This window comes from Planococcus citri, chromosome 4, assembly GCF_950023065.1.
Source record: "Planococcus citri chromosome 4, ihPlaCitr1.1, whole genome shotgun sequence".
NCBI lineage: Eukaryota > Metazoa > Arthropoda > Insecta > Hemiptera > Pseudococcidae > Planococcus > Planococcus citri.
In genome coordinates, this window is record NC_088680.1 from 60,940,784 (window position 1) to 61,055,400 (window position 114,617).

Below are 114,617 nucleotides of genomic sequence, written 5' to 3' on the forward strand. Positions count from 1 at the left end.
GAATAATGCCTCTTTTGGATATCGTTGAAATTTACTCTCAACAGTTTCAACAGAACAGAAAATTGTTTTCTTTCATTAATGTAAGTGGGTATAGGTTCCCAACAAAATGCTACGATGCATTTAAAATGCATCTCAACATTTTGGCATCCAACAGGAAATTTATATGTATTTACACATTTATTAAATCAACAAATATGTGTAAGTTACTGATCATTTTCATTTAAATGTTTTTATTTGAATTAATTTTCCATTTCTAATTTCATCACAGTTTTTACATTTTTTTTTTTTTGTATATTATACTTAGGTATGTTTTTTTGTTTCTTGTGTATTCTCTATAGATTCGTTTGCATTTCATTTGCCGGGCACGTTACAAAACAACTGAATTCCCACACATGAAACAAGTAATCGAGAAATGTCTCAATCTTGAAGAATATCCTCGTCCGGCAGCGACTTCAGCATCGACGGAATGCGGTCGATGTTCTTTCTGTCAGAGAACGAAGCCGCTGAGGCCAGACAGAAAAAGCCAAACTCGTTGCACCCACAAGTGCTGCAAAGCACCAAAAAAATGACATGTTCGGATTGCTATAATGTATAAACTTGTTGTAAGATAAAACTTTTTTCGAAGTTTCTATTTAGAATCATCAATTTAAAAATTGAATAGCTTAAAAACGGAACGAAGAACGAATGAAAAATGTGGTAAAGTGAAAAAAATATGTCCTTCAAATACGCGAGTAGGCAACCTGCCATATACGTGATGTTACAGCGCTAACATAGCGCAACAGCGCCCGAAATATTGGAACTAGAAATCTCGTTCCCATGTCGTTCATTACAATAAGTAAGTAATTCAATTTTACTGATATTTGTATTATCATTTTTTTGGTAGACAAGTTTAGATATTGGAAACCACTGAAACCTTTGTTTTCCTCGCACTACTGTCTACTGGTCACTTGAATGATTCAAGAGCAATGTACAAGCAAACTAACCACATAAGTATGTACTTTAGGTTTGTTTGCTCAACGAATCAGTCAACAATATACGGTTAGTTTGCTCAATTTGCACTTAAATAGCCAAGTTTAGTACGAATTTAATCGTCGCAGGGCAGGTTTGCACAATTTCAAACAGCCCCGTAGCCAGCGTAGGGTCAAGGCTGTTTGCCCCAGGTAGCAAAATCCAAAAAAAAAAACACTTTTGCCCTGACCAGCAAAATCAGAAAAAAAAATCAGAAAGTACAAAAAACCAAAAACTCAACAACATGAAATTATTTTTACGTTCATGAAGTGGCTACACTAGCATGAATTGCATTTGATAGCTCGATGGCTCGCTCGATGGGTTCACTATATTTTAAATCAAAAATTTGATAATTTGAGTAAAAATTAGTAATTTGTGAGGAAGAGGATAAGAAATCCAGAACATCTTTTTGCAATTTTTTTCAAAAAGTGAGATTTTCACTTTGAGCAATTTATGGCAATTTTACATAAAAAATTGAGACTTTTACACTACGTAAAAGCTAAAATTTCCGGCAATAGGGAAGACTAAATTGAAAATTTTTATAATTTTTTGCGAAAAACCGAGAATTTTGACAATTTTAACCAAAATGCAAGATTGACTATTTTTGAGGAAAAGCACAAATTTTTGTCAATCATAGGCCAAAAAAATGATTATTTTTTTCGCAACCTTCATTTGAAAATGGGAGAAATTTTGGTCATTGACATTTTTTTAAAGCAAAAAAGTGGAATTTTTAGGTAATTTTTAGAAAGGGAAATGGATATTTCTTGAATTTTTTTTACCAAAAAGTAAGTAACAATTTTTGGCAAGAAACGAGGCTCTTTTTTGAAATGTTGACAAAAGGTGAGATTTTGAGCTATTTTTAGCGATAAAAGTATGTATAAGTAGGTGAACTTTCTCAAATTATTCACTTATTATGGATATTACTAGCATTTTTTTTCTCATCAAGATAAATGCAAAAATTGAATTTTTGAAATTAAAAAAAAATAATAATTTGGAAAACCAAAGCTACCTATTGAAAAAGTAACCAAATTTGGTAACTTGGTTTTTTAAAAAGTGACCAAGTGCGAGCCCTGAGTAAGGGCAAAAGTTTGTTTCGAGAAGTAAAGTTTTTTCAGGTGAAAAGAGCGTTTTTTGGCTTAACATTTCTTTAAAAATTTGAATGATACTCGTATATTTTTTTAATGTTGTTTGGACGCAAGTCTAATTTGACTATTTTACCTTATGAAAAAATTTAAACAGAAACAGTCACAGCCAAAGAATTATTACAAGAGTTTCACAAAATCGCGCCGATTACATCCGTATTAGACTCAAACCCAGCATCATGCATTATGTATAATATTTTTCTGAAATATACTCACTCATTCTGTTCATTTGGCAGATGGATGAGGGGGGTTAAATGGGGGGGGGGTATGTTTCACAGATGTTTGAGCCTCAAAACGTGCTGCCCCAGCTGATATTTCCTTTGCCCCAGCTACAGCCAGATTCTGGCTACGGGCCTGATTTCAAATGACAGTAGAATAACATTTCAAATTTTAAAATCAGAATTTCATGTTTCAGGATGGTACAAATGAATGCAGTTTTAACTCATGTAAGTATGTACTTGATTATAAATTATGCCACCAATAGAATGGTATATATATGTCCAGATTCTTGGGAATACAGCTCTATAGAGACTCCCGAAAGCAAAGGTAAACTGAATTCAAGATGGGAGATTACGTTGTACCTACTATCTGAACAACCATTCCCAAAAGACTCGTTTATAAATATAAATATTATGGTAGTACTAGCTGAAGTGTCCAAACAACATTTCAAGATTTTTAAACCACAGCTCTGTTAACCAAATGCTGAAATTTGGTGGAGAAAAGAACAAACACCTGAAGAGAACTGGAAACGTTGCGATATGAGAAAAATCTACTTTAATAATGCTTGATAATAAAATCAAACTACCTAATTACCCCATTTGCAATTTTCTTTAGAGTAAGTATGTTACTTGCAACTTCAATTTCACAGATTTGTACATGAAAAAATGCAAAGAAGGAGTTGACGTTTCTCTTACACAACAGGAAGACTCATTGGTGGAACCGTTCATTCAAAATAAGAAATTGTCGAAACGTTCACAAGATGCACCTTCGTCACAACAGTCAAAGTCAACAACGCCAAAATTTGTATTGCCCTATACCCCTGATGAATTTGTGAATGTGAATTTAATTAAATTAAAAGTTAGTTGAAGGAGATAATTCAACATTTTTGTTCTATGTACACACTCTTGTTACAAATGGGTGGAGTTTATAAACACAAGCCGCGTAATGTTGTGTTTATTTATGCATTCTCGGGTTACTTTAATTCAATATTCCATGGAGCCACATCATTGAATTGTACTAAAGTATAACAAACGTGAAAAAAATAAAAATTGATGTGTAATAAGTTTATGGAGGTAGGTAAGTAATTTTAGTTCCAAGATTTTATTGTGAAATGTAAATTTAGGTCAAAACTGGATTCTCAGCTGCCTATGAAGCATTCTTGCTCGATTAAAATAATGGGAGTGTAAAACATTTGTTCCAAAACGAATCAATGGATTTTCTCAGAAGAACTCTGGTTAATTTAGGAGAGACGTTCTTAAACAAATAATAGATGTTGTCAAAGTTGAAGGAAAATGTGGCTAGAGTTATCGAGGTAACAAAAAAGAAGCTGCCTATCTTTTCACTGAACCTGAACTGGATCATAGTAATTTTCTAGAATTACTATAACTCCTTGAAAAATCGACTTGACTCTGAATTCTCATATTGACACAGCTATAGCAGATAGCAAAAAAGCACATGACGCGGGACACAAAAGAAGAACAGGTTTGATGACTTTTACACCAAAAACTACAATAAATTATGTTAATTTGGCCATCAAACGTTTTTAATGCAAAAAGCGATAAGTGAATAAATAAATCAAGCTGAATGTTCTCAGTCCAACTGGCCACAACTCAGGATGAGTCAAAGTCATGGAAACACTACTTGATATCGTCGAATGCGATTCATCAACAGACCAGAGTCATTGATTGTTACTTCAGAATGTCCTTTCACGTAATAAAATTGATATTAAGAAATATATCTGCAGCTCTACTGATGGCGCAGGTAATATGCAAGGTGCATATAATATAATGGTTTTCAAGCAAGGCTAAGTCAGCAAACTGATTCAGACATACTACATGTTTGAACATTACACGCAATATTGAATTTATTTATTTCAAACATAAATGAAACGTCAACATCTGCCGTTTCCTTATTTGAACTTCTAAATGAGGTTGCAGCCTTCTTCAGAGAGTCATACTATCACATTATTGAGCATAAATCAAACCAATTGGTATAGTAAGCAATTAAGGATACGGTTATCGAAAATTTTTTTGGAGAATTTAATAACTGCAGAGATTTTGTGTATATTTCGCTTATTCAAGCACTTTTACAATTGGAATCCCATGGAGAATATCTCGCAGATGTTTGTTTTGAAGCAAAAAATTTGAAAGAAAATTTATTGAAATATGAAATTATTTTAACCAGCCAAATCTACCTGAGAATATTCAAAATTTCGACTCCTCTTATCAAAATATTCACAAAATTCCGGTGTTAATTTTTCAAAGTGTTGTGTAAAGATAATGCAATATCGTTTTCAAGAGATTTTGAAGGAGTAAAGTCTGCAATCAACAAACCAGGAGCAGAATGAACAACCGAATCAGGATAATAATCAAGACTGGAATAAACAAGGTCGACAAATTCCATCTCCGAGTGTCAACGTTGGTGCAGGGCCGTCTGGTCAACAAGATAAACAATTATGGGTATGTTTAAAGTTGATTTCGTAATTTTAATAAATCTTCAGTACAAGTGAATCATAATACAAGCGATCTTATTGGTGGACAATATGAATTCGCCCAATTAACACGGCAGTCAGCATAAAAGTAGATTTTCTAGAGTTTAGCCAGCTTTCGTCATATTCCGCTATGCAAGCACTCCAAGCTACTAAACTGCTAGCTAAACTGAAGAATAAATTTTTCATCCTGAATTCGGATAAACCCTGGTAAGAAAGTTTACTCCGAATGAGAGAATGCCCATAAAAATTCTGAACTCCAACCATTCAGGGAACTGAGCAAAAAAAGAGTTATTTTATTATAACGAATATAATGATAATGATTACTATCCCGATCAGGAGTCGATAACACGCGGTATTCGAGTCACCGTTCATCTCAAAGTCATCAATGTGAAAAAAATCCCCCTCCCCCAATTTATCGACAAATTGGCGAAAAATGCATATATTTCACTCTTGAAATAAAAATTTATGGCACGAAAAATGTCAATTCGTTGACAAATATTTTTGTGATTGCAAAAAACCATGTTTTCCCCCCTTCAACCCCTCTTATCTCAACCCCTATCAACGCTAGGGCAAAAACTGACACATATTTGAAATCCTCATGAAATGCCCAAACTTTTTTACTGAGATCATTTTTCAGCTACGGAATTACCCTCCGAGTAATACTCGATTGATTGCGCGACTTGAAAAAATAAATTTCGAAATTTCAACTTTGGGAACCACTGAATGGGGTGAAAATTACTGCGCGAGGTTTTTTATGAGTAGCTATTTGAAGAGTGGTCCTTCACGAGTGTTTTAAGCCCAGAATCGTTTCCCTACCTGTCTTCTGTGAAGACTCATAAGCCTAAATATGTAGGAAAAAAATAAGCAATTTTTACAACTTTGAGTAGGTACCCCTGAATTGGGGTTTGCAAGTCAATCTCAAAAATGTGATGGTGGTTTCGATCGGTAAGAAAAATTAAGAGGAGATGAATGTATTACAGTAAGTAATTTAATTATACTGATATTTATATCATTTTTTTTGTGGACAAGTTTTAGGTACATACTGGTAATACTTACCTAATTAGAAACCACTGACACCAGTGTTTTCCCCGCACTACTGGTCAACTTCATTTGGTTAAATACATTATTATGAAAATGGATTTTCAAAAATCTTCTGAAGGCTCCAGAACTGCTTAAAATCTGACAACGAAAGAAGACGGGTATCTGAAATATAGCTGCAAGTTTCGATATAAATTAATAACCCGATACAGAAGCACATCAATGATTTTCAGAGTGTTGAATTATTTTGTCTAAAAATGCAAAAAATAGAAGAAGGTAATCCCATTCTGTTCCATAAGAAGCAAGGAGAATCGTCGGACATACATACTCGTATTAAAAGATGAAGATTCCAGTTTGATTTTCTGTTCTAAATTTCAAAGAAGAATGCTTACAAAAATTTGGCACCAAAGCAAATATTTGTATAGACAGAACACATGGAACCAATGGACACAAATTGCAGCCAAACATTTCCACTTCGGCTGCAGTATTAGAAGAGGATCAAGTCATTGAAGAAATTATCATCCCTCCGTCTCAACTCGATTTTGAAATTATTGAACCAGATCCTGAACTTACTTCATCACGATGTAATTTATTAGCCCATCTCAAGCAGAATTAGAAGTTGATGTTCAGATGGAGTCTTCTTGGGTAAGAACAGATGCCGAGATGAAAAATGAAATTCGTTTGAAGAATGAATTGATACAAGGATTGATAATTCGAAATTTTTACCAGTTGACAAAGGAGAAGAAATGATAAAATTGCAAGATCGAATCATTTCTTTGTACAAGAAAACATATTCTGACCAGACTTTCTATCCAACTCGGAAAAGTACAACAAAGTCAAAAACAGAAATTTCCTCGAATCTCTACTGCAGCTAGAGAACTGATCCAAAAAGGTTTTCAACAAGGAATAGATGAAGTGTTTTGTGTGCATAATGACTTCGATCACGTTTATCACAACTCCACGGTCCACACGTGATAATCAATTTCCTTTTTGTCTTATTATTATTATTATTTAGTTTACTGAGTGTTAATTTCAATTTATAAAAAATACCCAAGTACAAAAATTGTAAGAATATGATTCAAGAAAATTTTTACTGGTAAATGTTTTTTTCAATTTCATGGAGGAATGGTGATTTTTACATTATTTTTATGGACAATTGTTTTCTGTATGTCGTATAGTAGACCTAATACTACTACAGGTACCGCCCAAGGAGGAAGGGGAGGCAATTTTGACTACCAAGGTCGAAATTTGAATAACAACACTGTGTACTAATCATTAATCAATGACAATACGCATTAGGTTCAGTGGGCATTTGATAAAGGTAAATTTTCTCAATATGTATCTACCACTTCGTTGCAAAAACCATACTCTCTATCTACTTTGCAAAGATATTATCCAATGAATGTTTGTATAATTAAGTAGGTGGTTTGTTACTTGTATGGTAAGATGAATTTTCAATTCGGTTACAAAAGAAAGCAGCTCAAATACTATATTGATTCAGACTTCATCGGATGTCCTTTCCTAGTACCTACATGTTGTTTGACAAATGGCATACTCATCAAATATGCTGACTTGGAGATTACTTAGATCAGTAGACGACAACAGCAGTTGGTAGCTGATACCAGTTGCAAATCAGAATTAATCGCCACTAATGATGGACCGAAAGAGGTCGTCTAGATAGCGAGATTATTTAGTGAACTTATCAATCTTTCCGAAGTTTTAGTTATGTTGATGGACAATGGGAATGCTATTATGTACAAATCTCCAAAAGTATCGAATCGAATTCCATCATCAAACGAAACATATCCAGAGGAAATACTTTATTCATCTGGGATCGAATTTGAGAAAACATGATAGATACCTAGTCATTATTTATGTGAGCAGCAATTGGCTGAAATATTCTAACAAAGCCTCTTCTGCGTCCTGGATTATCTACTTCAAGTGAGACATCTGGACTTATAAGTATATGCATTAAGTATCGATTTAATTTTAATTAGCTGTGTAACGTTCAGTTCTCAAATTAGGGTAAGTGTTAAACATATGAATTATCGGGTAAAATTGTCGTTATTTGTTTACATATTTCAACGTAATTACGGTATTTTTCGAATTAAACCGGTTGTTTAGTTTTTCCAATCAATTCGATCAAGTTTTTTTTTGTAAATGTGACTTTGTTAATTCATTTCATTTGCAATCTCATTCAATTCATTTTTATTGTAGTACGAGAAAATCAATTTTTTTTAAAAATGAAAAATGTCTTGGTTCAATACTCGTGTTTGATTGGACGAAAATTGTTAGAACGTCATCAGCGACTAGTTTTGGGCTTTCAAAAGCTCCGCAAAGGTTGCTGGTGGCGTTCTGACGTCAGAATGTTGCTCGACGAATTGGTTGGGCTAAGGATGGAAAAATGTTGGACGGATTATCACGTATTCATTTTTCTTTATTATGCCCTTTTAAACTTTTCATTGATGTTAGAATTGGTTAAAGTATGTCATTAATTCGACTTTTTAGAGACATTTTTCCAACTTTTGAAATCATTGTAGTGCTATGTGATCACTGATCAGAAAGCTCATTTTATGTAAAATTGAACTTTTACATCGTGTATGCTGATTCATTTGGATTTCGGATGGCTCGTTCACCAAAGAAGATGTCTTCATTAATTTAATCTTGGTCCAGTGGAAAACAAAGATAAAGTGTGTCGTCTAGTCAGCACTCAATATTTTCGGTATTGTTCCTGTTATTATTTTTCTAGTAGGTATTCATATTATGCATACATATTTGATGTTACCTATATTATTTTTTTTATTGTTGTTTTTTTTGCATGTTGAAAGTTTATTTAATACCTAGTTTAATTTTTCAAGTTGGCCAACTAGACCTACTCAAGTTCTTCGACTCAATAACCTAGTTGTGCTGTAAGTAATGTAAATTGCCGGTTTTTTGTACATTTTAATAATAAATAATTATAAAAATACATACATCTTTTTTGTATCTGAGTTCATATTTTATCAATCACTATAGTAAACGCTAAATATCGCCAAAATTTCTGCCCCCCCCCTCATGTCAATTTTTTCTTTTTTTGATCTTGATACTTATTTCAAACAAGTTAGAGGCTTTCCCCATATGTTTCAGGAAATTTACCATTTGAGCTGATATGCGTGCTGATTACTGAATGATAATGCTGATCATTTTTATTTGTGTAAGTAACTATGTATCTATACAGGATTTCGTTATGTATACCATATTTTCCAATTAGCTATCAAGGATTGGTTGATAGAAAATTAATTAGTTTTGATACATAAAAAGAAAAGCTCCAAGGGAAGTAAAACTAGCAATACCTGACGAATCAAGCAACGAATTAGATACTGTGACAAAACTTTGATTGAAAACTATGAGAAAAGGTGTTGAAACAACATGGTATAATTTTTACCATAAATGCTGTCCTCGATGTTCTGAATCAAATTGAAGAACACTGTGCTCCGTCAAAGTGAGTTTGAAATGTACCTACCAAATTATATTTGTACTCGTATTATTTCTAATGCATTATTTAAAATTTTTTCAGAAAATTCACATCGCTCAACAATATTTTATTGTAACTTTTTTTTCTTCATAGATTCCATTCCATTATAAATGAACCAGATGAAGATCGCGATGAATTTCTGTCCTTGTGTATGCCCAAAGTTGGAAGCTCCGGTACCAATTCAGAAGCTGATTCCACCTCGAAAAGACTACTCGCAAGTACGGAGTGTCAAGACATTCCTACAGAATCAACGAACATCGATGAAAATGCTCCAAAAGATCACCCACTGATTGTACCTGTATTTCGTAAATTTAATGTTTTATTAAGTAGCTCAGCTGCTGTTGAGCGACTGTTTCGCTCGCTGTGCTTATTTCAATTCCCATTCGGAATAGGGGAATTGACTCGAAAATCGTGGTTTTCAGCTTCAAGTATCAAGATACGATTTTTTTCAACGTTTTCGTGTAGTTTACAAAAAAATGATGTTGAGTAAGAAATCTACTACTTTTTCAACATGTATGGGTATTAAAAAATAGGTGTTTATTCGTAAGGCAACCTTGGAAAGTAGGTATGTAGTAGTATCAAGATGTCGATTGATTCGAGATGACATTTTGTCAACATAATGTGTCGTTTTTTTTTTCTTTTGATAAGTGCCTATAAATCCAATAGTTGAATTTTACAAAATTTGAAATTTTCTAATAAGTAGATACCTATGGTATCTTATGTAAGTTTATGGGACTAACGAAACAGCTTCCCTTACTTACATGATGACTCATCCCCTAAAATCACAAGACCTTTTCATAAAAAAAATCAAAAATATGAATTATTCGATAAACCAGATCAAGCTTATGAGTTACAAAAAAAAAAAAAGGTAACAAAAGTGTACAAAGCCTTTCTCTCGTATACAAAAAAATATTGTTATATCACTCCTTCAATTTCGGAGGAAATCACTTGGGGAATAATGCCTCTTGTAAATGTCCTTAAAATTTACTCTCAACTCAAAAACAGAAAATTGTTTTCTTTCATTAATTAAGTACCTATGGGTTGCCAACAAATGCTTCGATGCATTTAAATTACATCTTATATCTTTACATTTTGGTGCCCAACATGGGGCACTTGTGTTTAAAAACACGCTGAATTTTGTAATTCGCCTCGAAAAACACGAAAATATTGACATAACATTTACTTGTTTCAACATCAGACCTTTCCTCTTTGTATATGTCATATTTTTCATTTATTCATTTCATAATAAATTATGTATGTAAGTATGTACATACTTATGTATTTTTTACTGGAATTAATTTTGCTAGAATCATTACCTATGTACATAATTGACGAATAATTACGTTTGGTATTCGATAGATAGATTAATGTATCTGTTTTGTGACTAATGGTTGTGAATATTGGAATCAAAATTTCCAAGATTGCTTTCAAGTAAACATCCGGAGGTTCGGCAGGTATTCAGTTACGGTTGTTCTGCCCACATTGCAAATCTATTTTGCAAAGATGTCCGAGAAGACGCGATCACTGATAAAGTAAAGACTATTATCAAGTATTTTCGTAATCATCACGAGCCAAAAGCTCAATATAAGAACAGAAATGGTAAACATTTAGTATTACCATGTGATACGCGTTGGAATACTCTTAAAGACTGTTTTGCTTCATTTGCAGAAAATTATGCAATTCTGACTGATGTTTGCACTGTGTTTAAGCACTCGTTTGACGGAAATATTGTGTCAGCTGTTTTGGAGGAAAATTTGATCGCTACAGTTCAACCTATGCTTCAAAAACTTAATAAAATTGGTATTTCGTTGGACAAATTACAAGCTGACAATTGTTATTTATCGGATGCATACGAAATTTGGTCTGGTTTGAATGACTTCTTTGCTATGAATTCCAACAAAAACGACATAACTGACGTGAATACTGATCATCTTAGTTTCCAAGAACGATATAAACTCGCTATTACAGTTTTTCATGTATTGGCCAATATGTTAGATCCTCGTTACAAGGGAGCTAAAGTAAATGCCGATCATCGTAAAGAAGCAATGGCCTATTTGAAAATGGAAAATCCTCTTTTTGTAGCTGAAATGATCAAGTTCAATTTTCAATGTGGTGCTTATATGGAAGAACTGTTCGATTCAGAAGCACTGAATTCAACGAATCCGTATGTGTGGTGGAAGAGTTTACGTGCAATGAATGAAGTACCTGCTGCTTTCATAGATTTTAATTTGAGGCTAGTTTCGTGTGTCGCCTCCTCTGCCGGTATTGAACGACTTTTTTCCGCATTTGGCCTTGTCCACACAAAACTTCGAAACAGACTAGGTGTTGAGAAATGTGGGAAATTAGTGACAACGTTCAAGGTTCTCAACCCTAAGAAAGAGAAACGTAATAAGAAGAAATCCGCTTCTACTGAAACTGAAACATCTAACTCTCAATCTCAAAGTGACTATGAAGATTACGATGACGAAGACGTGTTCTATTTCGACCCACTGCCCCAACTGGAGTCTTGGATTGATTTTGATTTGTTTTTTGTTTTGTTTTTTTTAAATATTGTGTAAGCATCGTTTGATATTTTATGTCGTAAGTTTTTTGTTCCTCAAATTAACCTAGACCTAGTCTAAGTACCAGTTTCTCTCGTCTCTCCTAAGTCTTAAGTTTATTATTTTTTTTATATATTCGTTATCATTTATCAAAATGATTTTCAGGTACCTAAAATTTGACTGTGAAGAGAAAATAAACTGAGATACGATAATGGTTATCAAATTTAACGGTTCAAATGTTACAAAATAAAGATTTTCTTAACATAGTGTCACATTTTGATTATTCATTAAGGGCGAATCACTATTTAGAGGTACACTGCAATGATATACTCAATGTATAGTGCCTTGGTTGAGTAAGAAATCGACTACTTTTTCAACCGTATGCGGGTATTAATAAATAGGTATTATTATTCATAAGGCAATCTTGGAAAGTAGGTAGGTAGGTATGCAATGTACCGAATACCGTTTGCTTTCAAAAACACGAAAATATTTACATAACGTCTACCTGTTTAAAATTAGGGCCTCACAGAAAATGATAACATTTCTGAACAGTTGATGACAGTAACAGAATGGTCAATGTTACTGGTAAAAAATAGTACATGTATCTGTATTGTGAATATTGGAATCGAAATATCTACATTCTACTCGCGAAAAAAGGTCTCACAGTTCGGGTAGCAGTTTTTCTCCTGAAAGAAGTGACAAATCTTCAAGCGACGAAAGTGTACCCACTACCAAAAAGTATTCCGAAAAATCGAGCAATATTTTACAATTTACTTTCATGTTATATGTATTTTGAACTGTGCGATATTACGTACATAAATGTACCTATCACTTTTGATGACCCTCAGATCGTGAAGATCCTAAAAAAAATTAGGGAAGAAAAAAACTACCAAAAAATCAAGCAGTGTCTTACTAATGATTTACTTTATGTAATATTGTTGATCTTGATGATTTTCATGCAAGTGTTTTTTTTATTTACTTTATGTAATATTGTTGATCTTGATGATTTTCATGCAAGTGTTTTTTTTCTCAATAAATCGAGCAGACCCACGGTTGGCAAATATAATCGTGTCCCCGGGTGAAGGGGGGGGAGACAAGAAACGAGTAGCAATTTCTCTGTTCGCAGAACATATAAAAAACAAGCAGGCTCCGAATAAGCACAAATGCGAAAGAATTCTAGTAAAGTATCCAAAAATTTTCATGAACAAAGACTGGGTAAAACTGCAGACATTTATTTACAATAATTAAGTATGTATGTATTACACAAAACTGAATAAGTAATTAACTTTGTTTGTTCGTTTTTGTATGGTAAGTAGATATGGCAAATCTGACGTAATATTCATGTTCAAGAGGTTTGATTCATACCACGAAAACGATATCAACGCCATCAACGTAGCGTAACCTACTTCAAAAACTTGAAACCTTCGACCATTTGGTCAAAGCTTCTTGAAAACACGAGCAGTCGACTTGTTGGCGCATTGAAACAAGCGTGCGGAGTAAATATCGGCCATAAAATTTTATTTTGATAAAATTTTGTGGAAATTTCAAATTTGATGGAGGCTCATGAATTTCCAAGAAGTCACTGGAGGCTCCGAAATGACTTGAAACCACATGCAGTCGATTAGATGGCGTGTTAAAATGAGAGTGCATGGTAAATTTTGACTTTCCAACTTCTTTTGGCGAAATTTTGTGGAAATTTCAAGTTTCAAAAATGTGCTGGAGACTCTAGAACTTCTCGAAACAGAATTGAATCGATTTCGCAGGCCAGGACAGCGAGTAACATTTCATTTTATATCGTGTTTAGAACAGAAAAATGCTGAGTGCCTCGTGTGGTAAAACCACCCCACACCATCTATCGATATTTATTGTAATAAGTTGTAAGTTTGATTTTCAACATCAAAATAATAAATAGGTACGTTAAAAAGATGGAATTTGCGCCTCCTAAACCTATTCATTCATTTATTAATTTATTAAAGTTGATAATATGATCATCAATCACTGGTATAAAATATGACGTATCTGTATTGTGACGATGGTTGTGAATATTGGAATCAAAACTTCCAAGATTTTCCTCGTGAAAAACTTATAATTATCTCTCAGAAAGTTCATCTTTATACTCAACAGCTCAACTAAGTTGCTCAGAGATTTAATCAAATCATTATAAATTGGGAAAATTGTTTATTTGATGAGGCAGGAATGGAGGAAAAAGTATCGGCCCGATGAGGTGAAAACTACTGCGTGTTCAGGAAATCGTACACTGGCGAATTCAGCAGAAAATTGTACCCCATCCATTTGAAATTGTGAATGTGTGAAATCCTGAGTTATCAAATTTGGTGGTCTATGGATCGGATGTTTCATTTGTGTTCCTAATCAAAAGAGACCAGAAAAATGATGTGAACTTACTTTTTCGAGATGTAACCTCGTATATAGTTATTCAAAATTTGCAAAACGCAATTCACAAGAAGTAATCAGTAACCCTGAAATTATAGACTGGCGACATAAAAATAATATGTAGAAAAAATGTAATCAGTTCGGTTCTAGTCGGTAAGAGAAAAATTTACGAATCGATCATTTGAAATTCATGGTTTTTAATAACAAGACGCGACAAAATACATAGAACAACAAAACAGTGCAGAAACGATGCTTCAAAATTGCATCAAATCACGTCTCAAGATGAAAAAAAAACTGCTTTTACACGAGCATCTTCTCCCTCCTCCATCAACACTCAGCAAACGAACAAAAAATAGGTTCAGATGAAGCGACGTTAATTAGAAAACCACAAAATCATTTGCTTCGTACCATCTCATTTGTTACAAAATTAAGCTTTTCTCAACATAGTGTCAAATTCAATGAATTATTGAGGGCAAATAATATTACTTACAAAAAAAATTGTCAGGTATATCACTCCTTCAATTTTGGAGGAAACCACTAACATTAGGAATAATACCTCTTCTGAATGTCGTTAAAATTTATTCTCAACTCACAAACAGAAATTTTTTTTTTTTTTTTTTTTTTCATTCATTATGTAAGTCTAATAAGTAATAACATCTACCTGTTCAAGATTCAGACGAAATTTCCCCTTTGTATATGTCATATTTTGCAATTATTCATTTCATAACATGTATGTGAGTAAGTATATGTAAGCATTTTTTACTGGAATTAATTACTTATGCTTTAATCATTACCAAGTGCACATAGGTTAATGATTCAATTAATTACGTTTTTTTGTCAATACAGGGTGTCTACTGGATTCGAAAAATCAAAATCCTTGCTATTTCCTTGTTTTCCCTTGCTATTTTCCTGCTTCAAATTTGAGTTTAAAAAGACAACCCTCCCCCCCCTTGTGTACAGGTACTTGTTTTGTAGGAAATTTCCTTGAGTTTTTGGCGTCCAATAAATGGTAGAGTGAAACGTGCCACTCTGATACCCACCACCACACCCCCTCCCCCCCTTATTTATAATTGTCACATTAGCAGAAAATAGGTATTTAAAGGGGAAACGAACAGAAATTTTTCTTGATATAGGTATTAAAATCAAAAATTCGTACTTTTTTTCGTCGTTTTTGTGATTTATTCAGCTTTTGAACTTTGAAAATTGAATCTAAGATGAGACGAGAAGGGGCGAAGATTTTAAGAATTTAGAACAGTAAAATCATTGTTAAAAAGTTTCAACGCTAAAATTTCGTGCTTTTTGATATTTTTGAAAGAAATTTTCCGCACCTCTTTTTTCACTATTTTGTGCTGCATAATACAATTTTGCGTTTTTTGAGGCACAACCCTGAAATTTTATAACTTCCGATTTCAAAGCGAAGTGAGGGCAAACGCTTTTGAAAATTAATAATAATTCAAGAAGTAAGTATAAGACCATTATTTTCTATTTGAATGTTTTTTTCAATTTTCACTTTTCACTTTTGACTTGTTTATTTAAAGACTATCTGTCAAACAAAAGAATTTAGGAAACATAAAATAATTCAGCCCGAGCGAAGCGAGGGCGAAAGCTTTCGAAAATTCATAATTCAAAAAGTAGGTAGAAATCAACTATTTTTAATGAGAAAAATTACAAGGAAAAAAATGTAAAATGCATTATGAAATTGAAAATTTAAGAGGAACTTTTCTGAAAAATCCTTGCGATTACACAGAAGTTGTCAAAATCCCTGCTACTTTCCTGCTTCCTTGCTACTTCGAGTGAAATCCTTGCTATTTCCTTGTTTTCCTTGTTTTCCTTGCCAGTAAACACCATGCAACTGATCAAAAAAATTTATAAAGTCGACTAGGGGGCTACGCCCCCTGGCCGCTTCGCGGCCCAACCCCCGTGCAAGTTCCGAGGGCGAAACCCCCTATAAATACTAAGCATGAAATTTAAAAAAAATAGTAATCCAAAAAAACGCACTTTTCATGTGAAAAAAATTTTGCAAAAAAAAATTGGAAAAGTAATTTCCTCTTCCTAAAAATTACCTAAAGATCTCGTTTTTTGCATAAAAAATATCAATGACTAAAATTTTTGAATTTTTCTACCTACACTCCTACAGCTTTTGAAATGGGCATTATTTCTGAAGATTCCTTCATTTTGGTCTCTGAATTAAGAAAATTTTGTAGTAAATCGTTTGTGATTTTCCCTACCACTAAATCTTATCGATGCTTCTCCCCCTCCCCCTTTAAAAATAGGGCTTTCAACTGAAGTGTACGTTGCTTCCATTAAAAATGATTTTCGAATCCAAAATTCCACTTTTCTGGAATCAAAGCTCGAAACCACTGAAAGCTAAAGCTCATACATAAGCATACTCCACCTGCAAACTTGCCCATTATTTTAGCGGTTAAAAATCAATATTTTGCCCAATAATAATCAAAAATTCGTGCTTTCCTTCATAAACAGTCAGTTTCGCTTTTCGCTTAAAATTGTAAAAATTCTCAGTGTTTTTTTACAAAAAATTCTCGGTTTTTTACAAAAATTTTCAAAAAGTTTTATTTTTTTCAAAAAAATTGTCCAAAAGTCTTCCCTATTGCTGAAAATTCTAGCTTTTTTGCAGTTGAAAAGTCACGATTTTCAACGTAAAATTGCCATAAGTTTCAAAGTGAAAAATCTCACTTTTTGGAATAAAATTCCGAAAAGGTGTACTTAATTTCTAATTCTAAAAAATTGTTCATTTTTACTAAAATTATCTAATTTTCAACTTTAAAATTTTTTTTCTTCAAAATTAACTAAAAACCAAGCTTGGGTAAGTATTTTGCCAGAAATTGCCAAAGTATCTTTTCTTGCCAATAGGTAATTCTCACAAAGTTCTTTTTGCTAAAATTGTCAAAATCCTGCTGTTTGTCAAAAATTGCAAAAAAATCCTCGCTTTTTAACGAAGTTTCTAAACATACAAATTTTTTTTTTCTTCAACATTAACTATAAAGCCAAGCTTGGGTAAGTATTTTGCCAGAAATTGCCCAAGTATCTTTTCTTGCCAATAGGTAATTCTCACAAAGTTCTTTTTGCTAAAATTGTCAAAATCCTGCTATCGGTTCAGTAGGAGAGGCTGGCGGACTGTCACCAGATTTAACAAATTCTTTTAATATATATGATTATAGTTGGTAAGAGAAAAATTTACGATTCGATTATTCGAAATTCATGTTTTTTAATAAAAAGACACGTCAAAATAGAACAACAAAACAGTGCAGAAACGATGCTTCAAAATTGCATCAAATCACGTCTCAAGATGAAAAATAAAACCTGCTTCTATACGAGCATCTTCACCCCTCCTCCAACCACACCCCGCAAACAAACAGAAAATTGGTTCAAATGAAACGACTCGACGCTCGTCAGAAAACCAAAAAAATCATGTGCTTCCATCATACCATCTCATTTGTATTACTGATATTTTTTTAATAATTGGTTGTATTCATGTATAGTTAATTGTGTACAATGAGCGAGATCAAAGGTACACGAAGAGTTCCTACGTCCGCCTCAATTTTTATACAATTTATATAGGATAGGTTAATCCTTACGTTTGTAATATTAGACTGCAGTTTTTCAAATCTATGTTCAAAAAATACTGAAAACCGATATATTTCAGAGAAGCGAATGAAGTGATTAGGTAGAAACATTTTCCTGCCGAAAATTCACTTTTGAAATACAGAATACCCAAAATCTCCAGAAATGATGAATGGGCTGTACTTGTATCAAAATCGATTAAGTTATCCAGTAGAGAAATTATCGTGATTCATAAAAATATTCTCACAGGATTCGATGATGGTAATAATATGTACTTAAGATGTTTCCTGAAGTTGAAAGTTGAGAAATTATTGGCAAGCCTACCATTGGAAATCGTAATTTAATTTATATTCTAGCTGAGTTGTCAGGGCGTAAATGGATTACAGCATTGAACATGATTTCAAGAAAAATCATACAAGTGAATTTATTCAAATCTACACGGCAGTTTCTTTAGTATGAATCTGAAATGTTTTATTATGTCACAGTATAAAATTGAAAAGTGTTTTAGTTATCAACATGTTTCAAGGTACAAACCACCTCCTAAAAGTTCAACTTCGAGCGAAAAAACGATTTAAATTTTTAAAATTTCACTCATCTGAAAAAAATTGTGAAAAGTTGATGAAAATGAAAAAATTTAATCTAAGTACACTATGTGAGGGTGACATACGAAAAGGGACCATACGACCAAAAAAAAATTTTCCTGAAATTGTTGTAGGAACTCTTCGAGAATCGAATGGAGCCTCCTCGTGTAAAATTTCAGTTTTGGTCGCATGGTTTCTTTTCGTATGCGCCCTGTTTCGGTTAGTTTCGGTTGTGCTCAGTGCTCAGAATTTTTGTTTTGTGCCGTCTCTCAGCATAAGTAATTTTTTTATAGTTTTGCCGAAAAAAAATTGTGATTTTTCCGACAAAAATCAGATCATTTTTGTTTGTGTAAGTAAGTAAGTATTTATACAGGATTTCGTCATGCATCCCATACTTTCCAGTTAGCAATCAAGGATTGGTTGATAGCGAATTCATTAGTTTTGATAAAAAAGAAAAGCTCGAAGAGAAGTATCTAGCAATACCGCTAGTGCGGATAATAATAACGAATTAAGCGCTGACAAATGGTGACAACGAATCAGACAATGACGAGACCAAAATAAGAGGATGAAAGGGTAAAAAAGGCTCGCATGATTCCTGCCCCTGTATTCACAAAGATGAAAAATACAGTGAAAAAACTTCGATTGAAACCCACGAGAAAAATGTTGAAACAACATGGTACAAAACATCGACCTGATTCTTCAGAATATTATACATATAAGGTTAACTTTTGAATTTATTATGATGTACTTATTTTGTGATGAAAGTGTCAACAATCAAATACTTTGTAAATTACAATGTTGATCTTGAACTCCCAAATATTCACGATCGAAAAGCCAGGTAGCTTGAAAATTTCTTTTGATTTGAATCATGATAATTGGATTGGTGATGTATTCAATGAATTCTACCAAGAATCCTTTACACAAGCATCTTCCCTCATCCCTCATCAACGCTCCGAAAACAAACAGAAAACATGTTCAGATGAAACGACGTTCATCAGAAAACCAAAAAATTATGTGCTGTGCTCCATACGATCTCGTTTGTATGACTAAAATTTTTTTTAAATTATTGTACATATTTATGTTAGGGTACAATGGGCAAGATCGACAGTACACGAGATAGAATCATCAAAGTCTAAATATGATCGCGATCTTTTTCATTCAAATTCAAATTGTATATTTGAGATACATGCGGCAGCAAAGCTGCCATTATATCACGTTGAGCATTACATAATTGAAAACTGTAAACATTTTTGATTACTTATCTACGTATAAGATACAATTTTCAGATTTAAATAAAATGAAAGGCATGATTAAAACATAAAAAGATGAAGATTTGAAACTATACATACAAAATCAAAATTCAAGCGATTATTGATCAGAGCAGCTAAGATATTCCTCCAGGGTGTAAAAAGCACTATTGATCAGCCATTCTTTGAGAGCAATTTTAAATTTTTTTGCAGTTGGCTGGTTTTTAACACTCCCTGGAATCCGATTGTATACTTTTGCTGCAGATGATACAGCACTACACTGGAGAAGTTTTGTACGGTGGTGGGGAGTTCTAAGGTTACCTAGTGATCTTGTGCTATTGGTAGGTAAGGTATTATACTCGTTATTTAATATAATTTTAAATTAGCCCTACCAAAGACTTTTTGGTCAATAACTACTTCATTACCAAAAATTCCTACGTTCTGCAAAAATTGTCGAGGACTTGCATTTTGCCAAAAATTTCTGCTATTTGGCAAAATTGCTGCAAAATTTCATTCCCCTCCCCTCCCCTCACAAAAAAACCACACAGTCTCGCTTTTTGCCAGAAATCGCTAAAATGCTCACCTTTCTCCATTTTTTTTCATATCAAAAAATTGCAAAACCGTTCAACTTTTTTGACAATAATTCCAAAAAAAACGAGCTTTTTGCAACACCTTACTTACTTGTCGAGTCTTGCATTTTTCCAATTTATTGTAAAAATTTCTGCATTTTAGCAAAATTACAAGATTTTCAAAGTCTCGTTTTCTACCAGAAATTGCTTTAAAAAAAAAACTTCTATTTTCTCTAAAAGTTGTCTTAATGTGACGCATGATTTTAAGGTTGATTTAAATATAGCAACATTCTTGGATTCGACTTTAAATCGGATCCAATGAATTCGCGAATCGAAATTCGCGCTGTCGTTCTAATAGTAGGTAATTTATTTATTTTTTTCACATTTTAATATGTTTTAATTGTTAATATCATCCAGATTGCGTGCTTCTGTGACCTTTTTTTTATTATTCGCGAGTTCGTCTGAATAACCAATCAAAATATCTCAAATTATCCTATGCGTCAAAGGAATTGTAAACTCTTTTGAACAATTTTGACGATAATGGAGACCCAGATACTCGTACTTATTCGTAATTTTGCTGGTAGTTTGAAGAAGTTTACAACTGATCGATTAATACCATATGAGAAAAACATGACGTGCACGTAAGTTATTATTATTACTTACTAAGTATTGATTGGGTATTGAATTTTGAATCAAAGCACAACATTTTTATATTCTTATTTTCTCATGTTTAGGATTAGTAGGTACTATTCTTGATTCAAGGTTCAAAAAGGCTTGCTTTTGTTGATGCAAGGAATTTTGATGCCGCTTTAAAGAAAATTCAAGATGATATTACCAAACACTATCAACTAACAATACTAGCAACTCCCATCAAAAAATGGTGTTTTATCCTCCTAGCGGTCTGGCATGTCACTAAATTTTACACAAGCATCTGATTTGCTGATTTGAACCTCGCGGACGCGCGAGATTCAAACCAGTTATGAATCAACCAATCAGAGCATTTTTGATAAGAGTTAGTTTCGATCCAGGCCGTTCAGATCGCGCTTTTGCTGCGACAAAAACGCTCAATGTATTTTAAATGGAGTTGCCAGTATTGTTAGTGGATAGTATTTGAAATTATTGATCTATTGAGCTCCTTAGTTGGCGAATTTCACAGTACCATAATTCATTTTGAATTGATTACAAAAAATGAGTATCAATTATTGATAACTCAGATCAGGTAGGCAAACGATCACTTGATTGGCAGGTAACTCCTTGCTTAAACCTTCCTTGATTGAATGAAATTGATAAAGATTACCATTATTTGAAGGTTTACGTAACTTGGATGGTTCTGGATACCATGCCTGGAACCTTCTCGGATTAATTTGATTGAATTGGAATTATATAAATTGAGTTGATTGTAGACCAATATTAGGAATACCTTAAGCATGTTGACCAACAATAGGTTAAATGAGTTGACCAACTCGAGATTGAATCACCATTGATTTACAAACTTCTGGTTTCCTTGGAGACCAATAGACACACTTTGATTTGGAATGGAACATCTGAGTGGAGTGAGCGAATCCAGGTATGATTGATTGGTTTGGAAAATGCAGCGCATTTTGGGAACTCAACTGAGTTTGATTCAACGAATTTCGATAAACGTTGGTATTATTTGACCTCACAGGAGCACCCGGTACATAACCAGTCGGTTGACTACCTGCGTTGACAAAATTACCTCCTTGGTGCACGTTCATATTGAAAATTGGAACGTGTAAATTCCTTGAATATTTACACTTTGTAATCCGTGGATGAATTGAATGAATGATATCAATCTTCACTTAGATAGGTATTAACCCACCTATCCAATGGCTTGATATCAGATGAGAATGACACTATGTGCCACGAAGCACTAATGAGTTTCAAATAATAATGACGAGTGGTATAACAACGAATCGGACAATGATGAGCCCAAACTAAGAGGAAGAAAGGGTAAAAAAAGCTCGCAAGATTCCTGCTTCTGTATTGACAAAATTGAAAAATACAGGGAAAAACTTCGATTGAAAACCATGAGAAAAGTGTTGAAATAACACGGTATAAAACATCGACCTGTTTTTCAAAATGGTACTACAAGGTAACTTTTGATTTGATGATGTACGAGTATTATGTGATTTTATGGCTTACTACATAAAAATTAAAAAAATTGAGAACAACAAAAACAGAAAAATAATGGAACGTCGTGATTTTTTTTATTACAGTGCTAGGTACATTTTACTTTTAGATTCTAATATCGATGTAACCTACTTATTCCAGTAAAAAAATATTTGGGGGTAAAGATCAATTTTCTGATCCATAGACTGAATGAAAAATTTTACAAACACTGATTGTGCAAAGTTTTAACAATGTAATGCTGCCTGTAGTTAATTGATCTTTGTTTTCAATTCATCTTTTAAATCATAGTTACTATTTATTCCGATTTTTTGAGAGCTGAGCATGTTGGTCACCATCTCAAGTTAGTACTTGGTTTTTTCTTCATTTCTGTAAGAAAATTTTACCCCTTTTATCGTTTCAAATTCTTTCCCGGAAAGGAAATTATACTCATTCGAGTCTAAAATGGTTGATTTGGATTTAGTATGTATAGATGTGACACTAAGACTGATTCCTAAATGACAAAACTATTATTACATATATATATATATTTCATAAACACAAAAATGCTAAGTAAGAAATCTACGACTTTTTCAACATGCATGGGTATTAAAAAATAGGTATTTACTCGTAAGGCAACCATGGAAAGTAGGTATGACCATGATGTCGTTCGATTCAAGAATGAGATGACATTTTTTCGACATAATGTGTCGTTTTTCCGGGTGATAAGTGCCTACGAATCCAATGGTTGATTTTCTAAAATTTGAAATTTTCAAGTACATACATACCCCTATGGTTAGAGATGTGAACTTTTCATAAAAGTAATTTTGGTGTGAAAAGTAGGAACTTTTCTTTTCAACTTTTCATTGAAAGAAAAGTACTTTTCACTTTTCAGACTGCACATCTCTACCTATGGTACCTGATGTAATATAAATTTTTGGGACAAACAAAACAGTTTCCCTCACTTATATGTATGATGGCCCATCCACTAAAATCATAAGAGCTACATACAATAAACAAATGAAAAAAATGAATTATTCGATCGATATACCTGATCAAGCTTATGAATTACAAAAACAGCTAACAAAAGTGTACAAAGCTTTTTTCTCGTACATACAAAAAAAAATACTGTTATATCACTCCTTGAATTTTGGAGGAAATCACTTAGGGGATAATGCCTCTTTTGAATGTCGTTAAGATTCACTCTCAACTCGCAAACAGAAAATCGTTTTCTTTCATTAATGTAATTACAGGTTGCCAACAAATGCGTCGATGCATTTAAGATACCTCTTATATCTTTACATTTTGGCACCCATCTTGGGACACTGGTGCTTAAAAACACTCTGAATTTTGTAATTTGCCTCGGAAAAAACATGAAAATACTCGTATACACACAACGTCTACCTGTTTGAAATTCGGACCAAATTTTCTCTTTGTACATGTTATATTTTTAATTTGCATGTAAGTATGTATGTATGGATTTTTCAATGGAATTGAGTTTGCTCTAATCATTACCTGCATAATAATTAACGAATAATTACGTTTGGTATTCGATAGGTAGATTAATACACGTCTGCTCGCGATGTATTATTTTCCAAGCCGAAACTTGTTCAAGTTCAGACGAATTCTCCACCTGCGTGAACTGAACATGACTTTTTTGCAGTCTGACATACCTACGTAGATACCAAAATAACATTTTGTCAGCGCCATTAGTGGACAGTAAGTAACATTTTATTTTATATCATGTTTTGAACAGAAAAATTGATGACAGTAACAGAATGGTCGATATTACTGGTATAAAATATGGCGTAGGTATCTGATGGTTTTCTTCGTGAAAAATGTACAATTATCTCTAGAAAGGTCCTTCTTGGCAAATTGTGGTCGGTGTTGGTAAGAGAAAAATTTACGATTCGATTATTCGAAATCCATCTTTTTTAATAACAAGACACGACAAAATAGAACAACAAAACAGTGCAGAAACGATGCTTCAAAATTGCATCAAATCACGGCTCAAGATGAAAAAAAAAACATGCTTTTACATGAACATCTTCACCCCTTCTCCATCAACATTCCGCAAACAAACAAAAATTAGGTTCAGATGAAACGACGTTCGTGAGAAAACCAAAAAAATCATGCGCTTCATCATACCATCTCATTCGTATTACTGAAATTTTTCAATATTAGTAATTTGTTGCTTTCGTGTAGTTAATTGCGTATAATCAGCGAGATCAAAGGTACACGAAGAGTTCCTATGTCCACCTCATCATACATTCCCTAATAGATGGATCGGACGCGGAGGTCCCATTTCCTGGCCCGCTCGAAAGTCCTGACTTGACGAGTACCTATGGACTTTTATTCATGGAGCCACGTTACAAATTCCGTTTATGACTCAGCAGGACCTCTAAATACGTAATATTAAAGAGCTGTGGGGTCGCATAACTGCAGCCTTCGAAGTTCGATATTATTAAACAAAACCAAGACGTTTTATCCAAAATACCACGAGATTTTGTGAAACAGACCCAGGCATGCATTCATGCTGGAAGAGGTCATTTTGAACAAAATTTACGAAATCATTTTGATTAATTTTTTGTTTTCTTTACTTTATCTGTTGTTTTTTAATATTATAATCATTTTTTTGTTACGTTTCTGTATTTCTTAATGAAATAATAAAATTTGTCTTCTAAACCACCTATTGCAAAATCTCTGTTTCAAAATCAGACCAAATTTCCTCTTTGTACATATATGTCATATTTTTCATTTATTCATTTCATAATAAATTATGTATGTAAGTACCTATGTACTTAGGTATTTTTTACTGGAATTAATTTTGCTTCAATCATTACCTACATAAATTGACGAATAATTACGTTTGGTATTCGATAGATAAATTAATTCACGTCTGCTCGCGATTTATTAATTTCCAAGCCCAAGCTTGTTCAAGTTAAAAGGAATTTTCCACCTGTGTGAACTGGACATAACTTTTTCCAGCCTGAATTCATATAGTTTGAGAATAACATTTTGTCAGCGCCATCAGTAGACAGTTAGTAACATTTTATTTTACATGTATAATTATTATGCTTTGAACAGAAAAATGCTGGATGCCCTCGCATGGTAAAACCACCTGACACCATCTATCGATACAAATTGTAATACTCGCAAGTTGTAAGATTGGTTTTCAACATCAAAATAATAAATAGGTACGTTAAAATGGAATTAGCGCTTCGAAAACCTATTCATTCATTTATTTAAACAAAATCAGGTCAGTGTTGATAAGAGAAAAATTTACGATTCGATTATTTTAAAATTCATATTATTTAATAACAAGGCACGGAAAACGTGAACAACAAAACAGTGCAGAAACGATGCTTCAAAATTGCATCAAATCACGTCTCAAGATGAAAAATAAAACCTGCTTTTATACGAGCATCATCACCCCTCCTCCAACAACACTCCGCAAACGAACAAAAAAAATAGGTTCAGACGAAACGACAATAATCAGAAAACCATAAAATCATTTGCTTCATACCATCTCATTTGTTACAAAATTAAGATTTTCTCAACATAGTGTCAAATTCAATGAATTATTGAGGGCAAAAAATATTGTTAGGTATATCACTTCTTCAATTTAAGATTCAAACCTAATTTCCCATTTGTATATGTCATACATATTTTGCAATTATTCATTTCATAACATAAACATGTACGTGAGTAAGTAAGTATATGTAAGCATTTTTTACTGGAATTAGTTACTTATGCTTTAATCATTACGTAATGCACGTCGTCGTCGTCGTAGTCGCGCTCCTTTACAGGAGATAGCGTATACTTCCATCTATATCAGCCGGTTTCTAGCGTATCTGATAGTTTCTTTCAGGGTCTTACAGGGAGAGTTGGCCGGTGAGTTTGTTGTTAACATCTCCGATCGTTTCCTCCCTCTTGTAGTTCTTCCTTGAATTTTCCCCTGTACCGCTAGCATGAAAATACCGTTTTCTCGTATTTTATGAGCTAGATACTTTAGCTTTCTGTTCTTTATATCTTCTACTACGACTTTCCGCTCCTCTCCTATTCTTGCTAATACTTCCTGGTTGGTGATGAAGTCCTTCCATGAGATCCGTAGTAGCCTTCGATAGCACCACATCTCAAAAGCAGATACTTTCTTCTCGCATTCTGCACTCATGGTCCATGTTTCACAGGAATACTTCAGAACGGTCCATACGTAGCATCGCATAATTCTCTTTCTCAGAGCTAGACTCATCGTTCGATTTCCCAGCACATTGGCTAGGTTGTTAAAGGCGCTTTTTGCCATTCCAATCCGTGATTTAATTTCTTTATGATCTCTACCATCATTATTTATCAGTGCTCCAAGGTATCTGAACTGATTTACATTTTCAATTTCTTGAGTTCCGATGTTGATTTTGACCTCCTTGAAGTCTCCTTTTGTAAATCTCATCACCTTGGTCTTGCCTGCATTTATCTTCATTCCATATTTTAATCCAGCACTGTTGATTTGGTTGATCATTTTCTGCATCTGCGCTTCTGTTTCAGCAAGGATCACTTTGTCGTCTGCGTAGCTTATTTCATTTATTCTCTTGCCGTTGATCTTGAATCCCATTTGTTTGATTCGCGCTTCTCTCATTATTTCTTCTGCGTACACGTTGAACAGCCTAGGTGAGAGGGGGCATCCTTGTCTCACGCCTCTCTTTATACCACATCTATTCTCCGAGTACTCAGTTCCAAACTTGATATTTGCGCTCTGCTCCCAGTACAAGTTCTTGATTATCCGCAGGTCTTTGTCATCGATATTGTATTTCTTCAGGATCTCCAGCATCCTCTCATGGTTGACACGATCAAATGCTTTTTCATAGTCGACGAAGCAAGCAATAATTTCCCTGTTTGCATTCAGTGCTCTTTGGATGATCACTTTCAGCAGGGCAATTGCATCTCTCGTCCCTTTTTTTGCTACAAAGCCATATTGTGTTTCGCTTAGATTTTCGTCTATCTTCTTTTCAATTCTGGCATTTATGATGGATAGTAGTAGCTTTAGAGCATGGCTCATTAATGCGATGGTTCTATATTCAGAGCATTTTTGCGAGTTATTTTTCTTCGGTATTGGTACAAAATTTACTGCTTTGAAGTCCTTAGGCAGTGTACCTTCATCGTATATCTCATTTATCATCTTCAGCAGTTCTTTTTCGTACTCAGGTGTTAGATGTTTAATCAAGTCTACTGGTATGAGATCTTCCCCCACTGCTTTGTGGTTTCTGGCTCTCTTCACCGCATTTCTCAGCTCCCACATTTCGATTCGTGGTGCCTCCTCTGTGGATGAAACTTCCATTTGAGCCGGACGTGTGTCATCTCCATACAGTTCCTGTATGTAGCTGATCCAGACCTCTTCTGTTTCTTGATTGTTAACACAATACTTTCCGTCTTTTCTTCGCATGTATGCTATTCCACTTCTCCTTTTCTTATGGGCAGCCATCATCTGCTTCACTTTGGTATGCATTTCTCTAGAGTTGTGTCTTTTCTCCAGTTCTTCTACTTCTCGACACTTCTCCTCATACCATTCATTTTTGGCCATTCTGCACATTCCCATGATCTTGTGATTTAGTTCTGTGTATTCACTACTTGGTCTGTTTGCATTCCTTCGTTCTTCCATCAGATCCAGTATCTCTTGAGTTATCCATGGTTTGTGTTTTCTTTTATCTTTGAGTGGAATAGACTTTTCTGCTGCTTTTTTAACCTTTCGCTTCCATTCTTGCCACTTCTCTTCAATACCTTGTTCTTCTTCCAACTTGTCTTCCTTTTGTTTTTCCAGTTCTTCTTGGAATTTCTTCTGCACATGCTTTGATTTGATCTTTGCAATGTCAAGTTGTTGGTATTGTTCTTTGCTCTTCTTCTGGCTCTTCATGACTATCTGGCATTTTGCAGCCAGTAGCTTATGGTCAGTGTTGCAGTCAGCACCAGGATATGTATGACAGTTCTTCACCATGTTCTTGAATCTTCTTTTTACAAGAATGTAGTCTATCTGGTTTCTGGCTCGATCTCCAGGACTGACCCATGTGTATAATCTTCTTGCATGTTGTTTGAACCAGGTATTGCATATTATTAGATCGTGTCTTTCTGCGAGCTCTACGAGCATTTCTCCTCTTTCATTCTGCTCTCCAAGTGCGTGCTTCCCTGCCACTTGGCTACCATGATCATTCCCGACTTTGGCATTGAAGTCTCCCATCAAAAACACAACATCATTGTTTTTTGAGCAATTCATTACTTCTTCTAGGTCATTGTAGAAGTTATTGATTTCTGCTGTACTGCTTTCTGCTGTTGGCGCATAAACTTGGATTATCACGATTGGTTTTGGCTTGACCTCCAATCTCACAAATATTATCCTCTCTGATTTTGGAATTATGGCACTATAGTTAATGATTTAATTATTTACGTTTTTTCCTCAACTTCACCAAAATTATTTAAAAAAATGTATATCTAAAGTCGATCCTAGGTAAGAGAAAAATTTACGATTCGATTATTCGAAATTCATGCTTTTTAATAACAAGACACGACAAAATAGATCAACAAAACAGTGCAGAAACGATGCTTCAAAATTGCATCACTCTACGTCAATTTGGAGGGGCTGTAGGCTAGGCTAAACGTCAAAAAACACCGAAAAATCCACTTTTTTGACCCTGGAGAGGGGTCACGTGGGGTTGGAAGGTTGAATCCTGCAAAAAGCACTCAAGGGGCACCCTCTCATTATATGCTGAAAATTTGGACCCCCTAGGTCAATTTCAAGGGTGAGGGGGTTGAAAATAAGGGTCAAATGTGGTTTTTCCCACCTAAAATAGGGTGGGGATGACCTAGGAAGCTGAAATTTGGATATGTTGATCACAATGGAGGTACTGATCTATGGTATGATTTTGAACCCTTTTCGTTCATTTGGGGCCATATTATGCCTCTCTAAAAAAACGACCTTTCTGTAATTTTCAACTTTGACCCTTGAAACTTCGGGGGTCAATTCTAGGTCCTAAAGGAACCACATTTCCCAAGTTTGAGTTTATTTGATCAATTAGAACAGGATCCAGGTCATAAAATGTAAAAATGACCATCGCGCTGAAAAGTGCTGAAACTTATATATATATACGCGTATATGTATAGGTAGGTAAGGTATTATACTAGTTATTTAATATAATTTTAAATTAAATATATAGAATGAAAATTAGTCAACTTTTTTCCCCCAAAAAATAGCTACCAGACTTTGCATACTAGATATTCATGTTCATCGAATACATCAACACATTGCTCATAAAGACTGTTTCCATTCATAAAAAAACGATTACTGGTACATTCCAACCAGTAAAATAAATAAAGACGGGTAAAACGGAAACAGGAAGCTCAAACCACAATATGTAACGTAAAAACAGACTTCTGTCGTTGTTGAAAAAAAGAAACAAGACATAAAATGTGTTGTAGTTCAAGTTGAAAAAAAATGATTTTGAGTAAGAAATCTACTACTTTTTCAACATTATTCGTGAGGGAACCTCATCAAAAGAGCTACAATAAACGAAATAAAAAATGTGAATTATTCATTACATTACTCCTTCAATTTCGGAGGAAATCACTTTGAGGACAATGCCTCTTTTGAATGTCGTTAATACTCACTCTCAATTCACGAACAGAAAATTGTTTTCTTTCATTTTATTACCTCTTGCAACAACGGTAGTCATTTCTAATTCCAAAATGAGCCCCAAATATACATAATTTTTTCCATTTCAAGCTACCCACTTGAAGTCCAAAATATCAGTACTTGTTCAAACTCACTCTTCGAACACCTATGCGTTGATACGACGATACAAACTCGTACCTATATGAATTATATACTTAATGACCGAATTTTGAATCATAAAACGATTGTAAAAACGCCAGAATACGAATACGATGCGTCATTTCCAATCATTCGACAACATTTTGAACACGAGTAGGTAACCTGTGCAAGTTACCTACTCGTGTGCAAAAACGAATTGGTAAAACACTTACAACAATTTCGCGATGACGAAACACCAAGTACAACGATCAGAAATGCGTATCGAACATAAAAATACGCCGATAAATCATCATTTCAATACGTAAGCCTTGATTTTTCATCAATGCCAGAATGTAAACAGTGTGTATCAACTTCTACGTAAATGTAGCGTTAGTTCCCAACGAACGTAAGAAAAAAAACTACAGCCTATGTGGTGGGTATTGTTGAACACGACAGTGAATTTTTTCCAGACACTTTACGAGAAAAAAGTGAACCAGAAATATGGTTATGTTGAAAGGAACTGTGGTTTTTACCATTATAATCGCATGTCGGTATAGATTTAATTCAGTTTTTAGTTGTAATTGGTATTAGACGTGATAATTGATTTGATTCTAACTCGTTTTTCTGCATTACTGTCATGTAACTCAGATTCAATATCGTCGATTCAATGTGGCAGTGGCAGGTTTGGGTTACCATCTTTCTTCAGCAGAAGTAAATCTAAAACTAGTAAGTCTTCGATTAAATAACTTTATTTTTAACATTTTCAATCCAATAATTAGGAATTGACCCACTGAATTTATCGGCAAGATGAGAAAAAAAACTCTACAGGAAGTAAAAATTGATGAAACCAATGGCAAAGTATAGGCAATCTTTATCCATCGCCTACAACTGCTTCAAGCTCGAAGATAGGCCATTTCTGCAATGACACTTCTTTACTCTCTTTTAGAAGAAGTTACAAATTAAAAATAATATTAAAAATTTGAGAAAATTCATTAAAAACTTGCCCCTTTCCATTCCATTACAAGTGTTTTTTTATCTGCAACGTAATCTATAAGTTGAATACTTTGATGATAAATTCACAGAGGAGGATAAACCTACAACAATACATCACTTGATAGAAACGATGAAGAAATTCATAGGGAACTTGTACACCTACAGCAGTAGTTTCAACACTGCGGGTTATTTGGACGAATACGGTAAGAGATACATCATTGGCCACGAAAAACTGGGCTAGGCAGTTTCGCCAACGAAGTGTACATCTTTTTAAAACAATTTCCACTTATGAACTTGCAGGCAAAGATCGCATTGGAATTTATTCTAAATTTCACCTTTATATTAAAAACGTATTGAAATCTCAGCAGTTTGTAACCGGTGAGAATATTTGTAGTCGTTGTCATTTTTCTGCTTGTATTTTGAAAAATTCAATAAATATCATTCTCGATTGGAATACATTTCAGAGTACGAAAACTTCGCCAGAATCACTGAAACGGTCATTGGCAAATATATGAAACAAGTCACCGATATGAAAAACATGATCTTCATGCCTGATGAAGAACAACGAAAAAAATTTCGAGGTATAATAATTTGAGAAAGTTGGGCTTTTAAGTGTAAAATACGACAACGATAAGAGAAATATCCACATACACACAGGTACAAGTACCAAGTAAATCTGATTAATTTATCTACGTTTACAGAAGCTTGTGATAGTTTAATAACAAGCTTGAAAATTCACGGAGAAAGCGCTCCTGAGTTTACATCTAGAATAACAGCCGCTGAAAAACAAGTGAAAGGTAATAACAAATAATTAAGTAATTATGTACTTCGTAAGCCTTCGCATTGTATTTCATGTAATACAAAAAATTGTATTACGCAATTCACAGATAAAATCGAAGCTTTCAAACAATCAATTACGGTTCAAATGGACACGTTCAATAAACGACAGGCTGAAATAACAAGTAAAGCATTATTTTCATAGCTGCGAGACATTCGTACGCAGATTATAGCAGCTACAAATTGGACCCGATTTTTCAATCATAACGTTTCTATGGTTTATATTACAGAAGGATCTTCTATTTCGGAATCGAAAAACGAATGTTCGTATACCAACAATTCATTTTTATTCAATATTAGACTAACATTAATTTTATGAGTTACATGCAAAATTGTTCATCAGATAACTGATAAGCCCAAATACCCCGATAATTTTTTCATTTCATTGAATAATTCTGCTCCTAATCATAGGCAGGTATGTAACGTGGTGAAAATATTTTCAGTCATGTGATGAGGGGTAAGGGGTAGTTTAAACACTGTTCTACGTCTTTTATTTACTCGTAAAGACGTAGTAACTTGAACTGAAAGTTTACATATTTGGTTTTCGAGCTGTGCAATTAAGACGCCCATACAAATTTATCAATATTGTTGGAAACTTTCGTCGTCGTCCCTTTAATTCCCAAATGACGAAAATTTTGATAAATTAGTCCAAATTACGTGTATAGCTTGGGTTAATTCATCGAGTATCGACAAACTAAGGGTGTCAATGACTCATTCTTCGTACCATAAGATGAGTTGAGTTGTTATTAGCGAGCTAATCCAGTTACAGGGGAGAGTAGAAGACATCAAAACCTGGTAAACATTGACACACGTTTCAAAAAAAATGCATCAAATTATTGAAATTGAGAGAAAATAGCCAAAACAGGAAGTAGAGGAAAGATCAAGATCTGGAGAGAGAAAAAATAGTCAAAGAATAATGTTGAAAAGCATCAAAACCATAAATCCTTAAGAATAAAACTCAGAGCAAAATTCAAAATGAAAAAAATCTCCAAAAAATTGGAAAAATTCTGCTAAAAGTTGAAAAAATGAAAAAAATCACGAAGATTGGATACATAATATAAATTCTATTTCAAAATTACAAAAACTCGTCCGAAAAAATTAAGGGTAAAAAGCACTAAAATTTAAGAAAAAATATCGTCAAGTTGAAAAAAAATCACGAAAATTCACGATAAAATTGTGGAAATTTCGCAAAAATTTAAGCACAAAAGATGACATGAAAATTCGAAGAAACTAATCGAAAAATTGGGAAATAGAATCAATGAAAATTCAAAAGAATGAAACGTGAAAAAAAATCAAGAAGTCCAAAAACATTCGAAATAAAACCACCAAGTCTTGAAATCCACAAAAACCTAGAAAAAAAAATCTGTAAGAAGCGGAATTTCACAAAAATTTAAGCAGGAAAAATTACTAAAATTCAAGGCGAAATTGGGAAAAAATTTCATAAAAATCACGAAAATTCAAGAAAAAAAGTGACAAAAATTCAGGCAGGAAAGCGAATCAATAAAATTCAAAACAATATCACGGAAATCTCTCGAAAATTCAGTTCAGGGAAAACCACTCAAAATTAAAAACAGAGAATTATATAAGAGTAGGTATAAATTTGAAAAAAAAAAATCAAAAATACTTTGAAAAAAATCATCGAAAAATTTCAAGCAAAACTCGAGACGATTCAAGAGAGAAAAATAATTTAAACTTGAAGAAGTGGTAAAAATTTAAAGGAAATGATAACTTCTGGAGGAAGAAAACTCACAATTCCACAAAAATGTAAGCAAAAAATCACTAGTTTTGTTAAAGCACGAGACTCAAAAAAAAAAGAAAGTAAAAACCTGTCGAAATAAAAAAAAGTCCAGTCAAAATTAAGGCAATAAAATGACCATAATTCAGGACAAAACTAAGATCGTGAAAATTCAAAGTTGAAAAGTCTGCCAAAATTCTAGCGAAACTTCGTCACAATTTGAAGAGAAAACAGATTGAAATTCCGGTAAAATCATCGAAAAACTAAAAAAAGAAAGAACTCACAAAATACCGGTCAAAATTGGGAAAAATCTACATAAATTCAAAAGAAAAAAGAACGTAACAAAATTTTAAAAAAGTCATCGAATAAAAATAAGGATAAATCCAGACTAACATTATTGAGCAATAAAATCACACAAGCTTGAGAAAAAATTTTCATCAAAAAATCACGAGATCACGAGGTGACGAAATTTAGCAAAAATTCAGGTGAAAAAAGATCATCAAAATTTAAAACAAAACAATGGGAAAATTATTTTGGGAAAAAATCATTAAAATTCAAGATGTACAAATCAATAAAAACAGGAGAAAATTCACTAAAAACCATCATGAAATTCAAAAATATTCAAATAATTGCTAAAATTAGGAAAAACATGAGAAAATTTTGAAAGAAAAATTCACGAAATCTGAGGAAATAAAATTCGTAACGCAAAAACGCAATGATGCCACTTAAATGAGAACAATTTTGGTTATAATTTAAAAAAAAAGAAAATTTGAGAAAAAACCTTGGAAAAGTAATTTTTAGTAGTCACTAATAGTAACTTTAGTAACCTAGTTATTTGAAATGTAACCGAGTACAATCCCTGACAGTGGAAATATGGAGCAGCTCATCCCAATACCAGAAAAATTGGTGTCAAAGCTTGAAAAAATTTAATTCAAACAATGATATAAAAAATAAGTTAGCACTGCATGTGTATTTTATTCCAACACTAAAAATGAAAAACAACCATTTTTGGACCATGAGTTTTCAATTTTCTCCAGAAATTTCAAATCGTTTTGATAATTGAGAAATTTATTTAATTGACATTCTTGAAATTTTACTAAGGTAAAGTGGGGTAATTCCGATGGCAAAATGCAAAATTTTAGCAATTTCTCATTTTTTGGGTTTCCTCTACATTTTGGGGCAAAAATGATAAAACAACGTTATTCCTACGTCCTTCAGCTACACATTGACTATATTGAAGAGTGATTTGTGCGGAGGCTTCATACATATAATTGAAAAAACATTTTGGGAGGTTGAGTTATCAGAATTACCCCATTTTTGGGGTAATTCCGATAACGAGTTTTATAAAGAAAGTAATTCTCCGGGGGTAATTCTGAGCTAGTAATGTTGAAATATACCATTTATTGCATACTTAGGTTTTTATTTCATGTAAATTGAATCATTAGAACAAAAATTAAATTTTTTTTACAAATATACATTTTTGAGGCATAATTTTTGAAAAATAGACTAACTAGAGAAAAAAGCCACCTTTTGAGGTTTTTCTTTGATAATTTCAACCCCCCAAAAAAATACTACATCAAAACTGAGAAAAAAACATTACATGGCAATTTTGCTAGGGCTATCGGAATTACCCCATGGCATGAAAAATGATCAACATGTTTAATAATTCAATGCCACCAAACAAATAATTATAAAAGCAAAATCAAAAGAGGTGCTGACACTTTAACACATATCCATCAAATTTCAACTTCTAAACAGAATTTTTCAACAAGTTTTGAACGAAAAAAACGAGTTTCAAAAATGCACTGTTTTTTGCAGCAAAGGTTTTGGGCATTCAGATTTTGAACACTGCACATACTTGACAAAACGGAGCGGATGGACCATCTGATCATTAATGGGTGTAGTTTGGCACTAAAACTACCTACTTTCTTCATCATTTGTGCCAAAATGTGTTTTGCAACAAAGCTAGGGCTTGCTATCGGAATTACCCCAAATCGGAATTACCCCACTTTACCTTAAATCTTTAGAGCTTGACAAAGGATGAAGTTGAAGAACCTCGATCAAAGTTGAAGCATTACAGAAGCCCAAGTTAATTTTTGGGGTTTCCAAACCAAAGTACATAGAAATTATTGCAAAAAAACGAGAACTCGTAAAATCCAGCTGAACGACTCTAAAATCACCACACAATTTGAGTTTCAAAAATTTTTCAAAAATCCGAAAATAATCTCAGACCTCTTGAATACTGATAAAGGGCTTTTTGGATATGTTTCCCTTAAATCTTGCTGGGTCCCATATAAATTAGAGTGCCACTTCGAGTACCTAGTTCTATTGTATGCACATTCAACCAATTGAAAAAATTGGATCTCCAAGATAATTGTTCAAGTTTAGTCGAAACCTTCACTTTAATTACTTCGACTCGAAGCTTTAAGACTTTTCTATCAGTTTCTGTGTTTCTTTCGTCATTACATCAGGACATAATATTTACACTCTGGACAATAATGAGGGGTGAGGGAGAGATCAATTGTAAGTCCACAGAGTTGAGATTTTTCCTGAATCCGTTTGAGGCCATTTTGCCATCATTTACACCCACTTTCTAAGCTTTCCCAAAAAACAAAAAAAAAATCCATCAGCCCAGCCATGGACTTTTAAGAAGGCTGATATCTATTCTAAAATCATGATATTGATAATTAGTTTCGGTCAAATTAAATCGAATTAAAAACTTTCAACTTCAATTGCAGCACAACTATTCAAAAGTGCATCTGCAGGGTCAGGACACGAAAAACCCACGGATAACTCAAGTAAATCGATCTTAATAATTAACTATCTAGACTAGAATATCTTTTCGTAAAGATTAACATGCATATAGTGATGAGTAATCCAAGAGTACTTACATGAGCTTCCACCGCGATGATTCTACAATAACCAGGATGTCGTTGATTTCATACGTTTTTCTTTCTTTTTTTCTCCAAGGTGTCAGCCACGATGTGTCTGCTTCTGAGATACCAGCACAAAGTAAATTAGACACTGCGATTATTACTCAATTTTATACATTAAGAAGCTCCACGGATTCAATTTTCCATGGAAATATTTATCTTTGCTAAGGCTTCTGTTTCTGAAAAGATGATAATGCAAAATAACAAAAACACCAGGGATAAAAAAAAATCCAAATTCTGTTTTCTAAAATAACAAACTACTTTTTTTTCAACTTCTACAACGATTTCATCTTTTGGGAAAAGCTCCAAGGTTCAAGTCTGACAGTAATATACTTCCTCGATACCTTTTCATTATTCAACGTATACAAATGAACGAAAAGCTAATTCCAAAGACCTGGCTTGACTTCGCCTCAACTCAAAATCTAACCTTAATCATAAAATTCTCAGTATACTCTCGACTTAATTCCCAATGTAGAACAAATACAGTCAAAATGACGATGTCAAAGCAAAATAACACACATTTGATGACGTCATCGCAACTCGAAGAGTTCGAGCTCAATTTGAAGAAAACCCTAGCATTTTTGAAACTGAAACTGTTTTGAAGTTCGATGACGTTATCAAAGAACAACGCTACTAATTCCCAATTTATCTTTGAAAAGTTTTCCAAATGTACGAGCGACCGATGAAACGAATAATTTTTCATTTGTTTATAACATGATTCGAATTTCTCATCGAAGTATCTGTGCCAGATTTTCCTAATATTGGGAAATATTTTAGCATATTTTGTTAAATTTCTCTTGTCTAGACAATAAACAAGGAGCAGTTCTTCCAGCTACGACAGATCACCTAGATCGCAATTCTGGTATTGAATACGTTCATACTTTCATTGCACTTTTTCGTAATTTTCATTTCTGCTCTGGCATTCCAACTGAATAAATTTTGCAGATCATCAAAGCCTCCATAAAAGTCCTTCCCAGTCACAGTCATCGCCCAAAAAGAAAACAGAGAATTACCCTCCGCCACAAACAGAAAATTCCCCAATACCAGATTTAATCTCATTTACACCTTCTGCCTCGAAAAAGAAACTAACCAGGTCATCATCGTCATCTTCGGGTAAAGTTCTCTAAAAAATCACATTCAACTATCACATCTACGAGTATTTTTACACTTCGAAAGAATGATTATGGTGGTAAACTGATAATAATCGAGGCATTCGCTTACACATGTAGAATCCTCTGATGAATCGGTTTCCGGTAACCCAACTCCAAAAAAAGACTCGCAAACAAAATCGGATCGAAATAACAACGAGGGAGAAAGTATGTATTTTTCTAGAGATATTTCACGAAACCATTGAGGATTGCACTCTTTCGTAATTTTGATTTCTGCTCTGGCATTATAATTGAATCAAATTTCGTAGATCATCAAAGCCTCCATAAAAGTCCTTCCCAGTCACAGTCATCGCCCAAAAAGAAAACAGAGGATTACCCTCCGCCACAAACAGAAAATTCCCAATTACCAGATTTAATCTCATTCTCACCTTCTGCCTCGGTAAAGAAACCAGTACCACCTAGGTCATCATCATCATCTTCGGGTAAAGTTCTAAATCATATTCAACTATTACACCTACAAATATTTTTACTCTTCGAAAGAATGATTATTGTGATAATAATCGAGGCATTCGCTTATAGATTCCTCTGATGAATCGGTTTCTGGTAACCCGACTCCAAACAAAGACTCGCACACAAAATCGGATCAAAATAACCACGAGGGAGAAAGTATGTTTTTTCTAGAAAAATTTCACGAAACCGATTAGGAAGTCAATTCATATATTTTCTCTGCTTTGCATTGGTTATTATCAACAGATCCAGCTCCAATATTGCCTCTCGTTGTGGCGAAACCTGACAAATCAGCACCATCTCTAGGTAAAATTCAAAATTACACGCAATCTGCAATTCTAGCAATCTTTTCACTTCTATAAAAAAAATGTCGTTGAAATACTCAATCAAAGTATTGGTTTGAAAAATCTACAGAGAAATCAGATTCCAAAAAACAAAACCATGGCAATGAGGAAGCAAACAGAGGTAAAGTGATTATCCACGAATCTTCAGAAGCTGCTGATTTTAAAAATCACGTTATTTCATTTCTATAACTTATGTATTTTTTGCCTATACCGAATACGAAAATAATCAGCGGACAATGGACAAATGGTTGGACTGGCTACAACAGGTAACGAAACGTTATCGATTCACTTCACTAGAAGCTGAATTGTCATGTATTTACAAAGATTCTACAGGTATTAATTTTTCAATTTATGATTACAGGTGAACTTGGACAAAGAACGAAGAGTATTTCAAGGTCGAATTCAGGTGAGATCTCAGAGTTCCAGCTACAACAGAGTGTCTACTAAAATCAAAAAAGCGAATTTCTCGCCTTTTTCTCGCTTCCAAAAATGAAAATTCTTACCCCTCTTCATATTTACGCATAGATAATCTTTGCTAACCCCTCTAAACCCCCCCCCCCCCAACAAAATTTCTCAAAAATGTATTCTTCAAAGCAGAGAAGTGAATTAATTTCTCAAATGAAAAAATATGTAGTAATAAAAAAACGTAATAAAAACAAACGTTGAGGCAAGTCTACTGAAGTGAATTCAATTCTATGATGATAACAGTAACAAAATGAAAAGTAAACTCGAATGCGGATCAAAGTCGCGTTATTTGAGGGAGGGGGAGTATAATGTCATTTTTCCAACAAGAAATGGTTATTTTTCCGACAAATATCAAAATTTTAACGTGCTGAATACCAGTGACATAACAATTACAGGATCAAACCATGAAAGAGCTTAGGTATATTTTTATTTGTGATTAAGGGGAGAGCAAAATCAGAATTTTAGACACGAAAAATCGACATTTTAGGTTATTTTCAGAAAACTCTTCACAATGAATGATCATTTTATGGAAATGAAGTTAAAATTACTGCTCGAGCGAAAATTTGTTGAAAAAATTGTTGTAAAAAACGAAAAAACGACCATTTTGTATGCTTTATTTTGCATTTTCATCGGAGCACAATAATATCAACAATTTTGAAAAGTTAGTCGTTCTGTTCAGAGAATGAAAAATTTGCACTTTTCAAATGATTTGGGTATTACCTGGAAATCAAAAATTCCCTATTTAATTTTTGAATTCTTAAAATTGTTGAAAATAACATGTTGAATGACCCGAGCGAAGCGAGGGCAAAATTTTTGGAAAATTTTCCATTCGAAAAGTAGAACAACATCAATTCTAACAGAATAAAAACTTGAAATTTTGCTGGGATAACTTCAATTTTTCAGAGATTTTTGATGTGAATTCTTGGAAATTTTCTTGCTTTTCGAAGGAATTTCTATACTATTTTCTAACTTTCTTGCCACTCAAGCGAATTTCTCGCCTTTTTCTTGTCAGTAAACACTCTAAACAATAAATTCGTTGATTTATAAAAGAATATATGTAGTAAGTAATTGTTTTAATTGGATTTTATTTCCAATAGAATCAAGGAACACATTGCCTGAAAAACATCACGCTGAAATCAAAGTTCCAAATGGTGAGTGGTGGAGATCTCTTTCAGTTAAAATTCTGATCCGAAAATTAATTAAAATTGGAAAAATTAAATCCATTTTAATACGTCGTTAGATACACACGGACAGATCAAAGTTGATCATGACAACTCTCAATCAAGTAGATCATCATCATCGGGTAAGTTGTCACTAGAATAAATTATTCTCAAAGCAATTTTTTCACCTTTTCTCCTTCAAGATCCCTCGATCTCAATTCCTCTATAGTAAGTAAAATTAGCCTACTTCCCAAAATTTGAGTTCAAAACAACGTACCTAACAGATTAACCAGAGTTTCTTTTAAATGCATCCTTATCGAAAAAAACAACGTAACAAATTAACCAGGGTTTCTTTTAAATGCATCCTTATCGAAAAAGAAATCTGGCTCAACAACTATTGAATTAGGATTTTTTCCATCATATTTTACTGGTCAACTTAAGCACAAGAAAATCACATTTCGTTATCAGTCAAACTAAATCTTTTGACACTTTAGCTGAATTCTTTGTGTTGATTTGAGCTCTTGTTGAATTTCGTAGCATGCAAAAGACTATTTATACTATAGTAAGTATTTCTGACCAGCCATCTAATTTTCCTTTCTTTCGCAAAACAGCACCTGAAGACGAATCAGTAAGAAGTAAACACACAGATGACGGACTTGCAGGAATTTGGCGCAGTAACTTTGATTTTTCCAAATTACACATTTATTATTTTAGCAAATTCTTATTGAAAAATTCAATGAATTATTTCATACAGGCCTTACAGATGGTTCGAATGATGACCACGTCAAACAAAAAGAACCTGGTGAGTAAACTCGTGTAATTCCTCGAATTAAAAAAAAATACATATATCGCACCTCGGGAGTAATAAGGTCACATCTCGAAAAAAAATTGATTTTGATGTTTTTGCATTTTTGGGGTTTGTATGACTCCCCTCAACCAAAAGTTACACTTTGAGTTGGGTACATTATCTACATCTTGTAAAAAACGCAAATGGGCTAACTCAAAATCTCGACAACAATTGCAAGTTGTTTGGAGTTATAAGGGTAGGTACATCTCAAAAAACTCCACCTTCTTTAAACAAATTTCGTACATACAAAGTGTTAACAAATAGTTTTGATTGTTTTGAATGTTTGTCAGTTAGAAATAGTCACAAGGAGTGCATTTTTTATTGGTTTGTACCAAATGGAAAATTTTTTTTAAATTGATCACTTTTCAAAAAAATGAATTTGCACATATCATGAAATTTTAGTTTTTTGAGAAAAACTCAAAAACTAAGCACTCAAGAAAAAAACTAATGACATTATGTCGATTGGAAATTTAATTCTCTACAACTTTGTTAACATGAAATTTTTTTTGGACGCTTTCTTTCGCCTCCACATCAACTTTAATGAAAGGTTCTAACTCAAAATGTTTTTCAAACATTGAAATATTTCCTCTTTAAGATTTTATTTTTCAAAGTGTTCTTATGCGAAATGAAGGTAGGATACCAGATCTTTAAAATGAGGTGCTATTCATTCCTCACAATTAATTATAAGTTGATAAAAATAATGAATCAAGTTTTAAAAAAAAAGAAAATCACTCTCCTGTAAAATTTCACTTTTTTGAGATGTGACCTTATTACTTCCGAGGTGCGATATCTAGAACGCGAAATAAGTATGTACAATTTCGCTTCCATTTCAGTTCAACAAGTTGCAGAGCCAGTGCCACAGACAGTAACTTTGAATCATTCAGATTCAGATGCAGGTAAGATATTACGATTAGTCTTCCTCACCTAACGTAAGATAAGATATTCTTCTCGTAATAATTCATCTTTCTTCTTTTCATCAAAGATAAAAAACCCGTCAAGAAAACATCGTCCTCAGGTATGTTGCAGTATTTCAATAACTTCTAGTGCAAAATGAATTCTCGCCTCAAATTTTCACAATTTTTTTTCTCAACCAAAGAAAATTCAAAGCATAGGTTATTCAGGTGTAATTAACATTTTCCCATCTGCGGACGAAAGGGAGCGAAATCATTTGCAGTGAAAAATTCACCATGCATTTTTTTGTCGATTCAATGTACTATCATTTCGAGAATTAGAGAATATTTTTCAAAATTGCTGAAGGGTAAAAAATGAATTAATTATTCTCACCATCTTACCGAATCAATGGCTAGTGTATTTGCTCCTCACAGGAGTACCGATGGTTCATTGAACTTTTGAGGCATAATTTTGCTAAAAACTTTTTAAATTCACTTCTTATCCTGAATAACAGTCGTATTCGTGTGATGAGTAAATCCAGCAAAATTGTTCAAAAATTGTTTGGAAACTAAAAAACGACAAAGTAGAGCGAAATTTCGCTAAAATTGAATTAAAAAACTGTGAAAAGTCAGAAAAAAGGTAAAAAAGTTGCCACAGTTTATGAACCATTGATAAAATTCAATCAAAAATTACAAAAAAAAAATTAAGAAAAACACGTAGCGTGTATGATTAAAATTGCATCAACTATTACAAAATTTACAACCAACCAAAAAAAATAAAATGAAATAAAGAAAAAACCTCAAGATAGCATTAAAGATTTATAAAAACAATCATAAAATGAAAAAATTCCAGAAAAATTGACCAAATGAAATCCATACAAAATTTACAAAAAAAAAAAAAATAAAATAAAGTAAAATAAAGAAAAAACCTCAAGATAGCATTAAAGATTTCCAAAAACAATCATAAAATGAAAAAATTCCAGAAAAATTGACCAAAATGAAATCTAACCTACAGACATCTTACCCAAATTTTTCAAAAAAAAGGTGACTTTAGTGACTTTCATTAGTGAAAAAAGTGACCAATTTTTTTTTAATTCCAGCGTTCAGGAGAGCAAAAAATAAAAACAAAAGCAAAAAAACGTTCAATATCTCACCTAAAACTATTACTTTATTCTCCAGTCTGGCCCCACCGGAAAATCCGTTTTTTTTAAAATGTGAGAACGAGTACTTAGCTCATTTTTTTATTTTTAAAATTTTAGAATTTGAATGATGTTTTTTTGAAGGAAGTTGATTTTGAAAATGAAAAAAGACAGGCCTAATCGAGGGCGAAAGCTATTGAAAATTTGTATTTTGAGAGGCATAAAAACGATGTTTTTTGGCTTTAGTAAGGTAAACCCGGGTGAGATGACGCACCATTCTTAGAATTGTCATAAATTCGGCAAAAATGACTCAAAAAATTTGACACTTCGTGAAAAGTACTACGTACAGGTTCTGTACCTGTGGCCCTGAACAATTTTTTTTTTGGTCAATAATTTTTCGATTTTTTTGAAAAATAAAAAAAAAAATTTTTTGGCCATCTCTCCCATGTGTATGGGTGAGATGGCTTATGGGATTTTGCATGTAAATAATTGAAAATGTATTGAAAATTTTTTTTTGAAATTTGAGGTGAGCAGAAGTCACAGAAGTAGTCTTCTGTGTTGGATGTGTCTTGTGAGCTTAAATTTAAAAAATTCCATTAAAAAAATGAAAAGCATTATTATAACTATGAAATTTTCATAGGCCATCTCTCCCTGCACACATGTGCGGCATCTCTCCCATTTTGAGACTTTTTCTTTTTTCGTAAATTGATCTCACAAATCATTTGATATTGAAAAAGTTGTATAGCTCAAATTAATCTATGTTAAATGTACTTTCCATTGGACTATTTGAAAACCAATTTCAAAATGTATTTTGAACAAAAATTTTTGTTTTAAAAATCATGAAAATTGATTCTTCAAAAAATTTTATCACTTTTCAACTTCAAGGATTTCCACAGACCAAAATATGTTAGGTCGGCGAAATATTTTTGTTGCATATAAGGTAGTTGGGTATAAGGTATGTTTCTACTAAAGCTCTTTAATACAAGTATGGAAATAGATTATGCTCTCAAGAAAGTCTTAGCATTTTACGTATGTGTTACGCACTGCGCATGGCAGGTTGGTGTCGTCACGCGGTGGAGGTGGGTGGAGCAACCAATGGGGTGCAACGTTGTACGTGAACAGCTGATTTGATGCTTGCTCGCGCACTGCGCAGTACGTAAAACTTACGTAAAATCCTATGACTTTCTTAAGAGTATAATCTATTTCCATACTTGTATTAAAGAGCTTTAGTTTCTACACGGTTGGATTTTCGAATCAGTGTTGCCAACATACCAAAATTGAAGGTGCGGCATCTCTCCCGGTGCGGCATCTCACCCGGGTTTACCTTACTTGATTTTAAAAAAAATAAATTTTCATCTTTATTTTGAAAAAGAAAATAAAATAAGCCCGAGCGAAGCGAGGGCAAAAGCTTTCGAAAATTGATGTTTCGAAAAGTAAAAATTTGTGTTTTTAATATTCTGAAATTGTTTAATAAAGAAAATGCGCATAAAACCCTTCGAAAATGAGTAAAAAAAAAAGATAATTTGGATTAAGAACGTTTTTTTTTAAAAAAAAAAACGAAAAAAAAATTCAAAAAAGTGACTTTTTTGGAAGAAAAGTGACCAATAGTGACTTTTTGATGAAAAAAGTAACCAAAAGTGACTTCTGGTAACCTACAGAAATGGCAAACACATACTTACACCTATAATCTGAAATGCATAAAATCGATAAAATACCAGTAGGTAACCTGAGCAAAAAATAACAAAACCAGTGTAGATATGAGTGATGATTTCTATCTTGGCAATCTTGTTTTTAAAAAAAAAATCCAAACGAACTGCATAATACCTACGTATGAAAAACAACATTCTGAATTACAATTTTTCATTCGGTTACGATTGTTTTACAAAAAATATGCAAAAAAACACAATTTGAAAAATGATTTTTCGAATTATGACTTGAAAATCACCCTACCTACACAAATGATTCTTTATTTAGCTAACGTTTTGATTCAAAAAATACCCCAAATGAACATAAATTTCAAGAAGTTCCTCATGATTCTCAATTCATTGAACGTTGTTCAACTAACGTAATTTTTCAAAAACCATTCGCAAAATTGGCTTAGAAGTTATGAATACGATTCTGCACATCAAACTTTCAATATGAACACAACACTGTAATGAACTAATGATTTACTCGCGTCAGTCAAGTTAATAGTTGTGAGTAGCCATTTTTTGGAATCAACACTTTTTCTTTGCCAGAAAATGCCCTTCTGGATCAGGCGCGGACTGGCCCTAGCGGGATACCGGGAGTTTCCCGGTGGGCCCCTCCAAAAAAATGAAAAAAATGGGCCCTTGGGGTAGACGATGGGCCCTCGCTAGGGAAAATTTAAGATAAAACATGCAAAGTTGGACTTTTTCTGTTTTTTGAACCACTATTTTCGAAAAATTTTCGCTCTCGCTTCGCTCCGGCAAAATCAAAACTCGTTTATCTGAGATTTCCCGGTGGGCCCCCTTTCGACCCAGTCCGCGCCTGTTCTGGATTATTTCTAAAGAACTGCTTTTCTCCCCACTTCGCCACTACCAGCGATTTTAAATCCACTTCAATTCTCGTATAAAAAAAATTAAAGGATTTTCTCTAGTTTGCGTAAAGATGAAAAAATAATGTAAATTGAATTCAAATGATTGATAAGTATGTAAATGAGGATTTCAATAATTCACGTTTTTCTTTTTTTCTCTCTCTATTTCGGGTTCGTAGAATCAGAAAACCAATCAAGTCCAAACCCTGATGAACAGAAGACAATTATTCCTGCTATTTTTGACGGTAATCTCGATGATCACTAATTCTTTTCAGAAAACTTACTTTACCAACTAAAATACTCAACTTATACAGAGAGCCCAATTAATTTAGGGAAAGAAAATACGTAAATGTAACCGAAAAGTAACCAAAATTGACCAAAAGCTACAAAAAACCAACCAAAATGACTCACTTTTCATCAATAATGACCAAAAATTCCAATTCATTCAAGAATTCTTGCCCCTAGCTGTCTTTGCCAGAGTAATGGAACAATTCATTTTGAAGGGAGGTGAAAAATCAGAAAAAGAAATGTCGAATACAAAGAAGAGTCAACTTCAAAAGTGACCCTTCTAAAAAAAAAAAAAAAAAAAAAAGAAGAAAACGTTTGCATGATTTTTCTTTTGAGCTGCCCGTCGGGAAAATTGCAAAACCAGACTTACATCCGTGTATTCCTGTCCAGGGCCCTTTCTGCTCAGGATTACACGAGTGTAAGTGAGGTTTGGCACTGTACCGGCGCTCGAGCTAAAGCTTTCGAAAATTCAAAATTCTTCCATCGTAAAACATTATACTCAATTTGTCCCCTTCATGACAATTTTTCAAGTGTTATACTTTTTTGCACTTTTTCTACAAATTTTGTGTTTAAACATTGGGGAAAAAAAGTACCCAAAAATTACTTTAGTAACTTTTTTGATGAAAATAGTAACTTTCGTTAACCCATCAACCATAATGAAAAATTAACCCTGTTCAAAAATAAATAGTAACCCAGTTGGGCTCTCTGTTGGTACATCAATCACTTCTGAATTCATATTCCATGAACTTCTCTGTCACTTAAAAGCTGCTCCAAAATCGCAAGACAAGAAATCCGACCATTCAGGTATTTTTTTAAAAAACGACTCATAGACGTACCTTCATCGAATCAATAACCTAGTCTATCCCCTCGTCATAATATTAACTAATTAAATTCTCTTTCATGAATTTCCGAAAACAGAATCTGATATTTCGCATAAAGAGCAGCATGTTCAGCAAGAAATACATATAGGTAGGTGTTGCGTCTCGGTCATAATATTAATAGACAGTAGTTTACAGAAGCTGATCAATTTCACTTAAAATTTTTCAAATTCAGTTCCAGACAAACAAGGAAGTAAATTGAATTCCAATGCATCGGGTGAGAACAAAATAACATTTCCACTACATAAGAATAATTATGAAAAATGAAACCTCGACTCATGAAAAAAATTGAATAATTCGTTTATTTGTACATTTTAAAATAACCCCTAAGAATAATGTAAACCAGATTCAAATTTAATTCTTTTTCTAACAGATATATCTCATACACACAAACATGACAGTTCATCTCATTCTTCAAGTACATAAAATGAATTCTTTCAAGCATCTAATTACAAAAAATGAAACAAAATACTATCATCTAATTACTTTACAGAATCGAGTAAATTGCATGAAGACCAGATCACACCGAAAGAAGTCGCAGGTATTGCAAATTTTCGTTACTTTTTCTCAACTCATAGATCCATCACTGTCAATAACATTCAATTTCAAATTTATTCGAAGACCAAAACGAAGTCATTTACAATGTAAGCGAACATTTCGTGCAAAAAGATTCATCAGCGCAGCACGAACACGATTCTTTGCACTTTGGCGGTCCCTTGCACATACGTCCTGAGAAACCTACTTCCAAAGGTTGAATACATTTTTGCATACCTCCTTCAAACAAACAAAAAAAACAAAAAAAAATCAAGAGCATTTTTATAAATGCAAATTGCAGATCAACCGATATGATAAGCAATAGGCAAGATACCCATCTAAATTTTCAAATTCTTCATTCCCTATTTTAGATTTGAGTTCAGCTCAAAATCAAGGACACGATGGAAGCCATTCTGCTTCGGATACGCATTTAGTACAGAATAAAGAACACGATGGAAGCCGCTCTGCTTCAGATCTGCATTTGGTCCAAAATAAACCACACGATGGCGGCCATTCTGGTTCAGATGTGCATTTAGTTGAAATTAAAGGAGATGATGGAAGCCATTCGGCATCAAGTAAGTAATTCGAGCAGAAACACAATAATTCCAGCAGTACCAAACACAAGGAAAGAAAGTAGAAAACTAATCAGTGTGCCTAATATGTACTTTCATACAGGTCATTCTGACCATTCAAGTAGCGACAAAGAAAAAAATAAAGAAACAGAACACGTAAAAGAGGCGGGTAGCAGTGAACACAAGAATAATCTTTTACTAGACCTGTTCCCTGGTCTCACAAATACACATCATGAGCAACCGACCTCCAACGGTAAAAAATTCTCGTTCGTAAAATACAATATTTCAACAGTTTTTGAAATATTTGTTCACAAAATAAAGCTTGAAAAAATTCAAGAACTCGCAACTCAATTGGTAATTCGTCAATCATTCTATGTTTGCAGATTCAAACAAAGGCTTACATAAGGAACAAAATGGAAACCGCTCTTTATCAGGTCATTATTCTGCAATAAAAATGAAATGAGAAACCTAGAAAGTGATATAAATTCAACATTTTTCCTTATTCAGGTCATTCTGGAAGTTCAAGTGATAAGAGTGAAAGCAAAAAACTGATAGAGAATAATACTGAGAAGGATAGTTCTAAAAAAAAAGAAGATCATGAAGTTTTACATTTTCCTGAACCAGTAAAAATAATTCCTGAGCAGCCTGTTCCCAAAGGTAACATTTTCATCAACTTTCTGCTGTATATTTGCTCGCAAAATGATATATTTAATTATATTTATGAGAATGTATTGCATTAACTGTTTCAGATCCAAACACACACGCGAAAAAAGAACACGACGAAAACAGCTCATCGTCAGGTTATTTCATTTTACACAAAACGTCACAAATTTTCAAAATCGTAGGTGGGTAATGGGTATCCTATTTAAAATTCATTTTTACTCAGGCCATTCGGCCCATCGAAGCGATAACAATAAAGGCAAGCAATCAGCGGAAGAAAATGAAACAAAGAAGGACAGTTCTCCACAGAAAGACGATCACAATATTTTGCCATCTTTCAGTTTACCGATTTTACTTTCTGGGAAGCATGATTCCCATGGTAAAGAAAATACCATTTTTCAAACAGAACCAACAACAAGGGAACAGTTACAAACGACAATCACTGATCTGAGAGAAAAATTGGCCCACGTATTGTACTCAAGAGGGGGGGGGGGGTGTGTGTGTGTGATAGTAATACGTAGGTAATGAGACGATTCATTCGGCATATACCTTATCTGAAAATTAAAGAGGCAAATGCCCAAATTTACAGATTTCAGGATTTCTGACGATAGCTTCTTGCAGAAAAAAAGAATCTTCCACAAAATTTGCAACCTATAGGTACCTAAACTGAAGGGGTTACGAGCAATTATACGTTGAAAAATGCTTTAGAAGTTGACATTTTTTTTCAATTTCAAGGCGAATTCTTAAGTTACTTTTCAAGACATGCAGAGAGATTCAATTTTCTTAAACTGTTCCTCTTTAAAATCGGAGGAACCAGGTGTTCAAAAATTTCAAGGCACTCTTGAAAATTCATTAAATCTATTCAAAGCATCTCAAGCTTCAGAGATTAAATATTTCCCAAGAAAACCGTTCTTGACCGCCTCGAAAACTTATACAGGGTGTCCGGGGAGTGGTGGTACAAATTTCAGATTTGGATACAACAGGGTGCGACTAAGAAAAAAGGTTATGTGAAGGTCCGGACCATTTTGAAAATTGAAGGGATAAAATACGTCTTCAAAATTCAATTTTGATTGACTATTGGGGGGGAGGGGGAGGGGGAGGTCGGTAATGCTTTGAAAAATTAATAAAATTACTTATCATCAATCACTTATTGCCCAACTTGCAAATTGAAGGGGTTACAAATTATTTTCAATTTCAAAAAATCGCGTTGCAAAAAATAAATGCAGAAATAAATAAGTACTATTTGTACAACAAAAAAAGAAAAAAAAATTATTCTATTGAAAAGTTTTGAGAACTCAAAAATTGTAAATTTATTAAAATTTTTAGCAAATCGAAAATATTGTTGAGCTTTGAAAAACTTTATGAATTTCAGAGTAAGAAAAAAAATGATCAAACGAAATTGGTTAATTTTTAGACGTGGGTAGCATCAATTTTTTTCATCGTGATTTTCTGAAATTAAAAATCACTTGCAGCCCCTTCAATTCGTAAGTTAGACAAAAAGTCATACCATAACAGGTAATTCGATCATTTTTCAAAGCACTACCGACCCCCATGGTCAAATTTGGACTTAGCCTTTCAGATTTTGAAAACGAATTTTGTGCCTTCAATTTTCAAAATAGGCAACTTGAGCCTTTCAGATTTTGAAAACGAATTTTGTGCCTTCAATTTTCAAAATAGGCAACTTGTTCATCTCACGTGTTTTTTTTCAAATACTCGGTTGTATCCAAATCTGAAGTAAGGCACGTTTCGAAAAAACTAAACATTTGTTAAAAATTCATTCTGATCAGCAATTACCATTTCTGACCATTCCTTATACATTTTTTTGGATCATTTTTACGTGGTATGTACATTTTTAATGTCACATTTACTCCTTTTTTTCAGATTCAAGCGCAAATAAGAAAAAAGAACACAATGAAAGTCACTCAGCATCAGGTTATTTACACAAAATTCCACAAAATCTCTCGATAAGGGAAGAATTTGATAATTCAAGGGGCAGACATTCACGTAATATTTTTTTCCCATTCAGATCACTCGGCCAATTCAAACGGTAATAAAGCGAGAGATTTAAAATTACACAAAATCAAAACACCGAAAGATAGTTCCCAGCAAAAAGGTACGTCTTTTCAGTGACATTGAAACATATGCAGATGAGTTGGCGAAAAATACTCGTATCTTTCTCTTTCTCATAATGGTTCTCATCAAATCATAGATTCTGGAGATTCGTTCAAAAAAGATCTAGAACATCGTCAGGAACACGATGGTAAAGTCTGAAGAGTAAAATAAGTATCTATGTAGTTTGAATACAAAAATATTACAAATCTCATACAAACAGCTCAAGCCAAAATGAGGAAATCCGTTTGAAAATATTTCAATTTACATAACACCATGTATCTAATTAATCGCCCCTTAATTTTCGAGCCTTTCTGAGTCGATGACACCATTGCGTAGTTCCTTTTGGATTTTGCTAGGTATATTGAAAATGTGCTCGAACTCTGACAACGCAATGAGGTCATCGTTTGCTTTGATATCGTCATCACGAGGGTTACTAATTATAATTCTTCCTTCCGTTCATACCATTTCTCTGTTTATACATTTACATAAATGCATTTCAAGAATGAGAAAACACGAAACTCGGGCGATTTTTCTAAATAATGATCAATTTCACAGATATTCACGGGGTCAGCTTAGACACAGAATTACAAAAGCCCTATATAGCAGTTCCTGTACCGAAAAAGAAAAAGAAGAGAGATCGTGCACAAGGTACCTACTTATAACACTTTCTTCACGTCCAATGGATATGTAGCTGTACATTGAGTAGAATTATTTCATGCTGAGTAGACAAGCTTGATTTAGACAGCTGTTTCAAAAATTATCAAACATTCTTTCGCATGGAGTATTTCATGTTTACGTATAAAAATGATTCGAAAAAAAAACAACAAAAAGCTGAAATAAGCGTGGAGGATAAAATTAAAAATAATGCACTTTTCAAGTATCTCAACATGGAACAATAATTACAAAAAAATTGCTCAGATTATCTCACGATGAATATTTTTCTTCTGAAAAATATTTCAAAATTGTCTAATTATTTAATTTTTTTTTTGAAATTTGGCATTTTTCAAAAAGAAAAAGTGTATGATTAATCACCTAATGAAAAATTGTGTACTAGTACAAATGCTGGACATGATAAAAAAAATTCGTCAAGTTTCAACAATCCATACACTACTTTGTATACATTGCATTAATGCAATGTTTTAATTTCAATCTAGATGATGGGGATGCGAAAATAAAGGGAACAGAAGATGAGAAAGCGAAAAAAGACGAGGAAAAAGATAATTCATCGTCAGCACCATCACTTTCATCATCTTCATCAATATCATCAGGTTATCGTAGATCTCGTTTCGATTTTCTTTTTCGATGGTACACAAAAATGTTCTTGCTTAAAACTTAAGGTAACACATTTTTTCAAATTCAGATTCGAGTAGCGACGAAGATGGAAGCGGCAAAAACAGGAATCAACCTGGTAATTAAAATAAGCGTACTCATCGAGTAACTCGCGTAACAGATCATTATCAATTTTAATCAATCAACGTATAATTTTGTCAGTTCTAGAAAATGAATCAAAATCTGCCTCCGAAAAGCCTACGAAAGGTGAAGTGATCTCACCTGGGAAAAAAAGTAAGTTACCTAGCAAGGGAGTTATGATATCCCAAATGGTACAAATATTTCTAAACTGGATAAAGCTAGATCCAAAGTGCAGCATGCAAAACTATATCACCGCCCAAAAATTCAGGAGCTCGGCGTATTTTTCGATTTTTTGGTGAATTTTTAAAATTCAAAAGGGCCAAAAAAATGAAAAAATCAAATTTTACCAAATTGACCTTCTAGAAAACTGAAATTTGGTACACCCCCCCCCTTCATCTACTAGAATTAGTTTCTGACAATTTGAAGCAGTTCTGGAGCCTTCGGCCGAATACTGGAAGTCGCAAAATTCACGAAATTTTATCAAGTAGAGTTGAAAAAGCAAAATTCATTCTCTGCCTTAACATCAGTCACGATGATAAAAGCTAAAGTGAATTTGGACAGCTTTCACGTAGGCTATTTTTCAGAAAACTAACAGTTTGAAAATGTCACTGAAGGCTCAAAAACGTCTTAAAATTGCCTGTGGTGGTCAAAAAAATAGGATAGGTACACACAAAATTTGAGCTTTCAAGATCAATTTGGTAAAATTGAGATCTTTTTCGCATTTTTTGGCCCATTGATTCTTAAAAATTCACCAAAAATCGTAAAATGCATTTCACCACCTGAAATTTTAAGTAAAGATTATTTTTGCATACTCCTTCTACTTATCTTTTATTTTGTCCGGTCCAAAACTGCTTCTCCAATTGGGATACCCCCCCCCCCTTCTAAGTATGTGATGAAAATAGCTCACAAAATAGACACCCTGTAACGCGATAAAAAATACAGTACCTAGGTATAATCATTTTCAGAACCTAAGAAACTAGAGTTTCCAGTTCCGTACGATGAATCCGCTTCGGAAAAATCACACAGGATTGTTACAAGTCCCAAGACACCCGAAAGTAAGAAATGTTTTGATAAAACCGAGACAACGCTGCTCCCATAACGTGCTAAAAATATTTTCAGAACACGAAGAAGTAAAAGTCCGTGGTCTGGATAGCAAATCCGTTGATGACTATTCAGATATCGTGGTTAGAAGCCCCAAGCAATCAAGCAGTAAGGAATAATTCAATTAAACCGAGATGAAATAATAATAATTGATGAATATAAATTCATTTCTTCATACCTCAATTTTCAAATTGACCTTTTTACTCATAGAACGTGAAAATAAAACCAATGATTCTGATTCTGATTCACACAAACCGATTGAAATCGCCGGAGATTTAGGAAAGCCAAGTAAGTCATGAGAAGTAAAATTTCTGACTTATTTTCAACATCAATATATCAACTAAAATTTCCATATCTAGAATCGAAGAAGAAAGGAATTCCTAGAAGTGATTCTGAATCTGACCAATCAGGGAGAAGTAAGGATAAAAGTAAGTCGTGAAAATTCTCACAATATTTTAATCAATTGTTTCTGAAACATCTTTCAAATTGAAAACTAAAATTTACATTTTCTAGAATCGAAGAAGAAAAAGCAATCCGGAAATAATTCTGAATCTAACGATTCAGCGAAAAGTAAGGACAAAAGTAAGTCGTGAAAATTCAATGACAGTACTTATACATAAATTGTTTCTCATCTACTTCAATCCTTCATTTCAACATCAAAATTTACACTTTCAGAATCGAAGAAAAACAATAATAATTCTGATGGTGGTTCTGGATCTACCGAATCTTTCAAAAGCACTGGAAAACCTACGAGTCCTAGATCACCTAAAAGTGAGTAATGAAACCATAATGACAATTCCATCAATGAATCACGATTTGCTCATTTTTTCATTTCAACATCAATATTTTCATTCCTAGAAGCTGAGAAGAAAAAGCACAATTCTAGTAGCAATTCTGGTTCCGACGAATCTGAGAAATCTCAAAGTAACTAAACCTAAAATTTCTGATTAAAATCTGATGCGAAATTTCTCAAACAAAAAATAATAAATTTCTCATTATCACCATTTTCTGTTTCCAGAACACAAGAAGAAAGAATCCGGTTCAGATGAAAGTTCCCAAAACACTGATGGTAAATTACCCAATGCACTATATTTTTTTTAAAAAAACACTTCGTTCGCATGTCGTTCATGATCGAAATAAATCTATTTACTTTTTTCAGATAAAAATAAACACGATGATGGGCAATTACAAACACCTCAGGGGTGGGCAGGATGGATCGCAGCTGCCCCATCAAATCTTCTTTGGGGAGCGTGGGCAAGGATGCCATCACGTGAGGCAGCGTGGAATATGGTTCCATCACGTCAGGCAATAGCATCACGTTTGGGATATGGGGCAGCACAACCAGCCCCACAACAACAACCAGTGAAAGCTTGATTTTATCCAATTATCCATAAATATTATTACCATAAGACACAAATGTACAGAATTAAATTGAAATAAAACGCATAGGTAACTGCATCTCATGCACATTTCTGTTAAAAATCTTTCTCCACTAATCGATATTATTTCAGCACATGTTACACTTAGAATAAGGTACCGTTTGAACTCGAATAAAATGTAAGACGAACCATAATATTTCATAACGGTTTTCTTATTATGTACTTTCAGTTGTTTCTAAATTTTTGTTGAATCTCATTCCCTCTCTTCTCAGTATAAACGTACTTTCAATATTAAAACACACCAAAAATTCTAAACTTGACCGGGTGTCTCGAAAATCAGAAAATGTTTTTCAAGAAATATCACACTTAAGAATTCAAGAGAGAATCAGAAAGCTGACGTCTGGCGAGTTCCACTCCATCAACAATAATTCGAACTAGATTTCACAATAAAAATCTTTGTACATGTACGGATTACTTGAAAAAAAAATTGACTTAAAATTCGATAAAAAAAATCATCAGAAAGAAACTCATTCTACGAGACAACAGCAGCGCTCTAACGGAAATACAATCGAACTTCTCCAAGCAAGATGTACACAGAGAACAAAAAAGTAGGTAATGTGCGAAAAAATTGACGTAAAATCTTCTTCAAAAATGGCAAAACAAAGTCACTGGCTAAATTTCAGAATGATAAATCAGAACATTACCAGGAATTTCTCATACCAGGGTGTCTAACAAAATTTCGAAATGAAAAAAAAGGACTTAAAAAGGACTTTTAGTAGGACTTTCAGCAGGTCATTTTTCGAGCACTTATGGAATTTTTTGAGGTGGTGGGGGGGGGGTGTCAAAATTTTTATCAAGGTGGGAGGTTCAAAATTTTCATTCAAGTTTTTAGCCAAAGGAATTTTAGCAGGACTTTCAACTGGACAGTTTTTGAACACTTGGGATTTTTAAGGGGGGGGGGGGGGAGTGAGCGAGATTTCTGCTTCAAGTTCGGAATTTATTAATTATTAATTAAGGAAAATAGAAACAAACTGGCCCTGGCGAAGCGAGGGGAAAGCTCTCAAAAATTAGAAGGTATTTTGGGTAATATGAAAAATTATTTCATCTTGTGTGATTTTTTTTGGGTGGGGGGGGGTGGGTTCACAATGATTCAAAAATTTGAAATTCGAATAATTATTTTTTTGGTTGAAAAATTGAAAATGAAAAAAGAAAAGCAAACGGGCACGAGCAATGTGATGGAAAAAGCTTTCGAAAATTAGGTAATATTCCGAGAGGCATAAAAACGGTGGTATTCGAATGATACTCAAAAATAAAAAAGAAAAATAAATGGGCCTGAGCGAAGCGAGGGCAAAAGCTCTTATAAATCAGCATTTCGAGAGGTACAAAAACAAAGTTTGTTTAAGTGATGAATTATTTTATTTATGTTTTGCTTCAAAATTATAAAATTTGAATTATGATTTTTTTTTAATTTAAAATTGGAAAAAGAAAAGCTAACGGGCCCGAGCGAAGCGAAGGCAAAAGCTTTAGAAATTATGTATTTTGAGAGGTACGAAAACGATGTTTTTTTGTGTAAATAAGTTACCTATATTTTGCTACAAAATCTTAAAATTTAAATGATAATTCAAACCTCAATTCAAAAAAAAAAAAAAAAAAAAAAAAAAAAAAAAAATTCAAACTTGAAAAAGAGTTCAAAATTCCGGAAAAAAGGAAAAAAAACTGAAAATTTGAAAACGTTATTTTGGAAAAAAAGGACTTTTGGATAAAATAGTTGAAAAAAAGGACACTAAAAGGACAAAAAGGTGTCATAAACAAAAAAAAGGACTTTTGTAGGATAAATAGGAGTGTTAGACACCCTGTCATACACTTGTGGATTCTTTAGAGGAGGGGGGGGGAGGTCGAAATTTCGACCTCAATCTTCGTGTTTCTGCTGTCTTCGGGCAGCTAAAGGTTTCGTTCAGAGGAGAGACACTTCTTCTAAAAATATACAAAACAGTTAAACTTTAACTTCTTCAATTGAAAAAAAATTCAAACACGCAAGAAATTCTTAAAATTTTGAGATACGTTTCATTTGTCGCATGAAGAAACAAAAAAAAAGAACCAATAGGTACACATTGTATATGCACATTAAACTTGAAAATAATAAAACTAATTTTCAAACATTGAAAAAACCTCACAAGACATGTTTTCAGGTACTTTTTTTTAGGTACGTACCTACATGACGAAAAAAAGAACGAACATTCATGCATTCAACTTTGAAATGAACCTAAAATTGAAGTTATAGTAACGAAATCATATAGATCTCACTTAACTACGTTAATCAACTTCCCAATTTCTAAATCCAAATTTTCGAGGCAGCATTGAACAAGGAAAATCGTCCAAATGAAGCATAACTTCAAAATTAGATATACACAAATGATCATTTTTTCAAAATTTCAAGAATTTTGAGATGAACATTACAAAATTTCTGACTGTTCCAGATTTGCAAAATTAAATTTCCCGACTTTTCCCAGTTTTCCAGAGATTGGGTAGGATGGATGCCCTATTACAACCTTTATCGATGAAGGAAGAGAAGAAATCAAAATTTTACACATCAATTTTTCGCTTTCTCAACGGTTTAAAAATTTTACATTTTTTTTGATTTTTCAAATTTTCAAATTGATTCCAAGACAATTACATTTGAAAAGAAAGGAAACTATTTCCACTCAAACATGAAAAATGTTCGAACCATTCTGAGCAATTCTGGAGCACCCAGCAGATTTTAGACAGTTGAATTCCCAAAAAAATTCACCTAGAAATAAACTTGAAAAGCTAAAATACAGTCCATACGCCAATTTCAACATGCTGGTCAACTGGAGGTAATTTCAAGTCGATCTGGAGCCTCCAGCAAAATTTTGAAAATTCCAAGTTTTTTGAAAAATGTCATAAAATCTGCCCGAATTACGAAAAAGGTGGATAGTCGTTCAAGTGGATCACTAACAAGCGCCAATCACGAATACACGTGCTCAAGTTGATTTGAACAGATTTCGTAGCGATTTTTTGAAAAACTGGAATTCCAAAAATGTCGCTGGAGACTCCAGAACGACTTGAAACCACTTCCAATCAACTCAGCATACTGCAATTGGCGTGCAGATTGATTGAATTTTAGCTTCTCAACTTCATTTTTCGGTACACTTTGTAAAAATTTCAAATTTTAAAAATTAGCTGGAGACTACAGAACTGCTTAGAATGGTTCGAAACGCATTCCAACCAATTAAGCGAATTTAAAGGAACCAATAAATTTTCAAATTTCGAAGTCAAGTTGATGAAATTTCAAACTTTCTCATTTCTGATCCACATTTGACATTTAATTATCAAAAATTCGACAAAAAATCAAAAATGCACCAGAAATTTTGGCTGGTGATATATTTTGGCATGCTCTTTCGATCTGCTTTGCTCGGTTCGAAAGCAATCGTGCCAGTTGGGACACCTGTATTAATAAAGAAAATAATAATTGTGTAACTTACGACCTGCCAAAAAATTCAAGATCTCCGAAAATCCAACAGAATTTGCAAACATTTCCCAGAAGATTCACTCCGAATCATGAACAAAAAAAATATAAACAATAACCCATTTAAAATTTCTCAAAAAATACATAAAATTACTCGAAAAAAAAAATACGAAAAATTACAACTGATAAAAAAATCCGCTAAAAATTGTCGAAAAATTCTTCCGCACCCGCAATATCGAATCACACACAATTAACCGAACATCAATGAAACCCATCACCACCGAAATTTCGTATAGTTCGATCACAAGTGTAAATTAATACTAATTATAAACGTAAGTATATCATTCATGGCTCCACAACATCGACACTCGAGGCAAAAAAATTCAAGAGATGATGAAATATTGTTTTTCGTAACTCCACCACCAACTGCGTTCAGAAAATAGAAAACATACTGTTGTTTTTTTTTTGCCTCATTACGAGCATATGGGTTTTTCATATGTTTGCAGTCGAGAAAGAGAAAGAAACTACTGCGTCAGATGCCCACATAGCGAAAGAACAAACCATATGAGACTTCGTGTGGGAACGAATCTTTCTATGCAGTTACACGAAAGACGCTTAAAATTATTGAGAAATCTGTAAGTTGTGATCGTTGTTGATTTATTTTTCACCATGCTTATTAATACTCCCAAGAGAATTTTGTTCATTTTATGCTTCTCGTGTGAGTATGGAAAATCTTTCAAAAACCATATCGTGACATTTGGTAAGATTTTTTTCATTCTGTGATTTCGTATGCTTGCAGGTTTCACGTCGATGAAACATTCGGCGAATCCTCCAATTACGAAAATTACCGACTCCGATAAGCAAAACAGATTTCCAATTATTTCGCTTATGATGAAACCGTTCCAAAATAGCCCAAGTACATTACTTACAAATTTACACTAATTTCGAATAAAAAATATAGAGCTCGAAAACCATCTAATGGAATTAGCAACACGTGAAAATAAATTACCACTAATCAATCTATGCATTAATCATTTACAGCGAAAACAATCGACATAGAAGATTACCAGACAAGTAAGTTGTGAATATTTGAAATTTTAATACATCTATTAGCCTCGTGAAAAATTCCAATTTACATAAAATTGCACACTTTTTCTGTACAACAGATACTCTGCAATGGGTTCACAAAAGGCTGATGCTATTCATACAGAATTTAGATAAGAAAATTCTTTTTCATTATAAACCTGATGGACAGTCGAAAATATTAGGTGAAAAAATCGTTCTCAAGACGATTCTCAAGCAAAATGTACCTATTTTCATCATTTTCTACGTAGATCGAGCACCCGATCAAAGAACAGTACTCAGTTTTCAATGGCAAGATATGAAGTCACATTTTCTAATTCCAATAGCAAAAAAACACATTCGAGTGTACACACCAGAAACCCTCAACAGTAGGTGTTGGAGTGAGGGTGCGAGTATTACCAAGGCTACGAGAATTAAACATCTCTTTTTAAAAAAAAAAAAAACTGATTTCAGAACTGGAGAAAGTGAAACGAGCATTCTTCACTGTATTGAAGCTCTACAGAATAAAACTGATAACTTTGGAAAAAGATAAAACACTGGAGATGAAACGAGGCTACAATAAGCAGTTGAAATCTTTCGACAGAGAACAAGATCTCGAAGGAGAGAGAATAATACTCCATAGTAAATATTCAATTTGCTACAAGTTCTCCTTTCAGACAAATTCGAGTTCAATTTCAAAATCTACAATTTATTTAATACATATTGAATACGAATGAATGAAAATAATCACTCATCTTAATTATCTATAGATGAACTGTATACCTTATTGGTAGATTTACCAACAATATTGATGTACTGGTCACCACAGGAGACAGGTGAGTGAACTTGGCACAAATTTTGATTTCAATTGACTGATGCATTTATCTTTTTCTTCATTTTCAGAAGAATTAAAGCAGTTTGCAGAAATCTATGGAAAACTACCCGAACCAAGTAATACTTTTTGCGATACCAATTTTGAAAAATGCAAATAAATGAAACACGAATCTAATTCACGTATTTTGTAAACCATGTACATTGCAGAACTCGAAAGCAAGTTGAAATCAAGAAATAATAGTTGACTTAGAAAGAAAATCTTTTTTTCTGAGCATTTCAACTCTTTCAATTCAGGTGATGACGATTTTGGAGACGATGATGAAGATACAGTAACCTTTGGCGGAGGAAATTTCAAAACTAAGGAGAAGAATAAAAAAGAAAAACATTCGGATTCGTCTTCTGATTCCAGCAGTAGCAGCGACTGTTTTTCTGATCATGATAGTGATTTTTTTGACAAACTTACACGAGAAGATTTCTTGAGTGAAGACGAAAATGGTAACACCTAGCTTTATATCTAATCATGTAGAAATCGTATAAGATCTTCATTTTATCAAGCTGGAAAACTCTCGAGAAAGGCAGCAGAAATTAAATCATAAATTCAAGGGTTCTAAAAAAAAGGTGTCAAGAGCCCTTGAAAATGGGTAAAGATATTGACGAAAAAAGAAAAATTTCTTCAACAATTCGTTTCAAGCATTTCACAAAGATTCTCAAACTCAAAATTTAGTCGTGATTCTGAAATATAAAAAAAAATAAGTTTTGCAGCCAAAAATTCCGATAAAAAACTTTAAAATTTCTCAAAACTCTTGAGAATTTCGTTTGAGCCTGAAATTGAACCATCATTCTCAGAATTTGAACAATCGCATCTTCCCAGTAAATATGCACGAAAATAGCCGATGATGGTCGATAACAATTTCTGACAAAAAAACTCGACTTCCTAGGCATTTTTTGGAAAATATGAAACTTTGAAATTTTTTTAAAAAACGACGACTCTCAACAATTTTGCTAAAAAGCGAGTACGTATTTGTATATTTATTCAAGAAACGTGAATTTTTGATAATTTGTAGCAAAAAGCAAGACTTGACAATTTCAGCAAAAAGCAGGACTTCTTCTCGTTTGAAATTTTTGGTCAAAAAGCAAGTGTTTTTTTTGGCAACTAAACTTCTACCAAAACCTTTTTCAATTGATTGAAGTAAAAGTGAGATTTTCTGCGTTTTTTGGTAAAGAGCGGAATTTTTGTGTAATTTTTGAAAATAAATCAGGGCTTTTTGGAATTTTTGGAGAAATACGAGACTTTTTTGTTGCAATTTTTGACCAACCAAAAAAAGAACAATTTTCAAAGAAAAAGTGATACGTGAATATATAGCATATTTTATAGAAATTTTTGTCGAAAAAACAAAACCTTTTTTTCAACATTTTTTTGTAAAAAAGCAAAACATCGAGTAATTTTCAGAAGAAAAAAAATCATGATTTTTGGAGTTTCACGTAGAAAATAACCATTTTCATTTTCATGCAAGAGATGAGACCCTTTGGTAATTTTACAAAAGACGGTATTTTTTCGCTATAGCCAGCTGGAGGTAACATTAGAAACCATAACTTTGAAAAATTTACCAAAAGTTCTATTTGAAACTCTAATAATTTAGTTAGTTGAAAAGTAATCAAGTGAGAGTCCTGTTTTAACCATCTCATTTTTTTTTTCAAAGGGCATAGGTGAGTAAGATGGGCGAATCGGCCCTCGGCCCATTTAGTGATGAAATTTTGGTGGTAGGTAGATACCATCAAAATACTTTAATCAGCCAAGTTACAGACCTGTATCGTGAGTGGCTCTTGAGTAATGCGGTAATTACTCAAATCGGCCTCAGACCTTTTTCTCCACATTGGCTCGACCGATTTTTTTCAAACCTAGGCCAATGTGTAGCTATATACGAGGGGCTTCCATGAAAAATTTTTGAGCTTCCCCCCACAATCCCCCCCTCAAATATTCGACTCAAAATTTGAGTGCCCTTCTTACCTATGAAGCACACTCGGCACAATTTTTTAATTTGCGTTTTTAGATACCTTATTGACTCAAGAGTAATAAATATTTTTTTCAGAAGTGTATCTCATTGGGGCCATGGTCAAAAACGAGGGGAGAACCAGTCATAATGAGCAAAAAAATCCAAAATACCCAAAATAATCGTCAACGCAACTGAGAAGCTGAAAGTTAACTATTCAACAGATACTTACTTTTTCGAGACACAAAAAAAAATTATTGCTAATAAGCATGCAATAAATCAATTGGACCCTCGATTGAGCTGCTGTGACCCCGCGGGCCCCTTTTTTTTGGGGTTCAAAATAATCATGGCAATATGGGTGTCATTTCCATATGATTCGAACCTCCTGAGCACGAATATGGTGTCAATTCTTCGATCAGAGGGCCCCAAAGTCAATTGAGCCTCAGATTGGGCACTGCAGCCCCTCTCTTCTCTTAACGAGTGTGACTGTGATTCATTTTTGAAGTAAGCCTTGCCCCACAGTTCATATAAAATTCATTAAACAATATTACAAATATTAAGAGTGTTAGGGTGCCGATTCTCAAGTTCAGCAGATTTTATTCGCCTGGAAACAATACGTACATTTTCTAGAAATTTGTGGATTAAAAAAAATTGGATGGGAGGGGGTATAGTGACCAAACACCAGACCGAATTCTTTTGGGGACCTCAAATCAAGGATTAGATGTGATATTCGTGTTCAGCAGGTTTGAGTGGTCTGAGAACGGATGTCCACTTTGCCTAAAAAGTTCCGGATCCCAAAAAATAAGAGAACAGAGGAGCTACAGTGCCCAATCTGAGGCTCAATTGACTTTGGGGTCCTCTGATCGAAGAATTGACACCATATTCGTGCTCAGGAGGTTCGAATCATATGGAAATGACACCCATATTGCCATGATTATTTTGAACCCCCCAAAAAAGGGGCCTGCGGGGTCACAGCAGCTCAATCGAGGGTCCAATTGATTTATTGCATGCTTATTAGCAATAATTTTTTTTTGTGTCTCGAAAAAGTAAGTATCTGTTGAATAGATAACTTTCAGCTTCTCAGTTGCGTTGACGATTATTTTGGGTTTTTTGGATTTTTTTGCTCATTATGACTGGTTTACCCCTCGTTTTTGACCATGGCCCCAATGAGATACACTTCTGAAAAAAATATATATTACTCTTGAGTCAATAAGGTATCTAAAAACGCAAATTAAAAAATTGTGCCAAGTGTGCTTCATAGGTAAGAAGGGCACTCAAATTTTGAGTCGAATATTTGAGGGGGGGAAATTGTGGGGGGAAGCTCAAAAATTTTTCATGGAAGCCCCTCGTATTATAGCTACACATTGGCCTAGGTTTGAAAAAAATCGGTCGACCCAATGTGGAGAAAAAGGTCTGAGGCCGATTTGAGTAATTACCCCATTACTCAAGAGCCACTCACGATACAGGTCTGTAACTTGGCGGATTAAAGTATTTTGATGGTATCTACCTACCACCAAAATTTCATCACTGAATTGGCCGGGGGCCGATTCGCCCATCTTACTCACCTATGCCCTTTCTCAACTTGTTTTGAGCATTTTAATGAAATTATCATCCTACCTATCTAACGGAGGTAATTAGATCTGATAATGCGAATAAATTCATCAATTTTTTTGCATGGCTCAGGTGAGAAAAACAACATTTTTTGAAATTATACGGGAAAAAATTGAATTGAATAATTAAAGTCTGATTGAAAAAAAAAGTTTCAAGCAACTAACAAGCTCAAAATCCTTTCGAACAATATTTTATTCGAATATTTGGATTTCTTGGGAAATGTCACTCATTTTGACGAATATGAATTCATTGACCCCTCGACTTTATGATTCCAAGTTAATCTTTTCGACCCCCAATTTCCCCAAAAACTACACTCAAGAAACACACCATCTGAATTTTTGAGTCGCAAAAATGTCAAATAACTGGACACTCTTTGCTAGTCGGACTAAGACTAGAATTGAAGACGTGGAATTGGTCAACTGGTACATTTTTAAACCACTCCACAATACATTCGCCTACTCTAAAAATGTTTTACAGTGCTAACTACGAAACACCTGTACATAAACCTCAATTGTAGTTTTATCGGAAAAATCATCAACAAAAATGTATCTTAGTAGGTCAAAACGACGAACCCTCTCAAGTACATCCTCCATTACAACACGATTCTTGGCAAAAACCTCCATCAAAAATTCATTCTGATGATGATGAAGAAAAACGCAGGCGAAGTGTTCTCAACGGAGATAATGATGGGAACAGGGAATCAGTACTAGCTCGAGAACGACTTGGGGAAATGGGGCCTCCAGATGGAGGTGAGTGGCAAAGGTTAAACGTATTGCACTTCTTCTTCATTTTTCATGAACATTTTTCACATGCACAGTTTACAACACTAACTACGAAACACATGTGCAAGTGTAGGTACATAATCCCTAATTCTAATCTTATCAAAAAAATTATCAACGAAAATGTATCACAGTAGGACACAACATCAAACCATCGCCAGTACATCCTCAATTACGACAAGATTATGGGCAAAAACCACCATCAGAAATTGATGACGATGATGATGAAGAAAAACGTAGGCTGCGCACTCTCGACGGAAATTATGATTGGGAAAAGGAGTCGGCACTAGCTCGAGAACGTCTATTCAGGGAAATGGGGCCAGATCAAGGTGAGTGGCCAGGTTCAACGTATTGCACTTCTAATTCAACCACCACTCTAATTCATTCTTGATAAAAAAAATTTTAAATGACAGACGATGAAACCAACGAAGAATTAATTGTTCTGGAGAAAAGAATATTTTGGACATTGATACATTACAGTAAGTATAGGCCTACTCGCAGCAGGACATTGAATATGATGTGTTTTTCGAGTAAAGTACCTATAATTCAATGAATTCTTTTAAAATCTATTTTATCGACACTGAACATTTTTCATTCAGACACAGGGGACGAGGAATCGAGAAAACAATTATTGATGAGAGATCCCAATATAATAAATGACATAGGTGAATTTGTATTTTTGTTTACAAATGTGTGAAGTGTTCTAATTTCTCTGAGAATTTGAGGTACATTTACTTGATTTTTTCAACAGAGAGGTACAAAAAATTACATCGGATGAAGCGGACTTCACGCAAATCTCATTCGCCCGGATCACCAGATCATTCATCGAGAGAAAATGGAAGCGGTAAGCATAATTCTCTATTGACTTATTTTATCAAAAGCTTGAGAAATTGCTGGCCCAAGAAAATCATGATCTGTATTCAGGAGGAAGAGTCGATAATTCCATCCAAGATAGCCCAACGCATGGGAGATCAGCTCAACTCCCCCCAGGATCTTCACCACATCATCACGTCGGAGAAACTGAAAATGGTAATCTTTGTAGTAATATACTCATTTTTTCTGCCAATTCAACGAACCGTATGAAATAACTAATCTAGAGAGATCGTGACTATTTCGATTTAGGAGGAAGTTCCCATCCTCCAAGCACAATTCATCCTCCACCGGGAGCGTACTCCGGTAGTCCACCAGGACCACCTAGATCACAATCGGGAGGAATAGATAAATCTGCTTCAGGGAATGATCGATCTGGAGAATCATCAGGTGAATGAATTTAACAGAATCAAATTATTCAACTAAACGTTTGTCAGTGTAGATACTTCACTTCAAATGGCCAAATGCGCTAAAATTGAAATTTCGATTTTAAAAATCAATTAATCCACTCTACACATATACGTACTAATAAAATATACCTTTTTTTTTTTTTTTTTTTGGTTTGTTTTTTTTTTGTTTTTTTTGGTTTGTTGGTTGTCTACTTGTAATGTGTTTAAGCCAATACACTATGTCTTAGGCTTTTAAGTATATTTGCTTCACTACGACAACTGAATTTGAGCCATTCCCTGTCATGGCACCCCTGTCTGAGACACAAAAAAACAACGCAAAAAACATAATTGTAGCTAATAATAAGTATAAAATATGTAAGTTGGTATCAACATTTTCTTTGCAAACTTTGCGATGGATAGGACATCAATACTCGCCCATCACCAAGAAAATTACATATACAGCATGAATTTGCAAATAAAAATTGATGATTTCGTGATTTCAGCTCGTAGCTTAGCGGGGAAAAAAGTACACCTGGGTAAATAACGAAATAATTCGCTCATTCAATTATTGTTTGTCAGATTGAAAAATTGAACTAATCGAAGAAATCAAATGTAGAAATTTCAACAACTATATCGGTGTCTCAAGAAAAGCAAAAATCCTCGAACTGAAGAAGTAGTACACTTGAAACAAAAAATACGCGAGCGAGGATCCATCATCCGGCGATAGAATTTCCGACAATTGATTTGGGAAATTAATTCATCATTCATTGTACATACTAACACCCAATCAAACTCAACCAACACTAAGAAAATTACAATCAGTCGTTGCGCTTGCTACTTCTGCGGCCATCATGTATTTAGATAGGTACATATTTTATGATCATTTTCATGCTGTGAGTTAAATATATTATGTACTTCAATATTTAACAGTCCATAGTCCTCCAACAAGAATTAAGCCTAAGAAAAAATTTGGACATGTCATAATTATAGCACATGTGTTCATAATTCGTTGGTTTATATTTTTTATCTCGTTTTAGTTAATTTATTAAATTTAAATATTTCAGTTAATTCGTCTCTAATTACATTATTATTTTTTGGTTATATGTACGTAATATAATTGTTATTTACAAGTTGAGAACAGCGACAGAAGTTGTGTAGGTAAACGTACCAGTGGAACAAATGCATTCCAGATGACTGGCTCATCTCACAAGGCGGTTGAGAAAAGGCAATAAATTTCAACTTGTTCTTCGATAGGAGGAACTGCATGTGTTGAATTTCGAAATCAACACGAGCACGCTAAACATTCTGATTATGAAATTCAGTTTGTTGCAATACTCTTCCTAAACGTTCAGCTTTCCCTCGGCAATAAATTATCAACAGCTTACCGAGATACCAACGGACTGATGAGCTGAAATAAATCGAGCACAGCTACATCTGTTTTCGAAAGCGAATACGTCGCGATAAAAATAGTTTTAAACAATTACATACTTTCGATATACCTACTCGCCAATTTCTGATGCAAAAATTTCGAAGGAAGCAACTTTTCAACCGAATAGCCCATTGAAAACATGTCATTACAAAAATCAACGTCACTGACAAAATGAATGAGATCGATTCATAGTCAAGACTCATAAAATTTTCAAGTAAATGTGGAAAATTTTGATTCGTGAGATTTGTGAATTTTAAAAAGTAGGTATGAAAAAGCTTAATCTAAGACTGGAAATGTTTGACAATTTTTTTTTCAAAACTGATTCTGCTTGAATTTGTGTCCGTGATAAGGCCAACTCACGGTCGAGTTTATTAACAGGTACCTAATTTTAATTATTAATTCATTTTTTTTTTTTAATATTATATAAAATGATCAATAAAATGTATTTATGGATAATTTAAAATAAAAGGAATTAATCGTGATTTTCATTTATAAAAAATATATTTATATCATATGAGTGTATGCGAATTTTGCGTCGAAATTGAATCAGAGCACTTTCTAATCGAAATTATTATTATAAACTAAGTATTCCATGAAAGGTCAGAAAATTTGAGGGAACCAGTTCCAATCTATTTTCAAAATCATAATAACAAATATGATAAAACTGATCAATGGTTCACCTATCACGCACCAGTGAATATGTCACGATTATATGAAAACTTGGGTGCTGTGTTGATGGAGGATATGATAAGAAGAGACTTCCGTGGTACCCAGTACGCCATTCTTCAGCTTGGAAGATTTGAAGGAGATTTACATACATTGTCTGAATGACATCCGAGATAATGACATCTATCTTTGGATGATTCATTTTAAAAAAGGGCACCTTGTAAATGAGGCTGAGCGCAGAGTAATAGGTGCTAAAAATCAGCTTATAGATTCAGCAATTTCACTCTTGGAAGTGATAAATTAAGTATTCAGATGAACAATTCAAAGCTTATCGCTCCACAGAAACCATCGAGTACCTCCCCAAACTAGAATTAGAGGATCAGAGACGCAAGTTGGCAGAGGCACAGAAAAAAGGCGAAGATTTGGCCTTTGAGCGCATAAAAAGAGAATGTGATTTAGCAGAAAGTACAGGCATAAGTGTACAAGAGTTCAATATCAAAATGCTCAATCAGCTTTTCTCATATATTTTCAATATTTACATTTCCACACTTCCTCATACGAGAACACGGGGCTGAGCTTCCAGGGTTTAAAACCTACATCTACTCCACATATTTTTTTTAATGATCTAATAAAAGCCACAAGTAACACTCAACTAATCGAATGGACAAAATCTGATGTAAGTTGTAATTTCACAATTAGCACTCAAGGGTTTCAAATGTACCTACTTATTTAGATTAGATGTGCATTAATTATTGAAACTGTTATTTTTACAGCCGACAGGTACACCACTCCTGTATGATTACGTAATTTTTCCCATAAATTCTCATGGCAATCACTGGGCATGCTACATATATAAAAAAAATGATGCGTTCATCGAGTACTACGATTCCCTTTATAGCAGTACTCCAGAATGGGATGGAAAAATAGTACAGTATTTACAATAAATGAGTATAATAGAAACAAACATGACGGTGATCCCGACATTGTATTCAAAACAAAAAGGATGAGTAGGTATATCAATGTCATCCTGGTCATACTCCTTTACACGAGATAGCGTATACTTCCATTTATAAGTATATAAATCAACTTTTGGAAGTAATAAGTATTCAAGAATGTGTGTCTGTTGCAGCTTTCAAGAGTCGTGCAAGAAAATCGATCGGATTGTGGACCTTTCATGCTATCATCTTATGTAGAATGGTTGACTCGCAATTCATGTGCCGAAGTGCTTCAAAGTGAAATTCCAGATTTGAGAAACCAGATTAAAATCAGAACTCAATGAGAGAAAACTGAAATGGCCTCTCCCAGCGTTACCATCAACTTGAAAGGTTTTGTTTACGCTTCTCTTATTTGTATACCCCATGCCCAGATTATCTCTCTCATATTTTGATTTTGTTGCTTTTTTTTTGTGAAGAATATTTATGCAACAATGTTTTAATTATCTATCTTCTATCCCTTAATATTGTGTGCTATTTCATATTATCATATATTTTGATTTTCTTGCTTATTTCCTAACAATGTTTCAATTATCTGAGCAATTTGCAGTGGCAATTGGCAATTTGCAGCATCAAATGGGAATTGTGGCCCTTCACAGTGGAAACTGGCAATTTCCAGCACCAACTGGCAATTTGCAGGACAATTGGCAATTTGCATCATGCAGTGGCAATTGGCATTTTGTAGCGCCAACCAGCAATTTGCAGTGGCAATTGTATTGATTTTTGTATTGTAAAAAAAGTACACATGCTTACTGTCACTCCCATCTAACTTTTTTTATATGATTTATGCAGGGATTTCTGGGATCCGCAGGCTTCAAAGCCTACGTTTTCTATTGATACGATTTATTTACAGATTCATGTCTATATGAAGCTTTGAATGAAGGTTCCAAATAGAAAATAAATCCATCAAAAAATCTTTTGATAGTGAGGGGGTTTGAGCCTATTACATTGTAGGATGCTTACTCCATCATTAAATGGAGCTAGGTGCGTGTTATGAAATTGATAGATATTAGGCTCATCGCAATTAAGGATACCCGAATTTTGCGGTTTGCTCTACTGATATAGGTATCTTCACTTTGTACTTGCGCCTATGCACTGGTGAAATTCATTGAAGCAAGCATTGAATCGAAAAATCTCAATTAATATATTGTAAATTCCATAAATCAGACAGGCTGTACGTTGTTATAGAACAACTACTATTAAATAAATTGAAGAGAAAACATAGAAGTAAACTTTTTTGACCATATTGAAATAAAAATTTACGATATGCTATATCCGAAGTACCAAAATATACATTATATAGTCTTGTTTAAATTAGTGACTTGAGGTTTTTTCACAGTTTTTATGTTAATTTTAGTGTCACGATGATTTACTATACAAATGAGAGCTTTTAATACTTCTCTCTAAATTTGAAACAGTCAATTTCACTGCTTAGCAGTCACGACATTTTGCCTTTTTAAAGCAGTAGTTTTTTTTTTACTGCTAAACAGTGAAAAATTACTGAGTTGGTCAGTAAAAAATCATTTTGACTGACCAATTCAGTAATTTTTCACTGTTTTGCAGTAAAAAAAACTACTGCTTTAAAAAAGCAAAATGTCGTGACTGCTAAGCAGTGAAATTGACTGTTTCAAATTTAGAGAGTAGTGTGCATTTGATTGTTAGCCGCCAGGCTGCGCTCCTCAACACAGAGACATACTCCGCCCGTGTAACGCGGCCCTGCCGCGCTACGAGCTACGTACGCTCGTGTAACTATTCGCACTTGCTGTTTTGTTGTTGAAGTATTCAAATGCGTTCTCCGTATGTTCCGAGTTGTTATTTGTTTTAGATGAATTATTTGTTTGTTTAATCAATATATTTTTCATATTAATTAATCTCTGTGTCGACTCGTTATTGTTCTTGTAATTTGATTACTCGAAGTTCTCGCCGTTCACATTGATATCAAAATGTATAACTTCAACCATAAATACTATGAGATGAAAATTAATACTGAATAGTGAAAGCGGATACATATGTATTTTGTATCAAGATGAATATACCTACTTAAGTGGCTAGAAAAATCATCTTTCGATGCAATAAATCTGAATTTGAAAGTTTTGTCTGTAATTTGTAATCTTACTATAAAAAAAATTGTTCAATCTTTTCATCAATCAAATCAATCTAATCCAATAATTCCCTCTCTCGAAAGTCACGTGATAAAACTAACAAAATAATATCAAACAACGAATGAACTAATCTCCGAATAAAAACAATGCATTTTGGGAAACTTGGAGTTTTAATTTACAACGGAATCGTGATATGATGCCCTTTTTGGAATTATTGGTCTAGTTTCAAAAGTATTGATTCTTACCAGCTTTGTTTTAACATTATGTTTACAATGGTGTTGTTTTCTCTTAATATATTCCGTTTGAATTCAAATGACTTTTTACTCATACTCCACCCAAAGCACACAAATACGATATTTTCTCAATGAAAATTATTTCCTAATGTTGTTGACTTTTCCAATATACACTTTGTAGCGAAAAAAACAAACGTGTAAAGGATGAAATTACAATGAAATGAATATTTAGAAGTTGAAAAAAAATTATAAGAAGTACCTACTTGTATTCTTTGTACAAATAGGTACATTTCAAAGATTTCAAAGCAATGAGTAAGTAAGATTGAGGCAAAAATAAAAATTAAATCCCAATAACAAAGTATGAAGAAAACCTTTATAGAATTTCAAACACTACAAAACAGGTCATATTTTCATTTTTCCAATGTACATATATAAAATTGGAAGTGTTGGAGCGCTTTAAGAATCTCCCTTAAATTTCTGGGATAGTCAAATTATACACTTTGTAGGTATTTTGGGTTGCTGTATTACCAGGATGAATTATTTGACCATTGTGATCAATGGAACTTTCTATATTGGAGATGAGGATGAGTCAGAAGGATAGAGCACTTCATGGATCGGTGCTTTCTCCCTCCTTCCCCAAAAAAGATGGCGCCTCATAAAGACGGGAGTACCTCAAGTTCTTTTCAGCCTTTCAGGAGAAATAAGAAGAAAATGTGCTACTTGATAATGAACAAATGAAGCTATAATTTTTTCAAATCAGATATTTGTAAGGATAATGAGAATTAGAACAACAGTAAGGTGCACCGGGGGAAGTCAGAACATTTTTTCACAATTTCAACTTTGATCATCTGTTACTCTCGTACTAATGAACCAATATGGCTGAAATTTGGTATGTAGGTTCCCATAAGGGTTCTTAACCTATGGTAAAAATTTCAGCGCGATTGTCGCAGTAGCTTTCGCACAATCGAATAAAATGTAACTTGTTCTGACTTACCCCAAAGTGGGGTAAGTCAGAAAATCTACAAAATTAATTGGTATTATTAGGATTCGACCCTGATCGATGCGCAATATGTCGAATAACATGTTTTCGAGGTCGTAGAATCCAAATCTGGAGTTATTTTTTTTGTAGGAGTGGGGAGTGAGGCGTGGGGAGAGGGAAAATTTCGAATTTTTCCTACATTATTGTGTAATATGTCGAATAATATGTTTTCAAAATCGTAGAATCCGAATTTGGAGTAATTTTTTTTGTAGAAGTGGGGGGTGAGGCGTGGGGAAAGGGAAAATTTCAAATTTCTCCTACATTATCGTGTTATATATCGAATAATATATTTTCTAGGTCGTAGAATTCGAATCTGGAGTTATTTTTTTTGTAGGAGAGGGAAGTGAGGCGTGGGGAGAAGTAATATATCAAATTTTTTCTACACTATCGTGTAATATGTTGAATAATATGTTCTCGAGGTCGTAGAATTCGAATCTGGAGATATTTTTTTTGTAGGGGCGGGAGGTGAGTCAAGGGGAGAGAGAGTAAATTACAAATTTTGCCTATATTAATGTGTAATATGTCGATTGATATGTTTTTGAGGTGGTATAATTCAAATCTGGGGTTATTTTTTCGCAGGGGTATGAGGCGAGGCAAGAGGAGAGGAGAAATTTCAAATTTTGCCTATAATATTGTGTAACATGTTGGTTGATATGTGTTCAAGGTTGCAGAATTCGAATCTTGAGCTAGTTTTTAGGGTTGAGTGCTATTCAAGTATCACCGTTTGGGGAGAGGGGCCCACCCATGCGAACCTACGACTCACCTTCCACCTTCACCATAAAAAATGACTCCGGATTCGAATTCTACGACCTCGAAAATATATTATTCGACATATAACACGATAATGTAGGAGAAATTTGAAATTTTCCCTTTCCCCACGCCTCACCCCCCACTCCTACAAAAAAAATAACTGCAGATTCGGATTCTACGACCTCGAAAACATATCAATCGACATATTACACAATAATGTACGAAAAATTTAGAATTGCCCCCTCCACACGCCTCACCCCACACTCCTACAAAAAAAATAACTCCAGATTTGGATTCTACGACCTCGAAAACATATTATTCTACGTATTACACATCGATGAAGTCGAATCCTAATTATCAATGTTCACTTTTCTGACTTACCCCATAGCACTAATTTAGGGGGTAAGTCAGAAAAAGCGATATAAATAATGAATGATTGAAAATTAACAAAAATTGAATACTTGGGGTTTTACATTATTGTTTTAGGAATACTTTCACTTATAATATCACTTTTACTGATCATTTCTTCTGAGGTAAAAAGCAGTTTGAAAAACACTGATTACAATTTGAAATCAAATTCAAAACAGCAACTAAAAATGAACCAATGAAAAGCCTGTAAAATGAAACTGGGTCGCGAAATTTTTTATGCTGTGATGAAGTAGGGGTAGTACCCTCAAGTTACCCCTGGGTAGCGCTTCGGCAGATATAAGCCTCTAAGAGCTAGAGCAGTTTTTCTGACTTACCCCGAATTCGGACTTCCCCCGGTGCACCTTATCATTTTCTTCATTGGATTGAGCTCAATAAAACTAAAATTATCCAATACCTTAAGTATAAAATGTGTAAGTTGGTATCAACATTTTCTTTGCTAACTATGTGATGGATAGGTGGAAAAGGTAAGACACCAATACTTGCCCATCACCAACAAAATTAAACAGCATGTATTTGCAAATAAAAATTGATTTTGTGATTTCAGCTCCCATCTTAGCGGGGAAAAGAGTACATCTGGGTACTCAACAAAATAAATTCGCTCATTTAATCCTTATTGTTTGTCAGGTTGAAAAATTGAAATAATCGAAGAAATCAAATGTAGAAATTTTAACAACTACGAGTATATTGGTGTCTCAAGAGAGGCAAAAATCCTCGAACTGAAGAAGTAGTACACGTGCGATAAGAAATACGCAAGCAATAGTCTTTTAGCAATAGTGTTTTTCTTTTTATATGAATAATTTTTTTTTTCAATTATTTAATGTTATTATTTGAATTAATTACATTATTTTCAATTCGACATTATTTAGTTCAATAATTTCATGAGATTTGTTAGGTTTAATACCAAATGAAGCCCAAGAAAAAAATTTGGACAAGAGAATACATAATACTCTGCTGTGTGAAAACTTAACTGCTGAATCACTAAGTTCATTACGAAATTGTACATAGGTATCTAAGTTGAATGTATGTAGATGAAGATTAAATTTCCTGCCACCTGTGACATTTTTAATTGCACAGATTTCAAATATGTATTGACTCATTTCTGAAGCTTAATATTTCCAATGACCTGAGCACTCTTCCTCCCTTTGATGACCTTTTCAAATTTTGCCAAGTAGTATGTTTATACTAGAGTATTTCAAAAATCGAGAAAATCTTATGATATTTTTCGAAGACAATATTCATTAGTTTAGACTCATATTGTTAAAATGTGTAAAATTTTGATTCGTGAGTTTTGTGAATTTTCAAAAAGTATGAAAAAGCTGCGGTTTTTGATTCCATTACGTTCAGAAATCGTTAATTTTAACCCAAGTGTTCTAGCATTGCTTGACAATTTTTTTCTCAAAACTGAACTCTGGCAGGAATTCAGAGGGTGCTCTACGTATTTGAAAACGTGCCATTACAAAAATCAACGTCACTGACAGAATGAATGAGATAGTCACCAGATTAGATTTTTCTCATGATTCGATAGCAGGAGTCAGGATACAAACGCTGAAAATACTTCGGTTGAGAGGGAAATTTTTCAATAAAACAAAATCTCATCTTAGAGGGTGGAAAGGGGGTGAGGGAATTTATAAACTGAATGCTTCACAAAAATTTTCGATAATACTTACCTGATCAACAAGAGAATTAACGATTTTCAGTTTTCACAGGACACCATGAGTCAGGATACAAACGTTCAAAATATGTACTTCGGTTGAGAAGATATTTTCTCAATAAAAAACAATAATTACTCAATAACTAAATAGCTAAGCTATGCATAATAAGTTAAATACGTATAAGTATTTTAAAAACTCACCAAATAAGAACTGGATTGATCCCAAAAGTGACTCGAAGGCGTTTAATAAGCCAGCAAGGGGCTAGCGCGGCGAGAGAATCACGAACGACACTAGCAAACCGATTACGAAATACGAAAAATTTGACGATATAAAACGGTACATACGAGAAAATTTCGAACATCGAAAACAATAATACTTGTTTTACGTTACACAAATCAACTAGACCGAAAAAAATTAGTATACGACTACGACATCGATTTTGAATGTCAAATGCTCGCATTGGCATTACGTCGACCGCGAACTTCCAAGCGCATAATCTAATGCAGGAATTCGTCTGAAAATAGAGGAACTTGAATATCTACCTGAAACAAGCTACCCTTTATTGAAACGTCTCTACAATATTAGAAAATAATTGAAATAAACTGCCAACAATGGAGGAAACGAAAAATTGTCTTAAAGACATTCGAATCAAGAACGGAGTATTTACAAACATTCACTTATTTTTCGATTTTTTCATTTGAACTCAGTTATGTGAAATTTTTCAATAGATCAATACAAAAAAAAAAATTCAATACTCACCCTTCAACAAAATAGGTACTTGAAGAAGTTTATCCATATCCAATCCTATCTGGATGGCGTCAAGTTTCTTCAACAACATTTTTGTTTTTTGTTTTCTTGTTTAAACCTTCATCCTTTCTTCAGCCAAAATGCATTTAAAAATTGGGGTTTACATTCGTAACGTTGAAACTACGATGGGAGAGATACCAAACCATGGATATCCCCTTTGACGACGTTTTTCTTAACATACTTGTAAGTACAGATTCATGTAAAAAAATAATTGATTGACTCGTGAACTGCTCTCTGCTCATTACTATACTCAAGCTGGTCAAAAGCAGCTTGTAATCGACCATATAAAAAATGTTCCTGCTACTGAGTTGTAGGTACACCAGAAAGAGGGGGTAAGACTTCGCTGACAGAGCCAGTCTCAGATTAGGCGCCGTCCAGGACCAGGACCAGGACCCAAAACCCAAAAAAGCCCTAATCATTCGCTTGAAGCTCCATGTCCATGGCCCAAAACCTTGAAAACTATAATCGATAAAGTCTTGGCCCAAAATCCGAAACATTTTTCTCTGAAAAACAAGCCCGAAAATGTGAAACCCGAAATCCGAATCGTGATCATGGGTTTTCGGGGATTACTTTCAAGTTATAATTGTTTCTTATTTGAATCTAATAAATATGTACGTGCAGCGATTTTGTGGATACTTTTTATTCGTTTTTGTAGCAATCCGTTGGCAAAATTTAAAAATTGAAATAGGCAAAATACATAATTAAAACATTTCTATTTCTACACTTCTTGTAATTTGTGTGATTTTTTTCGTTTTCTCTATTGAAAAAGTCAGTATATCTGAAGGCAGATTTCAAACACATTTTTTCAAAATCGCTACTTTTCGCGACTTCGCGACCGGGTAGACACCCTGAAAACTTGAAAGGGACTTCAATTGGAGGGAATTGAAATTTATTTAAAAATTCGACATTCACATTAGTATCAAAATTTTGGGTTTCAAATTGCTCCAAAATGTGGGGGTCGTGTGATCAAAGTTACTGAGCTTATTACTGAGAATTAAAGAATTACACAACTCTAATATTCAAAAAACATTTTGTTGATTTTGTTTCAAGCGCGAAGAGGGAAAAAAATGAAGAATCTAAAAAACCGCCAAAAAATCAGATAACCAGAATAATGAGAATATATTCCGAAAAGATGACCGCAGGGAAAACCGCCGACTTACTTATATTGTTTTTTATTATAATATCCCTTATTATCTAATTTTTACAGCCACACTTACATTCAGAAGGGGTCAAAAAACTAATTTTAACCATTGAGGAAGCAACTTTTTAATTCGAATACCCATTGAAAACGTGCCAGTACGAAAATCAACGTCACTGACAGAATGAGATCGTCATCAGATTAGATTTTTTCATCATACATAGGTACTTGTACCTATTACCTATTATATTAGGGTGAAACGTGAGAAAAATTGCGGGAAGATTTACCTTAAATTTAGTAGAGACCTTTATTTTCAGTTGAAAGTCACTTGGAATTTTTTTCCAGCTGCGTAGATGCCTCTGGAGAGGGGATACGTGTCGGCAAAGAGAAACGTATTTTCGAAACAATCATGGTTTGTTCACTTTTGCCACCCCCTACCCAACCTGCTTTGAGGAGAAATCGCGAGAACAAGCCTAAACCCAAGACCATTTTTAGAATTTTACATAATTAAATAATCACTTGATCTTGGGTAAATTCGTGTTTCGATAATTCTTCCTCATCAAATTTTACGAACTACCTCAATCGTTAACAATGGCAAAATATCGAAAAATATTCATTTCAGAAACTAGAGAGATATTTTGAAACGCAACGGTGTCGATTTTCTAGTCATTGCTGCCAATTTTCAAACAACCTGAGAAAATGGCTAAAAACTTGATTGATTTTAGTTTCCTGAAATTCACAATATTGACCAAAAAATTGACATCACTGCGTTCCTAAATATTTTTCAGTTTCAAAAGCGATATAAATTTTGACGTTTCAAGACAATTGATACGATACCTCCCCTCTAAGGACACCTCCGTAGCTAAATGTGTCATCAGTTATAATTCCAACACTGAATGAAGGCATTCACTAAATTTATCCGAAATCCCCCGGAATTTTTTTTGAGACTAGTCTCTATATTGAAACAACCAGAAAAAATAGTTATAATCATGTATACGCCGTAAGTAATCGCACGATCCCTCAGTTTCATACATACAATTGTATGACTACAATTCCAAATAATTTTAAAGTTATTTTAAGTAGAATACGTACTGTTTTTTCAATAATAATAATTTAAATAATCCAATTACAAATATAAGCATTTTAAAACGTTCTGCTTACATTCAAGTACTAACTGCCGAATTACTAAATTCATTACAAAATTGTGCTTAAGTTGAATGTATAGATCCAGATGAAATTTCCTGGCACCTGTGACATTTTCAATTGCACAGATTTCATTGTATATGCATTGACTACTCATTTTTGGAGCTAAACGTTTCCAAAGACCTGAACACTCTTCCTCCTTTTGATGACCTTTTCGAATTTTTCCTAGCATGTTTATACTCAAAGTACACATTTCAAACAATTTTTATCTTAAAATTGAATTTTCAACTTGAATTTGTGGCCGTGATAAGGCCAACTCACGTTCGAGTTCATACATAATCATCACACTCGTGTATTTTTTTTTTTTTTTAAATCATTTGCGGATTTACATAATTATGTGGGCTTAATTTAAATGCAAGATGGTCAATTCATCATTCAATTATTTTTTAATGTAAAACTCGCTTTAAATCTGCCTTGATTATCTTGGGAGATATACATAAGCAGATGTAGTCTGTGCCAAGCTATTGATGGTCTGAAATTAGGGGCTTGAAGGATTGTTTCAGTTTCATAGAAGTGTTGGCAATATCTAAAGAAGAAAAACTTTTCATCTTTTCTTGACCTCTGAGTGAGTCTTGAATTTGCGAACAAAGTACCTATATTAAGTTCGTATTGTTTCGTTTTGTTTCAATAGAATGGACAACAACAATCCCAACGGAAATCCTAATAATTTGTATTTATACCATCCCCCTAATGGGGCATGGATAATCTTACCGTTGCCACCTATCCGCATCCGTTTGACGAGCATAACGAGACCAACATTTCTAAGATGTCATCAAATGTTGGTATACGTAGACTATGACCCTGGGAGCTGATTTTGGTAAGACATGTTTTATTTTTCAAGTAAGTTGTAATCTTTTGTGATTTCTATATTTATGTATGTATTTATAATTCTTACAGGTATATCATAATCAACAAAAGAATTCACGATTCGATAGCAGCAGTCAGGATACAAATGCTGAAAATACTTTGGTTGAGAGGGAAATTTTTCAATGAAACAAAATCTTATCTTAGATGGTGGAAAGGGGGGGGGGAGGGAATTTATACACTGAATGCTTCATCAAACATTTTCGATAATACCTGATCTACAAAAGAATACACGATTTTCAGTTTTCACATGACACCCGGAGTCAGGATACAAACATTCAAAATGTACTTCAGTTGGAAGAAATTTTCTCAATAAAAAACAATAATTACTTACTTAACAACTAAATAGCTATGCATAATAAGTTAAATATATGTATAAGTATTTAAAAACTCACCAAATAAGAACTGGATTGATCCCAATAGTGACTCGATGGCGTTAAATCAGGCAGCAAGAGGGGCAAGCGCGGTGAGAGAATCACGAATGACACCAGCAAACCGATTACAAAATACGAAAAATTTGACGAAATAAAACGCGTATATAGAAAATCTCGAACATCGAAAACAATAGTATTCTTTTTATGTTACACAAATCAACTAGACCGAAAAATATTAGTACATAGGTATATGACTACGACATCGATTTTGAATCGGCAAATGCTCGCATTGGCATTACGTCGACCGCGAACTTCCAAACGCATAATCTAATGCAGGAATTTGTCTGAAAATGGAGAAACTTGAATAATATGTTATCAGGTGTTGAGGGCAGTCAACGATATACCATTCCAAAAAGGTATTTGCAGACAAGGCCGCAACAGCTGCTTTTATAAATTCTGCACAGAAAATGGAAATTATAAAAGAAGTTGCTGACATTGCAGAATTAACCGTTGATGCGACCCTTGTAGCAGAACGAACTCAGGGGAGAATGTGCGTTGTCGATTTACTTTGCCGCACAACAGCAGGCAATATGATTGTAGTTGAAATGCAATTAACACCTCATGCGGCTTTCAAATCGCGAATTGAATTTTACTGTTCAAGATTGTTTATTGATCGTATGAACAGCGGAGACGAATTTAAAGCAGTGAGGTCTGCCTACATCTTTGTTATTTGCGATTTTGTGTTGTTACCACAGGAAGGATGGTTCACCTATCACGCACCAGTGAATATGTCACGATTATGATATAAGAAGAGACTTCTGTGGTACCCAGTACACCATTCTTCAGCTTGGAAGATTTAAAGGAGATTTACATTGTCTGATTGACATCCAAGATAATGACATCTATCTTAGGATGATTTATTTCAAAAAAGAGCACCTTTTAAATGAGGCTGAGCGCGGAGTGACAGGTGCTAAAAATCAGCTTATAGATTCAGCAATTTCACTCTTGGAAGTGATAAATTAAGTATTCAGATGAACAATTTCAAGCTGATTCGCTTGACAGAAACCATCAAGTACCTCGCCAAACTAGAATTAGAGGATCAGTGGCAGAGGCGCAGAAAAAAGGCATAGATTTGGCCTTTGAGCGCATCAAAAGGGAATGTGATTTAGCAGAAAGTACAGGCATAAGTGCACAAGAGTTCTGCAGAAACAAATTTGCCAGATACCTATAACAAACTTTATTCGCCATCTCCGGTATTCGTATTTTCATAATATTACTGATTCATTCGTGTTTTGCAATTTTGTATTTTTTCTTATCAATTAGGTTAATATATTTTGTATTCGTTTGTGTAAATATGTAAGCTTAATAGGGATTTCTGGGATCCGCAGGCATCAACGCCTACCTTTAGTTCAAAGGAGTCATTTTTTGCCATGATAGTACCTGAAGAAGTCTGAGCAGAACTTGATTATGACATAATATGTAACATGTTCCTTTTTTTTTTTTTTTTTTGACAGTTTTAACATTTGCCTGCAGAGCAGAAGGGTGCTGCTATGTAAATTGCTATAGTGCATCTCTCTGGTGGCACGAAACAATTGAACACACACTTCACAAATCAACCAGTCTACATAAATGATGAAAAGGCTGGAGACAAAAAAAGGCTGCTTCAAAGCTTAGTAAAGCAAATCCTGTACAGCAGAAAAAAGTCCATAAGAGAAGGATATTGTCAAGTAGCTCTGATGATAGTTCTGATGTCCAATACGTGTCCAATACGTGTCCAAACGAGTCTCGAGTGAACCACCTCTATCAAACCTGGATGTGAGAACACAATTATCATGTTTAGGTAATGTACTCTTTATAGGTAGGTATTTTATGTTTGTATAAATATGTATATCCATTTATAATCAACGGCAATGTTTTTACTCCATAGAATGGCTTAAACAGTGCACAGACGATCTAGACCAAGCGTATTGTAAAGTTTGTAATGTCAGCCTTCGGGCTCATAAAGTGGATTTAATCAGACATTCAAAATCGGCTGATCACATCACTAAAAGCGACGCTTTTAATCGAGATGAACAGTTATGTTTTTTGTTTTCGTTTCAGTTTGTTAATTAATTTGAATATTTCATTCTATTTGTCTATTACATTACCATTTTTAGGTTATAAGTACATAATATAATTATAATTGAATGTTGCAATCATCTCACAGGGAGCTTGAGAAAAGGCCATAAACTTCAGCTTTCCCTCAGCAATAATATCAACCATATTAGTACTTAACTTCTAACAATGCAAAAATTTCGAAGGAAGCAACTTTTCAATTCAGATAGCCCATTGAAAATGTGCCATTATAAAAATCAAAGTCACTGACGAAATGAATGAGATCGTCACCAGATTACATTCTTTTCATCATACGTATATGCTAATAAAAAAATACGACCCTCGACCCTCAAGTAAGTAAAGCTGTTTCCTGGAAATCGAGAGAAACGAATGAATAAAAATAGAATAAACAAACCGAAAATTAAAACGAAGATCCTAAATTCTTTCAACGTCTAAAGTCTACCTCGCATTTCTCTTAATTTTTTTTTTACAAAATTCTATCGAAAATGCCGCGATAATTGCGAGAAAAAGAGGAAGAAATGAATAAAATGGAAAATCAAAAATGAAAATACCTTGTCATGAAATCGATCATCTTGGAGAAATGCTCAAGTCACTGGGCAAAGGTTAGGTTTTGGAAGATTTACTATTACATTATTCAAAATGTACCGCACTAAGGTAGTCGCACCTTGCTCATTAGAAGAACTTATTAATGATATGGGTAATCAACCATATCACCCATTCACATATCAAACAAATAAGTTACACCCAATAATTGATATCAGTTGACAGGTTGTAAAAAATTTACGAAATTCTCATAAAGTTGATCCACTGTGGCTCTCTCAACTGATTGAAACCCCAAAAAGTACATATTTTCAAAAAACTTCATGAACTTATGATTTGTAATATGCTAATATGTCTTATCTTATAGCCTGGAATAATTTTCAATTTGTACCTTCTCGTGGTGTTATAAAATTGTTTTCAAAAAACCTCACATACTGTTTGTTATAGTTTGGAATATAATTTTCAATAAGTAGGTATGTCTCTTCTTCTGATGTGAAAGTGAAATAATTGTGTTCAATAAACATTATAATTATGTATTGTTGTGTTGTGAAAGTGAAATAATCAACAATCGTTTTCAAAAAACTTCATATACCTATAATTTTCAAATTCAAATCAACTTGATAGCCTGATTATAAAAGTTGAATTTTCTTGCATCGTCTGTTTGTTATAACTTGAGGTAATTTTTAATTTGTCTCTATACTTGTGACGTGAAATATTGTCTGTTTTCAATAAACGTCATATTTTTTGTGTTGTTAAATAAATAACTGTTTTTAAACAACGTCATCTAACTATTGAATTCAAATCAATGTGATAGCCTGAATATAAAAGTAGAAAGATTACAGCTTGCTAATACATTAACTTGCATTATCCCAAGGGAATTTTATTGCTCTGTACATTGCAGGTATACATTAACCTGTGTAATGATATGACTTAAATACATATTTGTATTTACTACATATTTTTTTTATATACGTATTTTAGATTCGCCCACTGTTGAGCTGCAGCTTTGCTTAGTTGCTTCAATCTGGTCATGTAAATCTCCCTCATTTGCATGTAAAATTTTATTGTGGCTCCACGCATTCACGTTGAACGAGCAATTAGAAGATGGAAAAACTTTGGTATTATCATGTGTGCTATGCTTATCAACTTTCGAGAAGCTAGATGATAAATGAATATGTAAGTTGGTATCAACATTTTCTCTGCAAACTTTGCGATGGATAGGCGGAAAAGGTAGGACATCAATACTAGCCCATCACCAACAAAATTATACCTACAGCATGAATTTGCAGATTAAAATTGATATTTCATGATTTCAGCTCGTAGCTTAGCGTGGAAAAAGTACATCTGGGTGAAAAACAAAATAATCCGCTCATTCAATTATTGTTCGTCAGATTGAAAAATTGAACTAATCGAAGAAATCAAATGTAGAAATTTCAACAACTATATCGGTGTCTCAAGAAAGGCAAAAATCCTCGAGCTAAAGAAGTAGTACACGTGAGATAAAAAATACACGAGCGAGGGTTCATCATCCGGCGACAGAATTTCCAACAATTGATTTGGGAAATTCATCATTCATTGTACATACTAACACCCACTCAAACTCAACCAACACTAGGAAAATTACATTCAGTCGTTGTTACTTCTACGGCTATCATGCATTTAGACATGTATTTTATGATTATTTTCATGCTGTGCTTTAAATATGTATACTTCAATATTAAACAGTCCATAGTCTTCTGGCAGGAATTAAGCCTGAGAAAAAATTTGGACATGTCATAATTATAGCACATGTGTTCACAATTCGTTGGTTTATATTTCTGTTTCTTTTCAGTATATTTATTAATTTAAATATTCCATTGTACATATTTATCCATAATTACGTCATTATTATACGTAATATAATTGTAATTGAATGTTGCAATCATCTCACGAGGAGGTCGAGAAAAAACCATAAATTTCAGCTTTCTCTCGGCAATAAATATCATCACCGAGGTACCAACGGACCAAATGTGCTAAAATAAACCGAGCACAGTTCTAAAGCGAATCAGTCGCGACAAAAATTTCGAAGTAAGTAACTTTTGAACTCGTATAGACCATTGAAAACGTGCCATTACAAAAATCAACGTCACTGACAGAATGAATGAGATCGTCACCAGATTAGATTTTTTTTCATCGTACATGCCGATAAAAAATACGCAAGCGAGGATACATCATCCAGCGACAGAGTTTCCAGCTATTGATCTGGGAAATTCATCATTCACTGTACATACACCTACTCAAACTCAACCAACACTTGGAAAATCACGATTGGTCGTTCCTACTTCTGTATTTTATGACTATTTTCATGCTGTGCATTAATATACTTCAATGTTAAGCAGTATAATAGTCCTTCAACAATAGTGTTTTTTACACAAATAATTTTTTAAAAAATTATTCGATGTTATTATATTTTGTATTATTCATTTTATTATTTTCATTTTGAATTTATTTAGTTTATTAATTTGAAACTTGCAAAGTTCAATCGAGACGGGTAATTTTTTCATTGAATTCATTATTATTATTTTTTTTTATTAGATTTCTAAATCAGAATTCAAAACTTGGTTTTTTATAATTTTTTCTTTACAAAATTCTATCGAAAATTCCGCGATAATTGCGAGAAAAAGAGGAAGAAAAATGAAAAAAAATAAGCTTATTTTCATGTTGCATGAATTTTAGAAAATATTCGCAATTTTTCTATCTAGGAACTAGCAAAATCTCGCTGTTTTGCCTGAAAATGTTCCCAAAAAGTGTTACTGGAAAATGCGTTTTTTTTTTCAGAAATTTCTTAGTCTATTTTTATATTGCTGTATACTTCGAGTTTTCTTTTTCACTTACATGGTTGTAGTTAACCATAAGTAATGAAACCATTTGATGGCGTGGTGTCGAAATATTAGATTTGATGAAGTAATGCTACATAATATAGGCATTCTACGTCAAGTGTCAAATATTAACATAAAAGTATCAAAATTCAAAATGAAATGGTCCAAGTGCGACCATCAACGAAAATATTTAAAGGAGTGGGCGATAGTCCCAGAACTAAAAAGTATGTTAAATTCAAATCTTGTATGTACATATTTTCATAAAAGCATTTTCAATTGAGTAAGTCTTTGTTCAATTTTTCTAGAAAATCACGACCTATTAGTGCTCATTAAACAATTCTTCGTTTTTTATTACTTATAGAGCCTGAGATATCAACAGTATCAAGTGATCAAAAAACAGCTGATTAAACTTGCTCTGAATACGACTTGTCATAATGCAATACGAAGTATCGATCATCTTGGAGAAATGCTCAAGTCACTGAGGAAAGGTTCGGTTTTGGAGGATTTATGGTTACATCATTCAAAATGTGCCACAATTATAACCAAGGTAGTCGCACCTTACTTGTTTATTAGAAGAACTTATTATGTAATGATATCGGTGATCAACCATATCACCCATTCACACATCGAACAAAATAAGTTACACCCAATACTTGATAATCAAATTAATCATTACTGTTGACAGATTTTTAAAAATTTATGAAATTTTCATACAGTTGATCCGCTGTCGCCCTCTCAAGTGATTAAACGAATAAAATTGTAGCTAATAATAAGTATAAAATATGTAAGTTGGCATCAACATTTTCTTTGCAAATTATGCGATGAATAGGCGGAAAAGGTAGGACACCAATACTCGCCCATCACTAACAAAATTATACAGCATGAATTTGCAAATAAAAATTGATGATTTCGTGATTTCAGCTCCTAGCTTAGCATAGCGGGGAAAAGAGTACATCTGTGTAATTAATAAAATAATTCGCTCATTCAAATTACTGTTCGTCAGATTGAGAAATTGAACTAATCGAAGAAATCAAATGTAGAAATTTTAACCACTATATCGGTGTCTCAAGAAAGGCAAAAATCCTCGAGCTGAAGAAGTAGTACACATGAGATAAAAAATACACGAGCGAGGATTCATCATCCAGTGACAGAATTTCCGACGATTGATTTGGGAAATTTATCATTCATTATGTATGTACACTACCTCTATCTAACTCAACCAACACTAGGAAGATTATGATCATGTCGTTGCTACTTCTGCGACAATGTATTAATTGAATCAGAAATTTAGTAATTATGTGTGTTTGAAAGGTTGGTTCGCAAACTTTCTAATCGAATTATTATAAACTATTCCTGAAAGGTCAGAAAATTTGAGGTAATAAACAATTCCAATCTATTTTCAAAATCTCAGCAAATATGATAAAACTAATCATATGAACTGATCCGTTGAGCACCACATCATCGAATTTTCAAAATCGAGTATCGTTTACTCTTGGATCGCTGTTCAAATGGATATGGATAAACTTCTTCAAGTAGGAGTATGTATGTACCTACCAGAGTCCTGCACGGTATAGTTAAAAGTTATCTGCGTTAGTTGCGCGTCGAGGGCGGATAGCTATAGTTAGTAGTCATCCTAACGGCAGGTTATAACCGCACCGGCCGGTGCGATTAATATTTGTAACTCAGATAACGTAACCATTGACTAACTTGTAGTTAAAATAACTACACTACCTGCGATTATACCGCGTTCTTATCGGAAAAATAACGTTTGCTTCTTTCTTATCTGTTTGATGAGTCACCAAAATGTATTGATGAGACATCAACAGAACCGAAGCTAACTTACTGCTGCATCGGCAGGTAGTTATAGTTAGTTATTTGTTGGTTGCGCGCGCCGACGAAACTAACTACAGTTCGTAACGTGTAGTTGAATTAGCCGATAGCTCCGGCGGTTATTCGGCTATTTTAACTATACCGTGCAGGACTCTGGTACCTACATCCTACCTATTTTGTTGAAGGCTGAGTATTTAATTGTTTTCTTCTGTATTGATCTATTGAAAAATTTCACAACACGTTATCTAAATAAACGTATTATGTAGCTATTCAGTTCTCAAGTAAGTAATTATTTTATTTTTTACATTTTGTTATGCTGATTTTCAACGTTTGTATCCTAACTCCTGATATCCTGTGAAAACTGGACATTTTGCGGATCAGGTATTTCACGTTATCGAAATGTTTGAAAAACATTCAGTTCAGAAATGTTTCACCCTTAAAGTCAAATTTAGTTTTTTTACTGAAAAAATGTCTTCTCAACCAATATATCTTTTATGATTTGTGATTTCTATAGAAAATGTACATGAGTCCTTGAAATGCAAAACATGCTAAGTGCCATTTTTTCGATTTCGTTTTTTTTTCGCGCAAAACATGCTATGTGCCATCGCAGTTCCACCAACATATTCAAAAAATTTGGCAACACTGCGGAACCTACCTAAATACCTACCTAAAGATCACGTTTTCTCTAAGTCCAAGACCGGTTATCGTGCAAAACATGCTAAGTGCCATCGCCGTTGTGTGCAAAACATGCTAAGTGCCATTGTTACCGTTGTGCTATCCAGGAACTGTTTTGAAAATATTTACGTCGTTTTATCAGTGTTTACGAGTATTATTTTCAATATATTCGATATTTTTACGAATACCCTTCGTTATAGTGCCTAAAATCGATGTTTAAAACAATAAAAAATGAATTTCTATGCTCTGTTTTTCTTTTTTTTTACCAAAACAAACTTGAAAGAAAAAAAAAAAAAAAACCTCAAAAATAGGTTATTTTTGAATTGAAAAATTGGGGCTTCAAAATGTTTTTTTTTGGAAAAATTTTTATACCAAAAGATGCAGAATTGAACAAAGTACCTTATTACACCATCACCGACACTCGTACACCATTTGCAGCTGCGAGGTAATCGTTGCAAAACTACTTTTTGCTCTCCTGTAAAATTCACTCCAGGGCACTTAGCATGTTTTGCATTTCAAGGACTCACATATGTACCTAAGCAGAGCGGTTAGTAAGACACGTTTATTCTTCAAGTTATTCATAATCTTGTGTGATTTCTATAATTTATTAAAAATGTGGATATTGTAATGAGTGTATGCGAATTTCGCGTCGAAATTGAATCAGAAATTTTGTAATTATGTGTGTGTGAAATGCTGGTTCGCAAACTTTCTAATCGAATAATTATAAACCATTCCCAACAGGTCAGAAAATTTGAGGGAACCAATTACAATTCATTTTCAAAATCATAACAAATATTATGATAAAACTGATCAAGAAATTTATAGGGAACTTGAATGTAAGCAGAACGATTGGTAATACGTGTGTTCAATTTTCAAATTATTTATAATCTTTTGTGATTTCTATTCATAATAAGTGTATCGTATGAACGTATGCTCAACTTTGTTGATACATAAGGTATAAAACATCAAAACACAATGAATTAATATTTTTTAAAAAATTGAAAATAACATTAAGCATACCTATAAAAATTCGACACCGATTAATACTTATACGTAACTTGAAAAAAAAAACAGAAATATTACATTAAAAAGTATAAAATATGTAAGTTAGTATTGACATTTTCTTTGCAAACTATGTGATGGATAGGCGGAAAAGGTAAGACACCAATACTTGCCCATCACCAACAAAATTAAACAGCATGAATTTGCAAATAAAAATTGATTTTGTGATTTCAGCTCCCAGCTTAGCAGGGAAAAAAGGTACATCTGGGTAATTAACAAAATAATTCGCTCATTCAATTATTGTTTGTCAGATTGAAAAATTGAATTAATCGAAGAAATCAAATGTAGAAATTTCAACAACTATATCGGTGTCTCAAGAAAGGCAAAAATCCTCGAGCTGAAGAAGTACATAGTACACGTGCGATAAAAAATACACAAGCAATAGTCTTTTAGCAATAGTGTTTTTCTTTATATACTTATGAATAATTTTTTTTTCAATTATGTAATGTTATTATTGAATTAATTATATTAAGTATTTTTAATTCGACATTATTTAGTTCAATAATTTCATGAGATTTGTTAGGTTTAGTACCAAATTAAGCCCAAGAAAAAAATTTGGACAAGAGAATACATAATACTATGCTGTGTGAAAACGAACTGCTGAATCACTAAGTTCATTGCGAAATCGTATTCAAGTTGAATGTATGTAGATGCAGATTAAATTTCCTGCCACCTGTGACATTTTAAATTGTACAGATTTCAAATATGTACTGACTCATTTCTGCAGCGAAATATTTCCAATGACCTGAGCACTCTTCCTCCCTTTGATGACTTTTTCGAATTTTGCCTAGTAGTATGTTTATACTCGAGTATTTCAAAAATCGAGAAAATCTTACGATATTTCTCGAAGACAGTATTCATTAGTTTAGACTCATGTTGTTAAATTAATGTGTAAAATTTTTATTCGTGAGCTTTGTGAATTTTTAAAAAGTATGAAAAAGCTGCGGTTTTCGATTCCATTACGTTGAGAAATCGTTAATTTTAACCCAAGTGTTCTAGAATTGCTTGACAATTTTTTTCTCAAAACTGAATTTTCAACTTGGATTTATTTCCGTGATAGGACCAACGTCAACTCACGTTCGAGCTCATTAATAATTCGAATTATTATTTCAGATATTATTAATGATACCAAATAAAATATTCATGGATAATTTATAATAAAAGGATTAGTACACGAAAAAAAAAAATTAATAAAAATTACTATTTCAGTATAGTAACCGGATCCCATTCAAAAATAATAAAGATTTTTACTCAGCCAAAAAATACATTTTATCTAGAATTAGGTAAAAATTTATTACTCTCAAAGTAAAATTTACTAATCTCATAGTAAAATTTACTATTCTCATAGTAAAAATCACAATATTTTTGAATGGGATCCGGTTACTGTATGAAATAGTAAAAATTATCTATACTTTTTTTTCCGTGTACTAGTTCATTTTTCAAATTATTTATTATCTTTTGTGATTTCTATTTATAATAAGTGTATCGTATGAGCGTATGCGAATTTCGCCGGCATAATGAGCTGATCATGTGTATGGTAAGTGTATAAATAGGTACATATAATGGACACTTATACAAATTACATACAATGGATTCAAGTATACTATAAATATTTCTACTTTAGTTTATCATTTATCTATTTTAAATAGATGTGTGCTAAACCTTAAGTAATTTTCTGATCATATAGTAGTTGCTTCAAAACTTGGTAAAGTAATCCCCCCCCCCTTAGTAGATGTTAGGTGTTCTGGACATACGTTACAGCTTGCTGTTTACGATGTATTGGATACGTACGATGACTTTGGGATCTTAAAAAAGATGAAAAAAATTGTAAACATACAACAAAACCAGAACATCTCGCTCATGTTGAAAGGATTTACGCATTTGAAGTGAATTCTCGAAAATTCAACTAGGTACTAGGTACTAGGTACTGTTTTACTGATTTTACGTAGCAATAACAATAATAACATAAATATATCAATTTATTGTATTGGGCTATTGAAAGCTGTGAAGAGTACTCAAGATTTTGTAGTTGTCAGTATTCTAATTTCAGTTCCAAAAATTCAAACATGACTTGAAATCCGAATGCCAAGATTTCGAAAGGAGTAATTAGTAATCAGTAATCACTTATCTGAGCTTTTTGTTAAGATGTTCCATTTAGAAACATTATCATTTCACACCTTTTTGTCGGGGTTGTTCAAAACGTACGTTTCGTTTCGTTTCGTTCTTTCAACCAAGCATTTTTATTATGTTTTACAAATTCGTTCCGATCTGCAAAAGTTGTTTCCTTAAAGTAAGAAATTTTGATTTTTGAAGAAATTTGAAGAAAAATTGAAAATAATAAATATGTATATGTACAACTAAAACAAAAAAAATTGTTGTAAGTATTTGAATATTCAGATTCGCGCTGATTGTGCAAACAATCTCAAACAACTTGTAATTTTCAAATATCAGTCAATCTCAAAGAATGACATTTTTTTTTAAAAGATCAAAACATCAAAAAAAATTATTCATTATTCATAAGTTCACTATCCTTCATCAAAATTGCAATTTCAAGCCTTAAAAAGCCCTGAACATTTCATTCAAGCCGCGAACATCCGAGTCCTGAAACCGAAACCCAAAATTTTTCGGCCACAATCCAAGCCGGAGATCTAATACGAGTAAATTATTTATTAAAAGCGCAAGCCCCGAAACTCAAAAAAAATCGTTCGGGTCCCACATCGCTGGACATTCTGCAATATTTTAAGCAGATTTAAGATCTACCAATTTGTTTTCACGAGCACCTAAAACGATATTGAATATAAGAGGAGCTTGGAGTCGAACCGTACATTATCCAAAATCCCCTTTTTTCAGGAAATGCAAAAAACTAGGGACTGGTTCCATAAGGTTCCATTGCAACGCTCCACTTTGAACACGTTTTTCTCCCTGAAGGGGGCATTCTGGACCCGAGATGATGTGTTATTCTGATAGCCCATGACAAATACTACCCAAAACGATATTTATCTCATTTTTTGCAAAAATGGATAATGTATGGTTCGACTCAAAGCTCCTCATAAGACGTGTAAGATTACTCGTATAAAACACATAAATCGGTAGTGTTTCGAGAATATATTGACCGGATTCCAGTTTTCGGACAGAAATTTTCGCTAATTTAACAATTTTATTACACTACTGTCCGTAAGTAACTAATCAAGCAAACAAGCAATTAGAATTCATACCCGACAAACCGACGCATAAATAAATGATGAGAAGAAAAAAACAGCATAACTCACAGTTTACCAATTATCTGCTGGAGTCCCTGGATCTGGACCTGGACCATTCACATCACTATTCACTAAAACGAATTAGGAAATTCACGATGAAACAAAACGATCGAAACTTCGCAAGTTCGAAATTCGAAACCGAAATGAAAGATACGATGAAAAACTGAACCGAAACTACCGAAAGACTGAGTGACGATTCAAAAATTTCCAAGACGAAGCGAGTGTCGCCAATCTCCAGGATGTGGTGTGACAGAAAAACGGAACTAAATCGACGCGCGCAGGTACCGAAATACAAGAGAACAAGACCAACCTTTGAGTATAAATATAATGATGATATGGAGGGATAAAAACCCAGGTTTTTCGCATATGTACGGTTTCACCTGCAGAGCGCGCAGAACGTGGTCATTCGCGTACCCAAACAAGAGAATTCGGCTGACGAGGAGTGAAGAGTCTCCACTTCCTTCACTCCTCGTCACCCGAATTCTCATGTTTGGGTACGCGAATGACCACGTTCAGAGCGCTCTAGAAGTGAACCTCTGAAGCTGCGTTTTTATCTCTCCATATCATCATTATATTTTATACTCAAAGAGACCAACACGAACGCACACACAGGCAGGTACACACTACACAGTTACACACACAGAACGTCGCAACGAAACAAAAAGTCTTCTTTTTTTTCCAACGCAGGAGAATTCTCAGAACTCGGTTCGTTGGTCGCCAGATCCATCCCTACCGTGATAAGAAAATAATACAACGACGCAGATTCTGCCAGTCGAAAAAAAAATCCAATGTAGATGAAATACACATACGAATTAAAAATGACATTTTACGTTTCTAGGGAGATAATCCGCTACATTATCTCCCGCTCGCTAATCGCTCGGTGGACAAACTAGCGGGTTTCTCCCTTAAAAACGTAAAATATTTTATGGAACAAGGAAGATAATGTGATCTTCAACCATTTTGAGGTTTATTTCCCGAGCGAAGCGAGGGAAGTAACTCAAAATTTGTTGAAAATCACATTACCTCCCTAGTTGCATAATCTACTATTACCTATCCTGCATGCTAAAATGAATGAAGATGCTAGATTGGAAAATTATACTATGCGAAAAGATTATGCTAGATGCTAGATGCAATTTTTTAGCATCCTTATGAAAACAAATTGTGCCAAACCTAGCATCAATTATGCCAAGTTGCTTAGTTGCAGTTACGTTCATTGACAAATAGCATGGCAAATAGAGAAATATGAGAGAGAAAGAAGCCTCAAACTAGCAGTAGCACTTGTAGCAGTGAAAATGATACGAATATGAAACATCACGTCATTCAGAGGTGTATTGTATTGTATCTATTGAAATTGAGTCGTATAATGCTATCTCTGAATGCTGATTGCAACTTGTCTCATGACGCCGACTGGGCGGCTGGGCCGACTAACAATACTGCTTTATCAGTTCGGGCCAATTCAGTGGGTAGAATTCTAAGAAATTGGTCCTTCGGTCTTCGGTGTAACATTACGAAACAAAAAACGTAATTTTGCATAAGGGTAGGGGAAAAAGTAAAAACTTCGAGTAATAAGTACATAGTATGGCAATATGATGGTTGGTCCTATGAAATCGTTGAAGAGGTGAGGAAATTGGTTGTGGTAGCCTGATAGGAGTCTTTCGAGAAGAAATTCAATTCAAAACACTTTTTGTAATTTGTTGTACATTTGAATGTATCGCTGTAAATTTTGGCAGAAAAAAAACTGATTTTAGAACGATTTTTTTGAAATTCAAGCTCAATGTTTGATCCAAACAATAATCAATCATAAAATTGCTGTCGACAAAATACGCGAGCAGACGTGTTTTGTTGTCAAATTGACACCTGACTAATAATATTTACCACATCTCTTGAAAATTCAAATGACAAGAACTTCGCAAACAAAACTATAATTTTCATCGAATAGACTTCTGTATCAAATTTCTAGTTCATCAAAAGTAGAGCTGAACTTTAAAAGCAGCGCAGAAGCCGATATAGGCGAAGGTGATCGATTATCAATTTTTTTCATTGCAAATCATTTTTAAGCCCGTCTTATCTCATTTTTGGATAAACCTAAGTAAGTACTTTGATAGGTTGCACATAAATTTAATCGATATATAGGTACTTTCCGAAAAATCAACCAAATTTCACCAACAATTTTTCAAAAATGTTCAAAAAAGGTTTGATAGAAATGTTTGAATTTTTTTCTTAGAAACCCCAAATCATCTCCCAATGTTTAGGTTTAAAATTGAAAAAATTTTGATGGCGATTTCTGGTTTTCAGTTGAAATTTCAGTCCATTTTGATCACTAACATAGGCAATACTTACCTTCATTCATCTTCAGAAACCTTAAAAATAATCATCACTTGATTTTGAGCTCGAAATTCTTACGAAATGTCCAAGAAACATTTTTGTCGAGATATTTGATTTGCTCGTGAAATTTGAACCTACTTTGATACGTTGCACAGGTCTTTTTCTGAAATCGAAAAAATAATGACTTGATTTTGAGCTCAAAAACCTTTTTGCAAGTTTCGACCATGAAGTTAAGTTTTTGAACAATTTTCTGTGAAAAGGTAGCCTGGGTTTCTCGAAAAAGGTGACATTTTTTAGCAATTTTACTGTTTTTGTTATCTTTTTGCAAAAGCAAAACGTTGACTATTTTCAGCAAAAAGCAGTTTTTTTTGTCAATTATTATGGCTACAAAACGGTAATTTTTTGCAAAGAGAACCAGACTTCTGAACAATTTGGGAAGGAAAATGAGACTTTTTGGTATAGAAATCGAGAGCTTTCTTCAATTTTTTACAAAAAGCGTGACTTTGGAAATTTTAGCAAAATAAAGCAGGGCTTTTTGACAATTAATTAGCTCTTATACTTTGCACAGCGCAGAGAACTTCTGCGATGGTGAATTGATTATACATGTGAAGATACCTATCTATATCTTAGCTTCAAAATTCTTCATTTTCAATGTTTCGTTGGTTAATTTTTTTACCATAGTGAAAACGATGCTTCGGATTTAGGATATGAAATTAAAATAAAGCTACTTATGGTCCTGCTGAACCTACCAAGAAATCATTTCAATTTTGAATAAAGCTAGCTTCAAGCGAAGGTTACTTCGAAATGCACAGGAATTTTCAATGCATGATTTTTACTTGAAAATAAATATTTTTCCACCAAAGAAATACCTGTAAGTAGGTAGGTATAGATAATCTAAATTGGCGTCAAAAATTACCAACACAAAAATTATATCGATTTTCACTCTCTTAATGACAAATTTTATTCGTGTTCTAGTAAAATTTCAGCTGAATGTAATGCATATGAACGTTCTGTGTGTGTGAAAACGGAGATTTTACATGTGCAGTTCTATACTTATCTCTATTCTCTCCGGTCTCCGCTCTCCTATTCCCAGTTCCTGGAAGAAACACGTTGTTTCAAAACCAGTCTATCGTAATATCGTATTGTACAGTCAGAGAAATCATTGTCACTCTGTATCGAGACATATTTCGTTGTAAATTAATCTAGTGGTTTTCTGCTTGGTGAGGAAAAACATCTCAGAAGATGAGTGTGGACATGGATGGATCCAATTCTCAACCTCTTACGTTTCTCGATACCGAAGAATCGGATCTGATCGGAGCTGACACTCAAGGTTCTGAATTCGATTTCACCGAATTCACTTTACCATCGCAAAGTCAGACGCAATTTTCACAAGATGAATCAATGCCTGGGCAAGTACATGTAAGTTAACCATATTATCTAACACTTTGTATCAGTATAAAACTTAACTATGTATCTGTTCGATGTACATTACTGATGATGGTTTTGAATTTTGGCAGTTGAACAGTAAACTGAACGGAGATGTGAAAAGTGACGGCGTATCAGCATTAAGCAAAAAATTGGGCGAGTTACAGTTCGAAGAAGATGCATTTTGTAATAAAGTATATTTATGTCATATGTCTGAAATCAATACGTTATGAATTTTTTCTTATCTGATCATGTTATTACATATTATGCTTATTGTGTTCAGGAGTTACCGACAGCTGCTTGTAAATATTGCGCTATTCATGATCCTAGCTGTGTCGTAATGTGTAATGTTTGTGGAAAATGGTTTTGCAATGGTCGTGGAATTACTAATTCATCGCATATTGTGAACCATTTAGTTCGAGCGAAGCATAAGGTGAGTGTTTCTTATCTCTTATGTATTGATTACTCGTGGAATTTTATTTTAACTTGAGTATTTTGCACTTTGCAGGAGGTTACTCTTCATAAAGATGGTCCTCTGGGAGAAAACGTCCTGGAATGTTATGCTTGCGGTATGCGAAATGTCTTCCTTTTAGGGTTCATACCTGCTAAAGCGGATTCTGTGGTGGTGCTGCTATGTCGCCTACCTTGCGCTGCTCAAAGTTCTCTCAAAGATATGAACTGGTTTGTGTAAATCTTCGTCAAACTTCAGCTTGACGAGAAGATCCAACTTAAGTATGTAATTCATTTTTAACTATTTATAGGGATCCGGATCAGTGGAAACCGTTGATAGAAGATCGATGTTTCGTATCATGGCTGGTTAAAATACCTGCTGAGCAAGATCAACTCAGAGCTCGTCAAGTAACATCGGCTCAAATATCCAAACTAGAAGAACTCTGGAAAGATGACACCGATGCCACTATCACTGATTTAGAAAATCCAGCGATCGACGTCGAAACTCATCAGCGAGTGCTTTTAAGGTGAGCTCACCGATAATTCTATTTGGCATTCAACTCGATCGTTTGGTGGTATTTCATGATTGATTTCAACATTTCAGGTACGAAGATGGATACCAATATCAGAACATTTTCGGCCCGTTGGTTAAATTGGAAGCTGACTACGATAAGAAAGTGAAGGAATCTCGAACTCAGGATAATATCACCGTTCGTTGGGAGGTTTTGTTGAATAAGAAAGTAGTAGCTCACTTTAATCTCGTGAAGACTGACGGAGGTAATCAGTTGGATGATTTATTCGATTAAGTAAATAATCCGATAAAGATGAGCAATTAATTCACCTTATACTCTCGACAGATATGAAATTAATGCAGGGTGATGAGCTGAGATTACGATATTTGGGAGAAGTAAGCAAGCCTTGGTCTGGAGTTGGTCATGTTATCAAGATACCGGATAATTACAGCGAAGAAGTTTGCTTAGAGATGAAAACTAGCCAAGGAATACCTTTCGAATCTACTAGTAAATTCGTGGTTGATTTTATTTGGAAATCAACGTCATTCGATAGGTAAAGTTCATATTCTCCCTCACGGAAAAAAAATAGTACTTTCTGAGTAGTAGTTTTTTAACGGAGTAAAAAGTACTTACTACTTTTTAACACCTTCATGGAGAAATATTAGTAGTTTTACGTAAAAACTACTACTTTTGTCTAAAAACTAGTTCAAATTACTACTTCGTAAGTAGTAGTTTTGAAGTAGTAATTTTAACTAGTTTTTAGACAAAAGTAGTAGTTTTTACGTAAAACTACTAATATTTCTCCATGAAGGTGTTAAAAAGTAGTACTTTTTACTCCGTTAAAAAACTACTACTCAGAAAGTACTATTTTTTTTCCGTAAGGGCTGTTTGGAATGATTTCTCGAACACTTTTTTTCAAGCACCTTTGGAACTAAGTGTGGTTGAAATAAGAGAGAAATATTTTAAAATTATCAAATAAACAAAGTTTACTGAACATGTTACAGAATGCAACAAGCTATGAAGAAGTTTGCTATTGATGACGCTTCTGTATCCCCTTATATTTTTTATCGTTTGCTCGGACACGACATCGATGACGTAGTATTCAGATCACACACTTCTAAACACTATTCAGCTCCTAATTTACCGGAATTAAATTCATCACAAGTAAGTACGGAATTATGTTCATTTCGAATTGAAAATCAAACTTTTGACCTTACGTCTGAGCGTTTTTTTTTCTTTCAGAAATATGCTGTAAAACAAGCGATTCAAAGACCCTTGTCTCTAATTAAAGGACCTCCTGGTACAGGAAAAACCGTCACTTCAGCGACTATAGTTTACCAGCTGGTGAAATTGAACTCTGGACCTGTGTTAGTTTGTGCTCCTTCAAACATAACCGTCGATCAGCTGGCAGTGAAAATCCATCAGACTAATTTAAAGGTAAGAGATAATCACGATTTAGTAAATTCGAGATTCCTAGCTGTAGGTGCCAATATCAGGCATTAATTTCTGAGGTATACCTACCTACTTTAATTTTGTCCAGGTTGTGAGAGTTATGCCCAAATCCAGAGAAGGAATCGATTCACCGGTTGCTTTCTTAGCTTTGCATAATCAGCTCAGGAATTTAGAAGAGTAAGCTGGCACTTCTACTACTTTTTTTGACACGATGAGTACAAAGTTACGATGGTGCTTTAAATGGGACACTTCGTAGTTCAGTAATCTACTAAACGTTGCGTTATCTCGACAGTTCCGAATTGAAGAAGTTACAACAACTTCGAGAAGAAACTGGCGAACTTTCTGCGGCCGATGACAAAAGATACAGAGTGTTGAAGAAATCCGCCGAACGTGAGCTACTCGAAGCTGCTGATGTAATTTGCTGTACTTGTGTCGGCGCCGGAGATCCGCGTCTAGCACGTATGAAGTTTCATTCTGTATTGATCGACGAATGTATGCAAGCTACCGAACCGGAGTGTATGATTCCAATGGTATTAGGATCGAAACAGGTGAAATAATTGATCATTTGTAAAATGAATCGAATATGTATACCTAGATCAGTTTAATCAATACTTACCTACGTGTGTTTTTGGCACAGCTCATTTTGGTTGGAGATGATTTCCAGCTTGGTCCAGTCGTTATGTGCAAGGAAGCTTCGAAAGCTGGTCTTAATCAGTCGTTGTTCCAACGTTTGTTTGTACTCGGCATCAAACCGTGCCTTCTAAAAGTTCAATATCGTATGCATCCGGAACTATCACGCTTCCCGTCTAATTTCTTCTACGATGGATTTTTACAAAATGGTGTTTGTGCTGGTAATATTTTTACTTTTGGAGTGTAAGGTTAGTCAATTATGGCGAATAATTCCTTCATAATTGTGCGCAGGGCAAAAGAAACTGCCGGAAGTCAAGTTCCCCTGGCCAGTTCCGGATAAACCGATGATGTTCTACGTAGCCCTAGGTACCGAAGAAATCGCCGGATCTGGTACATCGTATTTGAATCGAGCCGAAGCATCCAGCGTTGAAAAAATAGTCACTAGATTCCTACGTTGCGGCGTGAAACCCGAACAGATCGGTATTATTACACCGTACGAAGGACAGAGAGCACATTTGGTTAATTTTTTTATCATCTCAACGTGTCTAAAATAAATGAATCGTTCTATCTTACCTATTCATAATTTTTATAGGTGCAATGTATGCAGTATCAAGGAGAAATAAACCCCCGTCTGTACCAACAGATTGAAGTAGCCAGCGTAGATGCGTTCCAAGGTCGTGAGAAAGATATCATCATCGTGTCTTGCGTACGTTCCAACGACCATCATGGGATTGGTTTTTTGAACGATCCGCGACGGTTGAACGTTGCCTTGACCAGAGCCAAGTATGGTCTTATCGTGGTCGGAAATCCCAAAGTTTTGTCCAAAGTGAGCCCACCGACTGTTTGAGAATTTCATCCACTATTCAAATAGGTACCTAATTAACCCGATCCGTTGTGATTTTTTTTTCCGGGCTCAGCAACCTATATGGAACCATTTACTCCATTTCTACAAAGAAGAGCAAGTGCTAGTGGAAGGACCACTGAATAATTTGAAAGAAAGCGCTATCCAGCTCCCTAAACGTAAACAGATTGTGAACTCGGCGAATCCAGGATCTCATTTTATGTCTACTACCCTCTACAATGCCAGAGAAGTCATGGTACCTGGAAGTATATATGACAGATCCGGCGGCAGCGGTCGTAATGCCACTGTTCATCTGCCGCCACCTCCTCATCCATACTTCCCTCGGCCTGGTGAGTAGTTTTTGAAAAATAACCCGAGTGGCGAGTGGTGACCATTGGTAATCGGTTGGCGATGATTTTACAGGTTTAGACATATTCCCTCATGCTCACGATCCGATCACTTACATCTCGCCGGAAAGAGCGCAAGCTATGCCTAATATGCCGGTACCTTTTAATATGATTTATAACTTGAATCCGATCCCGCCAAGATACTACAATCGGAAGCCTATTCAAAGTAAGAATTTTTGAGATTTTTTTTTTTTTTTGGTAGATTGTCCCAAAAATTATTCAGAGTGAGTCGTAAATTGGTCAGCAATCTCAGCAGTGTATAAAATCTCACTGATCTGACTTTTGAGTTGATGAAAATTGGAAAATTTTGTCAAGAATGAAATGAATTTTCGATGCATGTTGCAAAAACATCTAAATCCTGCCCATATGCGAGGTTGCAGTACATTTATGACCTATCATCGTGATTTCTGAATGATTTTGATTCAAAATGACAATTTAAAAATTAGGTTTCGGTGCGTAAAATATGCATTCAAATGAGCATTAATAGTCGGAGGGCCCGCATAAGGATCACTTGCACCCCCTTCCAATCCTCCGAGACAACTTTTTTCTTGAAGGGGGAGTCTCAAGGAACATTCTAGCCCTTGACCTCAGAAAAAAAGTGGTCCTACTTACAAAATGGCGGCCATTTTGATTGACAGTTCAGCCGAAATCGTAGATTTTGCGGTCCAACATTGGACTAGCATACAATTTTTCAAACCGTACAAAGGTAGATCGGAAGAGCAGGCAAAAATTCATCATCTGTCAAAATTTCATGAGCTAAAGTTCTTTTTTCGATTATTGGTGAATTTTTCAAAAATCAAATTTTTGCCAAAATGTGAGAAAAAATTAAAATTTTACCAAATGGACCTAGAAAGCTGAAATTAGATATATACCCTATTTTCAACCTGCCAAATCGATTAGAAACTGTTTCAAACCGGTTTGAGCAGTTTTGGAGCCTCCAGCAGATTTTTGAAACTCGAAATTCTTACAAAATTTCGTCAAATGAAGTTGGAAAGCCGAAATTAATTCTGCTAACTAATTTCAATACGCTATGAAGTCGACTGCAGGTAGATTTCAAGTCGTTTTGGACCCTCCAGCAATTTTTTGAAAATTACTGGAGCCTCCAGTATATTTTTGAAATTTGAAAACTATGCACTCCAATTTTAACACCCTCTGAAGACGATTTCAGGTGGGTTCAAGTAATTTTGGAGCCTCCAGTGACTTTTTGAAAGATTTCATGGCGTTTTTAGCAAAATTGAAATTTCCAAAAAGTAGCTGGAACCTTCAAAACCACTTGAAACCACCATGCAGTCGACTTCATATTATTGTATTGAAATTACTTTGCAGAGTAAATTTCGGCTTGCTAACCTCATTTGATGAAATTTTGGTGAAATTTTAAGTTTTAAAAATCTACTAGTGGCTCCAGTAATTTTCAAAAAATCGCTGGAGGCTTCAAAACGACTTGAAATTTACCTGCAGTCGACTTCATAGCGTATTGAAATTACGTAGTTTGCAGAATTAATTTTGGCTTTCCAACTCCATTATTTGATGAAATTTTGTGGGAATTTCGAGTTTAAAAAATCTACTGGAGGCTCCAGTAATTTTCAAAAAATTGCTGGAGGCTCCAAAACGACTTGAAATTTACCTGCAGTCGACTTCATAGAGTATTCAAATAAGTTTGCAGAATCAATTTCGGCTTAACAGCTCCATTTGATGAAATTTTGTAGGAATTTTGAGTTTAAAAAAATCTACTGGAGGCTCCAGTAAGTTTCAAAAAAATCGCTGGAGGCTTCAAAACGACTTGAAATTTAGCTGCGGTCGACTTCATAGAGCATTGAAATTAGTTTGCAGAATTAATTGCGGCTTTCCAAATTCATTATTTGATATCTACTGGAGGCTCCAGTAATTTTCAAAAAATCGCGGGAGGCCCCCTTTTGAGGAAATTTTGGGATAATTTCAAGTTTCAAAAATCTACAGAAGACTCCAGTAAGTTTCAAAAAGTTGCTGGAGGCTCCAAAACGATTTGAAATTCACCTGCAGTCGACTTCATAGATTATTAAAATTAGTTTGCAGAATTAATTTCGGCTTTCCAACTCCATTTGATGAAATTTTGTGGGAATTTCGAGTGATGAAATTTTGGGGAAATTTCAAGTTTCAAAAATCTACAGGAGGCTCCAGTAAGTTTCAAACATTTGCTGGAGGCTCCAAAACGACTTGAAATTCATCTGCAGTCGACTTCATAGAATATTGAAATTAGTTTATTGCTGAATTAATTTCGGCTTTCCAACTCCATTTGATGAAATTAAGTGGGAATTTCGAGTTTAAAAAATCTACTGGAGACTCCAGTAATCTAAAAAAAAACCGCTGGAGGCTCCAAAACGACTTGAAATTCACCTGCGGTCGACTTCATAGATTACTAAAATTAGTTTGCAGAATTAATTTCGGTTTTCCAACTCCATTTGATGAAATTAAGTGGGAATTTCGAGTTTCAAAAATCTACTGGAGGCGCCAGTAATTTTCAAAAAATCGCCAGAGGCTCCAAAACGGACTTGAAATTCACCTGCGGTCGACTTCATAGATTATTGAAATTAATTTGCAGAATTAATTTCAGCTTTCCAACTCCATTTGATGAAATTTGGTGACAATTTCGAGTTTTAAAAATCTAGTGGAGGCTCCAGTAATTTTCAAAAAATCGCTGGAGGCTCCAAAACGACTTGAAATTTACCTGCGGTCGACTTCATAGATTATTGAAATTAGTTTGCAGAATTAATTTCGGCTTTCCAACTTCATTTGATGAAATTTTGTGAGAATTTCAAATTTCAAAAATCTGCTGGAGGCTCCAGAACTGCTCAATCCGGTTTGAAACAGTTTCCAATCGATTAGGCAGGTCGAAAATGGAGTATATATATATATAAATTTCAGCTTTCTAGGTCCATTTGGTAAAATTTTGATTTTTTTTCTCTCATTTTGGCCAAAATTTGATTTTTGAAAATTCACCAAAAATCGAAAAAAGCACTTTAGCTCTTGAAATTTTGACAGGTGATGAATTGTTGCCTGCTCTTTTGATCTACCTTTCTACGGTTTAAAAAATTGTATGCTAGTACTATGTTGGAACGCAAAATCTGCGATTTCGGCTCCCCCTTCAAAGAAAAAGTTGTCCTGGAGGATCGGCAGTGGGTGCAAGTGATCCTTATGCGGGCCCCCGACTACAAGGAGAATTTCTTGAAATTTGTATCATTCGAGCATTTTTTTTTTTTTTAGTGCGTCAAAAGAACGCTCGTAGTCCATTGATGATCAGTGGCAAGAAAAATCCCAAAGGTGGCAGGAACTCGAGAGTTATGCCAAACGGTCTAAGCCAAGAGATAACCCAACCGTACAGTCAAAACATGTCGCAGGTACGTCTAGCCAATCCAATTTCGTCACTCTCCACAGAGAAGATTACATTTTCTTTGAAAACTGATCATTTAAATTTTTCGAATCATTTTCGTAGAACATGTCGCAGCCCGGATTCGGTCTTTCGCAACCGGGACTATCTCAGCCGGAGTTATCGCAGGATAGTTACATGATTGGCGAATTCCATTCGCAGACCGATGGTATTTTGTCGCAAGATTCGTCTTACCAGATTGACCAAACGACCTCGTTCCATTCGACTCGGCAGAATCCTCATTTTTTCTGAGGTACGAAAACGTCACGTTGCCTTTTATCAATTATTTATCGCCAAGAAATGTTCGTTTTTGATTTTTTCGAATCTGTCTTCAGGGTTATTAACCTATAGAAACAAAACGAGCGTCACGGAAGAAAAAGAAACGATTAACGCAGCTGCTAGGAATACGGTCGAGTGCTCTTGATAGCGGATTATTACGTACGATACACGGTTTTTCGACGAGTACGCACAAGACGAAGCGTGTTGATATAAAGAGTAGGAACGACGAACGAATACGATTTGTGAGAGTTTTCGAAGATCAGAAACAGACACAGAGAGCAAGAGCCGCTTTTTTGTGGATTTAAAAAGCTCTGAAAGAGTACTAGGTACCTGCTAGGTTGGTATTGGTACCTAGTACCTACTACCTACTACCTAGCCTAAAAATCCGTTTTTGAAAGAGTAAGAGTAGAGTGAGAAGTTTAAAATTTTCAATGCTATATTCTTTGCTCCTTCTTTCTTTCAAACTGGTGATAGTGCTCATTTTTCAACGATTACGTGATATTTTTGACGTTTTCTGTAAAATTAAGTGCTCATAAAGTCATTTCAAACGTTTCATTTCATTCATTTTTTTCATTTTTCTCTCTCCCTAATGAAACGGCTGACGCTGACGGTGACGAACTGAAACCTGCTGAACCAAACTTCAACTCCTTCGAACAGAATTTTGATTTTTAAATTAATTATTCTCAGTTTTTTGCCATTTTTTCTTTCCAACAGACCCAGATTCCTGAGCAGATTGAACTATGAGCACAACTACCGGCGTAATATCAAACTACATTATGTTGGAAAAAACTCCAAGACCCGGTTTATTTTGATTCTCGCTTCATATACTTGGTGTCCAACACAAACAGAATGTTGGAAGTTGCAAAAAAAAGTTCTTTTCGAGAGAATATATTAGTAGAATTATCAATTAATTCAACACTCGTGAAAATATACCGTGTATCGATGTTAAATCTGCAGTACAATAGTTCAATCAGTCGTTAAATCAACAACATCCGCGATGGTTTCAGCAGGAATGAAAGATCATATGGTATCTGACGATCCTCCGTATTCCAGATTATTTGTCGTTTACAACAGAAAAGATCCTGTTTCGGAAGCCGAACTAAGGAATGATTTCGGCAAATACGGTGAAATCCAAGATGTATTCATTGTTAAAGACAGAGCTAGCGGAAATGCCAAAGGTACACATGCACATTCCAACTACTCTTATCAATATCATAAACACTTCTACACAGAAGTACTTTTTCTTATAGGAGTTGCGTATATTAAATTCCCAAAGATGTCCGAAGCTGCTCTTGCCATGGAAAACCTCAACAATACTCCTATCAAAGGACACGTCGGAGTGTACAAAGCGTACATAGCGAAAAAGTTGGTGTTTTTATTTATGTCCAAACACATATACTACGAGTAAGCATCTTCTAAAACATTGGTTTTGTATTTGTTCAGTCGAGGTGAATCACCCGGACCTGATCACAATGATCCGGATCGTTTCGTACGTTTATTCATCATGGTGCCGAAAAGTGCCGCAGAAGACGATATTAGACAACATTTTACGAAATTCGGCGACGTTACTACGGTGAAATTACTACGCCATAAAGATACCAACGAAAGCAGAGGGATCGGTTATGTAACCTACGCGAGGTAATATCATCTTACATAATAACTCGGATGTGTTTCCATCTTCGAATTATGATTTCATCTTTAAACTTTCCAGAGTATATGATGCTGCTAAAGCTGTAGAAAGTGGTGAAAACGAGTTAGGATTCAAAGCTGTTATCGCTCGACCGAAAGAGAAAATACCACCTCCTGCCGAATCTAGCACTTCTAACCATTCTTCTAGTTATTCTTCGTATTCGAATTCGCATACTAGCAAATCTCGACCAAGCAAACACTCGTCCAGTCACGTTGGTAAGTTAGCTTCTCTATAGTCAATAGTGCCTCTGAATATATTTTTTAATATTTCTTTATATTTTGTAGACCACAATACGGGTGGAGATTCTTTTCAAGCTACGGTTTCTTCGAAGTTGGACAAAGATCATATATTTCGATTATTCGATATTGCTCCTGGGTTGAGAAATATACAAATCATATCGCAAAATGTAAGAATATTACGTCGTACGTGTTTTAATTAACGATTCGAACGATTTTAAAAATAACGAAGAAATATTTATTCGCAGATGTATCGTACCGATCTAGTAGCTATCTATAATTCGCCCTTAGCCGCCGAATACGCACTGAATAAATTACAAGGATTGGAGTATCCGTTGGGAGATTACATTTGCGTTGAATCAAAAGGAGTCAATAAGTAAATTTTCTCAATTCGATGTACGGTTTTGTTAAACGAATTGTGCAAATGTTAACGAACGATTTGTTTATTTATTTAGACCATCCGTAGTAACAACTCCAAGTTACAATATGTCGGCTAGCGGAAGTATCGGAACTAAACGAGATTATAGAGGAGAGCAAATCATCGAGCATCGAAGCGCCTCTCCCGTATCATCGAATGGGAATCGTGAAGTTAACTCAACACTTACTGCTCTTACAAAAGCCCTTTCCGATGCAACTGCATTGCTCAAAACAGCAGGAGTCTCAACTGGTATAAATTCAACGGATATTCAACGTATTTATTTAGAGTAAATAACGTATTAGTGTTTCAATAACGTTCGGATATGTTTTCAGAATCTATTGGTTACGATGACATGAGTGATAATAGGAGTTCGTCGTCTTATTGCCAGTTTCCATTACCACCACCTCAAAAGGTTCTTCCTAAAACAGCTTTCAATGAAAATACCGGAAGGAGGTAAATTGTTGAATGAAAATGAGAAACGTACGATGAAAGTATTTCAATATTAAAATTTTTCTAGATTGTTTTTCGTCGGGCATCCAGCTGCTCCGCCATTAGATGCTTTGTACGATGTGTATTGTAGATTCGGTAATTTCACCGGTGCCAGCGTCCTGCAGAAGAAAAATTATGGTTATTTGTATTTCACCTGTCCTCATTCAGCTCAGAGAGCCATTGACGTAAGTCGTGGTTTTTCATTAGTTTTTTGATTCTATCGAACTTCGATTGTAGTCCGGCATATGACAAAAGGAGTAATTGCATCCCCCCGCCGATCCTCCGGGACAACTTTTTTCTTAAAGGGCACATCCTAAGGAACATTTTAAAGCAAACTTGCCCAAAAAAAAGTTGGCCTTACTTACAAAATGGCGGCCATTTTGATTGACAGGTCAGCCGAATTCGCAGATTTTGCGTTTTAACATAAGACTTGCACGACCCTTTTCAAATTTTACAAAGGTAGATCGAAAGATCATGCAAAAATTCATCACCTGTCAAAATTTCGAGTGCTAAAGTGCGTTTTTCGATTTTTGGTGAATTTTTGAAAATCCAATTTAGGCCAAAAATGTGGGAAAAAAATCAAAATTTTACCAAATTGACCAAGAAAGCTGAAATTTGGGATATACCCTATTTTCGACGTGCCAAATCGATTGGAAACTGTTCAACCCGTTTTGAGCAGTTCTGGAGCCTCCAGCAAATTTTTGAAACTCGAAATTCCCACAAAATCCCATCAAATTGGAGTTGTAAAGCTAAAATTTATTCTAAAAACTAATTTCAATACGCTACGAAGTACTGCAGGTGAATTTCAAGTCGTTTTGGAGCCTCCAGCGACTTTTTGAGAATTCCTGATGCCTCCAGCAGATCTTTGAAACTTTAAATTTTCACAAAATTTCATCAAATGGAGATGGAAAACTGAAATTTACTCTACACTCCAATTTTAACACCCTCTGAAAACGACTTCTGGTGGATTTCAAGTCATTTTAGAGCCCCCAACGACTTTTTTGAAAATTACTGGAGCCTCCAGTACATTTTTGAAACTTGAAATTTCCCCAAAATTTCATCAAACCAAGATGGAGAGTTGAAATTACTTCTGCAAACTAATTTCAATACGCTACGAAGTTGACTGCTGGTGAATTTCAAGTCGTTTTGGAGCCTCCAGCAACTTTTTGAAAGATTGTATGACGTTTTTTGGAAAATTGAAATTTCCTAAAAGTAGCTGGAAGCTTCAAAACCAATTGAAACCACCTTGTAGTCTGCGAAGTAAATTCCAGCTTGCCAACTCCATTTGATAAATTAATGTTGGGGAAATTTCAAGTTTCGAAAACCTACTGGAGGCTCCAGTAATTTTCAAAAAAGTCACTGGAGGCCCTAAAATGACTTGAACCCACCTGAAGTCGTCTTCGAAGGGTGTTAAAATTGGAGTTTAGAGTAAATTTCAGATTTCCATCTCCATTTGATGAAATTTTATGAAAATTTAAAGTTTCAAAAATCTGTTGGAGGCTCCAGTAATTTTTAAAAAAAGTCGCTGGTGGCCCTAAAATTACTTGAACCCATCTAAAGTCGTCTTCAGAGGGTGTTAAAATTGGAGTATAGAGTAAATTTCAACTTTCCATCTCCATTTGATGAAATTTTGTGAAAATTTAAAGTTTCAAAGATCTGCTGGAGGAATCAGGAATTTTCAAAAAGTCGCTGGAGGCCCCAAAACGACTTGAAATTCGCCTGCAGTACTTCGTAGCGCATTGAAATTAGTTTTTAGAATAAATTTTAGCTTTACAACTCCAATTTGATGGAATTTTACGGGAATTTCAAGTTTCAAAAATCTGCTGGAGGCTCCAGAACTGCTCAAAACGGGTTGAAACCGTTTCCAATCGATTTGGCATGTCGAAAATAGGGTATATCCCAAATTTCAGCTTTCTTGGTCAATTTGGTAAAATTTTGATTTTTCCCTCATTTTTGGTCTAAATTCGATTTTCAAAAATTCACCAAAAATCGAAAAACGCACTTTAGCACTTGAAATTTTGACAGGTGATAAATGTTTGCCTGATCTTTCAATCTACCTTTGTAAGGTTTGAAAAATTTTGTGCGAATCCTATGTTGGAACGCAAAATCTGCGAATTCGGCTGACCTGTCAATCAAAATGGCCGCCATTTTGTAAGTAAGGCCAACTTTTTTTTGGGCAAGTTTGCTTTAAAATGTTCCTTTGGATGTCCCCTTTAAGAAAAAAGTTGTCCCGGAGGATCGGCGGGGGATGCAATTACTCTTACTGTCATATGCCGGACTATTGAGGATTGAGTAATTCTGTTCTGTTCGTGTTTCGTAGGCCACCGATGATAAAACGATCGCTGGTGTTACAATCAAAGTTTTGCCAGCTGAGCCAAAAGCTGAGCTCAGTAATAAAAGGAAGAAGACTGATATGTAATCAGGTATTGTATTCCATTTCAGAGATTCTACTTATTATAACTTTACTACAGATCAAGTGCTTCATGTTTCCCTCTTCTTAGTTATCAACTTGCTTTCGAGCATGAAGATCTCCGTTATCGCTTTATTTTTGGTTTCCTTTGATACCTGTGTATATATTTTTGAATTATCAATATCGCTGAAGATTCTATTCCTGAAAAATAGTGTTATTACAATCATCAGAACTATAAACGATCATCGACCATAATACGATAATAATAACTCATATTTTTATAAGAATGAGCGTTTTGGCTTAGTACGTAACGGTGAAGGATTCAATCTCGCTCGAATATTTGTATTCGTTGTATTAGCTCTCAGGGATGCTACGCGGTTACTTTTTAAGTAACCAAGTTACTAAAAGTTACTAATAGTAACTTTTGGTTACTTTTTAAAAATTTTGGTTACTAAAAGTTACTTTTTCCGTGTTTTTTCACAAATATCTTTTTTTTTCTTCAAAATTTTACCCAGAACTCTTTTTCTTTTCATAAAAAATGATGTTGTTTTACCTCTCAGGAATTGTGAATTTTCGAAAGCTTTTGCCCTCGCTTCGCTCGGGCTTTTCTTCATATTTCTATAAATATACACATAATAATTTCCTGAAAAATTAAAAATTTTGAAGCCAAGAAAATCAACTTTTTACTTACATCATCAGGAATGACGTTGTTTTACGTCTCATATCATCAATTTTCGCAGCTTTCGCCCTCGCTTCGCTCGGGCTTTTACTCATATTTTACAACTATCAAATGGGTACCTAGGTATATGTAATTTTCTGAAAACTTAAAATTTGAAGCTTTTGAAGCCACGAAAATCAACTTCTTGCTTAAAAAATGAGGTTGTTTTATGTTTCGAATCATAAATTTTTCGCAGCTTTCGCCCTCGCTTCGCTCGGGCAGATAAGAATTCTACTGCTACAATTTTCAAACATTTCCTAAAATGGAAAAATCAACTCGACAAATTCCAAAAACATAATCTCATCAAGTCATCAATATCTGACCAATTATTTGAAAAAATCTTGTTGTTGGGTGGGGGGGGGGGTGTGTGGTGGTAGAGTAAAAGTTGGGAAAATCTAGCGTGAAAAGTTGGGAGAATTTCAGTCCCCCCCCCCCCCAACACATCGCTTCATCACACCTCTGAAAATAAAATGTAGTAGTTTTTTATGGATCAGAGTTTTTCGGTCATCTCACCTATATTTTTTGCATTGGAAATTTTTTTGGTCACTTTTTTGGTTACTTTTTGGTTACTTTTTGGTTACTTTTTCCAGCTTTTTTGGTTACTAAAGTTACTTTTTTTGAGAAAAATTTGAGTAGCATCCCTGAGCTCTGAAAATTCTGTGTTCATAAGACGAATATGAACTAACGTACAAAATACTAAATAACTCGAACCTTGAAAACATTCTTTCAATTCAAATCAACTTGAAAACCTCATTTGTTATTAATTTGGTGCTGGAATGCATGCTTTAAAAAAATCACGACGTTTCAAATTTTTATATTTTCAACGAGCCTTTACGTACTTTACTTCTTTATACTTGACGATTGTCTGAGATCAAACTGTATTATTTGTTTACAGGATTGTTAGTAGTAAGATTACGAACTCTTAACTGCTACGTTTTTTGTGCCAGTTTACTTTTAAACAACACATTGACGATAACATTAATTTACTGGACTTGCTGAGAAGATTTGATAAACAATTTTCATAGTTTTACGAATAAACGTTTTTTTTTTTTATTTCTTAATTTGTAGACAAAGTAACTAGAAAAACAATCTAGATAGTAGATTTAATAAGTTTTTACTTATCTTTTCCAGGTGAGCATTACATCTTTTTAATTATAATGTCTTATATATGTCTATAATATACATTTTGTGTACGATTGAATAACTTTTTTATTCGGAAAAATGATACTTGTACGAAGAGAACTGACTGATCGCAAACTCTGCTTTGTATTACTTGTTACTTCGAATTTAAAATTGAATATTATAAGTTATAGATAACTGGATAACGTTCTCACATCACTTTCAAAATGAATCATTTTAAAAGTGTTTTCGATTTATTGGTATAAAAATCGAGTGTAAATCATTTTAGTAATGTTGCTGTGTAATGTAAAGTGTAAAATTTACTCGAACGGTACCTATACCAATATAATGGTGATAAATGATACAAACATTCTTTACGAAACGTTACTACAAGTGCCATAAAGGTAGTCTGGTATACGAGTAGGTGTATATTACATCAAAAATAACCGATAACTTTCATTGGAACAAGACAAGGAATATTACACAACTATCAAACGAGTACCTACGATATAGTGGATTCGTTCATCTCGTATTTCTACCACGAACGGGTAAAATAACACTTCATTAACGCAGGTAAATATTTTGATTCATTGACTTTCACTACGTATTCTTAACAACTCTACGAGTGACGAGCTGACGACTGACTGTCGAATGCAACTTTTTACGTAATTGATGTGAATTCTGTTTTTTAATGTAATATTATTATTTGACCTTTGAGTGGACATGATGCTGGAAAAAATTGACTACGGTTGTCATTAATGATTGCGAAATTTAATGATCAAATGTGTTTTCAGGGAGGATATTTTTTCAATTGGATGGATATGGATTGAATTAAAGGCTGTTCAAGAGTTCCATTTTCATGATTTTTTGGACGTCATCATCGGTTTAGAAGGTATACTAAATTAGATGCATGGTTTTATAGTACCTATTTAAATGATAAAAATGATTCTGATTGATTTTTCTTCTCAGAACGATGAAAAACTGCTGCTTTGCAGATGCAGATTTATTGTGATGATTTCGAAGGATTGATGTTGAGAAAAATATTATGTATTGTGATTGGTTAATTCCAATGTGTCTTATTCGTGATTTTTTTGTATTGAAAAGATCGATTGATATTGATATGATTGTGATATTTCGAGAAAATAAATACAGTGTGGTGTTGATTAATTTTAGGTAATTTCCTATTGAATGATTCAGATTAACGCCAATGTCAGTTCTAAGTATTGAAAATTGAGTTAAGTTGAAAACTGAACATTTCCATCTTGAATGTAGAATTATTCTAAAGTGACCTTGCAAACCTATCGAATGGGTTAAAACTTCCTTAGAAATTCTAATATTTGAACGAAAATTGTTTCTTAAGCATTTTTGAAAAATTTTGAGCCCAAAATTGAGTCACGATTTTGGGAATTTTCTGGGAAAAAAAGGTCATGGGACATACCAAAATGGATTAAAATTTGAGCAGAAGCTCAAAAATTACCTAATATAAAAAATTTTCGCAGTCGTTTCCAAAAATTTCAAGCTCAAAATTAGATCATAGTTTTTGAGAAAAAGTGTCGTGAGACCTACAAAAATGAGTTGAAATTATACAGTGAAAAATCGAAAATTTCGGTACAAACTTTTTTGAGCACTTTTGATGAAGAATTTCGACCCCGAAATTAGGAAACGATTGTTGGAATTTCTTAAAAACATGTCATGGAGCTTACCAAAATGAACTGAAATTTCAGCACAAAATCAAAAATAATATCAAAAATTTTTTCGAGCACTTTTCAAGCATTTTTAGCGCAAAATTGGGTCATCATTTTTGGCGTTTTTAAAAAAGTTCCCATGGAACTTAACAAAATGATTTGAGATTTTAGTAAGAAATCAAATGTAACTAAAAACTGCGTTGACCTAGCTGAAGAATTTTAAGCTTGAAATTGGGTCACATTTTTTTAGAATTTTGGAAAACTGTGTCATGGAGCCTGTCAAAGTGGGTTAAAATTTAACCAGAAATAAAAACTTTCTATCAACACTTTTTTCGAGCACTTTTCAAAAATTTTGAATCTGAAATCGAATCATAATTTTTGACGTTTTTGAAAAAAGTGTCCCGAGATCTGCGAAAAAAAGTTGAAATTTCAGCAGAAAATCAAAATTTCTTACCAAAACTTTTCCGGGCACTTTTCAAAAATTTTGAGCTGAAAAATTTGGTCATAATTTTGGCATTTCTGTAGAATGTATCATAAAGCCTAACAAAATGTGTTAATAAAATTTTGACAGAAAATTGAAAATTTCTGTAAAAACTTTTAGAATATTTTTGAAGAATTTTGACTTTTGAGTGAAAATTGAGAATGTAGGTACTAAAAAAAGTTTTGATATAAAATTTTGATTTTCTGTCAATATCTTGACCCATTCTTATAAGTCTCAGTAATGAAAACTTTTTCGAAAGCCCAAAAAATCGTGTCCCTATTTTGAATTAAAATTCTTCACATAAGGTCAAAAACTTTTTCGTCGAAATATTCAATCTCTCGCAAAATTTTAACCTAACAAGGGAACCTCTTGAGGCGTCACACTCCGATTTGAACGGCGATTTTTGGAAAGGGCATAGTCTAAAACCCCCAAAACATAATTTTCAGCCCCTCAAGTTCATTTTTCGATTTTTGGCGAATTTTTGAAAATTAAAAATTGATTGTTTTTGGCGATTTATGTTTTTTTTTTTAAAGTACGTACTTGATCAATAAAAATGGTCAAAATAAATCGCAAAACTAATATCAATTACCCAAATCCAAATAGGTGTCACTTCACGCCTTCTGGAACAAATTCAAAATTCTGGAGAAATTGAAAAATCGCGCTGGAGGCTCCAGAATGGCTGGAAATTGTGAAATTTGGCTTTGGGTGGTTATTTTTGGACAAAATACAGCGATTCGCGTGAATTTCGAAAATTTCCACACAAACGGGAAACTTGATTTTTTGGATTTTTTAATTTTGAAAAAAGCTGGTCAAAAATCCACTTTTGAGATGTCACTCTCAAAATCGGCTCAAATGTGGATATACTCGTTAAACCGGTCGAGTGTAATATACAACTCGATTTTTAGCTGCCCAACTTCATATTCACGCTTTCTGGAGCAAATTCAAAATTCTGGAGAAATTGAAAAATCGCGCTGGAGGCTCCAGAATGGCTGGAAATGGTGAAATTTGGATTTGGGTAATAAATATTAGTTTTGAGACTTATTTTGACCATTTTTATTGATCAAGTACGTACTTTTTTTTAAAAAAAGCATAAATCGCCAAAAACAGTCAATTTTGAATTTTCAAAAATTGGCCAAAAATCGAAAAATGAACTTGGGCAGCAGAAAATTTGGTTTTGGGGGTTTTAGACTATGCTCTTTCCAAAAATCGCGATCCCGTTCAAATCGGAGTATGACACCTCAACTGGTTCCCTTGTAAGGTATTTTGACTGATCACATCACATTTTTTTTAAAATTCACGAAAATCATAACCCAGTTTTGGACTTGAAATTCCTTAAGAATACCTACTCAAAAAATGTTCTGATAGAATGTTTTGATTTTCTAACACCTTTTTTAAAAATACCGAAAATCACGACTCAATTTTGTGCTGAAAATTCTTCAAAAACGATGAAAAAATATTCTGATCCGAAGTCTTGAGATTTTTTACCAAAAATTTAACACATTTTGATGGGTCACATGATAGTTTTTTCAAGAACAACGAAAGTTATGACCCAATTTCGAGCTCAAAATTCTTTAAAAGTGTTCACAAAAAGTTTTGGCGGAAAATTTCGATTTCTTGCCAAAATTTTAACCTATTTTGGTAGGTCGAATAACATCTTTTTCAAAAATACCAAAAATCACGACCCAATCTTGGGCTCTAGATTCTTAAGAAATTCTCAAAAAAAGTTATGGCAATTTGAATCCATTTTGATAGGTCGTCTAACACTTTTCTCAAACACAGCACCGAAAATTTTGGCCTAATTTTGATTTCAAAATTCTTCAAAAATGATCAAAAGCATTTTCGTTGAAATATTTGAATTTCTGACGAGATTTCAATCCATTTTCATGAGTCGCAATGTCATTTTGAATAATTCTACAGC

General features: G+C 34.0%; 5 protein-coding genes and 2 long non-coding RNA genes across 10 annotated transcripts; all 7 read left to right on the plus strand.

Moving 5' to 3' along the window:
* Window positions 1-30,670: 30,670 nt before the first annotated feature.
* On the plus strand, window positions 30,671-31,438 carry LOC135842910 (uncharacterized). The gene is made up of 3 exons (XR_010558211.1): window positions 30,671-30,788; window positions 30,890-30,967; window positions 31,324-31,438. It is a non-coding gene; the product is annotated as an uncharacterized LOC135842910 (long non-coding RNA).
* A 95-nt stretch (window positions 31,439-31,533) lies between these two features.
* Window positions 31,534-32,025, plus strand: LOC135842999 (uncharacterized). Its single transcript, XR_010558229.1, has 3 exons — window positions 31,534-31,612; window positions 31,699-31,815; window positions 31,936-32,025. It is a non-coding gene; the product is annotated as an uncharacterized LOC135842999 (long non-coding RNA).
* A 134-nt stretch (window positions 32,026-32,159) lies between these two features.
* LOC135845218 (dentin sialophosphoprotein-like) lies at window positions 32,160-54,863 on the plus strand. Its single transcript, XM_065363682.1, has 44 exons — window positions 32,160-32,196; window positions 36,545-36,604; window positions 36,777-36,818; window positions 37,545-37,601; window positions 37,685-37,852; window positions 37,969-38,055; window positions 38,157-38,330; window positions 38,428-38,514; window positions 38,602-38,661; window positions 38,770-38,820; window positions 38,930-38,965; window positions 39,061-39,105; window positions 40,262-40,315; window positions 40,405-40,467; window positions 41,079-41,126; window positions 45,934-45,999; window positions 46,808-46,846; window positions 46,961-47,011; window positions 47,096-47,137; window positions 47,294-47,338; window positions 47,414-47,461; window positions 47,542-47,670; window positions 47,826-48,029; window positions 48,130-48,279; window positions 48,410-48,460; window positions 48,534-48,683; window positions 48,776-48,871; window positions 48,913-49,065; window positions 50,568-50,618; window positions 50,713-50,799; window positions 50,896-50,946; window positions 51,354-51,446; window positions 51,953-52,066; window positions 52,159-52,206; window positions 52,290-52,361; window positions 53,174-53,263; window positions 53,328-53,417; window positions 53,520-53,597; window positions 53,669-53,737; window positions 53,823-53,891; window positions 53,985-54,080; window positions 54,168-54,233; window positions 54,328-54,378; window positions 54,469-54,863. The coding sequence occupies exons 1-44, from the start codon at window positions 32,160-32,162 to the stop codon at window positions 54,681-54,683; spliced, it is 3,633 nt and encodes a 1,210-aa protein (XP_065219754.1). The 3' UTR covers window positions 54,684-54,863.
* A 3,872-nt stretch (window positions 54,864-58,735) lies between these two features.
* Window positions 58,736-60,577, plus strand: LOC135845219 (uncharacterized). The gene is made up of 9 exons (XM_065363683.1): window positions 58,736-58,893; window positions 58,975-59,091; window positions 59,217-59,249; window positions 59,342-59,443; window positions 59,510-59,626; window positions 59,712-59,879; window positions 60,008-60,073; window positions 60,141-60,188; window positions 60,366-60,577. The coding sequence occupies exons 1-9, from the start codon at window positions 58,845-58,847 to the stop codon at window positions 60,575-60,577; spliced, it is 912 nt and encodes a 303-aa protein (XP_065219755.1). The 5' UTR covers window positions 58,736-58,844.
* On the plus strand, window positions 60,292-66,712 carry LOC135844523 (uncharacterized). Of its 2 annotated transcripts, XM_065362744.1 has the most exons (10): window positions 60,292-60,566; window positions 64,228-64,422; window positions 64,587-64,781; window positions 64,866-64,931; window positions 65,052-65,117; window positions 65,204-65,296; window positions 65,377-65,481; window positions 65,575-65,712; window positions 66,215-66,247; window positions 66,328-66,712. In XM_065362744.1, the coding sequence occupies exons 2-10, from the start codon at window positions 64,404-64,406 to the stop codon at window positions 66,378-66,380; spliced, it is 768 nt and encodes a 255-aa protein (XP_065218816.1). In that variant the 5' UTR covers window positions 60,292-60,566; window positions 64,228-64,403; the 3' UTR covers window positions 66,381-66,712. The 2 variants fall into 2 exon arrangements, with proteins under 2 accessions (XP_065218816.1, XP_065218817.1); XM_065362745.1 differs by lacking the exon at window positions 66,215-66,247 and having other exon boundaries at window positions 60,295-60,566; window positions 66,291-66,712.
* A 28,355-nt stretch (window positions 66,713-95,067) lies between these two features.
* On the plus strand, window positions 95,068-104,204 carry LOC135842553 (regulator of nonsense transcripts 1-like). Of its 2 annotated transcripts, none has more exons than XM_065360061.1 (19): window positions 95,068-95,473; window positions 95,572-95,673; window positions 95,763-95,912; window positions 95,988-96,160; window positions 96,241-96,456; window positions 96,534-96,706; window positions 96,787-96,994; window positions 97,446-97,605; window positions 97,684-97,878; window positions 97,982-98,070; window positions 98,186-98,441; window positions 98,531-98,744; window positions 98,815-99,041; window positions 99,116-99,349; window positions 99,441-99,714; window positions 99,788-99,937; window positions 103,012-103,145; window positions 103,241-103,427; window positions 103,510-104,204. In XM_065360061.1, exons 1-18 carry the CDS (start codon window positions 95,297-95,299, stop codon window positions 103,424-103,426), a joined length of 3,318 nt encoding a protein of 1,105 aa, XP_065216133.1. In that variant the 5' UTR covers window positions 95,068-95,296; the 3' UTR covers window position 103,427; window positions 103,510-104,204. The 2 variants fall into 2 exon arrangements, with proteins under 2 accessions (XP_065216133.1, XP_065216134.1); XM_065360062.1 differs by having other exon boundaries at window positions 95,456-95,473; window positions 95,572-95,665.
* Window positions 104,205-104,306: 102 nt separating this feature from the next.
* Window positions 104,307-111,700, plus strand: LOC135842554 (RNA-binding protein 45-like). 2 transcript variants are annotated; one of them, XR_010558146.1, is made up of 12 exons: window positions 104,307-104,631; window positions 104,704-104,818; window positions 104,897-105,091; window positions 105,165-105,358; window positions 105,428-105,549; window positions 105,628-105,755; window positions 105,835-106,046; window positions 106,130-106,250; window positions 106,315-106,471; window positions 108,607-108,709; window positions 111,328-111,425; window positions 111,503-111,700. XR_010558146.1 is itself a non-coding variant. In XM_065360063.1 (11 exons), exons 1-10 carry the CDS (start codon window positions 104,451-104,453, stop codon window positions 108,703-108,705), a joined length of 1,524 nt encoding a protein of 507 aa, XP_065216135.1. In that variant the 5' UTR covers window positions 104,307-104,450; the 3' UTR covers window positions 108,706-108,709; window positions 110,310-110,610. The 2 variants fall into 2 exon arrangements, 1 of the variants encoding a protein (XP_065216135.1); XM_065360063.1 differs by lacking the exons at window positions 111,328-111,425; window positions 111,503-111,700 and adding an exon at window positions 110,310-110,610.
* The last annotated feature ends 2,917 nt before the right edge of the window (window positions 111,701-114,617 follow it).

Excerpts from the sequence above, each read along its gene's own strand:
- LOC135845218 (XM_065363682.1), top strand. The coding sequence starts at position 32,160 with ATGGACACGTTCAATAAACGACAGGCTGAAATAACAA. Across the intron at positions 37,602-37,684 it reads TCACCTAGATCGCAATTCTG|ATCATCAAAGCCTCCATAAA; the intron begins GTATTGAATACG and ends TAAATTTTGCAG. Across the intron at positions 53,738-53,822 it reads AGGGAGAAGTAAGGATAAAA|AATCGAAGAAGAAAAAGCAA; the intron begins GTAAGTCGTGAA and ends TACATTTTCTAG.
- LOC135845219 (XM_065363683.1), top strand. The coding sequence starts at position 58,845 with ATGCTTATTAATACTCCCAAGAGAATTTTGTTCATTTTATGCTTCTCG. Across the intron at positions 58,894-58,974 it reads GTTCATTTTATGCTTCTCGT|GTTTCACGTCGATGAAACAT; the intron begins GTGAGTATGGAA and ends GTATGCTTGCAG. Across the intron at positions 60,189-60,365 it reads TGGAAAACTACCCGAACCAA|GTGATGACGATTTTGGAGAC; the intron begins GTAATACTTTTT and ends CTTTCAATTCAG.
- LOC135844523 (XM_065362744.1), top strand. Across the intron at positions 64,932-65,051 it reads TTGGACATTGATACATTACA|ACACAGGGGACGAGGAATCG; the intron begins GTAAGTATAGGC and ends TTTTTCATTCAG. Across the intron at positions 65,482-65,574 it reads CGTCGGAGAAACTGAAAATG|GAGGAAGTTCCCATCCTCCA; the intron begins GTAATCTTTGTA and ends ATTTCGATTTAG.
- LOC135842553 (XM_065360061.1), top strand. The coding sequence starts at position 95,297 with ATGAGTGTGGACATGGATGGATCCAATTCTCAACCTCTTACGTTTCTC. Across the intron at positions 96,161-96,240 it reads TCTCTCAAAGATATGAACTG|GGATCCGGATCAGTGGAAAC; the intron begins GTTTGTGTAAAT and ends AACTATTTATAG. Across the intron at positions 99,715-99,787 it reads TCCATACTTCCCTCGGCCTG|GTTTAGACATATTCCCTCAT; the intron begins GTGAGTAGTTTT and ends ATGATTTTACAG.
- LOC135842554 (XM_065360063.1), top strand. The coding sequence starts at position 104,451 with ATGGTTTCAGCAGGAATGAAAGATCATATGGTATCTGACGATCCTCCG. Across the intron at positions 104,632-104,703 it reads AGCTAGCGGAAATGCCAAAG|GAGTTGCGTATATTAAATTC; the intron begins GTACACATGCAC and ends TTTTTCTTATAG. Across the intron at positions 106,251-106,314 it reads AATGAAAATACCGGAAGGAG|ATTGTTTTTCGTCGGGCATC; the intron begins GTAAATTGTTGA and ends AAATTTTTCTAG.